General features: G+C 38.2%; 1 protein-coding gene across 1 annotated transcript; it reads left to right on the top strand.

Moving 5' to 3' along the window:
- The first annotated feature begins 26,631 nt into the window (after positions 1-26,631).
- On the top strand, positions 26,632-115,207 carry CDH7 (cadherin 7). Its single transcript, XM_009909900.2, has 12 exons — positions 26,632-27,117; positions 36,121-36,541; positions 69,517-69,811; positions 76,586-76,705; positions 79,297-79,464; positions 81,180-81,367; positions 90,330-90,583; positions 96,440-96,576; positions 98,540-98,661; positions 100,418-100,535; positions 105,484-105,735; positions 112,582-115,207. Exons 2-12 carry the CDS (start codon positions 36,332-36,334, stop codon positions 113,073-113,075), a joined length of 2,358 nt encoding a protein of 785 aa, XP_009908202.2. The 5' UTR covers positions 26,632-27,117; positions 36,121-36,331; the 3' UTR covers positions 113,076-115,207.
- Positions 115,208-144,179: the final 28,972 nt, after the last annotated feature.

A 144,179-nucleotide genomic window follows, 5' to 3' on the forward strand; every position in this document is an offset into this window, starting at 1 on the left:
TTGTTGCTGGATTTTCATTTTTCAAAATATTAGAAACTAATGTGATGAAAAGCGGGCACACACACACACATATTACAATGCTTGGATGGCATGGAGTACTTCAGAGGACTGGCCTCCTCCCTGGGGACATCCAAGGTCAGGCTTGATGGGGCTCCGAGCAACCTGATCTGGTTAAGAATGTCCCTGCTTACTGCTGGGGGAGTTCAACTAGGTGACCTCTAGGGGTCCTTTCCAACTCAGTACATTCCACGATTCTAAGATAACAGTGCAGTAAACAGAACCACCTCTACTAGTGTCTTAGAGGACCTTTTAACTGTTCTGTGGTGGTGATGCAAAACATACACAGGACACTGATCAAAATGTGGAGAGACTATTCCTGGAAGGTCAAAGAAGTGTGTAATAAGGTTGAATATTGTATACCAAGCTCATAACTTCTGTCCTATAACCACAAGACCATCTTTCCACTTTCTCTTGTACTGCAAAGCTAAGATAATAATGCTTTTTAATAATATCATTACTGATAGTACTTATTACTTAGAAGTTTACCTAGTGTTGTGGTACAACTGCCAGTCAAATTGTGTGTGCTCATAACAGAGTTGAATCTGTTTCATAAAACATTACAAAATCTGAAGTGCTTCAAAGATGTAGGTAACCATGACTGTATACAAAGGAAGAGATTGAAACACAAGTTTAGAATTTTCCTCCAGGTAACTCTGTCTACCAATACAGTTAGAAACCTGCTCAGCCATTTGGATCCCCACAAGTCCATAGGACCGGATGGGATCCATCCTAGGGTGCTGAGAGAGTTGGCAGATGAGCTGGCCAAGCTGCTCTCCACCATTTTTCAACAGTCCTGGCTCACTGAAGAGGTCCCAGAAGACTGGAAGCTGGCCAATGTGGTGCCCGTCCACAAGAAGGGTCAGTTGGATGAGCCAGGGAATTACAGGCCTGTCAGCCTGACCTCAGTGCCAGGCAAGATTATGGAACAGGTCATCCTGAGTGCAATCACACAACACTTACAGGATGGCCAAGGGATCAGGCTCAGCCAGCATGGATTTAGGAAGGGCAGGTCCAGCCTGAAGAACCTGATCTCCTTCTATGATCAGGTGACCACCTGGTGGTTGTGGGGAAGGTTGTGGATGTAGTCTACCTGGACTTCAGCAAGGCCTTTGACGCCATCCTCCACAGCAAACTCCTGGCCAAGCTGTCAGCCCATGGCTTGGACAGCAGCACTCTGGCTGGAGGTTCGAGTCCAGAGAGTGATGGTGAATGGTGCCACATCCAGCTGGCAGCCAGTCACTAGTGGTGTTCCCCAGGGATTAGTGCTGGGCCCCATCTTGTTTAATATCTTTACTGATGATCTGGATGAGAGCATTGAGTCCATTATCAGTAACTGTGCAGACGACACCAAGCTAGGGGCAGGAGTTGATCTGCTAGAGGGTGGGAGAGCTCTGCAGAGGGACCTCGACAGGCTGGACAAATGGGCAGAGTCCAACAGCATGAGATTGAATACACCTAAGTGCCAGGTTCTACACTTTGGCCACAACAACCCCACACAGTGCTACAGGATGGAGTCAGAGTGGCTGGAGAGAAGCCAGGCAGAGAGGGACCTGGGGTACTGGTGGATAGTAGGCTGAACATGAGCCAGCAGTGTGCCCAGGTGGCCAAGAAGGCCAATGGCATCCTGGCCTGCATCAGGAATAGTGTGGCCAGCAGGAGCAGGGAGGTCATTCTGCCCCTGTTCTCAGCACTGGTTGGGCCACACCTTGAGTGCTGTGTCCAGTTCTGGGCCCCTCAGTTTAGGAAAGATGTTGAGTTGCTGGAACGTGTCCAGAGAAGGGCAACAGAGCTGGTGAGAGGTTTGGAGCACAAGCCATATGTGGAGAGGGAGCTGGGGTTGCTTAGCCTGGAGAAGAGGAGGCTCAGGGGAGACCTTATTGCTGTCTACAACTACCTGAAGGGAGGTTGTAGCCAGGTGGGGGCTGGTCTCTTCTCCCAGGCAATCATCAACAGAACAAGAGGACACAGTTTCAGGCTGCACCAGGGGAGGTTTAGGCTGGATGTTAGTAAGAAATTCTTCACAGAAAGAGTGATTTGCCACTAAAAGTGGCACTGGATGTGTTTAGGAAGAGACTGGATGGGGCACTTAGTGCTATGGTTTAGTTGATTTGATGGTGTTGGATGATAGTTTGGACTTGATGATCTCAAAGGTCTCTTCCAACCTGGTTAATTCTGTATTCTGTATGCAGAACAAAGCAAAGTCTCTCAAATTAATTCAGTTTTGGGGACTAGTATTGGCCTGAGTGTACTCAACGTAGACTTAGACTTACACTTAGGTCTTGCAATCTATCCTATTAAAAGTGTTGGAAGTTTGTGAGTTGCTCCTCTTTCAAAAACCAGTTGTGATGTCCATGTAAACTAGCTGTAGCCTTCCAGCCTAGACAGTGAGTACACTGAGGGTTTCCATTTAGATATATCCCTCCTGACTTCCCATCCTAGTCTTTGACCTCTGGCTTTTTCATAATTATGTTAGGCATTTAAAGTGGGTTCCATAGTCAATAAACAATTGTCAATAACAACTCGAAATATTCATTTAGGGCCTAAAGTAAATTTAATGAAAAATGCAAAGGAGTTAATTACCATAAAACAGCTAAATGTAAAATGAATTAAATAACCGAAAATAAAGTTCATGTTTTAATCAGCAAAGCCTTGTTGCTTAACAGCTCCTCCAGGCTTAATGTTCAGCTTAGTTTCTGGATCACACTCTTTCAAATTGCTCCACAGAGACATAAATCTGACTATAGCTACTGTATACTCTTGTGAGAGTGAGTACATGTGTACACTTCTGACTGGGGAATGTGAAATGCAGTGTGTTGGTGCATTGCATATGAATTAATCTTTCCTGTAGTAGGAAAAAAAAAGGCAAACAACATTGTAATATTTTTTCATTTAGAGAACACTGTCAAACATTTTCAACTTTCTTATGTCTGGAGTGATACTGTATGGTAGTAGAAGAAAGTTACTGACTTCACTGGAATTTTCCTGAATGGACACCAACATGTTTCTATTTTTTGAGATGAAATTAAAAGAAAACATTTTACAACCTGTTAATACATCAATCTATGACAGAAGTATTTCAAGATAATATTCAAACTTACACTTAAAGCACATAACCAGAAAAAAATTATCTGGGTTATGCTGTATGCATTAACCTGTCCTAACTTACCTGTTACACTGCATCATGGACACTGTGAATGGAATGACTAAAAATGCAGTGTGAGATCACAGAATCACAGGATCACAGAATTGCCCAGGCCAGAAAAGACCTTTAAGAAGAGTGAGTCCAAACATTAACCCAGTGCCACCAAGTCTGTTGCTTAATCATGTCTCTCAGCACCACATGATTTTAAACTGGAACAGGATAGATTTAAGTTAGACATAAGGAAGAAGTTCTTCATAATGAGAGGTGAAATACTGGAACAGTTTGCCCAGAGGTGTGGTGGAATCCCTATCCCTTGAAACCTTCAAGATCAGACTTCTTGTGGCTCTGTGAAGCCTGATCTAGTTGGAAGTGTCCTTGCTCACTACAGGAGAGTTGGACAAGATGACCTTTGAGGGTCCCTTCCATCCCAATGTAATCTGTGAATTGATGATGAAACATCTATACATCTTTTAAATACCTCCAGGGGTGATGATTCAACCACATCTCTGAGCAGCCTGTTCCAGGGCTCAGCAATGTTTTCAGTGAAGAATTTCTTCTGTAAGTTCAAAGCTGTCTTTTCTCCCTTCAGTTTCTTACTGAACTTCAGAAAAACTTGACCACAACATGCTCTAAGCAACAAGGTGGTTGTTATTTGACAAGGTACAACAACTAAGCAATAAATATAGCAGCTATCCACTTCTTAGATCTAAAGTGAGTGAGCTGAACTCCCAGTAAATATCCACTAGCCACACTAGGACTCAGTCCTAGTGTTCTGTCAGCTGTGTTTCTGTCTGGGAAGATGAAAAGAGAAATGTTGGGTAGCATCAGATGTGACACTGGGTCCTGGATGTCTCAGACAGGTATTTTTTTTAGTGCTCAAAGGTATTTCTGAATTTTCCCAACAAATGTAAAAAAAAAACCACAAACAGCCTTTAAATTTTTTTAACACCTGCATGGAAATCTGCTTGTATTTTCACCGACCTTACACACATATTAATAACCTACGTTATTCTTCAGTTTATATTTCTTCTAAGGACTTCTATTATCATATATGTTACTTGAAGGTTTTGTTTGTTTGTTTTCCTTAGATTTTCCTTATCTGTGAGATCATAATGGTGTTATTCTGTATCAGAAAGACAGTGAAACAAAAGTGTCAGAAAGCTCTTTCTGAGCCTCAGATGGAAAGTTCCACACAAGTGGAAAGAGTCTTTTTATTTCCTGAAGTCTATAAATGAATCTGGCACGCAGAGAAAGCTTGTGAAAAAAACACAACACAGAATTTTCTGAGGCAAAAATAGTTTACATGGTTCTACTTGAGCAGGTAATTTCTGTCATGGAAGTTACATGCTTCAAGGTCAGCTAATTGAATTCTAGAAATTTTTATGCAGGAGCAATTACTGAATGAAATCATTGCTAATATTCATAATTAATATTAAGCATGATTTGTTGGTTTTCTTAAGCAATACTAATTTCAAGTATCTCATTAAGTAATGTAGGTCACCTTTAAAGAAGGTCCTTGGACAAACCTGTAGCCATCAGTATTGTACCCGAAAAAGCAAAGTTTGTGGAAAAAAGGCCAGCCATTCTTTTGCTGTTGATATGCGTTAGAGAGTCACTACAAGAGGGTTTATGGGGTTAATCGTATATTCAGTGGAAAAGAATTCTAAGGGAGAAACGTAACAGCATGTTTGACAGTCAGGAGAAGACAACCCCTTAGGTACATGCTTGACTCTGAAAAATGTTGCTAAGATACAGGCTTTTGATGACTGACATTTAATGTTTGAAATGCTTTATCTGGGACCCAGTGCACATCAATATTTTACTGCTAGACCCACCTGGTAAAACTGATTTGATTTTGATGATGTAGAGGAAGGTTCTCAGGCTTCTTTAGACACAATTGGCTACAACTTGTCTTTGGTGAAACTTTCTAAAGGAATGAGAGCTAGTGTTTTCCTAAACTGGTTTGAAGGCATAACAAGAGAGAGAAACATCATACAGTGCATAAACAGATATTGAACAGAATAGAATAGAATTAACCAGGTTGGAAGAGACCTTTGAGATCATCAAGTCCAAACTATCATCCAACACCATCAAATCAACTAAACCATAGCGCTAAGTGCCCCATCCAGTCTCTTCCTAAACATTTCCAGTGATGGTGACTCCACCACCTCCTTGGGCAGCCCATTTTAGTGGCAAACCACTCTTTCTGTGAAAAATTTCTTACTAACATCCAGCCTAAACCTCCTTTGGTGCAGCCTGAGACTGTGTCCTCTTGTTTTGTTGGTGATTGCCTGGGAGAAGAGACCAGCCCCCACCTGGCTACAACCTCCCTTCAGGTAGTTGTAGACAGCAATAAGGTCTCCCCTGAGCCTCCTCTTCTCCAGGCTAAGCAACCCCAGCTCCCTCTCCACATATGGCTTGTGCTCCAAACCTCTCACCAGCTCTGTTGCCCTTCTCTGGACACGTTCCAGCAACTCAACATCTTTCCTAAACTGAGGGGCCCAGAACTGGACACAGCACTCGAGGTGTGGCCCAACCAGTGCTGAGAACAGGGGCAGAGTGACCTCCCTGCTCCTGCTGGCCACACTATTCCTGATGCAGGCCAGGATGCCATTGGCCTTCTTGGCCACCTGGGCACACTGCTGGCTCATGTTCAGCCTACTATCCACCAGTACCCCAGGTCCCTCTCTGCCTGACTGCTCTCCAGCCACTCTGACTCCATCCTGTAGCACTGCATGGGGTTGTTGTGGCCAAAGTGTAGAACCTGGCACTTAGGTGTATTCAATCTCATGCTGTTGGACTCTGCCCATTTGTCCAGGCTGTCGAGGTCCCTCTGCAGAGCTCTCCCACCCTCTAGCAGATCAACTCCTGCTCTCAGCTTGGTGTCGTCTGCACATTTACTGATTTACTCAGTCCCGTCATCCAGGTCATCGATGAAGATATTAAAGACCATGAAGCATAGGTGGGCTTTCCTCACCTTATATGCAATGATTCTGCTTGAAGGTCTCTTCCAACCTGGTCTGGTCTATTCTATTCTATTCTATTCTATTCTATTCTATTCCCATGGAATGTCTTTTGATGGTATGGTCAAAACTAAGGCAAACAGCATTCTGCCCAACATTATATTTCCTGAGAAATTTATATTTCTATTTATATTTCCCATGAGCAAAAGTCATCCTGGTTAAGACATCGAAGACAACTGTGGCAAAAACTTAAAGTCTGCTTCAGAACAGAGTGCATGCACTAACACACAGCCAAGATATCAACCCTGGACCTATGCTTTGTGCTGTCTCTCCACTGCAGAGTTCAGATACAGCACATGCTCTGTGGAAAGCAAATCAGTTATTGAGCAATGTCTAAAGAAAACCAAGGCCAGGTTAAATGCAGTTTATGCAATCCTTTTTAAAGAGGAGATTCAATAAATTTATGGAACTTCAATCCTGATTCTCAGTCTCAAGCAAATGAGAGCTGAGTGGAGAATACATTTTCTTCATATCAATCTTTGCTGTTGTGTCACAGGGAACTGACCCTGTGAATGGTTTGAAACACACTTCTATCAGTCATTGGATCCTTCAGTCGCTGTGTTTCCTTACCTGGGACCTGTGCCCAGCACATTTTATATTTGGAGAGATTGATCATCAATTGTAAGGACAACTATTCAGAGTGAAGTGGAGAGGCAGACAGGAGAGGTTCGTGTACCAAAATATAACAAAATTTAAAGAATCCAGTGTTTACTTTTAGATGTTCTACAATTAAACAGTATAGTATGATTTATTTGCAATGCTGCTTCAATATACAAACTGAAGTTCATTCATTTGAGAAGCTGCATGTGCAGACTGGTGAATGAATTTTCTTATCAACAATGTATTCTAATTTAACCCTTTAAAAATCTTTATGGGACTTGTGTTGATTCAGCAGCTATAGCAACTCTAAATTGTGTGGGTTTATTGATTCAACTTTTAATGGCCCAGCAGACCAGTTTGATGCATTTTTTTTCCTTCAAATTAATAAATCGACTTGAAAAGTGAATTTACATTTTGGTTTCTAATTACATCTCAGAACTACTGGCCAATGTTAGATGAGCCAAGCAACCTCGTTTGTGATATTCTCACACTGCTTAATTTCAGAGCATATTTACATTCTAGCTTTTGATTGCAATGTTCATAATATATCTCCCAGATATATAGAATCTACTTTAGGACTCGGAGGCAGAATCACAGAATCATAGAATGTTAGGGACCAGAAGGGACCTCAAAAGATCATCCAGCCTGCCTGCCAGAACAGGATCACCTATACCAGATCACACAGGATCACAGGACCACAGAAGGATCAAAGTGTTCTATTTTAATAAATGAAGTGTTTTCTGCATCTTCACAACTCTGAAAATCTTATAGTATTGGTACTCTTATTGTCAACTAGCTCACCTGAGTATGAACAGCTTTGCTAGAGACAGAGTATGTTCTTGTTTACAAGACAGCTCAATGTTCCACATAGTTAAAACTAGTTTTAGCAATGATGATCACTGCAGAAGAATTTCAGGTTTGTCCTATAATGCTCTTTAAAAACCCCACAACCAATCAAATCCAAACAAAAAACCAAGAATCCCCATAAAAAAAATCCCCAAATGTTCAGATTTTCTTCTGTTTCTTCTACTTTTTTTTAATCAGCATTTTTAATTCTTGTAAACACAGATTTCTGTTGGCTATTTCTACACTGCCTTAAAATATTCTTGTATCTGTTAAAAATACTACTGTGCATTTTTAATTATGGTTTCTGCATTCCACATGACAGCAAAATAGCTGAGTGTGTTGAATTGTTTTCTAGAGATTCCAGTGCCTGATAGATGACCATGTTTTAAAAAAGCATACAGGGCATTTGATATCCAGTGGAATTCCTTCATGTCTCTAGCAAAGTAGTAACCTCAGCAGACATTGGTTGTGTAGGCTCTTTCTTCTATTCATTTGAGAAGAAATGCTCTTTTAAATGTATTTGCTTTTGAAGGGGCTTGTAGCAAGCAGTAGAGGAATGCCCTTTGCCATAATCTCTCTAATTAGAGAATGTGCTTGAGACAAAGCCATTCTCTATGTTCATGATTACTTCTGAAGAATAAACTTAGCTTGTGTGCTATTTGTGACCATTTCTATGTAAAGATAGATGTATTTAATGAATATCAAACAACTGAAAAAATATTGTTGATGTTCTTTAAGGCTGAATTTTTTATGAGCAGAAAATAAGAAATGAAGTTAAAAAACTCTTGAAACATTTTGTACTGTCCTTTACTTCATGCGAAAAAGATCATCTTAATCTATACAGAAGCTCAGAAACATTTCTTGGATAACCAAAACCAAATGCAGAAATCAAGTTCAGGAAAAGAAACTTAGGAACTTATTTTAAATGCATTTAATTGGATATGCAAGGGTTCATGGCTCCTTTTTTTACATTTTAAGATTTTAAGAGATTGTAGTATACTTTAAATATGACTTATGCCTGTTCCCCTTTTTTTTTTGATAGGTTTCCCCTCTTCACATAATTTTCTTTGTACTCTTTTTTTGGTTTGTTTGTATGGTTTGGGGTTTGTTTGTTTACTTGTTTTTGTGTTTTTAAGATAAAGGCTGCTGTTGGACCATATAATTGGACGACTGAGGACCGGAATATCCCTCAGCTATTCTACAAAGGGAAAAACTGAATCAAATTAACGTTGTTACATCAGAGCAGCTCATACATTAATTAAGATCATATTTTGTATGCCATGTATTCTAGTTTGGCCTTTGAATGCAAAATTTATCTGTACATTTGTGATTTGAAATGACAGTCAAACACCTTTGAATGTACCAAGTAAGAGCACAAAAAATGGGTTGGAGGCTTCTTTTGCAATTGTCTCTGAATGGAAAAGCATCATGATTATGCTTGAAGTCTAGACACACTGAGAACAGTGATTTACTCTGAACTGAAAATAAGGAAAGTAGCCCAAAATTTCAAGTATTTTAAGAAGTGTGTTCTCTGAGGATGGTTTAGTCTCAAGTTATTCTACAGTCTGGATTTTTTTATGTTCCATTATTTATTTTAATCTTGAATAACAATAAAAATATACCAGGTAAGCTATGGAGGGAAGTAAAAATATACTGAATGCAATTTAAAGTATTAATGAAAACTTCTGGAGTGGAAGGGAGCTTATTCTTGGGTGGATTTTTTTTTTTTTTTTAAATTTTTTTTTTTTTTTTAATATTCAACCCAGTGGCATATCTTCAAGCTTAAGTAGCCTAGAGGAGTTGGGACTGTTACTTTATGGAACATTTTATCTCAGAGACACGTCACTTTATGGCTAGTACAATTCTTCTTGTCTTCAGCGAGAGTTTTGTCTGAATAAGTACTGAAGGAAATATCCACATAAATATATATATATGTACACAGAAATACATAAACATACCTATATAAATATGGAATAGGCAAATCTCAAAATATGATAAATGAAAAAGAAAAAGAAGGATAAAGAAACAAAATAAAAATAATACGAGTGTCATATTTTAGAACTAGTGAGAGTACCATTTTAGCTGCCAGGTAGGAACTGCATTTAAATTCTACAACAGGGAAGTCTTTTTTATTTCAAGATGTCAGTGATATTATTCCACAAAAAAAGGAAGCTGAAGACATTAAACAAGGTTTTACAAGGAATTTTTAGCACTCTTTTTTTTTTTCTTGACTGTTCAAGTGAAAGTGTTAAGAGTAATTCACGAATGAAAAATAGTGTTCATGTATACTCTGATGAGTAAGTCTTAATTAGCTCATGCTCATAAACTGCTTGAGGAAGCACATGGTCACATAGGAGGAGACATATTTTGCCATAATACCATGCAACTCCTCTAGCTATTCCCCATTTTCACGGTATATCATTTAAAACAGTTCAGTAAATGATACATCCTTCTTTCATGGCCAAATTTTGTGGAAGAGCTCATTTCTGGATTGTTCTAGAAAGGTAAAGAGGTGACATTATATTCACACTATATGCACTTAGAAATATTGCTGCAAAATTACCACTAGCCCTGTGATAGCCTCATTCTATTATTGCACAGGAACTGCAATAGGGATTCAGATCCAAAGCTTATCCTGAGTAGACTTTATGAGGAAGTGATTGGAGTCAGATGCTTTAATGCTCTGGAGCCTTTTGCATAGGCAGTCTACATCATATGTCTGTCCCCACTTTTGATTTTTTTTGCTTGCAAGCAGAAATTCAACCCCCAAGCATGAAGTACTTCAACGTCTCTGTAAAAATAATAATACAAAATAAAAGATTCTATTAGTTGATATCGTGTGTGCAGAAAGCAAAATTCTCCAGGCAGAGATGGATGAAGTTTTTGGTAGTTGTACACAGCAGCAATTGAGCAAAACAGTGGGCACCCATAACTCTCATAATCAGGTGAAGGATGCTTAGGGAAGAGCAAACTGCAGAAGCAAACTCCACCTCTTAGTTGCTTTTCATTCCCTAAAACCATTATCACCTCCATTATCCATCATCTCACTTTCAGTCAACTAATTTGTATCCTTGTTGTGATTTGACTTCCCTGATGTGTTATTGCACTATCTGGAGATTATAGCAGTGTTACCTTCTGTATGTGTTAATCCTCTCATTCATAAATCATTTCTTTATTCTGGGCTTAAAAGTAAACCAAGATCAATAACCTTCACAATCTTTTGGGTCGTGTCAATTTTGGATTTATTTTTTTTTAATAGAGCTTATAGATACTGTCCAAAGACTAAAAGGATACTGCATAAGTGGGAATGAATGATGTTTCTTATCTGTGAAAATATGACTGAAGTTGATACTAAACACTTACGTTCTTGTGGGTTGTAGGGTTTTGTTGTTGTTGTTATTGTTTTGGCATTTCAGCTTACATTCACTGAATCTCTTATTAAAATTTAAAAAAAAAAAAAAAGAAAAGAAAAGAAAAGACAGAGGACAGTAGGTTCCTATGCAATAGGAGGCTTTTTGCTTTCTAGAGGTTAGTTACCTTCAGCTCCCGACTTCATTAGGAGGCTAGCTGCAGTTGGTGGCCTCAAGGGCCAACAGAGTGAGGCTTGTGAACTCAGCTGAACTCAGCTGAGGTAATGAGTTCTCGTGGGGGTGTTCTCTGCAGCCAGCACAGCGTTATGAGTATGATCCATCCCTTCACCATGGCCATATGCAAATCAGTGCCAGAACTTTTGAATACTAAATAATCATTACTGAAGGGAGCCTCATGAAGTGTTAGGAACAGATGGAATGAGCCAAGTTTGCCCTAAATTGTTTCCCCAGATCCATAGAGAATAGAACTAAAATCTCTGGATTGCTGTCCAGTCCTCTTGAAGGTCCTTGAATTGCCTGGTATTATCAACCTACCAAATGTAAGCATCTCAATGTATACATTAATCAGATAGGTGGTCATCCTGCCCTCCAGCTACAACCAGTGACAACTGTGGCCTCCACAGAAAGAAAGCACATCAGAGCTGAACACTCTCCTTTGGTTTCCACCAACTTGCTTTGAGCAGAAAGAAAAAGGCTACGCTAATATTGCAATTTCCTTATAACTTCCTTCTTCCAGGCGAATAGCCAAAGACTAAACCATATCTTGTGGTATCCTTCAAGCCAGAACATCACTATATAGCCAGTCACAGTGAAAAAGAAAAAAAGATTTGAGGGAATGTTTTGATTTGTTTTTCCTTTAATTTCTAAGGACTGTGGAGAGCAATGAATGCATTTTGGTGCAAACAAGGTTTGTTCTGCTGTGTGAAGACACTTCTGGGTTGTGAGGTGGAATACATTGCTACTCCATTTTCTGTGTCCTAATTAGCTTTTAATCCATAACATGATTGCGCATCATTCCCTCTCATTGCTTAATATCCTCAAAAGAAGACATTTTTCAAAAGGCTCTTTAAATTCTTAATCAGTTGTATTGCTGGCTTCTATTATGTATTTTGTTAACTATTCCAAGTAGTACTAACTCTTTAATAATGTAAAAATCCCTGTAACAATAGGCTTTCTAGGGTTGTGTGTTTTTTTCTCCTTTCATGTTGTCCTCATCAAAGATTCTTACAGACCTTTGGTCAGTGATACCAATTAGGAGCCATAGGCATGTGGAAGAGCAGACTTAGCCCCATGCAGTTTTATTGCCTGTTGCTACAAGTAATGAAAGTGTCTGGAGTGCAATTAATGTGATATGGATAACACCTTTATTAAAACATGGCATAATGATAACCATCCATGAATTCTCTCTAATGGTGAGGGTTTTAGAGTTTCTTTTCTTTAGTAGTCTGTCTGCTTACATTTTAAGGGAACAGTGTATTTGTGTTTAAGGCTACATTCTGTGATTTTCCTAGAGTCTATATGTGTGTGTGTGTATATATATATATATGACTTTTTAACATTGCACCAAAAGATTTGTGCCCACCTGAATATTAAGACTGGGACTGTCAAAATTAGTATATGTGTAATTACTTTAGTGGGGTTTTTTAATAGTGTTTTCTGTGCAGAAAGGATAAGCACAAGCTATTGCACACTCAATATTATTTTAATTTTTTAATGCAGATATTGTTTAGGAGCCTAAATGAGAATTTACTTCCTTCAAAGCATGAATTCAGTCCATTCCTGCTCCCTGGTGCTTAGCTTATTAAAATGCATATCACCTCAGGCTGACAACTGGCAAATGCCCATACCCTTTCTACTGTTCTCCTCAACAGTGTTTGACACTGTCAGTCATACACATTCCTGCTTACATGCTGTACAAATCTGGCAAGTGTAGGCAGAAGCATGCTAAAGTGACTCTGATCTTTCTTGTCAGATTAATTCCAGAAGGCCCCTTTTCCATGTCCAGAATTTGCCATTGAAGAACATTGTAAGGTTCAATTCTTTCCCCATTCTCATTTAATATCTATACTTCAGGAAACTATGACCTGGCAGAAGCTATGGAAAAGACCAACAAGGATTATATATACCCCACTAGCAGCATGACATAAAGAACAGATGATACACCTGCAGATATGTCCAAATAACTTTTATATTGAGCTTCCCAAAGAGTTATGTATATAGTTTTTGAAGACAACTTAAAGCATGAGTTTAATTTGCTTGCTTCTACCCTCTTATTCATGTTTTGTTGTTTTGGTCACTGTTTTTTCTGCATAGTTAGATACAGACTTGTGCTGTAAAGTTGACCAGGGGAACATTCTATATTAAATAAAAGACACTGGAAACCTCTCATTTCTATTACTTGATTTAGGTTGAATCTTTGAAACTATTTCACAGTGTGGGCTCACACACATGATGTCACCCTAGATGATGAGAGGGTGAGCAGCAGCCCCAGGGGTAGGAAGTAAGGAGTGGAGGAATGTCTCAGCTGGCTTTGTTGCCAGTGACACCAAAACACACAATCCCTCCCCCTGCCTGGTTGAAACCCACATCTTACAAATGGCAGCAAGTTTTCACATACAGCCCTTCAACAGTCATGTACTTCATATATCCAGTGAGTTAAAGAAGGCTTTAAGAAGCGCCATGAAGGAGGTTTCATTATACACATGTATATTTACTTATTGTTTTAAGGAAAAGAGAACTACTCTGTTGAAGGCAAAAGCTCTTCCTAGTCTTTTGTTTTAAAACTTTTCTATGGATAAATAGCTGTTGTCCACCCCCCCTTTTTTTATGGGGAAACAGTAGAAACTAACAGGTTGAAATGCCAACAAAGGAAGATCAGTTTTATATCTGTAATTCAAAGAGATAAAAGATTATGGTTTTTGTTTTTTGAAGTCATGTATTAGATCATAGTATCAGTCAGGGTTGGAAGGGACCACAAAGATCATCTAGTTCCAAACCCCCTGCCATGGGTAGGGACACCCCACACTAGATCAGGCTGGCCAGAGCCTCATCCAGCCTGGTCTTAAACACCTCCAGGGACGGGGCCTCAACCACCTCCCTGGACAACCCATTCCAGGGTTTCACCACTCTCATGGTGAAGAACTTCCTCCTCACACCCAGCCTGAATCTCCCCACCGCCAGCTTCATTCCATTCCCCCTAGTCCTATCACTACCTGATATCCGGAGAAGTCCCTCGCCAGCCTTCTTGTAGGCCCCCTTCAGATACTGGAAGGCCACAATAAGGTCACCTCGGAGCCTTCTCTTCTCCAGACTGAACAGCCCCAACTCCTTCAGTCTGTCCTCACAGGAGAGGTGCTCCAGCCCTCTGATCATCCTTGTGGCCCTTCTCTGGACATGCTCCAGCACGTCCATATCCCTCTTGTAATAGGGGTTCCAGAACTGGACGCAGCACTCCACGTGGGGTCTCACCAGAGATGAGTAGAGAGGGAGAATCACCTCCCTTGACCTGCTGGCCACATTTCTCTTGATGCAGCCCAGGATCTGATTTGCTTTCTGGGCTGCAAGTGGACATTGAGAGCTCATATTGAGCTTCTTGTCCACCAGCAGCCCCAAGTCTCTCTCCTCAGGGCTGCTTTCCAGCCAGTCACTGCCCAGCCTGGATTTGTGCCTGGAATTGCCTCAACCCAGATGCAGGACCCTGCACTTGGTCTTGTTGAACCTCATGAGGTGGCTTGTGCCCACCTCTCCAGCCTGTCAAGATATTCTAGATATTCAGGATATTCTAGCATATACTTTGGACACTTCCTTTTCTATATCTCAGTGTTCCTGAGTCAACAGGCAGATTTTTGCATATTTTCTTCTTTATCTTCAGTTTCTATATCTGCTAATTGAGTAAGTGGTAAGGCCTTTTCCCTTTCTTCTTCAGCTTACTAAGCTACCTCATGGATAACTGTACTTCAAAGGCTACATGTTACACTTAGCCATTCCATCAAAATGCAGAGCCAGAGTAAATGCTGTAATTCCTAATTTCCCCTGGTCTTAAATCCGTGGGTTTATGAATTAACATAAACATCCTTTTTTTTTTTTTTATCAGTGTGGTAAAATTACCTATATATCCATAGAGATTTTGCTTTCCTTTGAGAGGCATCAAAGGGTGCTTCCTTTTGAAGTGCAAGTGCTTGGTATCGTGGCTTAGTGCAGTACTGTATTGTTTTCTTTGGCTTCAGCCTCAGAAAGCTGTTGGTCTGATCCTTCATACAGCAGAAAATACTGTGATCTGATGTCTGGGACTGAACCAAGTAGTTGCAGGAGCTTGGCTGCACCAGGAAAAGGGGGATGACTATGTCTTCATCTTTCCCTGGTAATGTCTGCTGTGTGCTCTTATCTCATTTGCTAGATTAGAATTTAAAAAGAGGTAAATACCAAATCTTTGTGGTTTTTTTTTCTTCCCCTTTCTGTCTTTCTTTCTTATTTATTTATTTACTTCCCCCCTTGGATCAGTTATGTAGCAGCTTCCAATAACTGAAACATGTTGATAGCATGTTAGAAAGTGGTGATGGTGATTATTCCTCTTTGTAAATTGATTGAAAAAAATAGTTCAAAGAACTTGCAGACTGTGTTTTAAACAATATTGGAGGGGTAAGGGTACATAACTGATCTTGGATCACACTTACAGCAAGAACAATCTGTGAAGGGTTAAAACAAAGTGTTCTTAAGCCTGAACTGTCAGTGTTATTATTTTAAATGTTCTCAAATAATTAGGTGTAACTTAATAAATGTTTGAACACCATTTTCTCCCCTCTTCTTTCAGTACAACTGTCTTGTAGTTGATGTCACTATGGCCTACTTTTCAGCAAGAGCATGTCTTAATATTGAGTGTATCAAATCTAATCCTACGGTTTATTGTGGGCAGCCCCAGTTGGTCCTGTTCTAAGGCTTTCCCTCCCTTTCTGGTGAATAGTACTTGTACCGTGGCCCTGCTGGTGGCCTGAATCACCTCAATTTGTTCTAGCAATCAGAGGCAGCTGCTCCATGCGAAAGGAGTGGGGACCACTGAACAGAGCATTAGGACTGACCTCAGGCTGAATGCAAAAGGCTCAGCCTTTTCTGCGAGGCCAGTCGAGCATGTGCAAACAGATTTGCTGAAGTACAAAATGGTCCAGTGATTTAAAGCGAGTTTTCTTCTCTCTTTCTCTCTTTTTCCCTTTCAGGAATGAAACAGGCTAGAGGATAGCCTGGGTACAATCTTAGCAACATCTGTTGCCTTTCACTAGGGTCTTGGCCAAGGACAATATCTATTCAAAGAGGTACTGACATTTTATTGAAGGAGAAAAAAGCCTTAAAGAGAGAAGCGTTTGGACATGTTTCCCAACACACACAGTTGGGTCTTTTTATGGTTCAGAATGCTTTTGGAGAAATATTTTTCACCCCTCTCTCTCATTCCCTTTTCTGGTGAAAGTGTCAGAAAACAAACCTTCAGTGAATTACAGAGCTCAGTGGGCTCACAATACTGAAGAACAGTTAATTTTTTCCCTTGTTTGCTTTTATTCTCTGAACCAAAGGCTGTTTGACAACTGAAAACTTAACTGCACATAAGAAGTGTGAAGGAATTTATGCTTAAGATTGTTTCACATTTGCTGCTTTCTAATTTCTACATGAATTTGTCTTAAAACAACTAACAATAGCAGTGGCGCAACTGCAGCATTTTAGCACTATTGCGATGACTGATAGTGTATGAAGATATATTTTGTAAAGTTATTAGTTGTGTTTGTTTTTCCTGTGTGTTCACCCCCCCGCCATAAACATTAATTTCATCCAGCACTTAGGAAGAGGCAGTTACCTGTTTCCCTCTCTCTTTTTCCCTCGCATAGCTTTTCACAGGCAATTTTGCTCTGTCCAACCATGACATGCCTTCATAAAAATGACAGATGAAGCAGCTGAGTAACTGGTGGATATGTTATCCTCTTGCAGGCGTCTGCTGCTTGAAAGGCACCTATTCTTTTGTTGGCCTTGAGACTGAGGATGTATATTGCATCCCATACATGTAGCCATTCTGATGGGCCTTTCACTCTTTTGAAGTTAACCACAGTAAATTAAATAAAAACTACTCAAAAGAGATATAGTAGAGTTATTCAGTTTAAGTAAGTACTTTGTATACAATAAAGCTTTATATAAATATACATTTTTAGACACAGAAGATAGTGTTAGAATCCTCAAGAAGAAATTTTGCACTGTTGTCAATTTTACTGAATTTTAGTTGATCAGGTCATGACCGCTAAGTCCAAAGGAACACAGAATCACAGAATCATAGAACCATAGACTTCTAGAATGGTCTGGATTGGAAAGGACCTCCAAACATCATCTTGCCTAACCCTCTCTGCAGTCAGAAGGGGCATCCTCAACTAGATCAAATTGCCCAGAACCCTGTCAAGACTCACTCCAGGGATGGAGCCCCAACCACCTCTCCAGGCAACCTTTTCAGTGTCCCACTACCAGCATGGTAAAGAACTTGTTCCTATTATCCAATATAAATCTACTCTTCTCTAGTTTGAAGCCATTGCCTCTCGTCCTGTCACTACAGGCCTGTGCAAACAGTCTCTTCTCCAGCCTTCTTGTAGGCCTCCTTCAGGTACTGGAATGTCACTATTAGGTCTCCCTGGAGCAATCTCTTCTCCAGGTTGAACAACCCCAGCTCTCTCAGCCTGTCTTCATAGCAAAGGTATTCCAGCCCCCTGATCATGAACGTGAGTATGTATGGATGAACACAAGCTCCGTGACATGAGATGACTTAAAGTAACAGACTTACATGTGTATCATATGCATGTGTGTAGCAAATTATTGATATTTATCTGTATGGTTGTACTTCACACTGAGATCAGGATGCTTGTGCTCTCTGTGCCCTATGTTTAACCTAAAAAAGTTCACGACAGACATATGACAAACTTCAGTTACTCGAAGGGGAAAATAAAAGGCAGTACTTCTGTCAATAAAACAAGTCATGTAGATCTGGTAAAACAAAGGTGAACATCACCGAATGATTAGACACCATATCCCAGGGACTAGTGTCTGATGTCTCCAAAGCACAAACCGAAAGAAAATTACAAAAAGGGTGAAGGAGATTGAGTGGCTTTAATTTCTGATTCTAGGTCTCTATATGATTGTCCTGCTAAGTGTGAGAGGAAGCAGGTTTCAGAGAATTTCTATTTTCTTTTAACTGCTCTCAAACCCTTTCTTTCCCTTATTTGCACAGACAGAAAGGAAAGAGGAATTGATCAACCTCTGCTTTTATTCTTGCAGCACAGCCATTGGTGTAGCACCTTGGGACATTCATCTTCATAGAAATGTGCAAAGATTTCCACCACCTACTGTAGGAATGGAACAAAGTACTGTGTTCCATAATTCGAGACAGTTTTCTAACCAACAATGTCTTAGGTCTTTCACAAAACTTATTCTTCTCTCATTGAGTCAAAAGATGTTGTTTCCCCACTGATTTTAATGAATGCAGAGTCTAACCAAGAACAGGTAGAAGATGGATAGGATTAAGGGATTTATAAGGTTTTTAACATTTTAACTATAAAAGTAATGTCTGAGTTGTCATTCCTAAGGAATAAAAAAATTGATGGATACATTAGCTGGGTGGAAAATTGACATATCAAATTATGTCTCCTTCAACACTGACACCAAGTAACTATGAGAGTGGGCAGTTCAAAATGATGAAGACAGTCATATTTTTTCTCTAGCTCACTTAGAAGATATTTCCATCTGCTTCCTATACAACTCCTTACACGTCGTTTCAGAGTTCTTTCTCCATAAATATTCAGGCATAAGAGTTTAGCATTTAATTTAATGTTCAGACAAGAAAAGTTTGAGTGCCTGAAGGTGAGAAAAGAAGGGTCACAAGCATGCTCTTTGTTTGTAGTGTTTCTTGTGTTTATAATGCTTAAATTGTACATTTCATAAACGTTTAGGGCTTGGGGGTTTTGAGGCTTTATTTTGACTTGATTTTTGTTTTGGTTGGCAGTTGTATTTTTTGAAAGAGAGAGAGAGTTTGTCTAATTATTGCTGTGGCCAGGGGAAAAAACCATGCAGATAAATAAAATTTGCCTACTTAGCTGATCTGATGTGTTCATACAGGGAAGATTATGAACATCTTGAATACAAGTCATGAAGCAGAAGTATATGTAATTTGGGCCAATTATTCAGAAAAGTAATTAAAAATTGCAGCTGTAATCTTTGATTTTGTTCATGCAAGTATTCAAGCTTGCATTGATAAGCTGCACTGGAACACTGAAATCTGGTTTGGGTTTAGAGGTCAGTGGTGGAGTTATTCATAGCAGTTTCATATAGTTGATGCAAAGTATAGAGTCTGAACTGAAATGATGCATCCTGCCCTGTATAGGCAGTTACTGATTTATTTGTGTCTCTATTGGCATTTTTCACAAGTAACTTAGCTGCAGATTTTCAGATGGCTGCTACACAACAGCAGTTCCCTGAAGCATGCAAAACTCCCTGAAGTCAGTTGGACTTCCTATGTATAACTTTTCATAGGATCAGAAAAATGTTCTCAGTCTGGATTGCAATTCCTCTGAAAAATTGACCCTAGCTGTTCCACAGTGTGAATGCCCTGCAGAACTAAGCTTAATATCCAACAGAAACTTATCTAACCTAATTGTTTTCTACATATATCAGAAAAGAGTGTAGTGCAGACTATAAAAGTAGTGATGCTGCTTCTCAACCAGAAAGATCTTACTGGTATGAAGCATACATCCAAGGCTCAAGTATTTGTGGATTGATATATTTATGATTTGAATCACTGTGCTGATCAAATTGCATAATAATGAAACTACAGAATGCTTTGTGTTGGAAGGTAGACTCAAAGGTCGTTTAATCCAATCCCCCTACAGTGAGCTGGGACATCTTCAGCTAAATCACATGGCTCAGAGCACCATCCAATCTGACCAGTTGTCAGTAATGAGGCTCCTACTGCTTTTCTGGGAAACCTTGGACAGTGTTTCACCACCCTCATCATAAAAAAAAATGTTTTTCTCAAGTCTAAATCTCTGTTTTAGTTCAAAACCATCACCCCTTGAACTGTTGCAACAGGCCCTGGTAAAAAGATTGTCCTCATTGTTTTCCTAGGTCCTTTTTAAGTTTAGAAAAGCTGCACTGAGGTCTCCCTGGAGCCTTCTCTTCTCCAGGCTGAACAATCCAGGCTGTCTCAGTCTTTCTTCATGGGAGAGCATCAGGAGATGCTCAAAAAACCTACGTGAGGTTTGTTACAGAGATACTGTTCGACTTACTCAGTACCATTGCAATATTAGTGCAGGTCTAAGGATGCAGAAGTAGCTGGCACTTTGTTTTCACTTCTCAGAAACAGAATTTTCTTCTGCCCCTGCCCTAGTGAATGGATAAAAGGCTCTGGGCAACCTGATCTAGTTGAGGATGCCCCTGCTAATGGCAGAGGGAGCTGAACTAGATGATCTTTGGAGGACTTTTCCAACCACAACCAATCTATCATTCTATGATTCTATTATTCTATGACTTGGTTAAAAATTCTTCAGCCCTTTTAGTTGTCTTTTAGTATCTCATTCCCTAACTCTTATACCTAATTCTTAAAATAAATAAATATCTCAATCTATGTGGTGGCTTGAAAGGAAAGGCTCTGCTTTCCCTCCCCCACTGAGAAAGAGACCACGGCTAAACCCAGTCGGAGAAATGAGATTATATTTTACAAGGAAACAGATTATATGTAACACAACAAATACAGGTATTTTACAATATATACAGGAATATACAGCAAATGAACTCAACCAGAAACCAGACCCCCCACAGAGGGGGCTTCCCCCTGTGCCCCCTTCACCCCCCTACCTCCCTTCTCCCCCAAAAGAGGTAGAAAAGAGATGTGGATGGTTAACAGGGCAGGAAAGGAAGAAAGGCCTGGCACAGGGAGTTAGTATCTTATCTTAGTTGGCCAGAATCCCAGAAGCAGATCCAGCCGAGAGGGACAGCGAAGGAAGGAAGACTGAGAGAAAGTTCCCAGCTGTGCCGGGCCCAACCTCACCTCCCACAATCCTACCAATGAAATTAGTTTAGAATACCAAAATATTTTACAAACATTTAGCCAGTGTGCCCCTTTCTTAAAGGCACAGCGTCAAATGGCCACAATCTAATAATAAAAAAATTAATTCTCAGCACCATTATTTGGCTGCTGGTGAGTTACTGTTGGGGTTTTTTCCTTCTTTTTTCTACCCCCCTCCAGCCCCCCCACTGGTAATCCATACTTCTTGCAGAGCACTCAATGCACAACACTGTCATTTTTATCCTGCTATATTCCATCTCAGTGCTGGCCAGCTTGGTACATCCACTAACAATATGATGAGCAACATCTGGAGCCTGGCCATGCAGTCCACATTCTGATCTTAGGGGGATTTTAAGCCTTGCTTGTACAAATAACCTGTTCCTGTGTGACTATAATGAAATCCTCCATTTCTCTTTTCAGTCATCTGACAACTTACCTGCTGTTTGCCACCATCTTCTTGTGAGAGTTTCAAAATTCTCTCCATGCAGCTGTTTATCAATTGATTTCTCCTTGTGCTGTTCTTACTGCTGGATAACTAATAAATTACCCTTAACGGCAGAATCTTTTAATTTTGGAGTCTCCGTATGATTAAACAAGCCTGTTTTCTGTCTACAGATCTTAATTTTACAGATTCCTTTCCTACAACTCCCTCTGTTGCCTTTCCTTGTTCTTCCTGACAACATAAACTCCATTTGTACCTGCATTCACATTTATTACCTAAGGCAATAGTAACTTCTTATTACTTTTACAGTTACATTGCCTTAGATTAACTAGATTTACTTCTGAAACTGAATATCATTCTTGCAAACTATCAGTAACTAGGATCTTTCAGTATCTGTGGGCCAAATATGTCAGGAAAAGACTGGAAACTCAAGAGGGGATACAGAAAAAACAGAGAGGAACACTTTGAGACATGATGGTAATGCTGAATTGTTAAGGTAACACTTTCTAAGTAGAGTGGTTGCTTGTGGATACATAAAGAGACCTCACAAATTCACCAACTGAACCACCATCATTATTCACTATAATTTAGTTGATATGATTATGTCTGTTTGCACTCAAATTTTTAGAGAATGTTCTGCAGAACATCTTCTACAGGAACAAGTTGCTCAATTTGTAGGAATTATTAGGAAGGTTCTCCATAATTACTGTAGCTCCACAGTGGGTAGAGAAATCTATTGGAATACAGACAGCAATATGCTTGCTTCCAAAAATCTGTTTAAATACGGAATTAAGCCATAACCGGGAGGACACAGAAAGGCAGAGACATCACTATGTTGACTGTCTTGTTAAAGGCAGTGTCTTCAATTTCAGTAGGCCTTTTGTTTTTTCTTCTGCTATTTGTAGAAATTAGAACAAAGGAAGATTGAAGATAAGTAATGCTTGGGTTTAGATTTGAATCACAAATAGTGTAAGCATAGAAATGGACAATTATATAAAAATTAAGAAATTCACATCAAAATTATGGCCACCCACAAATAATAAAGTCCTTATCTAGGAGTCAGTTCTAAAGGCATTAGTACTCGTACGGGACAATCATGTGCCAATGGTGTAAGCAATGGTTTTCTTTTAAAAAGATTTAAAAATACATACAAGTTCTCTTATTTACCTCATGGAAGTCTAATATTCATACAAATCATTAGCAAAAGTAAGGAAAAGTTATTATTTTGTCTCTGGAGTGAAAGACATTCTCATATTGAAGGACTTTTGATGGTGGTTGTAGAGTGCACAAGAGAAGTTATTTCTTCCTATACAGTGAGTCACCAGCATCCAGGTAGCAGTCACCAGACACTGTTTCTCTTCAGAATGTATATTGTGAGTGTACAGGTAGAATTTTTTTTGTTGTTGTTGTTAGACGAGATCTTTATGATTATTAAGTCCAACTGTAGCCTAACACTGCCAAGCCCACCATTAAACCTCCCAAAGCACCACATCTACCTCACTTAAATACCTCGAGGGACGGTGACTCTACCACTTGTCTTGATAGCCTATTCCAGGGCTTGAAAACCATTTCTATGAGGAAATGTTTCCTAATACCCAACCTAATCCTCCCCTGATGCAACTTGAAGCTCTTTCCCCTTGTCCTATTGCTTGTTACTTGGGAGAAGAGACTGACCTCCACCTCACTGCAACCTCCTCTCACGTAGGTGTAGGGAGTGAGAAGGTCTCCTCTCAGCATCTTTTCCTCCAAGAAGAACAACCCCAATTCCTTCAGACACTCTTCATATGATTTGTGCTCTAGAAATGTTAACATTAAGTTCTGGGAACTGAAGACAACTGTGACACTTCTCTGTTTTCTGCCTTGGGTCAAATTCCTCCCTAAGCCGTGGCTATTAGAGCGCTCATTGTCTCAAATGTACTTGAGAGCATGTTTTAGAACAGGTTTTATGGTCTTTAACCTGCTTATGGAACCACAGCACAGAATAAACAGCAGCACAACTTGTTCTGTGAAGAGGTATCCTTGGCATTTTTAGAAGTTAAAAGATGGAGAAGGTTCTAACACCAATGCACCCTTTGATGTCTGCAGTCAGTCTTTATAGGGCCTACATTTAAAGCCTAGCATGATCCAATCTTCATTTTTACACACTGTAGACTTTCCTCCAGAAATGGAATGCCCATGCTTCTCAAGATAACTAAATACACTACAAAACACATTAGAAAGGAATACAGCAGCACAGCAAGTATGGATTACAGCCAAAATGATCCAGTCAATGTATTGGAATGGACTGACTTATTGGCAAAAATCCACAATCAAGACAGTCAAGAACAAATAGTATTTAAAAAAAATAAATATATATATATACACATTTGCTTATGTTACTAAAAATGGTAGATTGCCAAAACTGACTAAGAATAATTGCTTCTTTATATTTTACTCTGCCTGTGCAATGAAATTAAATTGGTCTGCTTAGTCACACTTTTTGCTTGGAGTCACTGGGCTGTTTTGCTCCTATGAAAGTCAAAGGGTTTAATACATTTTGTCTTGATATGACAGCATAAGCATTTAGAAAAAAAATAATCAGACAAAAATATCTTATCCTATTTTCAATATAATAAAAACAAGTCGAAATGTTTTCACAGACATAGAGCTTAATGGAAGGTTTTGCTTGAGAGAATATAGATTTTTTTGGACATAAAGCACATACTTGAGAGAGGTCTGTGAAATTAGTAGGAACATCTTGAAATAGCCTATGAAGGTCTACACATGAAACCTTCTTAATTGGGTGCTAATTGGCTATTCCAGTTCTTCATTAGTAATGTCTGGATCAGAATCAAAATTAATGAGAATTAATCCTTCCTTTCTACAGTCTATATTTTGAGCCTGAAGAACAAATAAAAAGTTTGAAGATGTTAGATAAACTCTATGAAGTTTGTGACTCCATGTAAGTTGGGTTTGTGGTTTGGTGGTTGTTTTGGTTTGTGGGGTTTTTCTGTGGGCTTTGTTCTGTTTCTTTGTGGTTTTGGGGGTTTAATGGTTGGTTGGGGTTTTTTTGGTATCACCCACAGTGGTGGGTTGTTTCCTTTTTTCTTTTTTTTTTTTTTTTTCCTTTTTCTCTTTTCTTCTTACCCTTTTTAAGCAGTTCTATTTTCACCATTGAAGTCAGAGCTACTGAATTAAATAGGAAAAGATAAGGTTTCCAAGTACTGGTTACATCTCAGAATGAATTTGAAAGGAGATAAAGCAGAGGTGTTTGTGATATTTAGTGATAAAAAAAAAAAAAAGATAATCTGTCCTTGAACCTTGTCCTCTAAGGATCAGTGCAAAGAGTCTTATTTTGATTAACTTGTGAAAGATGAATTAGGGATTGGGGGAAAGAGGACAAAGGGAAGAGGAATCCTTAATTACAATCTGAAGCAACTGTGTGCAATCATGTTTCAGGATTTTCTTGCCTGAATACATCTTATTAAGTTGCAACCATGCACTCAGACACTCCATAACTTGGAGAATTAAGATTGCTTCTAGTTGCTCTCTTTAAACCACTTCTTCGGTTCACAAATGCCACGATGCTGAATTGCCTCTCCCTGATTAGAAGGGTGACATTGGAAATCACATGTCTGAAAAATGAAGCTAAAAGGCAAGCAGCACATAGCAGTTGCATACTGCATTTATTAAAACGCTCGTGAATGTTTGCATTTGTGTATTCAAAGGCTACAAAATTAAGTTCAGAAATGTAAATTATTACAAGAAATCTGTCACGATTTAAACTAATTATTTTACTTTTTTTTTTTTTAACAAGTGACTTGATCCTCACATTACTTTATTATTGGTGACTCCGCACTTCACTGTATAATGTGCAATAGGAATTTAAATTAATTATAAATGCACGTTACTCTCTTGCTCATAGTATTTTGAGAATGCTTTTCTGGTAAAGTTATAAATTGAAAGATGTTGGCAAAGGCTCATTTCTTACAGTTGCCCTTGGTACGAGCCATTGTTCTAAAAACAGCACGTGTTAAAAATATTTTTGTCCGTGGAAAATGTCAGTTCAGCAGCTCCACCAACACTTGGAACCTCTGCTTGCCTTTTTTTTTTTTTCTTTCCAAGGAGGCGTCCTGACTCTTGGCTGATCACGTTTCAGATGTAGATCTGTTTCATTCTCCAGACCCAAAAGGCTTCGGCAGTGCTGAAATGAGGCAGAAAGTTTGTGCTGCTGCCGCTTTCCCAGCCGGACCGAGTCCAAACAAAGCAGGTATTCAGTTCCCAAAGCGGCTTCCCCGGGCAACTCTAGGATAGCGAGCTGTGCGTGGATGCTGCCAGGCACCATCCCCAGCGTGACACTGCGCCTTCTCCTCCCACCGCTGCGCAGAGCTCCAGCACGGGCACCGTCTCCACCGTGTACTCTCTGAAAGCACCTGATGTATTTATCCCATGTATTTACTTTTTTTTTTTTTTTAATCGTGTCCCCCCCCCCCCCATCATACCCTCTCCGCGTGGTTTAAGCAGGGGTCTGGGAAAAGGGACAGCAGCACTAGGGAGATAGAGGGCAGCGAGGGTGCAGGGGTTTTACGTCCCTTGTGCAGGTCGGTGCCTTGCCCGAAGAAAGCCCCGTCATCGCCCCGAGAGCAGGGGACGGGACCCCAGGCCGGCCAGCTCGCTGCCCTCCCCGGCTCCCAGCTACCCCACAGCCTGCCAGGCAGACGGGCCGGGGGAGGTGGGGTGGCTTGCCCGTGGAAGTAGGGCAGGGTGCGGAGACTGGAAAGGGCAAAACAGTTAAACAAGAACCCTTCAAGTTCGGATTAGTTTTGTGACTTTGCCTTCACGCCTCGGGAGCTCAAGTGATCGCGGCTTCTATGGCAAGTTGGGAGGGGGCGGATTAAAAAATAAAATTTCCTAAACTCTATCCTTCATCTCCTCGTTTCAAATGCAAATTGGGAGGTAGATTTGCTCCCGCCCCACCCCCTAGCCCGGCTCCTGATTTTTATCCAAAGGACTCCATCTGTATATCCTGTCAAGGAGGAGGAGAGGCGGGGGGGGAGTGGGGCCGTGCAGGCTGCTTGCTCCCTGTATCCCTTTTCAATAGCTGCCGCTGGGTCTTCAGGAGGTACAAAGAGTCCTGGTGCCTCCGTAGCACGCCCTCGGACAGAGCTGGCAGCCGGAGCGGTGATATCCCCTGCCCAGAGCATCATCCCCACCTCCTTTGCCTTCTTCCCTCCCTCCCTCCTCCTTCCCTCCCTCCTCTTCCTCCTCCTCCCGCAGCCACGATCCGCACCCAGTCGGAGCTGGGCTTGGCACCGGCACCCACTTCTCCCACCGTGTGCCCAGCAGCCGGCCGTGCCGTGCCGTGCAGTGCCGCGGAGGAGGAGCGGAGCGGCGCCGGCGATCCTGCCTCCGCGGCTGCGGGCGGGTGCGCGGGTGGGCGCGCAGTTCTCATGCCAGGCGGGCGCAGCCCGGCCCCCGCCTGGGAGCATCCCGCCAGCACTTCGGCGCGGAGGCACAGTCGGCCTTTAGGATTAAAATACTCAGCGCGCCGGGCAGCCCGGGGAGAGGGGCAGCAGGTAAGTGCCGGCTGCACCTGAGCCTTCCCTTGCTTTTTCTCCCGCCTCCCCTCCCGTGTAGGAAGAGTGAGATCGGAGGAGTTGGAGGAAAGCGCAGTGTGCGGTGCGTTTCCCGCTTCCTTCAACCCCAATTGCCCCTAAACTGGTCCTGCTCGGCTGCGGTGCTGCTGCTTGGGGGCGGCGGGGACGGGAAAGGGCCGGCGGGGCGGCCCGGGCAGAGCGGCTGGGAGAGGCGGCACCAGATGTGGCAGGGAACCTGTGGGGTGTAAGAGAACTGATGCTGTACGCGTGTGTGCACCTTCTGAGGAATAAGAGAACAATAGCATCTCTCTGACTCTTTGGAGAAGTCTCTCGGAGAAGGGGGGAGGTGGAGTGGGGGAAGGGAGAACCACAGACTTCTGCAAAACACTGGCAGCACTAAGTCTTGACTATCACGGTCCTGTCTGCCACACCAAAACGGCTGATTACTTAGTCTGGCACCGATGCTACAGAGCAAAAGATTACGGAGGCCAGGAAATTTCCCCATCTATTTCCCGGAGCTTTTATGTCAAGGATGTTCTAGAGTTTGCAAATGTTGAAATGATGGGAGCTTATTCCTTTGATTAGTATGCAGTTGGTAAGACTAGCTCTGCAGTGCTTGGCTGTTTGATACTGACTCTTCCCCCTCTGCCCCGTCCCCCTCGTCTATCCATACATCCACACAGGAGCATGTCCTGCTTTCCTCAGCAAGGTTATGTGCACCGTTAGCAAGTGGTTTGTGATCTGGATCCTCAGACTTCTCGCGGCTAAAAGGAGGGGGGAAAGATAGTCCTTTTTGCGATAAGATTTAGCCTTTATACTGGTGCTTTCAAAGGGTGAGGTAGTTCAGGTGAGTCAGGATTCTGCAAACGATGTCATCCCCATGAAATCGGGGGATTTAGGCAGGGATGGGAGATGGAGACTTGTGAGGCACTCTGATTCTGGGAACTGAAATGCTGATGCTTTAATCTTTTCCCATTGCAAGGATAAAATCTTGTGTTCTGATAGATAACTTCTCAAGTCAAAGCAGAGACTTGAAAGGGCAGCATATACTTTATAGTCTCTCTAACAAGACACACTGCCTTGCCATTTTTCAGCTAGAACATAGGTGATTGTACAGCTTTGCAGAAAATAAATTGCTTTTCCAGGACAAATAAGTAAATACCTAAAGGAGCCAAACTCTTGAGAATGCTGGTTTCTGAAACAGTCTTTCCCTGGCAGTGATGTGTGACTTGACTTTTCTACCCTTATTATGCTTACTAATTGTTCCTCTGTTGCATTATTTGGAGTTTGCAGGGAATTACTGGTCAAAGCCAGGCACCTACCTTGTTTCTGAAAAACACAGATTTACACAGTCTCATGTGAAGATTGATTTGGATGGGTAATAACATGAAACTTGCTCTAGCATGTTAAGTTTGCTCAGCCTAATTAATATAGCTTCTGAAGTTCCAACAGGTCAACAGATAAAGATCAGATGGGAAATGATGCTGATTTACTTTTAGCAATATAATAAGCTTTAAAGATGCAAAACTGAAGTGAGGATGTTTAGAAATAATATGACTGTGCCTCATTAGAGCTAGTTCAGTGCAATGGGTGTCTTACCATCTTTGGGGGGAAAAGAACAAAAACTACACTAAACAAAAGCCAAAGAACTATCTAGGGACCAAATGTGACATCCTGTTTAAAGTCCTTGCACACGCTTTTCTAGCTCTCCAGCTTGCAACTATCAAGGGATCTAATCTAGGCACTCTTCTTTTTTAGGGTCATGAAGAGAAGCTAAGTAAGATTTAAAAAACAATTGTGATAAAATCCACAGCAAGGGGAGAAGAGCAAAGGAGCTAAAAGCTCATTCTAACAACTTTTAATACTAACTTTGTGAAATATCTTGGGGTTTAGTACTTAATATAGGTTAAAAACTGCCTGGAATATTAGGGAAATATCAAAAGTAATTATCTGAGCTATCACTGCATGTTAAAAGTCCGTGTCAGTTAGTGTGGATTAAAATCTAAAGATCAGTATTTTCTTGCAGAGGAAATACTTGTTTTTTCTTGGATAAAACAACATTAAAGATTGCAGTTTTAATCAGAGGACACTTCACCCTTATAATAGGAGACTTTACTGTAATTAAAGGCTGATGTAGGTCATTAGAATTGTGTTAAGAGTCAGATGACAGCCTCACAAGTCTCTTAAGTCTTCATTCATTGATTTAGCAGCAAAGCACTCCTGATTATTTGCTATTGATTTAATAGCAAAGCATTCTTATTTTTCTGTATAAAAGGGTTGCTGTAAAGCATTTGTGTAGCTGCAGATTATCCATGAATTAACTGATTAGAAAAATGGATACAGCATCCATGAAGATTATCATCTATCCTTCTCATGTATAATTGTGCATGTGTTGTGTCCATATCTTTCTGTGCTTCTTTAGCAGTCAAAGACTTTACTGAAGAAAATAACAATTAATGCAAAACCTTAGGCTGTTGTACTCTAAGTTAAAGTCTTACTTTTCTGTAAACCTGGTTAAGCCTTTTCTCCAAAGTATTCAATTCCCAAATTGACTCCAACATGTAATGAAGACAGAAGATATGTTAAACCTCAAGTGGGTCACAGGTGAATATACTGCTTGGGAACCAATTTCAGTGACAGCCTGGCTAGAAAGTTTCTGTGCATGTTTTTGGGTATTGGCTTCAATATTTGGTGTGTACAGTGGTTTTTCAATGAAGGCCTTTCATGAGCCATTCTGTTTAATTTAGTTTATCATAACCTTTTTCTTTTTTTTTTTTTTTCCCCTCTCCCCCTCCCCCCCCCCCCCCCCCCCCCCCTTACAATGTATGCTTTCATGCCACTACTGGGTATTGTTTTCTTGTGGCAATTAAAATCATTAAATTTTAGCTGAGGAAGGCAGCGTAAAACAGACGATGGTTACTTCGGTTCTTCCTGTCAAACAGGGCTTAGCTGTAAGCAGTAATGCAGGAGTGCCTCCTCTGGGAATTCAGAGGATCTGCAGGAAAGTCATCCCTGGGTATTACATGAAGTTCTTCAGCTTAAATGAGGCTGCAGAAATTGAGCTTGTGGAAATTTAAATATTGGACTTGATCAGTCACAGTCATACAAATACTGCTGGCATTTCTTTTCAATACCTGATCAAATTAGCATAATCCTTTTCAGCAGCTTGGATCTCTAAAATGTACCATAGCAAGGTGAAAAAACCAGCCAAACAACCAAAAACCAAAACACAACTCACAGAACTTTCACATGGAGTAAGTTATATTAAAAAAAAAAAAAAAGTATATATATAAAAATATCTTTCTTTTGTTATTTTTTTCTTGGGGAAAATAAAGAAACATATCAACAACCCAAGCATCTTAGCACTCTAGCCACACACAATCTTACGTTCAACTGCAGAGCAGTATGAAAGACCAAAAGCTATTGCCTGGTTTTCTTTCTGGATTTTTTGAAACCCTATAATTTATTGAAGTATGCCTAGTGTTTTCCTGTTGTCTCATCAGGTTCTTTCACCTGAGTCAGAGGGTATTGAAGCCGGTTTAGTGTAACAGTGCCATATGTTTGGAGAAGTGATAGTTTTTTTGCTTGGTAACCAGATGCAGGCTGCAGGATGTGCACTACATTTACAGCTCTCCCATGTGAATATTTAGGCCAGTTAGCAGCAGGAGGTTGTGGTCTGTAGTTGTAATGTCATCTGGCACTGGGAGTTAATAGGTTTCATTGCACTTCCCTGACTCACAGAGCTTCATTCCATGGAAGGGCCCCCACCTCACTTGCTCCAAGGCACTTTCCTTTTTTTTTTCTTTTTTTTTTTTATCTTCTCCCCCCGCCCCAACTTAATTCTTTTCCTTGAAGAAAGTGATAATCTGACTTTGCAACCTACAGCATAATTAGAAATGTAATCTTCTCTAAACCCTTTTGTCTCAAGGATCAGAGCTCCTGTGCCAGTGAAAGTGTCTCCCAAGATATTTAGAATGTTTGACACAGAGGAGCTGCAGGTTCATAAAAAAAGGGAATATTTTCTGTCACAGAAAGTGACACGCTTTCCCACGGGCACTGTAAACCCAAATGTCAATATATAAATATTTCAGTGAGAGTAGTTCAGATGTCAAGGGGCTCACCTGCTGATTCCATTATGGTTAAGGGATCATGGTTCAAGATCCAGTGGCAACAGTCACCCAACCTCACAATTACCTCAACACACAGGGGTTTATTTTATTGAATGACTTAAAGTAAAGAAAAAAGCCCCAGATATGGGAGAACTGTGCACTACTGGCCAAGTTAAAGCAAAATTTACTGGCAGGTGTTGTCTGGATTGCACTTTTAGGAACATCAAGGTCCAGGTTTACAAAGTGAATTTTTTCAATGGTATAAAAAAATGAGCTGTTGAAAGAATAATAATGAAGGGGGAGAGGAAAGGCAATAGGAGTGCAAAACTCTTCACCCACACCTTCAATGAATGTCCTGCGCTGACAGCTAGTTTTTACAAAAAGAAATGTAACCCAGAGTGGTTGAGTTTTAAAAAGAAGCAGGTTTTGTATTTTCACTTCTTCCTGAAGAATTTAGCACATTGGAAACACTTAAGGATAATACATGATGAAGGACAAAATTCCCTGTTGGGTTGAAGAACTTGACAGGGAAATGATATGGTTCATAAGTGAAGCTGACACAGTGACACTGGGTAGTGACGTGTGAGTGGAAGCCTGAAAGAATCTGCACTTCGGCTACAAAGGTTAGGTGATACCAAGATCATCTTGAAAGCCTTCTGCAGGTGGCCGTAGAAGGTGGAAGAAGTGTCAGGGATGGGAAAAAAGCTTTAGTGATGATACCTAGGAGACAGAAGACATGTTTTGCCCATGTTTACTGAGGCTCATGGCTGCACACAAACTAGTCTTCATGGGCTGTTTTAGAAATTATGAGCGAAGCAAAATATTCAGAGATATTTTCAGTGGGTGTAAATTATCGTTAATTGCTTGCAGTGTGGGGAACTCTTTCTTAAAGCTAAGGATCTTCGTCATGATCTGAATGTTTTCAATAAATCAAGATTGCTTCCCAGAGAGTGTGTGTAATAGTGTCTTTTTGACACGAGCAGATTGTTTGGGCAAAGTACAGTAGTAACATTTTTCAGATTAGCAATATTCACCAGAATATTTCTGCTATTAGATAGTTCCTTAAATATAGTTCAATTTCTCTATAGCAGATGGAAGAAAATACAAGTTTTATGGCATATAAGCATGCAATTTTTTTTTTCAAATGTATATTCTTCACTTTGATTTTTTCTATATCAAGCAGCTATTTAAGAACAGAAATATGAGAGCTTAGACATCTAGTGAATATTTTTCATGTTGATGGTTTTATTTGGTTTGTTCTTCAGTTTTTGTTTGGTGTGGTTTGGGCTGGTGGTTGTTTTTTTTTATATATAGTTACTCACATAGACAGCATGCTACTGCTCTGGTGAGACAAACTACATGCATAGTCTAAATTCCAAAACATACTCTTTGAATTACACATCAGTTCTTTTACTTTAGATTGTTCCTGTTTGTGATTGTCAGGTCTACATACAAAGTAAACAGGGAATACCAGCTTAGTTGTGAAAGGTAGAGCCTAGTGCTTTAAGTGTGCCAGCAGACAAATTGATATTATTTTTAAAGCCTAAGTGACTTTTTATACAAGCAAAGTGTGAGTGAGGAGATATGATTGCATTTTGCCCCTGTATGGGGAGGGGAGTAGAAGCCTGGAGATTCAGAAACAGGATGTAAAAGTTCTCTCACGTCCAAGGGTAACTAATGACATTAATTACAAGTGCAAATATTTCTCAGTTCTGTGTCTTGTGCTCTTCTTCTCTGACTCCTGTTTGTGCAGAAAGTGATACCACTTCATAAAAGACCATCTTTAAACCTGAAATACAAAATGGTTGCAGGTCAGTTTCACCTTCACTTCATATCCATGCCTGTAAATGAATATGACAGAGAAAGCAATGGAATCAGAGCAGTGATTCCCTATATTGCTGTCAGTGCTATTCATAGTCACTGCTGCAAGTGCAACCCTGAATATTGAAATTGTGTCTGATGAAGAAAAAAAATAAAGCCACAACACCTTTTAGTTTTCAGTTTTACGAATGCTGTGATGTTGCTTTGTGTGGACTTGTGAACTTCCACACTTACAAACTTCATACAAATGATATTGAAGTGTTAGTTATGCTTGGACAGAAATATTTTCTGTTTAAATATAGTTCAATATCCATGTAATATAGCATATTATTTAATAAGCAATCATTCCCAAAACAGAAAAGATTTTGAAGTATCAGACACTTTTACTTCTGCTTTGAGAAGTATCACACTCAAAAGGCAATGTGCTGAAAAAACTATAAATAAAACCCTAAACAACAACAACAAAAAGGTCCATAAGAGGAATAGGAAGACTTCTGAGGAAAAAGAGAGGGAGGGAAGATTGTTTTCAAGCAGAAAGTGCTGCCATACAGTTGAATAAAAATAATTGGAATTCTGGAGACTGTGTGGTGAAAGTATTTGAGAACGAGTAAACGACAACAATTTTTTTTTCCCCAGAGGGTGTGAGTATTCTGCTTTTCATCAGATTGTGCTGTCTAGCATATGGACTGTTTTTCAGTTGGTATTTTGGGTGTGTTTTTCAGTTCTGTGCTGTGGTGTGTGGCTGGGGGACCATGTCAGTCCATATGGTGGCTTTCATACTTTTCCTGCAGGTGTAAAAGAAAGGATGTACGAGAACGCTGTTAAAGATAAAAGGTTAGAGCACTTGTAGGTTTGAAATGTCTGTTCAGAGCAAGAACAAGGCATTTCAAACTGCTTGGTGGAAAGACTCTAACATATTGTAAATGTTTTACTGACATTTCTTAAGAAAATCCATTTTGTATTTTTATCTCTGTTAAATAACAATCTGCTGCCTCTTTGAAATAAACTGACAGTTTATCAATATCAGATGTCTTTAACCTGATGTAACTTAGAAACAGAGAGGGAAAGTAACGGGTGCATAAAGCGCCTCTACTACAAACAGCGTTTGGCTTATTTGAACTGAGCAGTAGGAAGTGAAGGTATCACTGAGGAAGCACAGCTGCTTTTCAAAGCACTCGTGGCAGCCCATGAGTAATCACTGTGTCATATGGTCATGATTTTACCAAAGGGCCAGATCAAAACTGAGCTGTGGCTAGTTGAGATGGATCATTTTAATGTCTCTCTGCTGACAGGGATGACATTTGCTTGTTAATCCTGCTGGTCCATGTTGGAGAGATGCCTTTTCTAACTGCCCATCATGTTTTGGAAATTAGGGCCTCTAGGTAAGATGTTGCCTATTCTGTCTGTTTTGCCTGTGGGGACACACTCAGTTTTCACTTGTGGAAGCTTTCAAATTGCTGCTGCTTAGCAAACACGCTCAGTGGGTTTGTGGTTTATCCCACCAGTCTCTAAGCAAAGCCTTTCTGGTGCAGGGCAGTACCACAGAAGGGATTACTATAAAAAAAGACTTTAAATACAGTCTGTAATCAGAGGAGCTTTTTATTTGTTTCATGTTTCTGCCCTCTAGGTACCTTTGGCAGCCCGTTGCATAGAAGTTTTGCAGCTAAAAGAGCCTGACATACTGAAAACAGATAGCAGAGATCACATTTCACTCGGTTTTAATAGTAGTGGGTAGGGATGTAATGATAATCTATCTAGAGCATTTGATGTGTATGTGATTTAATGCCTAGCCTTTTTAGGCTAATTAAATGTAAGAGGATGAAATCTTTCTTCCATGGCTTCCTAAGTAGCAGTGGTTCACTCCAAATTAATGGCTTGCTACCTGGTTTAGTTTCATCCTGCCTTTCACCTTGTGTTTGACACTTCTTAAATTCTTCTCACCTGCCTCATAGACAACTCACATAAGAAGGATTCCTATTTTGGAGGGAGCAGTGCCTACCTGAGTTTAATGCAGGTGATGCTCCTGAAAGTCAAAGCTACATTTGGTTCTGTCTGACAGATCTTATACTTTTTAAACCATTATGCTAAGTACGTATTTTATCTTGGCCAGAGAAGGTTGACAATTGCAAGAAGAATGAAAGACTTGTTTAAGTATTGAAGATATTGGGATTTTGTACATTAATTTATTTTTAAGTGAGTTCTAACAGTTATTAAATGATCAAGCTTTCAAAATAAAACCAGAGAAGTTCTCAATAAATAAATAAATAAATAAATAAAATTATTATGTGTATTAGTGCTGAAAAATCCTTTGTCATTAAATCAAGGTTTCCCTGAAAATATAAAATCTCATTATCCTCTGATATTTCTGAACACATTTATGTATAAATACATAAACTAGTGTTACATGCTTCTTACTGTGCCTGACATTTGCTTTAGGAATGTAGTAAAAATGGGGAGACTCCAAAGGCTTTTTTAGTGGGTCGGATTCAAATCAGAACAAATCATAACATCTGGTGTACCGTGACTAAGAATAAATCAAATTGCTCCAATTCATCTTATACTCCTTTATTTTACTTCTGGAGTTAGCTGGAAGAGAATTGAACTAGCATATGTCCTTGCCATTAATATAGCTTCCTGCCTGTAGCTGGTTTGCAATTATATCATGGTAATGGCAAGTGAAGCAGACTGTAGCAGACAGAGGAAGAAAAAAAATCAACCCAAATCACTGTGAATAACTAGACTTGCTTTGATTATTTTAAAAAGGCATTAAAAAAAAAACAACACTGGAGTGACTGGTGTTTTAAGAGGACAGTCTTGGGAAAAGTTTATAGCAATAAATATAGAGGTGTCAACAGCAGTGAGGTTATCCAGCTCTCAGATAATTATTATGTGAACTCAACTCTGTTGATGATGAGTAAAATAATGAATAAACATTTTGGATGCATTATGTGAAAGCTCAAGAGAATTTTTGGTTTTTTAAAGTAAAAGAAATTATATATATTCTCACAACAGTTCTTGTCTTTTTTTTTCTTTTTTTTTTTTTTTTGGATAGGTACCCATTATACCATAACTTTGGAGGTGATTCAGCAGTGGTGACTTCTTCCAATCAACCACAAATTATTCTCTCTGGACTCCCAGTTGACACCGTGCTGGAGGCTAGAGCTACTGAGACAACTGGAATTGTGCCTGCTCTCGTGAAGGTTTTTTTTTTTTGTTCACACAGGAGAAAAAAGAAAGAAACAAACAAAACACACACAAAAAAGATGAAGTTGGGCAAAGTGGAGTTCTGCCATTTTCTGCAGATATTAGCTCTTTTTCTGTGTCTTTCTGGGATGAATCAAGCAGAGCTCTCAAGGTCCAGGTCAAAGCCCTACTTTCAATCAGGGAGGACGAGAACCAAGCGCAGCTGGGTGTGGAATCAGTTCTTTGTGCTGGAAGAATACATGGGTACAGACCCACTCTATGTAGGAAAGGTAGGGAATTTAAACAAACTTTTGAGGGTGCAGATGTTTGGATTTTGACATATTTATGTGATGCAACCTGAAAACTGCAGTTCTGCCTACATGGCTGATGTAAGACAGGATGGGACAACATTGTGTAGTTTAAAAAAGAAAAATGTTTAGCTCTTCAGAGCAGCAAGAATTTTCTTTAAGAGCTATACATATTAGCTATGCTTTAAAGGAATATTATAATGGGAGTGTTTTTCCAGTGTTGATACAAAGAAAATATTTTATTACTAAATATGTTATTATTAATATTAGATGTTTGTTTGGTTTTTTTTAATATTGGGATGGAGAAAAATAATGATGAATATTCTTTTAGAAGAGTTAACAGGCAGTCCCAGAAAACAGAAGTTCTGTGTTGTGTTGTTTGCTCTCTAAAGATCAGCACTACTGAAGGCAAGAGAGAAAAAATCAGGCATCTGGGGGTGTGACAAGTGAAAAAAGGAGGGCATGTCTGCATTACTGCTTCGCTTTGAGGTTGCTGGGCTGGCAGATTGACACCTCAGGGGCCTCACTGCCCTCCATACATAACAGAGCCTTGTAGATTTATCTTTCCTCTGATGGGCACCAGGCCAGTGCAGAGCAAGCCTTTGCATTGGGGTGTCCCCAGTGGCTGTTTCTGCATGCCCATCGCTGCACGTGGAGTGCACTGAGCACAGCTGGGAATCTGGGCTGTGGCTCATTCGTTGCCTTCTGCTGGTGGGTAATATGCTTCCTTCAGCGGTTCTGAAGGGAAAAAGAGCCCAGACAAAAAGAAAGAGAAAAAAAAAAAAAAAAAAAAAGGAAAAACCAACCCACTAACCAACCAACAACAAACCCTCTTGTGTTTCTGTGTAACATTCATGTAATCATCTTATTGAGAGAAACAGCCATTTTTCTATGCAATATCTGAACCAATAACTAGAATTTCTCATTTAAATAAAGGAAATGCATAGAAAACAAGGGAGTGACGGCTTTGGGCAAAATGGCATGCTTACAGAAAAGGAAATGAAGTAATCTGAAATCCAGCCCTTCAAATATGCAAGTGCAATGAATTTCAGCTTACTTAATTCGTCCTACTGAGACAAAACCCTTGATGTTTGTGTTAACACAGTTAAGCACTTAGAGTTTAATCATGCCAACTGAATAATCAAGTTAAATGGGGAGCTGTTCTCGTGATTACAGCTATGGTAGTGTTTACATGCTTTTCTGAAAGCTGGGACTTTGCACAATTCAGCCCTTAAGAAAGACGTGCTAGAATCGCAAATGCCATCTCTCATGACAGTAGTCCTGAAAGTTTTTGTTAAGTTTTAGGTTATGTAGCAGTTTCCATTCTGATGCCATGCAGCTGCTGCTTGGCTTAGTAAGTTTTGTCGTTTAGGCAAATTTGTCCTCAGGTTAGAGCTTCTCTTTTGCCTCTGGAAAGTGGCATATTTGGCATTCTTGCTGGGTGATAAAAAAGGGAAGTGTGGCTTACAAATTCACATGCCTCTCCTGGAAAAGAAGTGTCTTTAAATACTCAGCTGAAGACTGCTTTAGATCTGTAGCAATTTTCATATTCATTTCATTGCTATAGTATGGCCAAAGATGCTGTGGTAGTGCTGGAGTACATGATATTTGCATGTGTGTGGTTATTTTTAGCTTCACAGTCTGCTCTTTACTGTCCTTTAGAGGAGTCCTAGCATTCATAAGCAGATATCTTCTGAAAAGCAAATCTTTTTTTTTTTTTTTTCCTCTGAAACAGTCTGTGCCCAGTCTGCTTTTGCATCAGCAGTATGAATTGTTGGCTCAAGAGCTCACATTTGTACCAGCAATCCATTTTGTGGGAAAAGCAGATAAAAATTTGCACTTGCGAAAGGAAGCCTCTGTTCCTGGAAACAGAGTCCTTGCTGAGCATCTTATACGTTAAGAAGTGCCAAGTTCCTAACCTTCTCACTGGAGAAGCTTTTTACTGTGTGGTGCCTGAGGTGCAATCATGACCGAAGCTACATTCCCACGCAGGGGAGCAAAGAGGTGAAGAAGTGATTTTCTTTCTGTATGTTAACATAATATGTGTAGCACCACTCTGAAGTTAGCAGCAGTCACCTTCCTCCTCCTCTGCTCCCCTTAAAAATATTGCTCTTCTTGTTTCAAATTCTTTATAGGCAGGTAGGGACTGAGAAGACAGAGATTTGGGTAGGAAAGATGGAAGTTTTTTCCTTCTGTGTTGTGGGGGATTTTTTTCCCCTTTTTTTCTTTCTTTCCACTTTGTTGAGGAAACTACAGCAAGGAAAGAGCTAGCATAACTCACTTATCTCATCAAGTGAAGTGGAAGCAGCAGCCAGACTCTGCCTCATGTTCCGCAGAGTGCTCTGCTCCTGGGGAGGTCACTCCTGCACTGCTTTACCTTCACGATGCTTTGCAGGGTGCCAATCTAACTGCACATCCAGGAACCAGAAACCTTCCTCCAGATTTTAAAGGCTGTGAGACAAAAGTGCTTCAGAAACACTCAGGCAAATGGAGTTGCAAGAGGGAATATTTTTCTCCCTGCCACTATTCAATTTTACAAAGCCCCAGGCGATTCTGTTTGGAAGGCAGCATTTGGAGAATGTGAGGGTTACACAGCAAATCGTTCAGGAGTCATAAAATACACCAATGTTACTTCCATGTTCAACTTTAACTCTGTTCTCCTGGGTGTGTGCATTCTGATACGTTACATGCTCATGCAGGGTAAAATCCCATTCCTTTTAAATAATATCTGAGGGTTACACCTCAGTAAGGAGTGTCTTTCACGTAAAATGATTTTTCAGTGTTTTCATGTGTGCTTAACAAGAAAGCAGATCCATGTTTGTGGTATACTGTAGCCTTTCTGGTATCCTTGACCTCCATTTATTGGTAGAATGTTTTTCTGTTTGCTGGTTGTTTTTTATTTTAAATGTATTTGTTTTATGAAGGCCGTGGGGGCCTGTTTCTCACATCACTCTGGAGAAAGCTCTGGAGGAGTTTCATTAGTTTTACACTAATAGTAGCCAGAGGTGAATGAAGGTTTTTTGCCCTCTCCCCCCCTCTTTTTTTTTTTTTTTTTTTGGTAAAAATATAGGTCTTTCTGCTCTGTGATATGAAATTTAATCATCTTGAATTCAATCCTGAGTAATTCTGAGTGCCTTTCGGGAAGTGCTTAACATGTGATCAGTTTGTGGACTGGACTATATACAATTTCTTTCTGTCCATCAGTGAAGCATATGCTGTGTTCTCTTAAAGAGCTGAAACATTTAACTATTTTTCACGTTCATAGATTCCCTTCCAACCCAAACCATTCTATGACCTTAAAGATCATCTAGTTCCAACTCCACTGCCATGGACAAGGATGACTTCCTGTTCAGACAGGCACTGTTATCTTCCAGATATGCCACATAGGAGATGATGCAGTAACTCTGATGCTAATTAAACTACAAGCATAGGTGGCTTCTGTTTTCCAGAAAATGTTTGCTATTGCTTGGTAATACATTTTGTGAAATGCCTTACTCTGTATTTTCCATATAAATGACTTTAATGGACTCTATTTGGGCATAAAAATAATAGTAAAGAGCATTTTACAGTGATTCAATGCATAAATGCCTAAAATTAGGAAAGAGTGTATGTTATTATACTGAATGTTTGAAACGCTGTATACAATCTTGTAATTAAAGTCTAAACGGCTACATACTAGAAAAAAAAGGTGCAGTTAAAGTGGAATTTTAAATCTTTTTTGATATCTTGTTTTGTTTTGTTTTTCATTTTATTACATAAGTATCAGACCTCCAGAGTTTGCTTTGGGTTGTGTGTTTTGTTTTGGTTTTGTCTTTGTTGCTGTTGGGTTTGATTTTGGTTTTTATTTCATTTTAAGTGTTCTGCTGCAAGAGTCTCAGCCTCCTCAAAAGTATTATAATACCACAAAGTCTCAGTCAGTAATCCTTTCATTTATCTTATTAGAAAAATAAAATAAAAATCAAAAGAAACCACAAATAAACCTGCAGCAGTGAAACAAGACTGTGATCTCCGTGTGAGATGCTGATTGATGATCGGCTTCACTGTTTTCTTTTGGGTCCAAACCAAAGCTCTCTTTTCCAATCCTTTTGTAATGGCTCTAAATGTAGCTGTGGTTAAAAACAGGGGCAGATTTAAGCTCTTTGCTGACTTCAACTCTTTTTTGTTTTTTAAACTCAAAAACCTCACTAAGATATGAAGAAATGAAATTAAAGAGAATATGATATAGTCTTGATTGACTTCAAACCCCAGAGTTTTATGCTTGATTCTAAGAGGCTCACTAATACCTCTCAAAAATAATGCTTTGAACTTGTAAGGTAGAATAGAATAGAATTAACCAGGTTGGAAAAGACCTTTGAGATCATCGACTCTATGTAATCAAATAAAACATGGCACCAAGCACCCCATCCAGTCTCTTCTTAAACACTTCCAGTGATGGTGACTCCATCACTTCCCCTGGGCAGCCCATTCCAGTGGCCAGTCACTCTTTCTGTGAAGAACTTCTTCCTAACATCCAGCCTAAACCTCCCCTGGCACAGCTGGTGCCCTACATGTCATTGTTATTTATAATGTATGGGGGAGAAAAACATAAATCCTGATCTGCATTTTCTAGATGGTAAAATCAAGAAAAAAGGTTAAATGAGTGGACTAAGCATGTGATATGTTAGAGCTCACAGTTATATCCTTCCAGTTCAACTTTACCTGCTTCTTTATTCTTCTTACAACCAGTTTCAGATAAAAAGCCTTGTTGGATTCAATTTTCTAACATTTTCTGGATTACTACAGAATAAGTGAAACATTAAAGAAAATAAAAAAAAGAAAAAGTAGTGAACTTAAACATTTTCTAGAAAATTGGTGCTTTAAAGTGCATTTAGAGTTTCGTGCCAAGGCAGGATGGGGAAAGGGCCTTTTCCAAGCAGCAAAATAACAGCGAGTGCACATTATTGCCATCAAAGAGAGTGAGTTATTTAATTTTGGAGAAAAAGAGGCTGGACAGGGGAGGATACTGGGGTTTTGTGGTTGTTTTTTTTTTTATTTTCAAGGGTGTTGGTATTAGTGTCAGTAGGGTGATGGAATTATTCATGTGATATTTACCTGTGGCCAAACAGATATCATCAGAAGTAGAGCTCTTTTTCTAGATCGTCACCTGACACACTCAGGTGCAGCTGATGTTATTTTACTGATTTGGATAATAAGTGTCTTTACTAAAAGACTTTAAGGTGGTGAGTACTGCAGAAGGGCTGTCTGCTTTGTCAAACTCAAATGGTTATGCAAGAGTATCAGCTGCAGAGAAACTGAGAGAGCTTCATCTTTGATGAAAGAACTGAGGATCTCTGAATATAAATCAGATTCCTGAATAGTCCTCAGCACAAGAAAGACATGAATCTGTAGGAGTAGGTCCAGACAAGGGCCACAAAAACGATCAGAGGTCTGGAGCACCTCTCCTATAAGAACATGCTGAGAGAGTTGAAGTTGCTCAACCTGAAGAAAAGGCGGCTCTGGGGAGGCCTTGTTGCAGCCTTTCAGTACTTCAAGGGGGCCTGCTCAGTACTTAAAGATGGGGACAAACTTTTTACTAGGGCTTGTTGCAACAGAACAAGGAGTAGTAGTCTTAAACTAAAAAAAAGGCTTGGTGTAAAGTATATATAAGGAAGAATTTTTTTTTTAATATGAAGGAGTTGAAACACTGGCCCAGATTGTCCAGGCAGTTGGTGGAAGGACCCTGCCTGGAAACATTCAAGGTCAGGTTTTGCAGAGCTCTGAGCAACCTCATCTAGCGAAGATGTCTGCTTCCTGCAGCAGGGTTGGACTAGATGATCTTTAAAGGTCTCTTCCAGTCTAAACCATTTGGTGGTTCTATGATTCTATGGATCTATGATTCCATGAAATTAGTCCAAATAGCTTTCACTCTCTCTAGAAAATGCAGAACAGCAGTTTTGGCAAGTGGAGAGTTGGAAGGGTGAAAATACAAAGGCGAAATGTAGGTAGAAGATGCTAGGCTGCCTCATTTGCAGATAACAGACCTAGAGGTGGGTCAGGTAGAATTTCATGAAGGATTCTGCTCCTCTTGCAGCCTCAGGAGGCAACCCATGGGTATCTGCAGTCTGCATATCCTTAATCTGGGCTCTTGCTGCTTTGAGCATCCTGCACAAGATAAATATTTGTGCCTGCTTTGCAAGTAAGCTCCCAGCTGAGAGTAGCTACAACTCTGCACAGATTTTTGTTGCGTTCTGTTTTCCTTTTCTTCTCTTGTCCCCCACCTCCTCCCCAAAAGAAAAGAACCCACAACAAATAAATACAGAAAACCCAACCCAACTTTTCATCTGTCTTTGTGGACACTATGTGTAAAACAGAGATGGCACAATGACCTAGAGAGAAACTTCCCCTTTCTACATTTTTTTTGCTCCTTTTCTATTTATGTTATCTTTACTTTTAGCATAATCTTTGAAGCACTGTTGTTTTATGTACTCCCAAAAGGCCATTCATGAAAGTGAAAAAGGAAATCTGCTGTATTTCTGATATTTATCCATCTCAGGAACTCTTTGTTGTTTTGTGCTATGAAAATTGATAACAGCTGACCTTTGAAGGAAACGGGGTTGTGTTATTCCTGTCAATGTTTTTTGACTATAAGTGCTGCAAATGAAAAAAATTAATAGACAAAACAGTCATGTCCTGCTTTACTTGCTTTGTAGATTGAATAGGTTTTGGTGAAGGGATGCTTCAATTGTACAACAGAGAAGTAGAAATCGTCTTTGGAAACATTCAATATCAGGTTGGACAGGCCTCTGAGCAACCTGATGGGGTTACATGGCCCTGCTCACTACAAGGGAGTTGGACTAGATGAATTCTAAAGGTCCCTTTCCAACCCAAATATTCTATGGTTCTCAGCTTGTAGTATGCAGTCACTATCAGTCTCGTCTCTTTACTGGGTAGTCACTATGGGCTTTGTGTTTTTCTATTCTTTACTTTATTTGGATTATCCAGAATAACAGAAAGCTGACTGACAATCTGAATGTTTCCTACTTAACATGCAAGGCTAAAGTGTCTCTGGGGAGAACAGTGAGATTAAGGCACACTGGAAGAATTATCCAAAGGGATAACCTGAAATCTACTGGTTTTTATCTGGTTGATTACATTAGCCTGCATAGCTGTAGTATGATTTCCTCTTTATAGGAAGTCATCTTCTCACATAGCTGAACGAATACCGAAATGGGTTTTATGCTGGGGATTTAAAGTGATGACAATTTCACATGCTCCAGCACTAAAAGACAATTTGTGTGTAATTTCATTATTAGAAGCGATAATAGAGTCGAGAGACTTATGGTTGGATACTGAACCAGAACATGCAGCATTTTGATCTCTTAGTATAATATAGAACATTGATCCTTAACATGTGGCATTACAGAAGAGGAAGGTTAGTGAAGGTGATGACAACATCTGTAAATTAAGTATCTCTCATTGCAGCTTTTTATTCAATGGCACAGCCATTCTATTTATATAATCCTGTAATACCAGTTCTGTATTGCACTAGACTAATAGGTTCTACCTGCGGTGCTTTGCTCTGAATTTCTTCTGGGCATTATTTAAAACTATATTTTGTGGCTCTCTGACAAAATAGAAAAGCAAGAGTAAAAGCTAATTTTGCAGTGATATGTAGACACAAGTTTCTCGTGTGCTTGGCTGGTTATCGGAAAAAGCCTTCATTTCATGACACCATGAGATGTACAGTTTTAATCTCAGTCAAGTTCATACTTCCTCAGCTAACTTTTTTGAACCATGTTCTAATGTTCTTTCTTTCTGCTGAGCTTGTTCTCAGTCCTCAGTTGATGTTGTTGGCTGTCACTCAACATTCAGTTTTACCTCCATCCTCTACTCTTACAGCTGTATATTAATGAGGATGGAAATACAACTTCCTAAAACTAGAGCTACCAAAAAAATGTGGATATTTGCTTTTTGTGTGTTTGTTTGTTTGTTTTCCAAGGGCTAAGAAAGTCCATTTAAAAAAAAAATAATAATAAAATCAAATCATGGACTACTTCAGCTTTTAAGGGACCTTTACAGGTGATTAACACCCTGAAGAGAGCAAGGACACCTTGCAAATTTGCACCCTCAGCAAATTTACAGATGATGCCAAGCTGAGAAGTGTGGTTGATAAGACTGAAGGATGGGCTGCCATCCAGAAAGACCAGGACAGGCTGGAGAGGTGGGCTGAGAAGGATCTCATGAGGTTCAATAAGGTAAAATGCAAGGTCCTACACCTAGATCAGGGCAATCCTCAGTATCAATACAGGCTGGGGGATGATGAGATTGAGAGCAGCCTTGTAGAAAAGGATGTGGGGTACTGGAGTATGAGAAGCTGTACATGTGCCAACAATGAACACTTGCAGCCCAGCAGGCCAATGGCAACTTGGGCTTCACCAAAAGAAACATGGCCAGCAAGTTGATAGATGTGATTCTGAATTGTGGCTGTTCAGCCAGGAGATGCAAAGACTCTGCAGAGACCTTAGAACTACATATCCATATCTGAAAGGGACCTCCAGGAAGGTTGGGGAAGGACTGCTTAGAAGGGCTTGTAGTGATATGACTAGGGACAATGGTTTGAAACTGGATCAGGGTAGATTTAGGTTGGATGTAAGAAAGAATTTCTTTACAGCAAGTGGTAAGATACTGGAACAAGCTGTCCAGGGATGTGGTTGAGGCCCTGTCCCTGGAAACATTAAAGATCAGACTTAATGTGGCCCTGGACAGCCTGATCTGGTTGGAGGTGTCCCTGATGACTGCAGGGAGGTTGGACAAGATGACCTTAGAGGGTCCCTTCCAACATGATACAATCTGTGACTCTTTAATATATCAGGCTGCTCAGAGCCTCATGTAGGGGCCTTGAATATTACTAAGGATGAGACATCTCTTACCTCTCTGGGCAACATGTAACTAGGCATAGTGCAAGCAAATACAATCCCTGCCCTGTGGCAATGTCCTTGTAAAATGAGAAGCAACAGTAGATTAAGAAGCAACAAAAGAATCCAGAGAAATATGTAAACATTAGTCAACATCCCCCCAAACAGCTTGAGAACAATAACTTACTACAAAGCCAGACTATTATTTGTTCTGAAAGTGAGAATTGTGCAACATTTTTAAACATTACAAACAGATAACAGAGAGTTCTTTCCTGCATTTATTTACCATCCTTCATAGAAGACAAGTTGGTTGAAATTCATTAGTGCAGATCTGTTTGATATCTATGCTAGTAAGAAGCTACATTTTTTTTTCAGACCAGTGAAGATAAAGGGTATTTTTTTCCACTGCTTTCAAAAGATCAAACTTCATATGCTTCAAAGTTTTACATCTTGTAGCCTGCTATCATACTACCTTTTCCATGTTGGTTTTTTGGTGTGTTTTTTTTTGTTTGTTTGTTTTTTCCCTGATATCTGTACTGTTAGACATAATTGTCTCTCTTCAGACTCATTGGATATTCATTCCATGTATTTAGTATTTCCCATGTGTCACAATCTAAATGTACTGCCAGGACTATTGCTGCCTTTTCACAATTCTGCTAAATCTCTTCTTTATTCCACACTACTGATTTTATTTACTTATTTATGTTATATGATTTTTATTATGTTTTAAATTTGTTTGTGGTGTGGTTTGGTGTTTGTTTTGTTTTTGTTTTTTTTAATATACATTATCCTTCACTTCTCAAGTTTCTTGTCTTTTTTTTTTTGTCTTTTAAATAATCTCTACAAAAAATAGTACACATGTACAGATACCAGTTTTTCAGTGCTAATCTTTACCAGTTGAGTGCTCTGACAGTTTATTAGAGATCCAGAAAAAAATCCAATAATGGTTCCTTTATATCTAATAATTTGGCTTTTGCACAAATATACTGGGGATATGTCCTGTAAAATCTCTGCAGTACAAACTTTTTTCTCTCAGCATTATGCATTTCCCTGCAAGGGGTGACTGAGTGAAGTACTAATGGTGAATTGCTGTAAGAAGTTGTGGCCTTCCTGTATCTGAAGGGGGCCTACAAGAAAGTTGCTGAGGGACTTTTTAGGGTGTCAGGTAGTGACAGGATGAGGGGGAATGGAACAAAATTAGAAGTGGGTACTTTCAGATTGGATGTTAGGAAGAAGTTCTTCACCATGAGGGTGGTGAGACACTGGAACAGGTTGCCCAGGGAGGTGTGGAAGCCCCATCCCTGGAAGTTTTTAAGCCCAGTCTGGATGTGGCTCTGATCAACCTGATCTAGTGTGAGGTGCCCCTGCCCACGGCAAAGGGTTTGGAACCAGATGATTCTTGAGGTCCCTTCCAACCCTAACAATTCTATAATTAATTCTAAGTTAATACACAAGGTTGCTCACTTCTCTCAGAATAACTATTGGCTACCTTATGCTACCAACATCTTTTCTGTCACTTCCACATTGAAAGAAACACTTACTGTCATATAAATTAGGGATAAGTATCTCTTAGAAAAAGCAGCAGAGTTTCTTCTGTTAGGTGAAGTGCAATTCTGTCTCACTGTCGAAGCCATGATATGAATACTAGGCTACATCATGAGCAGAAATTTGAGGTCATAATACTTCATCTCTCATAGCTTCAAGGCTGCAAGAAGGAGGATCAGTCAGTTAAAAATAGAAGGGTTTATTTACATGATACTAAAACCATGTTGTCAACACCTACCTATAGATCACTTGGCCTCAGTCTATATTTGGGAACCACCTTAACCTTCCCAGGCTAAGTATAAAGATAGCCAAAGGAGAAGCTCTTTTGACAACAAAAGAACATACCATATAAAGATGCTGCTCACCAAAAGAATAATAAAACAATCTCATAAAATTATATTATATATTTAGGGTGAATTCTTGCACGTGTTTCTGACTCAGCTGAAAAATTGCTACTATTAGTTTTTCCTTCCATGTTGAAGTATTTGTTGGTGCTTCAGCCATTTGCTGTTGTAAAAGCAATACTGTTATTTAAGTGGGTGTAAAGCATGTAGTATGGCAGTAGAAGTCTGTAAATAATAAACACTATAGGGAAGAATAAATATTATTTTATCTTTCAGATGAGTAGGAACACCAATATAAATATAGCTCTTTTGTATGTAGTATTTATGTGCAATTATTCATGTACCAGAAAGTACAAAATATGCTTTACAGGCTCAGTCTCTTTTCAGATTGCTCTCCTGGGAGAAGAAGGTTGTTCTAACCAATTTGGAAGGAAGGTTTTTTTTGTTCTTTGTTTCATAAGTGCTATTTATTAAGTTGTGCTGTTCATAAAGTAGCTGAAGATTTAAGCCACAGTCTTGAGATCAGTTTTATCGATCCTAGTAGACTGATTGAGAATATTAATTTTGGAATACGACTCTTTGGTTGTTTTAAAAAACGGATTTTTGAACTGATATTTTTATTCTGTAGGTTGGTGAAAGAAAGACATTGAAGACTGATTGACATTAGGTAGCAATATATTCCACATTTTGACAGTCAAAACATAGTGTTTTCCTTCTGTATAGTGTTCTTAGAGCACTGCATTATGGTGTTCTGTACAGGCAAAATAGGGGATATGCTGAGAGCAGCTAGGGGTGGTCTGACAGAATGTTCTACCTACATCATAGGAAATTCTTTGGTCCTCTTTGAGTAGAAAGAAACAAATGTAGTGTCTTTTTCCATGTGATATAAGGAGATTTTGCTGCATGAATTCCACAAAATGTTACCATAGTAATACTGTCCCTTTTAGTTTTCCTTTCTCTGTAAACCATGAGAAATTACCTTGAGGACTATAGAGACATGTAATTTTGTTGCTGTGAAGTGTGTGAGAAGAATTGAGTCCCCAAAATTATTTTCCATTTGAAATGCTTCCAAAATATAGAAAATCTTATACTTGGATACATGTGTAAGGATGATAAGCTGCTTAAACATTTCATACTGAGGTACCAAATTGTAACTTTGCTGACTAGTCAGTCAAGCAATTCATTTTACTTACAAGGTAGGCAGGTGCTGGTATTAGGCAGAATTTAGCTTGTTATTCTGTAACAATGAAAAGTTTTCAGACACAGCTGGAAAAAGCAGATGGTCATTTCTTAAGTTTCCATAATTGTGTTATAAATGTAATGCCATAAATTAGTGAAACACTTGTCTTTCTTCTATACAATTTACACATTTATAAGGGCAGAATAGGCATTTGGGGAAGTCATTGGCATAGTTTACGTTTCTTTTTTAACTTGCAGGGCTATAACAGCATCTCAAATACTGGGCTTGGTTTGGGGCCCCTCACTACAAGAAAATATACGAAGTTGCTGGAGCGTGTTCAGAGAAGGGTAACAAAGCTGGTGAAGGGTTGAGAGAACAGGTTTTAGGAGTAGCTGAGGGAAATGGGGTTGTTTAGTCTGGAGAAGAGGAGTCTGAGGGGAGACCTCATTGCTCTCTACAACTAGGCTGTAGTGAGGTGGAGGGTCAATCTCCCTAGTATCAGGTAGTAGAATGAGAGGAAATAGCCTGAAATTGTGTCAGGGGAGGTTTATATTGAATATTAGGAAAAATTTCTTTACTGTGTGAAAGATTGGCCAGACATTGGAACAGACTGCCCAGGGAGGCTGTCTGTTTTTTCACTGTGAGGGTGACAGAACACTGGAACAGGCTGCCCAGGGGAGTTGTAGAGTCTCCTTCTCTAGAGATATTCAAAACCTTCCTGGATGTGTTGCTGTGTGATCTGATATACTGCTCTGGAAGGAGGATTGGACTAGATGATTTTTTGAGGTCACTTCCAACCCCTGACATCCTGTAAGTCACCATCCCTGCAGATGATAAAAAAATGTGTGGACATGGTACTTGGCATGGTTTAATGTCCATGGTGGTGGTATTTTGATGGTTGGACTCCATGATCTTAGAGGTCTTTTCCAACAGAAATAATTCTATGATTCTGCAGAGCTTATATTAAAAACTGTTAGATAATTCCTTTTGTTCCTGTATGTGGCAATCTTCATGCATCTGTAGACTGTTGTCCTCTGCACCCGTCTTTTAGCCTTTACCACTGAGCTCTAGTTTAGCTAGGCAATATATATTTCACACATCTAAAAAGTTTTCCTCATTGGTCAGCATTACAGTCCTGTGTTTACTGCTTTTTTGTTCATTCCCTCTATTTTTTCCAATACCTTCCTGACAATAAAAAACCATGAACAAAAACACTTTCTTGTATTTTCAGCTACAAAGGAAGTAAGCCAAGTGAAACTGTGATTTCCTGACTCATTGTATGATCCAAACTGCACACTTCATGTTGGTTTCTTTCTTTGCAAGCTCACACCCACTACTGCTTTGAGGATCTTAAAGCCTTATTGCTTTTCTGTTTCATTCTTTCTGCTGAATCAAGTGTACTCCAGAGTGTATATCAATCCCTCCTGAAAAATTTGGGGAGTAAAGGAAATACTATCTTATCAAATAGTTGATTCTGTTTATCTGTATGTCTGATCAACTGAACAAAGCCATGTCGCAGGAAGTTTTATGGAGGAAACCCACAGAACGTGGAATGATAGCAGTGATGGAGCATAAATGTGTGAATATGTGCATAATGTAAGGAAAATGTTGGAAGTAGTTTACCTCAAGGAATACACCCACTTGCCCTGGCACATTCAGTTAATTCACAGAATCACAGAAAGGTTTAGGTTGGGTAAGACTGTTAACCTAGAACGGCCCACCACTAAAACATGTCCTTAAGCAACACATCCACAGATTTATTATATACTTGTAGGGATACAGCAAGCACCACTTCCTTGGGCAGCCTGTTCTAATGCTTTACAACCTTCTTGCAGAAGAAAGCTTTACTAAGTTCCAATCTAAACTTTCCCTGGTGCAGCTTGAGGGTGTTTCATTTTGTCCCATTTCTTGTTACGTCATAGAAGAGACCAACACCTACTTTTATGTTTAACTTAAGATTGAATGAAAAAGTAAAGATTCTAGTCTTAACAATTCTAGTATAGGAAAAATGAGACTGTAAACGTTCAGGAGAAGTAAAAGCATCCCAAAGAGTAAGTGTGAGAATGCATGGAGTATGACAAATCAATCTGCTATGTCTTTCTTCTCCCAGAGCCTGATGTGCAGCTGAAAAGAACCATACCAAAACAATCAATGAAAAGGTTGATTTAGATTAAGGTGTAACAGTCATATGTACAGGTCCTTATTCTCTTTGCTAAGGATGCTATATGCATCTATAGGTGGCTTATATTGGTTTAAGTTACAATAATCCCACACACAGGGTTTCTAGAAAGAAAGCCTTGTAGGTATCAATGGTAGCTGATTTTGCTATATTAACACAGATGTGAAAGGAGGGCAGCTAGCCAGAGATCCATTAACATCCAGGTTTGAGAAACGTGCAGAAGACTAGGGTCTGTTAACTACTGGATGCAGTGGAAAGGGAAATAAATGTTAACTAAACATCATTTGTAACCAAAAGAGGAAGATGACATATGCAAGAAGGTAATCTGTTACACAAGACAGCAGCAAAACCCAAATATCATCAATATCAAATCGAGCAAAAAGTGATTTCATGTTTCTTTTCTGGAAATAGGAAAGCTAAGGATAGAAAATGAAAGATGCAAGTATTTTGTGTAAAATATTACTGGAGAGGGCTAGAGAATTTGGAATTTGATCAAAAATAGCCTAAAGTATGGACAACATGGCACTAAACAGCACAGGCTAAGAGAAAAGCCTTCCTTCTACAGAAATTCCACAAATTACTGAGTCAAGATAGAGTGTGGATAAGCAGAAAAGCAACACACAGGATCTGGAGGAGTCTAAGCACGTCTGAGCTCTCAGTAGATGGATGGAAGGATGTGAATATATGCAGCTGTCAGGGTAGCAACTGGGCCATGTCCAGACTGTTTCCAAATTAAGAGCTGAAAATCAAAAGGATTAATTCTTTGGTCTACCACTAAGGAAGGCAGCTCTTGTCTTATCAAATAAATTTGTGTTTAGAGCGAAGGGGATGAAATGATAATCATGGATTTTCAAAGTCTTTTAGAACCTCAGTAGACACCTTTCCTTCTAGATTGTGACTATGACATTCATCATTTCATTCAGCTGTATTTCCTTCTATCTATTTGCAGGCCACAAGAATTTTTTTCCCCCCTGCAGATTAACTTCAATGTCCTGTCAAAATTAGATTTTGCATCATACTTTGCAAGCCACAGTATCACATTCAACAGTTTCCCTTCATCTGTTGTTTTAATAAGTACAAATGGGTAGGAGATTCAGGGCCATTCAGTTAGTCTGATGACAAAATCATCTTTCTGGAAAACTCCTTTGGCCAATATTGATTCCAGTAGCAGAAAATTAAATCAATGACTACTTCTTATGTGAGATGATGCAGACTAAGGGCTCAGGTGTTATTCTTGTCTGCCAAGCAGGCAATTAAGTTATGAGGAAGTCAGAAAAATTAAGATGTCCACCTTGATGACAGATCCCTCTGATACCTTTAGGGATATAAGGGTCTGTACATGCAGACTAAAAAAGTCAAGTAATTTACCTTTGTTTCTGAAATAATTTTCTCTACTCTATTAGCTAAAGTGGCCCACCTTCCAGTTTTGACCACTTCATATCTGCTTCAAGCTATGCTTAAACTGCAAATATGAATTTGGAATACAGTTTTGGACCATAGCAGGATCACCTAAAAGGTTGTGGATCAGATTCAATTCTCCAGAAAATTACTTTGTACGGTAATTAGCATGATACAGGGAAAACATGCTACAGCTTGACCATCAAGGTCAGAAGAATTAAGTTTATTACAGTAAGCAGAGTGATGAGAAATATAGCAAATTTTCCTAGAGTTAAAGGTTCTTGCATGTGTAAATAACCCTTACTGATAACAGAGCTTTGAGAGAACTGGTATGAGTAATGGGGTGAAACTAGATCTTTTTTTTCCCATAGTTACTCAGATTTTTTGGACAGAGGACATTGCATTCAATGCTTTCCTAATTTATTCTCAAAATCAAAGTATACTTTTGGTTTGTTGATGGAAACAGAAGTAAAGCAATAAAATACAGTCAATTTTCAAAAACTCAAAAACCTTGAAATAATATTTAATATTGTTTTATAGAGGACATCATTATTTTCTGAATGATGTTTTTGGAATCACAGGATAATAGAATCATAGAATTGTTATGGTTGGAAAGGAGCTCAAGGATCATGCAGTTCCAACCCTCCTGCCCTCCTGTCATTCCATGATTTCAGTCTTCCACCTGTTTTAAAAATAGGTACAGAACAGACTGAAGGATATTCCTCACCTTGTACTGTCATGAGCACTGAACCACCGGTGTTTGATCATGTGCTCTTTGCTGAAGCACAAATTAAAAATTCCCCAGACTATCTTTTTTTTTTTATCTTCTCATAAATTGTATTGAGCAAATGTGAATATGAATTAATGGAGAAAACAAAAGAGGAAAAAGAAACAAACAGGATGAATGCAGGAAAAAAATAAGCCAATATGAGCCATTCACAAACTTCCAGAAGAGCAGAAGATCTTTGGGACCATTAGGAGGAAAAATGATTCACCAGTTAAGCATGAGAGGAACATAGCTAGTGAAGAAACATGAAGTTGTTGAAGTTGTATATGAACTAGAGATAGGTGAATTATAAATGAGATTATTATGCAGAATTTCCTGTTCACTTCAGAAAGTTTGATTTCACTGACATTTGAAATTCATACATCCTTAACCTTCATCAGTTGGACTGATCTGCTTGTGACTTTCCTTTGAAGAAGCTTTTATTTATTTCTGTTATTTTCACGAGCTGGATTTCATCTGTTCATAAGTAATATAACTTTTTTTCTAAACTGTCATTGCATTTAAATGACCATTTACACATTTTTTAAAGGGAAAAATAACAAAGATATGTGATTTGTTTCATGTACAGGAACAGTTACTATGTAACAAATTTAAAACAATATCTTCCTTTTAAAATATATAAAATAAATTACAGTATCTATTATTAATGTATATAGGCTATAACTTTATGAATGGATATATAATTAATTATTTGGTTTCTGTTAAAAATGTATGAGCATATCCTCAATGAATGGAAATTGCTCTTTCTTTCCAGTGCCCAGAGCTGTGCTCATTTACACAAGGCTGTATAAAACATCCCTCAGGGTGGATATTTAGCACAATTCGTTAAATTAAGTAATCGTTTTAATGGACCACACAGAAGGTGCGAGACCAAAGTGAAAATGGCTCGAGTATAAAGTTCTGCACGCTACAATCAGTAACAGAAGGCCTATCAATGAGACAGTAATCCTATAAAAATAGAGAAAGATCAGAATGTTTGTTGAATTAGAATTGCTTTAATATGGATGTGTGTAAGCTGGAAACTTTCCATCTGCTTTGTATACAAAATGATTAGATTGTGATCACTTAGTCCAAGAGGATAGAAATGATGCACAATTCTGCCAGGATGAGACATGCAAATTGGATCAATTAAGCTTTGAGAGTGCTCAGACAATCTGGTGGAGAAGTTTACATGCTGTGTCAAGTGAAACTTAGCAAAGACCAGTCTTGAATGCTGGGGGCAAGGATTACAGAGATTTGAATTCCAATCTCCAAGAGTAATTCATTGTTTTCAGATTAGGTTATAAAACTGATCAGATACTACAATAAAACAATCAGGTACTCTAATAGAAGATCTCTTTAGGAGATTCTTGATGGTATATACAAGAAGTATGACAGATTAGTAAGTCATCTGAGTTGAAAGATTTAAGGTAGATAAGAGTAAGTTCAGATGACTGATCTTGTCTGGAGTCAATGGAATTTGTAGTACTAATACTGTACTGTAGTACTAATCCTGTACCTTCACATTGACCACAATGCTTCAGAAGCAAGAAATGTCCTCAGAAGGAACTCATTGTGTGTTCTATTTCTGTTGAGCTGGAGCTCACTCTGAAAGGGAACAATGTGGAAATAATCATTAGATAAGGGTGCTGCAATTTCATTAAGAATCTGAGTTATGTACCCTAAGCAGTGTCTTTTACAGCAGTGAAAGGACCCATTTTTTGAGACAATCAGAGTCATTCTCACTATTTGTGAAGTACTGGAACCTTCAGAAATTAGTTTCTGAAGGAAGACTTTGAATATTTTCAGTAGAATCCAGATGGCTTTCAGAATTAGAAACAGGTCTGCAGAGTTAGAATTTTAATGTAGATTCAGCAAATATATATGACCAATGTAAGATGACACCTGCTGTATCAGTAATTTCCCATCATTTGTTTATCAGATACGTAAATTGATTGCCTTGCCAGCATTCAATGGCAGTAAGAAACACAGCAGGAATGTGTTCTGGTGTTCTGGTAATTTTTTTTCAGAGAGTCATTGGTTCACAGAGTTACAGAATGTTAGGGGCTGGAAGGGACCTCAAAAGACCATTTAGTCCAAATCCCCTGCCAGAGCAGGATGACCTAGAGCAGATCATGCAGGAACACATCCAGACAGGTTTTGGATATCTCCAAAGAGGTAGACTCCACAACCCCACTGGGCAGCCTGTTCAAGTGTTCTGTCACCCACACAGTGAAATAATTCTCCTCATGTTCACATGGAACTTCCTATGCCTCAGCTTCCACCCATTGCCCCTTGTCCTGTCATTGGGCATTACTGAGGAGAGCCTGGCTCCATCCTCTTGGCACTCACCCTTTACATATTTATAAACATTAATGAGATTACCCCTCAGTCTTCTCCATAAATATCCTTAAATACCTTCTCTCATCATCTGAAATGTCAAAATATGAATTAAGGAAAGAAGGTGTAATATTGCATGGGAATTTGTTGAGAGTGCCTTTATCAAATATCATACCAAAATGGGAAAAGGCACCAGGAGAGCTCTGCCCTTTCCATACAGCTATTAAAATCCTTCTGAGCTGGATGGCTTTACAATTAACCTAGTATTGTTCATGTTAAGACAGTTTGTTATGGTTTTCAAATACTAATGCATTATCCACCCCCTCAAATGTTTTCTGAAAACCAGCACAAAACATGGACGTTAAAAGCATTTATTTCCCAGACCTTAATCCCATGGAAAAACCCAAAAGCCTATCGAAATCTAAATTACTATCTTGAGATCAGTCTGGTTCTATCTGGAAGCCCTAGCAGGCCAGCAGATTGAAAAGGATTTTTTGAAATAATAATATTTTTTTTAAACATTAAGAAGAACTCTAACCTTTAAACTATTTATTCTCAAAGGATCACTTTAAACGATCTGAACAGTTTAAGGCAGACTTTCAAATGTCCACTTTTACTGCACACACCCTACTTCAGCTCATGTTGCATACTGAACAGCTACAGTGTGAATTTATGTAACAGAATCACTTAAGCCTTCAATTCTGCTTCTTACAATTAGTCTATGTGATGCATATTGCCGTTCATTAAAGCACCCTTCCTTTGCACAGGGATTAAAGCTCTGTTTCAGAAAGGCGCTTAGGCACATGCTTAGTACCAACTTTCAGGAGTATTAAGCAAGCCCTGACGTGCTGTGTACGGATAAGGATGATTTCCTAACTTAGGGAATTCTAAACCAGAGATTTAACTTCATGTTTTACAGGGTTAAATTTCCCTGCACTTCAGAGTAGATTTTGAGCAATGGGCTCTCAGTTAACTAGCCAGTATATACAGATGGATGGACAAGTATTATAGAAACATTTCTGGGTAAAAATCAATATGATAAATCATCTTCAGAGAAATACATAGGAGTAGAGGGAAAAAAAAGAAAATAAACAACAACAACAAAATGTCCTATAGCTACTGGGAAAAAATAACAACTGATTTGTCATTCAGTGTTTTATCTTTACTGAACTGCAGTGTTAGTAATTGGTCACAGTAATTAATAGAAAGAACTACAGAAATGTTAGGGTACTTAATCAAGCCAGACTGAAATAGATTCTAAATGAAATGTAAACACACTGACAGCAGTAACTTGCATTTTAAGGTAATAAATTAAGCATTCTTCTGCTCTTTGGAAGTGAACTCATTTCAAGATGCAAGTGTCCACAGGAAGATGTCTAATGCTGTTTTTATCAGGCCATGCATTTTTTTTTTCCTGTCCTAGCAATGCAATGCTTTACCATATAGTTTCATTGCTTCATTTTTCATAAGAAATACTATTAAAATGCTATAGTAAAATTTCACATTCAAAATTCTCTGTTCTTCCTTTATTTCCTTGACCCACAGTCAACTAAGCAGTTTTAACTCTCTCCCCAACATACTTTCCTAAGGGGTAACTGTGTGATACGAGCATTTTGGAGCCTGGCACTTCAAATGGAGGGCAGTGGAGATAACACCTGCACTAGGTGTGAGCAGCTCAATTATCTGCTTAATCTAGTGGTTGAACTGAAGGAAGAAGTTGCCAGATTTAGGACTGTAAGGGAATATGAAAGGGAGTTGGATTTGAGGAACCAGGCTATGCAGACTCCCCTAGCAGGGGGAGGCGACCCAAGATGCAGCAGGAAATGGATACAGGTCCCTGTTAGGAGAGGCAAAGTAAAACCCTCATGTCTCCCCCCACCTTCCCAGCTGCCCTTGCAAAACAAGTATGGGGCACTGGAAGTTGAGAGTAAGGTGATTGAGAAGACAGAAGACACACCATCTGAGGTGTTGCCTAAAGCAAAACAGCCTGCCCCCCTCATCAGGACTTGTTCCCTCAAAAGGGGGTAATTGTTACTGGTGATTCTTTCCTGAGTGGAACAGAGGGCCCCATATGTCAGCCAGATCCTTCCCACAGGGAAGTCTGCTGCCTCCCTGGGGCCCAAGTCAGAGAGATTACCAGAAGGCTGCCTAATCTGGTACAGTCCTCTGATTAGTATCCCTTGATAGTTATGCAGCTGGGAACAATGAGGTTGAAACCAGAGGTCCTAAGGCAATCAAAAAGGACTTCAAGGCTCTGGGAAAACTGGGCACAGGTAATTTTTTCATCAATACCCTTAGTTGCAGGAAGGAATACTGAAAGGAACAGGAAAGCAGGTGTAATTAACAAGTGGCTCAGAGGCTGGAGCTACCAACAGGATTTTGGATTTTTGATCTTGAGGAACTTTATACAGCACCAGACCTGCTAACAACAGATGGAGTACATCCATCCCAGAGGGGAAAAATAATCCTAGTACATGAGAATAGCCTATCCCACAGAGGGAAAAGGGTTCTAGGAAGGGAGTTCGCAGGACTCATTGACAGGGCTTTAAACTAGATTTGAAGGGGGAAGGGGCTGAAACCAGTCCCCCAAGACAGGAGTCTGAGGGTGGTAAGCTGGAGTCAGGGGTGAAACCAGCAGCCCAGCTGAAGTGCATGTACACTAATGCATCCAGTATGGGTAACAAACAAGAGGAGCTGGAAGCCTTGTTACAGCAGGAAAGTTATGATGTAATTGCCATCACAGAAACGTGGTGGGATGACTCACATGACTGGAGCACTGTAATTGATGGTTACAGGCTCTTCAGGAGAAACCTGAAGTGAGGGAGGTGGGGTGGAGGAGTAGCCCTGTACATCAGAGAGGCTCTAGACACCATGGAACTAGAGATTAAGGATAATCTGGTTGAGTGCCTGTAGGTGAGAGTTACAGGGAAGGCCAACAAGGCTGACATCCTAGTTGGAGTCTGTTATAGACCACCCAGCCAGGATGAAGAGGTTGATGAATTATTTTATAGGCAGCTAGAGGCTGTCTCAAGATCACCAGACCTTGTTCTTATGGGCGACTTTAACCTGCCAGATATCTGCTGGGAACTTAACACAGCAGAGAGGAGGCAGTCTAGAAGGTTCTTAGAGTGTATGGAGGATAGCTGAAAGATGTTGAGTTGCTGGAACATGTCCAGAGAAGGGCAGCAAAGATGGGGAGGGGTTTGGAGCACAAGCCCTATGAGGAGAGGCTGAGGGAGCTGGGGTTGCTTAGCCTGGAGAGGAGGAGGTTCAGGGGAGACCTTATTGCTGTCTACAACTACCTGAAAGGAAGTTGTAGGCAAGTGGGGGTTGGCCTCTTCTCCCAGGCGACCAGCACCAGAACAAGATGACACAGTCTCAAGCTGCACCAGGGGAGGTTTAGGCTGGATGTTAGGAAGAAGTCCTTCACAGAAAGAGTGATTGGCCATTGGAATGGGCTGCCCAGGGCAGTGATGGAGTCACCATCACTGGAAGTGTTTAAGAAGAGACTGTATGGGGCACTTGTTGCCATGGTTTAGTTGAGTTGATGGTGGTGGTTGATAGGTTGGACTCAGTGATCTCAAACGTCTTCTCCAACCTAGTTAATTCTGTATTGTATTCTGTATTCTGTAAATTCTTAATTTTGCCCTTCAAGTCCAGGAGTAATTCCATTGATCTTAGAGGGAATATTTATGAGATTAGTTTCATGGAAATGCTTTGAGAAGTATCTAGGTGATGCAAAACATTTTCTGTCATATAACCAATACAATTATATGAAGAATTGCCAATTTCAAACTGGGGACAAAACTTCCAGGGAAGTTGACATTAAGTCTTGCACTTATCCAAACATGTAAAACTTTATAAAAAAGGTAACAGGAAATTTAATTTTTAAGAAGCAAAAAGGAGTAGCAAACCTGATGTCCTGACCTGTATTCTATCATTTATACATGTTAAAAATAGAGATGGAGACCAAAATGTTCATTCTGCTTTAACATATATTTTATTTAACAAGTGCTGAACTGGTTTTAGGGCATTACAGGTTAGTGTAGCTGGGACTCAGTTAATGGCTTTTTTCTATATTGTAAATATTGCATCATTAAAATGATCAGATCATGCTATCTTCCACAGTCCAGCGCTTTATAAGCTTCTAGAGACGCAGTTATTCACAGTAATTACTTTAACTGCCTTCCAATTGCATATTTTACTGTTAACTTCTAGTCTGTCAGGGTTTCATCACTTCCCAGTAACATGCAAGGTAAGATTATAAGTGGATTTTGAGTAGCATTAAACCTTCAAGAGCAAATGAAATTTGAGGAATTGCAACAACATAAAACCATAACAAAAACAACATTAAAAAAAAAAAAGAAAAAGAAAAAAGCTCTACACCCTCTGGGTATCTATTTCTTTGCACTAATGTTCTTGGGAAGCAGGTTCCTATGAGAAAAATAATTATCAAGCAAGCACTGCTGCAAGCTGTTTTGGATAGTTGAAGCAGAAACAGGATAATCACTCTAAACTATAGATCAGTAGTTTGACAAAGAAGAGACAATATGGGAGGTCTAATATCCACTCAGATACATTCAGTATAAGTACATATCTTATCTCAGAAAATACTTTAATACCAAATGCCTTTTTGTTTGTAAATTTGATAGTATTGATGTAATAGTCAAACCAGAAATGGGTGTGAATGTTTTTCCTGCTCAGTGCTATTACAGTTCTTCAGTTTACAGCAGTAGCTGTGAAAAAAAAAAAAAAATAGATCCGCTAATATACTCTCATTTTTTGTGGTTGAAATCCCAGGACTGAATTGTCATGGCTAAATAGAAAAATCAACATGGGAGAAACAACTTTCTATTCTACATATTTGTATTCTTTTTTGCCATTTGTTTTTTTTGAGAACAGGGCAAAACTAAAACCATTAATCTTGCATTACTGCAGGTATAAAAATTCTGCCACTGCCTTTCTTATTTCTTCCTTCCCTCTCTCCTCTGCCATAAGACAATATGCACTCATGCACTCTCTGATCATCAAAATAAATAAATTAATAAATATATAGATAAATTAATAAGACTTTAAAGTCATAACTAATTAATAAAAGTATGTACATCTAATGTATGTTGATGTAAGAACAGACACATCACTGTAAATGTATATGTATTTATGTACATATAATTACATCTATTTCACTCAAGAGAAGTCTGGTCAAGAAACAGTTCTTCATGCTATGTATGTTGATACTGTGCAAGAAGAGATTGTTTCATCTGTAGTGGGGAAGTGATTTGAGAAGAATAATGAGTGAAGTTTTTTGAAGGCTGTTTCTGCAAGCTGCTACATGTGCTAAAACTTTTCAAGCACATGGACATCTGCTGGCCCAGAGATATGCTTCTGTGACTTGTATTTGGTATTTATTTGCCATGATACATTTTTTTTTAAGCCTGATCACTTTCATAGAAGACATTTTTAGGGAATACAGGAAGAAGCATCTTCACACACTATTGTTACACTGCTGAAATAGAGCATCACAGTATATGTATCACAGTATCACCAAGGTTGGAAGAGACCTCAAAGGTCAAGTCCAACCTGTCACCACAGACCTCATGACTAGACCATGGCACCAAGTGCCACATCCAATCCCCTCTTGAACACCTCCAGGGATGGTGACTCCACCATGCCCCTGGGCAGCCCATTCTAATGGCAAACAAGTAGTGTATCTATGACCATTTTATTTTAAATCTTCTGAGATTTTTGTTGACAAAGTGAATCAATTCACTGAGCCAGTAAGTACACTGGTTCAGTACTTAACAGGAAGTAGTATGGATCATTATGGGTCACGTGAATATACTATTGGTATGTATAGAAGAGCATTTAGTCCCTTTCTTGGAGAATAAATAAATGACGAGGCACAAATGCAGTGGGTAAGAGTAAACATTCAGGAATTTGCAAATAGAATTTCACTCCAGTGGCATTTGCACATGATTTAATTGCATAAATAAGGTTTGAGTCATTAGTTTCTTTAATCAAAAATTAAATCTATTTGGATTAAAAACAGAAGCAGTTTTCATATGGTAACTCAGCTAGCAAATCCACTAATATATGTCTTGGTTTGTCAGTGATGCAGTTTTGTTACTGAAATACTCAGAATGAGTACTCCAAGGAATAAATACTGATGAGCTGAGAGTGGTTTGGAGAAAAATACCCCCAAAAAACAATCCAACAACCCAAAACAGGTCTGGAAGGATTCTGATGTGCATATTGTTTACAAACACTCTGCTCTGTTTCTCCACTCTAAATTCTAGGAGGATAATATCTGAAAAGCTTGAAGTGTGTGTGTGTATGGTGGAAAGCAGGTCTTTTTTTTTCCCCCCATCCCTGTTTTTGCAGGTGTTACATTGCCTGAAGGCTCTTGGTGGTGCTGCAATACAGTAGTGCTCTCCCCGCCCCCCCAACCAATATTATGCAATTAGTACGTGATGATGCACAGTATACAGATGGTTTTTACCTCCCAAAGCTGCCAAACTGTCTTCTTAAGAGTGTGAATGACAAACAGTCATTTTGGAGAGTGACATGTCATGATGATGGCCCATTAAAACTCCTCAAGAACACTCAGCCAGATACATATGCCCACTCAGCTCCATCTACAGCAGCAGCTGCTTCTGAGTTCCTCCTGTAGCTGCACTAAACTTAATGGGCTGGCTTCACTATTCCCTGTACCCACAGGGTGTTTTGTGTTTTTGTTAATTCTTGGGGTGGGAGAAGGCACAGGTTTGTGAGTGCTGCATCTGCAGAGGTTGGAAAAGAAGAGGGCAGATTAAGGAGATGTATGTATGTGTGTGCATTTACTTGCACACACATGTATGGATACATTGATAACATACATGCCATCTACTGTCTATACAGAGCTAAATTATGTAAGAATACAGGGAGAGAGAACACAATTGACACAACTGAATGTTATTAAGAGGAAAAATGTCATAAAAATATGACATGGTTGCTCTTATCACATCCAGTTTTCAGTATATTCCTATTAATTATTCACCTCACTAGCCTTTAGATGACAGTATCTCTTATTCCTAGAGGAACATTTCGTCTGAACTTTGTCTTCTACTTAGAAGCCTTGAGGGTTTACTTAGATACTAAGCAGAATGTTGTGAAGTATAAGTTTTAGCATTTTGGTACTTCTATTTTGAATTTTGTTTGAACAATAACCATCAAGGAACTAAAGAACTTTCACTGTTTTCTTTCTTGTTTCACCTTCCTTTTGCAAAAGGTTGGTGAAATTAAATATTCACTTCACTTTTTGTGGCTGAGGTGAGAAGGTTATTATCCTCCTGGAGCACTGATCATTCACTTGAGAGTATAAGGGCTATACATCTTTCACTTAATTCTTCCATCAACATTTCTGAACCTTTTACTAGGGAAGCAAAACAGGGAAGGAGGGGATAGTAAAGCCTAACCGCTTATTCCAAGTTTGGTCATGAGAGAGAATAAGTCTGAGTCAGCTAACAAAAACTCAAACTATTTTAATTTTACTTTTTTTCTGCAAAGAAACCTAACATTCTGTAGCAGTAAAAAAACACTTGAGAAACTTTCAATCAGGAACTAGGCTAAAGTTCCCCCTTCAAATTGTAACACTATATTAGTAGGGGAAATAAGGATTTATTTTTAAAAGACTGTTTAGTTACTTTGCAACTAGCTGACACTTTAGCTACTCTCCCTGCCCATCAATCATGTTTCTTATGTTTGTTTCTCTGGTTCCAGCATTTTAAAATCATTGACAATTTAAGCTGCAGAGCCTTTTTCTTTTTCTTTTTTTTTTCTTTTTCTTTTTTTTTTTTCCCCAAAGTAGTTTCTTTTTGCAAACTTGGAGAAGTAGTAATAGATACCCTCAGTGAAATGACATCTGCCCAGATTCAGGTTATTCAACTTTATAACTCTTGTTGCATTAAACAGGGCACAAAAGAAAAATACTGGTAAATTATATGGCTTTATTCTCAATTACTGTTCTTGGCTAACACTAATCAGTCACTGAATACCACAGAATCACAGAATGTTAGAGGTTGGAAGAGACCTCCAGAGATCATCAAGTCCAACCCCACCACCAAAGCAGGATCATCTAGGGCAGTCCGCACAGGTATGCATCCAGGAAGGTTTTGAAAGTCTTCAGGGAGGGAGACTCCACAACCTCTCTGGGCAGCCTGTTCCAGTTCTCAGTAACCTTCACTGTGAAGAAGTTTCTCCTCATGTTGAGGTGGAACTTTCTGTGTTCAAGTTTGTATCCCTTGTTCCTTGTCATATCACTGTGCACCACCAAAAAGAGATTGGCCCCCTCCACTTGACACCCACCGTAGCTCCAGTTACTGCTTCTGCTTTTTCTTTCATTTATATTTAACTTTTCCTTGCTGTTTCCTTTCATTTTAACTAGTCATTCTTCCTTTTGCCTTTCTGCTTTTGTATTTTTCTTGCCCTATCTCCTCTGCCTAATCACAATCTTTGAAGGTCTTTCATCAGTCTTTCCCATTCCAGTTCTGTCCTTGTTCTTCAGACCTGTCCATGTTCTCATTCACTTTGGGGGCTTTGGTTTGTGAATCTATCTATCTATCTATCTACCTACCGATCCACCTGTCCATCCATCTATCTATCCATCTATTTTTGAAGCTCTTATTTCCTCTCTTCCCTCTTTAACCTTCTTATTTAAATTCTCTCTTAGCTTTCTTAATCATGCACCTGCATGAATACCTTGATTGTGGATGGAGATTTGCTCTCAGTGGCTTTACATAGACCGTTGGTATTAAGATCTCAGAGGTGAATATACACCAAATGACGTGTAATTTGCCTGCAGGAGAGCTATTAAGGACAAGCTGTGGGATGACACAGTTGGTAACCACAGAGGGATGTGCCCTGGTTTTACCCTGAGTGTGAAACGTGCTCATGTGAAAAGTAACCTCTCATAATCTAATTGTCATTTTGGTGGTCCAGGATAGATGTACTGACTTGTGATCATTCACAAGACTCTAGCATTATATATAGCAAGACAAAAGAACATCCAGCAGCAGTCTGAGTTCAAGTAGCCTATAAGGACTGTGCTGGCTGTGAAGAGGCATCAGGAATATCCTTGACCTCAGGTATCTCAGCAGTTTGTAGGTCTTTGGTCAGCCCTGAGTACTCTAGACACAATTTTGAGAGCTTTAAATCAACACAGAACGGAAGTCTGGTCGAGGCTGACTGGGTTTTGAGCAAGCCTGTCACCAGCTGCTTGTTTTAGATAAATATAATGTGGTTCTGTGGTCTGTAGCATGGGACCTTGTATCCCCACATGACTATCTCTACACTTGCCTGACAAGGAGAAAGACTGGAGGCAACAAAACAGTGCATGAAATTGCTAGTAAGTCAAAGTGGCAAACTGTGCCACTGTGGCACAATTGTCTGTGCTGGTTCCCTACCATACTGAGAGCATTGCTGAGACAAGGAAACTCTGGCAGCATTACAAGTGTATCCCTTCTTTTCAAACTCTAATTAAAAATGTTAGGATTTCTGGGTAGAGCCATTTATATTGTCTTGATCTCTTGTCCTCAGTATTATCTGTTATGCTGGAAGCACAGAACACAGACCAGCATATATCTTTCAGAGCCCAGGCTTGTACTACAGTTTTACATAAATTAATAAAGCCAAAAGCAAACAAAACCCCTTCAGGAGCTCCTTTATCACTTTCTCAATGTTTCTTGAAAAAAAGAAGGCTTTTATAAGAAAATCATTACCTGCTGAATAATACTTTCAGTAGTGCTTGGGTGTGAAGTCAATTATTTGAATCACAAGCCTAGGCTGACATCAATAAAATGTTGAGAAATCTGTTTCTGTCTCACATGACTTCTGTAATGAGACTGAAAAGGAAATTTAAAAAGTTATCTTAAGCTATTGATATTGAAATATGGTTAGAGTTTATAAGAGTGAAGAGTTTCATAACTCCCTCCAAAGACAATTGTGTCAGTAACTGATGTGCTTGTGAGGCCCTTAAACATTACATGAACGTGGTATGTGTGCACTTTGGGTTTTACTTAAATGTAAACTCCATTGTCTAGGTTGAATTTTAAATGTTAGCTATTGTTTTCATTTAAATTGTTCCAAATAAGCAACACTGAGCCCTTAGTTCTCCTGATAACACTTTTTTTCAGCAATGACAGTCTGAGGAGAAAAGTGATTTCTAAACTTTCTGGGGTCGTCCACAGAAAATACTGAATCTGAGAACAGATGTAGAACATGGCTGCTGTGATGAGCAAGAGTTAATAGGAACAGTCACATTAATTCTTTGTTTCAAATCACATACTCTGTTTCATCTTTGGGCAATTACATGTTTAATGCACATATACCTGACAAGTTTCATTTTTAAATGCTCCCAGAAAGCAGAGGGGGCATGTTGTGTACGAAGACAAGACTATCTTCCTTCTACAGTCAGTTCTCGGTTGTTTTGTGATAGTAAGTTATGATTATTAGGTGGACAAGAAGACTGCTCCTGGCTTGATGTTCTCTTTTCCTTTTGTCCTTTTTTTTTTGCTTTCTATTCCCTCCTAACTTCTAGTGAGATGGCAGTTGTGTCAGTTCTATATCACCAAGAACTATGGATGCCTGCACAGTTGTGAGGAAGAACTTTTGATTCCTTGCCTCCCTTTCTAGTTACTTTCACAGCAAGATAGGAAAAGGCTGAGGCAAGGTAACTCCTTCTGGAGAAAACTTTTCAGTTGTTCTGCAAATGGTCCCAGGGACCTATGGAGCTAGCTTCTTTTGAAGCATTTCATGCTTGCTCTTTCTGTCTCTTTCTCACCATTAATTCTGATCCTGATGGTGCTGGCAGCTCCTCCTGTTCTCCCTGTACTTTTCTTCTTCACCCAGAATCTCTAAACTCTGCAATGAAGTGTTAGTGATGCTCCTGCAGGGAGGAACAACTGCAAAGGTGGACATTTGGGGAAGAAAAAAACAGAGAAGCCTGAACTGAAAATCAGAAAAATAGCAAACTTCTCATTGAGACCTCAGATGGATCAGTGGTGGCATTTGGTGCTCTCAGTGTAATGCGTTATCTCTGCTTACTGATAAAAGTAACTGATAAAAGTAAATTTCCTTCTCTTTTGAAAATACAGTATCATGGAAAATATTTTAATGGCAATTTGTTCTCTTGTATTATTCTTCTAAGTTGTCTCAGACTGACACCAAAAGATACATAAAAATGCTGAAAATTTTCTTTAGAGTGCTTAACACAGAATTGATTTGGCTATAGTGCCAAAGATAAATTCTATATTGAGCTACATCACATCCTAGAGTTAAGTAAGTAGAGAACAGTGCTTTACTAAGTTAGGCATAGGCAAACATTGTTTTTAAAGGCTTAATAGAACAAAGTTTTAATGAAAAAGGCAAAGAATTTTAGTATCTCATAGCCTCAACCTTGGAGTAACAAAGGTCGTTCCTATTAATTCATGCAGTAGCAGTTTTCTTCCAAGGCATGATTCCAAAAAGTGGCTTCTGTTCATTATTTCACTTCAGGGCACCAGTCAGTGTAGCATAACCCATGAGAAGATTTATGAACCTCAGAGTGGGACTCCTTACAAACAATGTGCTAATTAGCGAGCCACTGAGTGAGCAAATGGGAAATGCTGAAGCTACGGAATTTCTTCTTTCTTTGGGATGTGAAAGCCTTACTCAGTGCATCTGTGAGGATTTACACTTCTGGCCTCTTCCATGAAGTTCTCTTCTTTCAGAACACTGTTGAAAAGTTATTCAGGACAGTGCTGGATCTAAATGCAAGGTGAAAGGGAAGCTGTGCAGTCCTGCAGCATGAAACCCAGGTGTGAGCACTACACTCTGGTGTGCTAATGGGCTCTGTTTCACCTTCATAAGTGAGCTGCTGTGTTGCTCTCAGCGAGCTGAGACACTGAATTCCTCCCCTTCTCCATCTAAAGAGACCTATTTGCACATCTCTTAACCCTCAGAAAACCATTCTGCCTGATAAACTGCTATCTATGCTGCTGTCATCTGCTTTTCTTGCATCCAGCACATCCTTAAGTATGCCACAAAACGTAGAATGACATTTACAGGAAGAAAGGTGAGTCTCAGCTACCATTATAGGGTGAATGGGAGGGTCCCAGCCACCACAGAAAGACCAGTGATCTGCTTAAGTGTAGGATATGGAGAAAACCGAATCACTTCAAGAAGACAAAGCATCAAGTCTTTCTGTCACATAACTTCAGTTCTTGGGTAATGTGATGCTCAGCATTTCAGTCTAGAACCCCTGTCATTAGGGCTGAGGAATATGCAGTGCTGAGGACCTTGAAAGAGCCTGCACATGCAATACATTTTACCTTGATCTGCTCACAGTGTCAGCATTGACTGTTCCTGAGTGTGCTGAAAAGTAGGACTTTAAAGGTTCAAGGAACTCCACCAGAGAGATATCCAGGTTGTTTCAGTGTCTGAGGAGTTAGAATGAAGGAGGATAAGCCATATTTTGAAGTTAAGTAGGTATCCTGATTTAGACACACTAGTTCTGTGGTTTTGACCCAGTCCAAAGCTCAGACTTCATTTGTGTCTTAAAAAAGAGGAGTGTGTTGTAATTGCATAAGTATGAGATACACAAACAGGGAAATAGTAATAATAATAAAAACAGGCAGCATTTTATCCAGCTGCAAAATTTAAAACTGATCATGATTGTTTCCCTGCTGAAATAGGAAAAGGTTTTGCAGCTGTGCTGTTATGCCTGTGATAACAATTTTCTGCATGTATTCTCAGTGTGATGACTATCTCAGTGATACTCTCAGCTGAGAGAAAAAAACCCACACATGCTAGTAGAGGAAATTATGATGATGACAGTACAGTTAACTCCAAACTCAACACAACATGAAGTTAGGACAGGTACAAAGAGACATAAAGAATCAAAACATATTTAAAATTGTCCTCAGTTATTGACAAGTAATCATCCACTGTTTAACAAACAAGCACTTTGAATTTTACTGATGTTCATAGATTCATAGAATGGTTTAATGAGTCATAGAATGTTCTCTTCACTCATACCATATTGAATATACTCTGTGTGTTGTACTTTAATTTGATATCCAGATCAATCACATTGCTGATACAAATTTGAAAAGTGCATGAGGATTGTTTGAGTCAGTGTTCTATAACAGGAAGATGAGACTCAGCAGAGCTAGGGAACCTATGGAACTGGTGATAGTTACTTTAAATAGCTCTGCAACTTAAAATAGCGTGCGTGATGAGGAGGAAAGTTTCCTTTTATAAATCTGTCTTGGAGTTCTAGTGGAAGATGTATTTTGACCAACTGATGTACATTTGTTCTGTCCTTACTACAAGTAGTCCTGAGGAAACTACACCTGACTTTTGATGCTGTGTAGTTCAGACAGTAGCAGGACATTTTTCAGTTTTTCAGAATCTGCATTTTTCTGAACTTGGGTAATGAAAAACAAGAAATGGAAGTGAAGTTCCCAGCCTTTCTGAGCAATCTAGCAACCAATCCATTTTAATTCAATGTGTTACTGCTCTATACAGTAAATGCTGAGGAAATCAGTATGTCATTCCCCATACATGCACAGGAGCAAACATATGTGGACATTAAGGTACTAGTGACATCTGTTTAAAGTTCATCCTTCACTAGGATAATACACTGAAATTGACAATGTGGTTATAATCAGGTAGGAGTAAAGCCATGGTGAGGCACTTTTTAGGATGTTAGGCAGTGATATGACTAGGGGGAATAGATCAAAACTAGAAGTGGGTATATTTAGATTGGATGTTAGGAAGAAGTTCTTCACCATGAGAGTGGTGAGACATCAGAACAGGTTGCCCAGGGAAGTGGTAGAAGCCCCATCCCTGGAGATTTTTAAGGCCAGGCTGGATGAGGCTCTGATCAACCTGATCTAGTGTGAGGTGTCCCTACCCATGGCAAGGGGATTGGAACTAAATGATCCTTGAGGTCCCTTCCAACACTAACAATTCTATGATTCTATGGTTCTGTAATCATGTGCATGTATATATGTAGCTGTGTAAAAATCTGGTATTAGAAGACTGTAGAACAATATCAAATGCATTTGAAAACAGGATTGTGTGCAGGAATGAATGAAATTATCTTGCCCAAAAGAGCAAGCTGACAGAATCTAATGGCATCTCACATGCCATGTGTGATAAACATTCAGCTTATCTTAGCAGGAACAATAAAATTTCAAGTACTACTCCTTGACACAAGAATGATTTTTTTACATATCTCCATGCCACTGACTCTCTTGTAAGTTAATCTCATTTCTCATCAATTTTTCACCAGCTTCACTCTGATGTTGATAAAGGAGATGGTTCCATCAAATACATCTTGTCAGGCGAAGGGGCAAGTTCCATTTTCATTATTGATGAGAACACAGGGGATATTCATGCTACAAAGAGGCTGGATCGAGAAGAGCAGGCCTACTACACACTCCGAGCACAAGCACTAGATAGGCTGACTAATAAACCCGTGGAACCAGAGTCTGAGTTCGTCATTAAGATTCAGGACATCAATGACAATGAGCCAAAATTTCTGGATGGGCCTTACACTGCTGGAGTTCCTGAGATGTCTCCTGTGGGTAAGTGCAAAATATACCATTGCTGTTGTGGGAAATTTGTTCCTATTGCCTTTTTAAAAGTTTCATTATTCTTTACTGTACCACACTAAGCTACTCAATTATCTATGAGGCACCTGCAACAGTTAGATATTTTGAGACAACTGGAAATAACATGCTAGATTAAGTATCTGCCCTTTCAAAAATGTTGTGAAACTCAAATAGCTATGTAGGGATTCAGATAAGCATTTTATTGGTGTGTTTCTCATTCCAGTGCCCAGAGGCTTTGTTTTATAATTCTCATTAACAAGAATAAGTTTCACACCTATGCTGTGGTCCTCAGAGGTGATAATATATCATTTTGTTCAGATAAAGTCAGTTCTTAACGAATTCTTCCAATTCCTGCTAGTGCATATCATAATGTTTTTGGTAAGTTTTGCACATATCAGTAACAGTTTACTGTGTCTTTTCTAATACTGAAGCCCATCTCTCTGAGAAATATATGCAAGCAGCAGGGACTAAGGTAGAACTTCAGATAGTCTTAAAATTCCAGTTGAGTCAGAGAAGGTTTTCAGAGGCTTTAGACTATATGCTGGAAAAGAGGAAATGTTTTTGTTTTTTTCCAGAATTTGACTTAAAGAATTTCAACATCAAATTCCTTATCTCTTCATTCCAAAGAGTCCAAATTCTTCTCTCTTGTCATGTACTACTGTTCCTTTGAAGGCTGACTGATTCAGACCAGATAGGACTTTGCCCTGGAGATATTTTGGTAAATTTTATTTTAACCTGAAATTATAAATGCAAGCATGAAGCTAAAAAAAGGCAGAACAACTTACTGTACTTCAGTGGAAATATGTTTATGGGCTGTCTCACTTCAGGTTAAGAGAGGCATATGGTGATTCCCATTAGGATTTTCTTTTCTTGACTGATTTTAAGCTATCAAAATTTCATATTCATACAGTAAGACTGCCCATTTAGAATTTGATCTAGTTTCCTCAATCCCATCTCCTACTATTTTGGAAACAATGCCTTTAAATTATAGCTACAGAGAGAAAAAGATTCTCCCTGCCTAAGTGCCCTGCAGCAATCATTACTCAACATTGCTTTTGTAGTTGAAACTCATCCTAGGAGCCAATAGGAGATGAGTAAAACATTGTTAATGAGTTGTCTATTCGTTTATTTTACCAAGCAGTGAGCATAAACACTATTTCTCATTCTATACTTGGCACTTTTTCATTTTCATTCTAACACTATGTGGATGGCTGAAGAGGCAATTGTAGTCTTGGAAAGAAAGATTAACAACTTTTGAGGAGTATCAAGGAGGAGAGGAAGCAATGATACATTGCCGAGAACTTTTTACTACTGAACTACAAAGAAAAAAGAATCCAAACAGAGATAACAAAAAAAAACAAAAAAAAAAAAAAAAAAAAAACCAACAAAAAAAAAACCAAACCACAAAATCTAAATATTCAGCACTTCAAAAACATGTTCTGCAAAAAAAACCCAAACAATTTTAATTACTGCTTTGCTTTTTAATTAAGTGAGCTGAAGCATGCAGCAGTTATTAGATTTTTGCACCTCTGTCTTCTGGCCTGAAGAAGAGTATCTCCACATTTCCCTCTTGTATGGGTTTACTTTGCCTGGTTCTATATATGGACATATTGACATTATGGGCAACTACTACAGATATATGAGGTTTACCTACACACACAGATCCATGGCTCTAGCCCTCACCCATGCTGCATTTGTTCCAAAAGTATATTGGGGATGAATCTGTGGGCAGTGCACTGTGTGCAGTGGTGAACATAAGGACTATTTTTCAAAATGAGCTGCTTTTTGATTATATTGTTGAGTCTTCAACACATAAATGAATGCAAGAATTTCTCTCCTGCACAAACTGTAGTACAAATATATATTCAATTTAGGTGGAATAATGTGCAAAATTATTTACTGAGTTTTGTGTACTCTCTGGGAATTCTGTGGACTAAGAATGATCCCATCTTCATGAGCTTCTTGAAGCTATACATTTTAAACGTCTTCATGGCTTGTATCACACGACTGTTAAATACTGCATTGGTACTGAATTAAGAATTATACTGAAATGCCTGTGTGGCACTTGTTTTACATAGTCACATCTACTCATAGTTTATTCATATAACACAACTTTTAAATAATCACCTAGAGCATTCTTGAAATATTCAGGAGAAACAAAGTATCTCTCTCCTATTTTGTTAAAAATTATATCTATCCATGACAAAGATTTTTAATTGGATATTAAACAAAATGAAAGAGATTCCAGGATTATAAACCCAAATTAACTATAAAGCTAGGTGAACTATAAATCTTAACCCAAACGGTGGTTATGCAAGCAGTGAGTCTGAATTTTATTTGACAAATATTTTAGGACATAATCTAAGGCTAATTGAAGTCAATCTTTTCTGTTATTTGAAATGGCTTTGGGTCAGATTCAAATTATATTTGGGTCAGGCCCATTATATTGATTATCGTAGATAGGGAAATATCTTGATGACTTGTAAATCTATTCTTAGCAAACCCTTAAAGACACGACTTATTTGAAAGTTGGTTTTATTTTTTAAAATCCCTTACTTAAAACATATAGCTTTTCTATATTTAAAGCAAAGAACTTTAGAATTATAGATAAAGCAGCATTAAGAATGTTTCTGTGATGTTAACAGAAAAATAGTTGATTTGAGACACTGACCTGTTTAGCTTCTAGCCAAGGGAACTGGGGCTAAAAATACCAATACCAACATTGTTTAAGCTTCTCTACTCTCCAGACATATCAACAGCTTTGCTTTTTTACCCAGCATAACCAATATCTTTCTAGCCATCTTGACTGATTTTAAGCTATCAAAATTTCAAAATTCTTCATATTCTTTCTAGCTATCTCAAGATGGCTAGAAACATTTGGGGTTCACACAAAAGGAGAAAAAAAAATAGAATAAAATAAAAGCTTCATATAATGCTTAAATGATAGGTAGTGAGTTTTGAAAGCCTGAATGAAGAGAGTCTCTCTCCATTTCACTTTTTCTGATCTGGCTGTTGGTCCATTCTTGGACTTTACTGACAATTGAAGGCAACCTAAAGAAGCTGTGGGAAGACAGGGAGGAGGTGAAGAAGGTAGAACCTCCCTCCAGATGCTGTATCTCCCACTTCATATTCCTGAAAGTGAAAGTCTGTGAAGGGATTTCTAAATCAGCTCTGTGTGAAGGCCAGTTGCAGGAGAACAGAAATACCACAATTATAGAGCAAAACCAGGCTGGGCTGTTGCATGCAAGAATTTAAGCAAGTATTATTGTTAATTTGATAGTAAAGGTATATAATATCTCTAGTAGTGGCTGATATCATGTAGAAATGTGAAGCCATCATGGAATTGTTTTGTGTATTACACATATTACACATCATTAATTGATATCAGTCAATACTTTTGATAACTATCTGCCTTTAAAGGTCTATTTTGAATTTGTTAAAGTGTCTACAATTCAGCTGATAAGGGTTTGTACAGTTTCAATTTCATCTAGTTTTAAAGAGAAGTTTTGCCTTAAATAATTTCATCAATGTTAAAAAACAAGGTCACACAAGAATTCCTCATGCAAAGTCATTTAAAATACCAGGCAAGTTAATAGACTAATTTAAACAAACAAACAAAAACCAGCAAACAATAACCAAACAAAAAAAATCCAAACCAACAAAACCTTGTGAAGAAGTTTCTAAACCAATAAACTCAGAGATTTAAAAAGAAGCCCTTTGAGGAGTCTCCAGCTCAAAATAAAAATCATCAAGTTCACCTTTATCTGACCCTACCAAAGAAAACACTGATCTCTGCAACATGTTAGAAACATTGTTGAATCTAGACTTGGGCAAATTAAAACACATATAATAATGTTCTAATTTCAAGGACCTTTCTGCAAAGTCTCCTGATTTTGAATGTACATACGACAGCTAATCACCTGTTCTGTGAGGTAAAGCAAAGTGTTGAGGAGAAAAGACTTAATTTCAGTGCTGGAACACAAAGGCCCCTTTTGTAAGACAATGTAGTTGGAGCTTGATGCAGCTACTCATTTTTCCTCAATGTACAGACTTCTTGAGTATCCACAGAGTTTTATTGGTTTGTATGGGATTTTTCTCAAAGTAAAATAAGCATATGAATTTGACATCAATCCATTTCAAGACAGCTCAGTGTTGTAACAGTTATCCTTTGAAGGAATTCCTTTTCCTCAAGAGAAATCTGTTTCCTCTGGGAAATCTCAGGAAAACTTCACATACTGTTCTTTCTGTACATTATGCTTCCTTGGACTGGTTTTCTACATGTAGGAATTTGCACAGAGTTAATGTACCTTATGTTACCTTGCATGTTCTTTATAAAAAATATATATATTATGAAGTTTTCTCCCCTCTCAGCATGAGACTTCTGGCAGCAAGTGGGAAAGAAACAATGCCAATAGCAGTTATTTAAGGAGATCGTTCTCCTGTGACATCTGAGAGAAGTTGATTAGCACAAAGGGCCTAGAAAAGTAACATTATTTTTTAGTTTCTGTTTGCACTCAAATTACATGAGTGGAGAAATATTTGGTGCTAGAATTTCTACATATAAACACCTCACGTTTTCTAAAGGATCTGTGTGTTTTAGGAGAGAGCCTATTCGATTCAGACACTCTCATGGAATGTAAAGGGTTTGTTTGCTACATCAATAGATTTTTACAGCAAAAAAAAAAGCACTTCTAATCTTATAGGATTTCTAAAATGTCTGTGTTAAGGTGGTAGAGCTTGTAATTTCTTTGATCTCATATTGGCCTGGAGTCCTTGAAAGTGGCAAGAGCAAGGAGCAAAGACGTAACAGTGTGTGAGGTTTATAAGCACTTCTGCCAATATTTGCAGACATTGTAGGGTTCATTGGCAGAGCTTATGGACTTTGTATATATGGTAAGCCTGGGTTTCACAAAGAACACAGGATGTCAAACAGTTATTATGTTACCCTTGTACTCCTAAGCTGGAGAGACTTTGGCAAGTTTAAAATAGGGCCCTGTATGAAATTACATTATAGAGTAATCTGTAAAATCAATTGGACATACTGAATCAAAGCTCCTAGCTACACGTGAACAGAAAATGGATGTGTTTTAAGTTTCATAAATGATGGACTAACTACCAATGTCTTTTTTAAACTTCCCATCTACTTACTAGTTTCATGTGAGATTTTAGGTTGAGAATACCCTTTTTACTGTCCAAAAATATCAGACAGTCCATGTGAGAGAAAAATTGAATTTAAAACAGAGTCGTAATCATACTTCGTCATGGATACTACAGGAATAGAGATCAGTATAGTGGGCTAGCTAGGCCATGACTTAAGTGAATAAAGTTATCTTATGAATTATAATTTCTGGTCAGAATCCATTCAAGTAGGTCCCATTCTTTGTAATCTTAACCATTTTATGGAGCACTGCACTTAATCTCTCTGTCCAAACCTTTGGTTTGGTCATATGGCCCATTTATGATCCTCTACTTAACTGCGAATTGGAAAGCTGAGGAACATGGACGTGAAATGTACTATATTTGATGAAGAATTTCAGAGGTGTCTCCCACCCATTTCCTGAAAAAAAATCCTAATAAAAATGACCAGAATAGAATTTATGTTAATTTCAACCTGGATACTTGCTGCTGCAGTTTTTTTATCAAGTTTTTGGAGCGGTTTCTAAAATTGCTGCTTTCCTTTTCACACATCAAAAATGTGTTCATTCAAAAAATGAGCACTCTTTTTAACAAATGCTTTTATCTAATCGTGTGTCTAAATCCAGCTTATGAAAGAGCCTGATCCTTGTTGAAGACCTTTACTGGATATCTGCCAAATTGCTGCAATATGTATTTGGAACCTAACCTTCAAATGGGGTCCTAGGCTGTTGAATGGAAAGTCTCCATGTTCCAGACAATCTGTCAGTGAGAACAAAATAGTCCATTCTAGCTATCAAAGGGTGGCGACCAGGACAAGGCCTTGGCTTCCAAGTGTTGTTTATTCTGCTTTCAGCATACATCATGGATGCTGTTGTACAGAACATGAACAAATGGGAACCGATATGGAGAGTATAAAAAATAGGAAATTAATGCAGAATGAGATCCTCACAAAATACACCCTCCTTGCTAGCCAGTTAGACATTTCACTTTCTTCTTTCTGTCAACACATTTTCTGCTCAAGAAATGTTTGTGCAGCAGATTATTACAACAACTGATACTAAAGTATTGAAGACTGTTGAGGGAAATTAATACTTTTAAAAGGCATTAAGAGGTAGCTCTTACCAGTTTTTCTCCACATTGAAACAGAACCTCTTGAGCCATCTCTTTATGAAAGGGTAAATAATATTATAGGCTAAAAATATGTGTTCAATTATCAAGACATATAATGCTTATATATGACCTGCATTGTGATTTTAGCATGCAGACTTCTCTTCAAGGAGGAATTATTGCAATATCTCATACTTAAGTATACTTCAGATATCTCCATCATTTAAGAACTATTGCTCACAGACTCCAGCCAAAGGCAGAGACAGAGAGGGGGGGAATGGTTTTTATTTTTGTGAGTCAAAGGCTGAGGCTATCTGAGAAGCCAAAACTCTGTAACAGCCAATACTACTGATTTACAAAGGGGACATTTTTCTCTAAGCTGAATCTATGTGGAAATGATTAACAGTTGTGGAAAAGCCAACTCAGACTTTTCCAGTATATTGAATAAGCATACTTCAGATGTTTTGTTCTTTTATGTACAAAAGTTCCTTAAACATTTTGCAGGTACCTCTGTAGTTCAAGTGACAGCCACTGATGCAGATGATCCTACATATGGCAACAGTGCTCGAGTGGTTTACAGCATACTACAAGGGCAGCCTTACTTTTCTGTGGAGCCAAAAACAGGTAACTTTCCACAAATTCTCTGCAGTAAAGCTGAGAAAAAAAGAAAATGTGCATTAAAACTTGCTAGAAAGTTACTAATGAGATCCCTTGGTTAATTTAATTCATTTGGATTTTGTTGATCTTTTAATCTCTTATTCTTAAGAATAGATTATGAAAACCACACATCTGAGCTATGTGATAAGCAGACATTGCTGGAACGGAAATTTTTATCTTCTTTTCAATCTACTAACTCCCTGGTCTCCTGCTTTTTGTCATCTCTTCTGATCAATGGAAAATTCAAGATGCTGTGGACAAGTTGCTTTCTTTTTTTCTTTTTCTTCTTTTTTATTATTTTTCCAGATATTTGCTTTAGAACTATCTGAAGTCCAGATAGGCAGACATCCTTAAGTAAAGATTTATGTCAAGATTATCTCTCCATTCTGCTTTTCAAACTGATGTTTTGTTGTAAGAAACAAATCTTTTCCTTATTAGCTTGAAGAAGAAAGCACTTTCTGTCCTTATTGGATATAACATTTTGCTGCCACCTTCAAAACAAACTACTGGTGGAACATTTTTTTTATTTTTTTTTTGCTATTTAAATGAAATTTTGTGAATATTTTAAACCACAACAAAGAGCAACTTTAATCCTATGTCATTCTACTATGTAATTTCATAGAGTGGGAAAAACTGTTTCTACTCTTCTCAATTCAGTTTTGTGCCTGAGCCTTCACTTGTACCAACATGCAGAAGAGAGACAGTCTTCATTTCAGAGATGGACAAGTTGAGACAAAAAAGAAACACATTTTTTTAACCCTATTTATAATTAAAAAATGCATGATGTAAATCAGAACTGAATCCCAATGCTATGAATTTTGGTCAACAACTCTATTTTGCAGAAATAAGAACTATAATTCTATTCACATTGCAACAAGTCCATCCTCATCAGGAATATATAGCACTTACATTTTTTTTTTTCTCCAAATAAGTGTGATTTATAATGGTTTTCTCTCTAACTGTCTCTCCATATATATGTATGTACAATGTATATTGTCATAATGACTTAATGACTACAGAGAGCCCTTGAACAAGAATATGATAGCTTGTGCTAAATCAAAATCTTTAAGGACTCAGCCTGAAAGGTTTGCATACATTTTCATTTTGATGTGATACTCAGATTTCCTGTGTGGGTGATAATTTACTTCTAAATGATTGATTAACCTTGCCTGGCAATTTAACTATGAGAGAAAAACAAGCAGACCAAGAAAAAAAAAAAAACACAAAAATGAAACAATGTAGAAAGAATAGCACATGAAATTGTATATTAATTATGTTTTAACATGTCTTGTAAAATGAGTGAAATAGTGCCAGACAGCCTGTTTGTGAAATAAAAGTTTCAACCCAGAGATGATTAATGGCAAGTCCTGCATTCATAAGGGAAGAGAGAAATAAAACTCTAACTAAACATTCAACAAATATCAGATGAAGAGATATGTGTCCCAATGTGCCTCTCCTTTATTTAGTTTGTTTATGTTTCCTTTGCTGCTGACACTAAGTGCTGCTGGAGTAAACGACTGCCTCTCTGGAAATCAGAGTTAGAGGCTTTACTGTGCACTGAGCATGAAATATTCATAAAGTCATCACATTTCAAGAAGGCATATTTATTTCTGATCTATATCAACAGAAGTGAAAGGATGAAACATGGAGCTTCCTTCTCGTTTTCGTGTCAAATGAGTTAGCTACAAATTGTTGGTAATTTTGTGTATACATGGAGTGTAGCATAATATCAATATTAGTAAGAATCAGTATGATAAATGACAATTCAAAACATTGTGAAAGGAATCTTGACCTTTGAATCTCAAAGATGAATGCAGAATATTCTGTTCTTCCCAACTAAAAGAGAAAGGGAAATCAAACACAGATGATGATATCTTCTAGGGAAGAGAGCATTATCCAAGACATTATGAAGTCTGCAATTCAGAGAGAAGGTATTTGGAAAAAACCAGTCATGGATGGCATTACTCAAAAGATCTCCTACTAAATAAAAAGTGGTGGGTTTTGGTGAGACACTGGAACAGGTTGCCTAGGGAGGTAGTAGAAGCCCCATCCCTGGAGGTTTTTGAGGCCATGCTGGATATGGCTCTGAGCAACCTGATCTAGCATGAGGTGTCCCTGCCCATGGCAGGGGTTTGGAACTAGATGATCCTTGAAGTCCCTTCCAACCCTAACAATTCTATGATTCTATGACTGTCTCTATCCTGGTTTTGATCTGGAACAGCTCTGGTTGGAAGACAGAATGTATTTTACCCCAAAGAAGTAAATAAAACCACACAGAACAAGAAGTCAATAGAAATAATATTTTTAAAAGTAAATCTAGTACAAAATGCACCAAGGTAATCAGAATTGGTCCTCCTGGTCAGGTCCTAAGCTAGGCCTCTGCTAGGCACTGAACTAGTACGTCAATTCAACTCCAAATCAAACCCAGTCATATTAATGTTGAAATTAATTCTTTGTTGTGGCAATTGTTGATCTGCTGCTAGCTTTGAAAGGCAAGTTCAGCTCTCATGATAATGTATTTTCTTGTGCAACCACTGACATATCTCATGTTATTACAGGTGTTATTAAGACTGCTCTTCCAAATATGGATAGAGAAGCCAAGGACCAATACCTACTAGTTATTCAAGCAAAGGACATGGTTGGGCAGAATGGCGGATTATCAGGGACTACATCTGTAACTGTCACGCTGACGGATGTCAATGACAACCCACCCCGCTTTCCTCGGAGTAAGTTCTTCTGTAAAAATATGGATTGCAGTATTATTTCTAAACATTTTCTTTGCAAGTCATGCCATTTATAAACAGAAAGGCAAACTGCTCAGCTTTGAAGTTAAGTACTTTGAGAATCATTGACAGAAAGATATCATCCTCATGGATACTAGCAATAGGTTCTTGGATTTTAGGAATTGGTTCTTTGGATGTTACGAACAGATTCTTTACCATGAGGGGAGTGAGAGTCTGCAACAGGTTGCTTAGGGAGGTGATTGGGGTCCCATCATTGGAGATATTAAAAGTGAGGCTTGACAGGGCTCTGGGCCTCACAGTCTACTTGAAGATGCTCCTGCTGACTGCTGAGGGGGTTGGACTGGATGACCTTCAGAGGTCCCTTCCAAACCAGACCAATCTACAATTCATAGCAGTAGTAATACTTTGGAAGCATCTTTTTTCTTTATGCAATGTGTTTCAGACCATCTGAAATGAAATTAAGTACAGCAGGTGTATTTGTAATGTATTTTACTTCCTTTCTATGAATAAAAGAAACCAACCAACCAAAATAAAGAGATATACCTTAATAGATGTCCAATTTACCAACTGAACTTCATTTCTTTAACTTCACTCTTAATCCTTTATATTCCTTTGAAATTGGCAGGATTTCTCTTGTGCATACAGTTTCCTAAGGAGTTAATCTTAGAAGAGTAGAAGAGCTTGAAAGTCATCTTACCTCTATTTATTTTCTTCAGCCAAGGTGGTTCCTACCTTAAGTGAAGAAAGGAGTACACAGCTGTATGCTGAAACCTGAAGAGCTCAGTTCATTAATAGCATTCTGTCTGGGGTGTGGTTTTTGGTTGGTTGGTTGTTTTTTTCTTAAAAAAAAAATTAAAAATCTTTTTGAAGTAGAATAAGAATAATACGAAGAAATATTCACAACCACTCCAGCCTCACCTCCAATAAGATAAAAAATACATTTGTACATAACAGATTTCCTGTTATTTCAAGCCACCAACTGCTTGAAATAATAATAGATTAACTGAAGTTATTTTTGAAGGTGAGGGTGTTATTGGCTACAGACTGCACTCAGATACCCTTTTGACAGCAGATATATCATTCTCTACTTGAATGAATAAGCTGGAATTTTCAAGAATGCAGATGGTGCGCTTACTGTTAAAGAAATGAGTATATATATATCAGTTTCTAGTCATAGTCAGATTGAAAGCTGCCTAATCAAGGGACACAGCTATAAAAGAATTAGAAATTACATGCACCATATTTCACTTGCTTATTGTTTTTTTCATCTTTATTGGAAAACAAAATGAAGTATTTTCTGCATTGGAACTCTGTAGCATGCATCCACCTCATGATTTGTACTTATATTTTAAATTGCTTTTGCATCATTGCCTTGTATTTCTCTTGTCCTAGGAAGAGATTATGCCCATAGTACTTAAAGAAGAGTCCATCACATCCACCTCATGATTTGCACTTAAGTTTTGAATTGGTTTTATATTTTTGCCTTGTATTTCTCTTATCCTAGGAAGAAATTATGCCCACAATATTTAAAGAAGAGTCCATCACATAGAAAATCTAGAAAATAAAGGGCTATTGCACTTTAAATTGATTATATTCTAGTAACCTTAGTAAATAGTCAAGGGCATTATTTATAGGTATATGTTAGGAAGACCTTCAGTCCCAGAAGGTTTAACTCATCAGATTTTTAAATTTCCCAGGGTCATATCAGTATAATGTCCCAGAGTCTTTGCCCGTGGCTTCTGTGGTGGCCAGAATAAAAGCTGCAGATGCAGATATGGGGCCTAACGCTGAAATGGAATATAAGATTGTGGATGGCGACGGTCTGGGAGTATTCAAAATTTCTGTTGACAAAGACACACAAGAGGGAATCATAACAATTCAGAAGGTAAGCCAGATTTTTCTCATTAATTCAGTTTGGATCTGTGCAAGATAAGGACAGGTAATGAGAGTAAAAGCTTCTGTTTCTAAGACCCTTATCAGCTGTAAAAGTGCCCACTGGTATATTTCATCTTGACTTCAGTATGTGGTTGTGTGATTTCCAGCTTTTAAGTGACTGAGACTAAAATTTCTGATGGTTTGGGTTTTTATGGTAATAGCTGTAATATTTTGATGAGGGTCTTTTTAAAGCTCCTGCATTCAGATGTTTGGACAGAAAGACAAAATTTAGTCTCATCTGTCCTTAAAATATGAAAATATACCTTACTGTAAAAATGTAAACCTGGAATACAAAATCTACTAATTGTCTTTGGTTCATGTTAAAATTATGTATGAGTAAGAATATTTGCTTTATAATGTAGTATATTATAAAAAATATTATTTGAAAAAAATGAACATATTTAAAGACTTGTTTTCTTCTTGGTTTTAAATATGTGCACTTAGAAAATTGATATATTACAACTGAAAAAAATCACATTGATAGAAAAATATTAAAAGTGGGCTTTCTTACTTTGCTGCAACACATTTCAAAGAGTATTCTTTTACAAACTAAAAGTGTTCTGAAATATTTTGCAAGAAAATTTAAATTTTGAGGACAGGGAAAAAAACCTCTAACACCTTAGACAGAAGCATCTCATAAAAATTCGCACTCTTAATGTGTGAATGCTTGGCAATGACAATACTGGATCTATGGCCCTAACTCTGCTAAGCACTTCCATATACCGATTTAGCAGTTTAGATTATGTGTAAGTATGTCCCCGAACAAAATGCTGTGTTTGTGGTTAATGTGATTCCCTAGAAGATTTACACACACACACACACACACACACACACACACACACACACACACACACACCCCTGCATTCTTTAATCTCTGTGAACTTTACCTACCAGTTGTGAAGTTTTGGAGTTGGGGTTTGGTTTGGTTTGGTTCTTTTTTGTTTGGATTTTTTTTGTTGTTGTTTTTGTTTGGGGTTTTTTGTTTATTTTGGTTTGGGGTTTTTTCTCCCTTTTCTGATGCATCAATTCCTTTCTAAAGCAACATAAAGCTTCAGTAACATTTATCCTTTGAAAGAATTTAATGTGTGATTTTGCAAAGCTAATTCTGTGATGCTGTGAACACCTGCTGAGAGCTGGTAAGCATACATAGATGTTGCAACAAATAGAGGATGTTCAGCTCCCTTGAAAGATCAGGCTTTAATATGTGTAATGTGAATCATCTTTTTTCAAGGCAAGAAGCATCCCTCTATGGCTTCTTGAAAACTGTACTAATTCCTGCTTAGCAGGTTTGAAACACAGGCAATGAAAAGTTAGTTGTCTCTTTATTCAGCAGCCAAATTCAATGTGGCTCATTAAGTTTTCTGTGCAAAGATCTGGTGGAAATATGCCTGTCCTGGAAGGTGAGCATTTATCAGTGTCATGGTGAGCAATAATGGGTCAGTCAGGGGCTTCAGTGATCTAATTTGAGGAATGATAAGTTAATTTTAATTTTTAATATGCTCTTGTAGTCATTGTGTTTGTTATTGGGATATCCTGATTCCAGTGTTGCACAGTAGACCACACAATTTTCATTTACTATTTCTGTAATCACTTTATCTAGGGAGTTGTACTGATCTCAGACTAGATATAAGGAAGAAATTCTTTCCAGTGACAGTGGTGAAACATTGGGACACGTCCAGAGGAGTGGTAGAAGTTTCAGCAGTGGAAATATCCTCTCGATGTCCTTAGCTCTCCATTCAGACTCCAGGGAACTTGACTTGCCCAGAGCTGAGAGACCCTCCTTACCAATCTGCAGAGAACTTTGTCTAGGAGGGAAGAAAGTAAGCAAAGAGCTCAAGTACAGTGGCTAACAGGCATGTACACCTTGTGGTTCTCTAGAGAAAAAGTGCATAGAAGACTAGCAATGACCTGTGTATGCAGGTTAAATGTTTCAACCACTGAACCTTACCTGCCAGATCAATGTGGAGCTGGGCAGTGGTTGTACCTGCATATGTGCTTGTTGGTAAGGAATAAGAGAAGAAATTGAGTCTGTAGCCCGTAATCATAGAATATTTTATGTTGGAAAAGATCTTTAAGATCATTGAGTCCACCTGTTAACACAGTACTGCCAAATCCATCACTAAACCATGTCCCTCATCACCATGTGTACACATCTTTTACATACCTCCAGGGACAATGAGTCCACCACTTCTCTAAGCCTGTTCCAATTCTTAATGACCCTTCTGCCTACATATTTTACTATCTGTTCACATGACCTTCTGTACACCTCTGAGTGCAATTAGCTTTCTTGTTTTCAAGCCCCTGAAATCATCTGAGGCACTGAGAAACGGTTCAGCCTTCAAATGCATGCCCATCTTTTTAAACTCATTTGTATTTATATGCTCAGATGACATGTCTGTATACACATCAAACAGTAAAATGCCAAGGCAAAGACTTTTGAAAAGGCATGCTTTGGTTCTAAATGCAAATGCATGCTTTAGCTTTGCATACTTCAGCTGCAATCATACATACAAATCAGCAGGCTAGGCATGAAAATCAACACCAGGATCTCTGAGCAGCTGAGAGCACTGCTCCATTCATTCCTGTGCTGGGTGTTAATACAGAAGGTTTGCAACCTGATTATTTGTGCTCCACACACAGACTGAGAATTTTACATTCTGTTTTGAGACCATTTGATAAATTGATTTCCTTGCAAAGACCCAAGGCATTTTTGGTAACATGCAAAGAGCATCAAGTGGAGGGGAAAAAAAAAAAAAAAAGAAAAAGAAAAAGAAGAAAGAAAAAAAGGTTTTGTAAAAATAAAATGAAAGAAGAGAGGTTTAAGAATTCAGTGAGTAAAGAAGGATATTTTTTGTATGCTCCAAGTGGATGGAATTTGAAAGATGTCTAAGGATGATTAAAAAAAAAAAAAGGGGGTAAATAAATAATTTACTTTTTAAAAAGAAGTTAAGAATCATATTAGAAAATGAAAAGTGTTGCACGCCTCTGTTTGTTTTTTTTTTTAAGATTACCTGTGTATAATGGACTTGACTAAAACATAGATTGGTTTGAGAGCTGGCAAAATTGGTGAATGGGATTTGCTGTGTTGAATTTTTAATTTCTTTTGGGGTATTTCTCTGCACAAATGAACATTTTTCTTCATTGCACCTTATGACCCTAAACTTCAAAACATCAAGAGTCAGCAGGAAAAAATCCCACATAATTTTACTCAGTGGTATTCATCAAAATACAGGGTGTATTCTTCCCTTATGTATATCTCTTCTGCATTGCTAAACCCTGATATCTCTTTGGTTTGCATGGTTTATTCAGGATGTATTTTCTCTAAGCAGTTTAAGAACAGTGCTATTTCTCAAAGAGTAACAGTACTTCTGCTCATAGTTTTTATAACTATGACAGGACTGGGGATTGCAAGATCCTGAAATTGCTTGTGCTGTTGGTGTCTAGTGCCTAAAGTCAGTATATAGCAGCTACTAAACCAAACCTCATTTCAAGGTTACATTCTGCAATAGCCTGATACTCTTATAGTAACTCCTTTGACCATACAGAATCAGAGCAGGGAGGAACTCTTTCTCTGGGCTACCATCCACGTGGCCTTTATCCTTCCAAAGAGTAAGGGCTGGGATTGTACTACCTCATGCGCCACAGCTAAGGAGCATGCATGCTCTACCACTGTAAAGTCTTTGTTGCTATAAGGTTTTTCATGTACTTGTGATATTTTAGACACAGAGAATTATTTCGGTTGGAAAAGTCCCTTAAGATCTTCAAGTCCAAATATTAACCTGACACTGCAAGTCCACAACTAAACCATGTCCATAAGCACCTACTTATGAGGCTGTTGTCTCTTGTCCTATCACATAACTTGGGAAAAGAGACTAACATCCACCATACCATCCCTTGGGTCCAGCCACTAGCCCCTTGTGCTTCCCCAGCCCAGTGACTAGGCCTATGATCTCCTTTTTCTCATTTATATTTCTTACAAGTACTTGACAAGTTTATCCTGGTTCACTCTGTGACTCAGTTCTTCCTCTGCCAAGTAAGATCAATTCCTTTCTATGGTGTCATTTGTAATTTACATTCTGCTATCAATGCTCTCCTAGTAAGGACTTACATCATTTGCATAGCTACATTTCACAGTGCTGAGGGTGGTTGGAAGAAAAGTGTAATTTTAGTGAATAGACTGAAGTTTTTAAAAATGTGTTGGGCTTATCTCTGCAGTGGCAACCTTAGAATTGAAGAAATGTTTATGGAAGGGAATGATGACTCAATTATTTAATACAACAAATTCTGAAGTGTCCATGCAAACCTGCATGTATAGAACTTCAAATTGAATTCATGTCAACTCTTCACAGAATACATGAATGGAAACTTGGCGTCATTTTCTATGCAAATACCTACACAAGACCACACTGTTCATGGCTAAAAACTGTATACTGAAAAAGGCATCCTAGAAGTACAGATTTCACATTATTCACAAAGTTCCAGGCTATAGCTAGACTTCAGTGATAATAATGGCTTAGTAGTAAAACATCTTAAGATAAAAACCTGATAAATGATCTGTATCCACCTACACCTTTGTCAAATATTTGATGCTTCAAGTAGTAATGGTAATTTAGTAATAAAAAGGGCTGTAAGATATAATTTTATGATATGCATAAATATGTGACTTTTTGGTAGGTTATAAGATCTGATTCAAGCCACTTGAAAGTCTATGGAAGGATTTCAGTGGATCTAAGTGTGAAAATAAAGCCCTAAGACTCTACAGAGAGTTGGCTGTTGTGTCTTGCAGTAGCAAGTGACAAGTATTAAGGTTTCCCATGGTAGAGTTCTTCATAATTTTACCTTCTTTTTACCCCTCCAATACACAGCTCTATCACAAACATCACCAACTAATGTGAATATTAGATGGGAAGACTGTGAAAATAGTGCTGCAAAATACTTTCTCAGAGAAATTAACTGCTAAGAGATTATTCTGAGTCCTGAGTTTGTTCTAAGAGTAGTACTGGCAATTATAAAAATGGGGGGTGGGGGGTGGGTGCATAAGCTTTTGAGTGAAAAGCTATCTTTCTATTACCGTTAACATTTTGCTGCTTTTAAATTTCTTTTCACATAGAAAATTTTCTTTCAATTCTATACTGGAGTTTACAATGTAAGGCTTGAGACTTCCACAGTTCCTTAGAGAGATAATGTGCATTTGTTTGATGTACTGCAGTTTTCAATATAAAGTCTCAACTGGGCTTAAAAAAATGAGATTTTCACCTGTGAAAAGCACATTATTACTAAGTTACCATATAATAGAAAATGAACTTTGCAAAAATGGTCTACCTGTGAAGGATAATTACATATCAACCTTCTGTAATATAGATGGCTTGTTCTGTAATTTCCTTCAGACAGGTTAAAATTCTTACCCCTTAAAAGAAAAAAGAAGAAAGACCCCACAAACTGCCAGATGAGAAAAAGATGAATGAATCCTGCACAGGATCTAATCAGATAATACTAATGCACAGATATTAATGGAGCTGTCAAGCTCTATTCACTGTACTGAAGGTTTGATATTGACTGGACATTGTCCATTTAACCTTCAGCGCTGATATAGTGATTTGTAGTCTGTTGTCTTGGTATGCCATTATTGGAATCAAGTACATTTGTTATAGCAGGAAATAATGAAGGTATGATCTGAAGGCCTGTTGAATAATGTTCTCTGTATAAAAGACATCAGTGATAATTAGATGAGAAGAAACAAATAATGGAAATCTTATTTTCAGTCTTTCATTAGCTTCCGTAGTACGCAATGTCTTCATTATATTACCTACAAATTGTTGAAACATTTCCACCAGGTCAAGAAATCTTGCATACTAATCATATTTTAAAGATTTAGTTAATTTTCTCAGATTATATTTTGCCTCAAAACCTGGTACTTGTGTATTCACCATAGGGTCTGAAGATGTTTAGCTCATAAGAATGGACCAAGGATGATGACTGAACCTTTTGTAGACATTGTAACACCCCACAGGATACAGACTCTTCTACAAATAACTCAATACCACATGATGTTCTCAAATTCCTTTGCTAATCCATACCTACCCTCTTCTAAACACCAACTGCTCCCCACTGCATGTGTAAATACATTAGATTTCTATTAATTTAATTTCCAATGACCTTTATAGCTTTAGGAAACTATAAGCAGCATTGGGTACCAGAAAATACCTGAGAGAAGTCTAGGGCAGGATTCTTCTTTCTGAAAGCAAATGTTATTGAGAATCCCTTAGTATTGACTCATGAAAATCAGGCATTCACAAGAAGACCAGCTGATTTCTTCCCTAGAAGAATTTTGTTACACTCACAGCAAGCACCATATGGTGATTTTCTCAGATGTTCATGGCTGTTACAGGAGGCAAAACCCATTCTTAGTAATGAGAACTGTTCAGAATACACATCTACATCATCTTTAGCTCTACAATCCTTCTCTACGAGGAAATGTCTTTCTAATGAAAGTGGGGTTTGTGTATTCCCTACTAGTCTAACACTCCTGTAATCCAGTCAAATAAAGAACAATCTCTTTCTATATTACAAGGATGAAATATGATGATTTCAAAGCATGTGCCAGCCTTTGTCGCAAACATTCACATGGAAAATATGATTTCATTTATTAAAGTTCTAATTTAGCCATCTTTAGGCAGTGCAGAAATGGGGGGATATCTTAAAAACATATTAAGCAAGATTTTTTAATTATTGTGCTTCTATTCAAATCTATTCAAATTAAAATGGATGTAATGTGCCTACATATATTGTGCACCTTCTCAAATCCAAGTTTTCATAACTTTTTTTCTTAGGATGACTGTAGTGTTCATATTAGTACATCATAAGAAGCTGTTTTACCTACAGTCTCACAATATATTTCCATGTGTTTGACTAAGTATTGCTATAATCTCAAATAGTCCAGTTTCAACAGCTATCATGAATTATTCTGACTGAATTAGCCTTCCTTTTGCTGCTACTTATTTTTGTATATTCTGACTGAAAATACTCTATTTGCTAATCCCTTGTTTTGGCCTGGGTTTTGTTTGTTTGCTGTGGTTTGGTTTTTTGTTGTTTGATTTTGTCTTTTTAGTTTAACAAATCTCAGTCTTTTTTCTTTGACAATATTGAGGTTACTATTTCCATAATTAATATGATGCTTTTGCGGGAAAATGGAAAGTGTTAAGATATTTATGTGTGTGTTTGCCTTCTTACCTTGCTGCTCATCTAGTCACATTTGTTGCTTAACTGTTGTCAGCATACAATATAATTTCTGAGACATTTTTCATCATCCTAACACTGCATTTGTTTCATAGCACACATATTGTACTTTAAATACAAAAACAAAAAGAAAATTATAAATTATTAAAGATGCTTCAGTAAAAAGTATTAAAAGATGCATTAGTACAAATACTGACAAACTGTATGCAGTATAATAATCAGTATCCAGACTGTTTTTCTTTTATGGCCTGTTTTGGGAGAGCTATGGATAGGGCAGCTCTGATTCAGTGCAAAAAGTAAGCCCTTGTATAACATAAGGATCACATCTTCCTATCTGGAGAAGTCTTGTGCTGCCACATAGAGTTTATAGAAGTTCAGTGCCTTTCTGAGCACGATGTGTTGCAATTCATTTTTCATTTTTATATCCAGAGTGTTTACAGCTGTATTGTAATGTCAGCATAATCACTGACTTTAAGATGCTCATTTGGGACTTATCCTACTGTAACTAGATGGAGAACTTAGACCCTTGCATTTGTAGGTCAACAGATGTGTGTTTCACCTCTGTTGCTCCTCTGAGCCAGTACAGGAATATTTTGCAGATGCTGTCATCAGCTGCAAGCACATCTCACATCTCTATGATGTACTCAGAACTTTGGAAAACCTTTTTAAATCTGTTTTATACACTTGGAATTATAGTTTGCAAAAACAGTTGAGTAACCAGAATGCACTATCAGAAATGTTTGGATCTTAATGGTGTTCTTAATGCTTAACCTTGGAATTGCTGGGCATTTGGTGTGAGCTGAAAGACTACAGATAGAAGGTAAATGTAGCTAACATTAGCATGGTGATTTTGTTCAATAATTGCCTGTGAGATCAGATTTTTCTTTTTGCATCCAAAATATTTTTCTTTAGTAGACAGTCCTCCAGATCACTGATGACTTATTATGTGTGGGGGGTAGCTTTCAATGCTAATTGAAAGGAAGCTGCACTTCTGTCAAAGAAAATTAGAGAAAAAAATTAAAGTGAAAAACAATAATGTGCATTTTGTTTACTAAGTGAAATGAATTAGAGCAATCTCTACACTGCACTTCAATATGAAATATTTCCATATAAGCAATGTATTTAAACTGCCACATTTTCTACAGAAACTTGGAGTAATAATTGAATTGTCAATCTCAATTATATGGAAAAAAAAAAAACCACCCAAACCATAAAACTTCTCACAGTTTTCTGAATGAGGTATATTCAATAACCAATACTGTATCAAGCTCTTATATCTGGGTAGTCTGGCATATTGTATCTGACATTACCTCAAATAAAATATGAATAAAGCATAAAAAAAAATTTGTTCACAATGATGAACTAAAAAGAGACAGTTTGATCCTCATAGAAGTTAGAGAAAGTTTTGCTATTAATTCAAAGTGTTCTTGTTCCATTGAGAGGGTACAACTGTTTTCACTCTTAGATTCATTGGGGAGTATTCACTAATGAGAGACTGCAAACAGTGTTTTAAGCTAAAAAAAAAAAAAGACCCATCAACTCTGTTCTGCCAATCAAAAGTGCTAGTTGGATACAAATGGCAAAGTTTATTTTGTACTTACTGACAGTTGCAAGTGAAACATTTTTACAACAGCATTACTGCATAATAAAATTTCTAAATAACATTACCTCTATAGGAGCTGGATTTTGAAGCTAAGACAAGCTATACCCTGAGGATAGAAGCAGCTAACATGCACGTTGACCCTCGCTTCCTGAGCCTGGGGCCCTTCAGTGATATGACAACAGTGAAGATAATTGTAGAAGATGTTGATGAACCACCTGTGTTTACTTCACGATTGTATTCCATGGTGGTGTCTGAAGCAGCAAAGGTTGGCACAATCATTGGAACTGTAGCAGCTCATGATCCAGATGCCTCAAATAGTCCTGTTAGGTAATTGTGTCTTAGTTGTTTGTTTATTTAACTTCCATATTGAAGTTGTTTATTTTATTGTGGGAGGGTATTTGGTTACACTGGATGCAATTAGAATCATAGAATCATCTAAGTTGGAAAAGATCATCAAGTCCAACTATTAGCTCTACCAAATCCACCACTAAGCCATAGTCTCAAGCACCACATGTACATGGCTTTTAAACACATTCAGGGATGCAGACTCAACCACCTCCCTCAGCAGCTTGTTCCAATGCCTGACAACACTTTCAGGCCTAATCCTCTGCTTGGTTCAGCCTGAGGCCATTCCTTCTTGTTCTATCACTAGTTCCTTGCGAAAAGATTTAGTTTGCCTTTTTTTCCCTTGTAGAGGGAGACTCAGACTTTAATATTCCTGAACTACAGAACCTTTAGAAAATAAATACATAAATAAATAAAAATCAGTAAAACAAATAAGAGAAAATACAAGTTCAGGATTCCATAAGTAAAAATAATCTTCAATATATTATACATATTTATTTATCTCTAAGTTTAGGAAGAGTCTACTATCATCTGTAACAAATTACGGTCTCTTAAACCAATCAGGACCAAAGAACAAATATATATATATAAAGTGTCTGTATGCATAATGATCCATATTCTTTGTTCACTCTCTACAGGGATGTAATAGCACATAGACTCTTGCATGATAAACCAGACCAGAGGTCTCAATATACAAAAAATATTTGAAAAAATCCTTTATGTGAGAGAAATGGATAGGATAAGGCAGGTCCTGTCCTAGACATTATGGTTAAAGGCAATAATTTTCTGGCTTTTGTAAAGTCTGCCGAAACTAAATATCTTCCATTCAGATATGAAGAGAGATGAATGCTAGAAATGTGAAAACTGTGAAAGCCCTCTTTCTATGTTTTCCATGTGTGATGAAACTCCATATCTCTCACAATCTGACATCTAGGATCATAAAGAAACCATAAAAAATCATCAAGAATCTATTTTACCTTTGCTTGTATCTAAGGTCAAAGCTCAAGGGCAAACACTTACCACCTAAGTTAAAACAGTAATGAGATACTTGTTACTTTTCTTATGCAGCATAGTAATATTGATTGTCAAAGGAACAGGAAAACATCTAGAGGGTAGTATTTATGGCTCAGGAGTTTTGTGAACTGATCTGCAGGAGGAGTAACACACACAATTAAAAATTATTGCTAAGTTTCATTTGTTATTATTGTTCATTTAGGGCATATATAGAAAAGAACCTCACAGAACTTGTTTCAATGTCAACTTTTGTGGTGATGTTCTATCTTTACTTTCATGCTATGAGAATGAATTTTCATCATCATAGACTGTCACATTGGAAGGGACCCCAACGATCATCTGATGCAACCTGTCTTGGTGATTGTGTGGTTGAAATGAGATGGCCCAGCACCCTGTCAAGCTGAGGCTTACCAATGTGGGGGAATCCACTGCTTCCCTTGGGAGACCATTTCAATGACCAATAGTTCTCATGGAGAAAAATTTTCTTTTGGATTCCAATGGGAATATCTCCAGCAATAACTTGTCCCCATCACCCCTTGTCTTTTCTGTGTGATTCCTCCTAAAAAGGGAGTCTCCATCATCCTGGTAGCCACCCTATATGTACTGGTCCATGGTAATAGGGTCTCCCCTGAGCCTTCTCAAGACCGAAAAAAACTTTATTTTATGAATATTTAATATCTTCATTCAATATTTAATAACTTCATTGATGATCTGGATGAGGGGATTGAGACAGTCATCAGCAAATTTGCAGACGACACCAAGTTGGGAGCAGATGTTGGTCAATATGAGGATGGAAGGGCTCTGTAGAGGGACCTTGACTGACTGGTCAGATGGGCGGTGTCCAACGGGATGGCATTCAACAAGTCCAAGTGCCAGGTGCTGCACTTTGGCCACGGCAACCCCATGCAGAGCTACAGGCTGGGGTCGGAGTGGCTGGAGAGCTCCTAAACAGAGAGGGACCTGGGGGTGCTGATTGACAGCCGCCTAAACATGGGCCAGCAGTGTGTCCAGGTGTCCAAGAAGGCCAATGGCATCCTGGCCTGCATTCGGATTAGTGTGGCCAGCAGGAGCAGGGAAGTCATTCTGCCCCTGTACTCTGCATTGGTTAGGCCACACCTTGAGTACTGTGTCCAGTTTTGGGCCCTTCAGTTTAGGAAGGACATTGAGACACTTGAACGTGTCCAGAGAAGGGTAACAAGGCTGGGGAGAGGCCTTGAGCACAAGCCCTATGAGGAGAGGCTGAGGGAGCTGGGATTGTTTAGCCTGGAGAAGAGGAGGCTTAGAGGTGACCTCATTGCCCTCTACAACTACCTGAAGGGGGGTTGTAGACAGGAAGGGGTTGGTCTCTTCTCCCAGGCAACCAGCACCAGAAGAAGGGGACACAGTCTCAAGCTGTGGCAGGGGAAGTTTAGGCTGGAGGTGAGGAGAAAGTTCTTCACGGAGTGAGTCATTCGTCATTGGAATGGGCTGCCCAGAGAGGTGGTGGAGTCACCGTCCCTGGAGGTGTTCAAGAGGGGATTGGACATGGCACTTGGTGCCATGGTCTAGTCATGAAGTCTGTGGTGACAGGTTGGACTCGGTGATCTTTGAGGTCTCTTCCAACCTTGGTGATAATGTGATGCAATTATTGTAACAAAGAATTGAATAAAATTTGCTGAAAACATTCACTTTTATGGTGAGCCCTGTGGCTGGCATGTGACACCTGCAGACATCCACTGTCTGAGATTTGCACAATCTAATCTAATCTAGCTCTGCCATTTCCAAAGCAGCAATCTTAAGATGTAGAAATAAAACATATGTTTCACTCCTAGAGGTGACATAAATGTTCTCTCTCTTTCTTTCTTTTTATATTTGCAACTTATTTAAAATATACCTGATTCGTATCAGGTATAATCAAGTCCTGGATGGATAGTTGGCATGGATTTACTTGTGAAATTTATCATTGCTGAGCTCTTTCTTTCCTGTAGCAGTATTTCTGGCACTGCTGTTAGCATCTGGTGTATGATATCTGGTTTAGCAGAATCATGTAAAGTAGAAATAAATCCAGTTCCATAAATGCAGTTTATGCTCAGAATGCTTTTGACTCCTGTATAAACATAAGGATGACTTTATTTGCCTTGATCTGTTTAAGTTTTACAATTCCAACATGAAAAATAGTTTTATCACCTGCTGAACTAACATCCTAGAGATTTCTTCTTTTTCAAAGCCGGGGAATTGAGAGAGTAAAAAAGAAAAATAGTGAGAGTTTAGCTGAATGCTTGTGAGCCTACTATGTACATTGTCGGTGGGACTGACACATCATATAATTTGAAGCTGTCCTGCATCTGCTATGATAGACATCAGAGCCAGATTCACCTAAAATTGGAATGTGTTAAGGAGGATTAATATATAATACTTTTCATGATCTATTTAAGAAGTTTAAATTATTAACCTATACATAAGCATTCCAAATTCCAAACATAAGACTGTAGTGATATTGATTAAAAATTAGTTTTGTTACAATTAATAAAATGTTGAAATTACAAGACTAGACATAATTAAAACCTTGACAATACTTGGTGTGGAAGGGAAGAAGTAATAAATATTTTAAAAATAAGGGGTTATCTTTTATGGGCCAGAGAACTATTGATGTTTGAAGTAGCTTAAATAAAGGATTTAAAACTCCTGCAGCTCAAAGATTTTCTAGTATTAAAGACTGCAAGGAATTAAGGGATTTAAAGTATTTAAAATAATATTTATTTTTTTTTAGAATTTGAATATGGATGTAACATTTGCAAAGAAGTTAAGAGAAAGTCCTTGTTTCCTACTCATAAATATGATTTTTATTCTTGTTTCATAAGAGTCTGTTGTCCAATTTATGTAAGTTGTTTGCTTTACCTCTCCCCTTCCTCCCTTCCTTTCAAATTCCTTCCTTCCTATTCCTTCCTTCATAATTCCTTCCTTCCTTCCTGTCTTCCTGCCTGCCTCCCTCCATCTCTCCCTCTTTCTTTCTTGAATTTATTTACTCTTTTTCTGTCTTTCAGACCTCTCCCTTTGTCTTCCTTCTCTTTTTTCCTTTCTTATATTTTTCTTTAAAGAAAGATCTCTGGCTCTTCAAATTGTATAGTGATGGTGTTAATAATTGGGAAGTATATGTGCTAGCAGGAGGTTGAATCCTAGCTACAGGGCCTGCCAAGGCTGACTACATAACAGAGGTGACAGTCGTTGTCTCATGGGGGGACTTGCCAGCCATAGAACAGCTGAGGAGCACTGCTGACCAAATATATGTTGGTATCAAATAAAGTAAGAAATTAACTACAGTTAACATATAATGGGGGAGGGGGCTGGGGGAAGAGGGAAGAGAAAACCTTAATCCATGAAAACTGCTGTTACTGTTGTTGTTGCTACCCTTTTTCTTCTCCCAGTGTGCCATAATACAGTAAAAAAAAAACAATCAAAACTAATTATGTAACAAGAATCTGCTCTAAGATTTTGCAGCCAAGAGGAATAGATCAAAATACTGCGATATAACAAAGTAGAAGCTGATATATTACAGCACAGAACAAATAGGGTCAGAAGATCATTGTATCTAGAAGTTCCATTTTTTAACTCTCTTCCATAGTTCTTCCTTTCCATGTTGTCCAAAAGGATTTATTTACTGCTATATCAACAATCTAACAAATTATCGGTGTGATAGTAATTTCAATGATTACATTTGGTATTATTTGGGCATTTTAATTCATCGTGAGAAGTACTGTGGAGTACATATATTTGATCTAAAGGAGAGTGCAAGAATATGGCCCAATATTAGATCAAATGTCAAGAAATTTCCACTTATAAATCTAAATCTGCCTAATCAACTGTCCCCTTCTTCTAAAAGGGTTGCAAGCAAGACACCCACAGGCATTCTGACCTTTTCCCTTATGCTATTTTCTGTTTGGTTAAGAGCTTATTTCCTCTTCCTGAAACAATTTAGAGATAAAGTATACATTAAGCCAAAGAGTCAAGGGCACGAATCTGTGTTTGTCTAATGACAGTAAAACATCAGGAGCTGACAGTGGTGACATGCAATCTCTTGACCTACTCTGCATCATACTTCTTTTTTTTTCCCCTGCCCCTGCAGCCCTGGATGAGTCAGGGGCTCTTCTGCCCCTGATAGAAAGCTCTGTGCTTTGACTGCCAGTCCCCATGGGAGCATCATCTGACTGGTGCAGTCATGGAATGAACTTCCACCCTGTGTTGCTATTCCATGAATAAATGAAAATTCCCCTTACACTAGAGGAAGAAAGAAAAGAGAGAGGATGAACTCACTTAAGAGGATACTGAGAGAATGGAGCCCATCCATCAGCACCTGTTGCTCTGTAACTCTTTCACCTTTGCATATGGCTTTGCTTCAATAAACACCCCAGAGAAACAGGACAAAACAAAGCTCAAAATGGGGAAACAGTGGAAACACTCCAAAGGACCTTATAGCTGCCTTCCAGTACCTGAAGGGATCCTACAGAAAAGCTGAAGAGGGAGTTTTCATAAAGGTGTCCAGCAATAGGACAAGGAGGAATGGTTTTAAGCTGAGTAGGTTTAGACTGTTGAGATTGTGGAACAGGCTACCCAAGGAGGTTGCAGATGACTTCTCCCTAGGGGTGTTCAATGTGAGATTGGATGAGGCCTTGAACAGCTGAATCTATTTGAGAAATGTTTCTGCCCATGGTGGAGAGGTTGGAGTAGATGATCTCTAAGGTCCCTTCCAACCTAAGCTATTCTATGATTCTAATAAGAAATCAATGGAGTATTTTTGCAAGCTCTAATTAAACATAAATCAAACGTTTTCTTCCATCCTTCACCTAGGTACTCAATAGATCGAAACACAGACTTGGAGAGGTATTTCAATATTGATGCCAACAGTGGAGTCATTACAACTGCCAAATCTTTGGACAGGGAAACTAATGCCGTTCATAACATCACAGTTTTGGCTATGGAGAGTCGTAAGTAACAATTTAAAGATCTTATTGTCTGTCTATGTGTAAAACTTCAGGCATGGTTGTGATCATCTGTGTTAAAAGAAACAATGACAATTTCAAATCATGGCAGATAAAAATAACTTCTTACCTATGTGATAAAAAACAAAGATATACTACAGATTAAGTATTTGTCCTTTCCTTTGCCTCATACTTTATGCAGTCTTTTGACTTCTGAAAAACAAATACAAAGGAAGACGAAATATGTTAAGTCAGCAGTCTCCGACCAAGTATCATTAGCGGAAAACTGATATGGAGTATAGAGGAAAGCAGTTAGGCTGATGGCACTCACTTAGAGCTGATTGCTGTTGGTCAGCCACACAAATCTTAAAAGGTATGAAGGAAAGGGGATGAGAATGCTTGTGTGGTTTCAGTTTCCTGACTGTAGAGGATATTTTGTACTTGTTATCTTTTCTGGTGTAAGATGGAAAGTGTTGCTGAATTGAACCCATTAAGCACATACAAAAAGAATTCTGTTAATGCAAGTTTAAACCTAAACTTGTTCAGCTTTGAATCTACTCTGTGGAAAAAAATAGATATTTTTGCCTTTATATTTGAAGAATTTATTTCATCCAACTCCATCCTTACTATTACTCTGTTGGGATGTGATAATAAGAGTTATCTGTTCTCTGGCTTGCTATTTTAAAAATCCTTACTTCTCACTTTCAGTGAGGTTAATTTAATGTTTAACCTGAAAGCTCACATTCATCATTTAATGTCTGAATGAATTTATCTCATATTCTCAGGAGTAGAGTTTCAACCTAGGAGGCCAGCATGGAAACCAAAACATTTCCTGGGTTGTAACAAATCTGACAAGATAGCCAAGGGACATAGCTGACACAAGTGAGAGTCTAGGCACACAAGTAGCACTTCACAATACTTTAATTTATGTTCGTAGCCTCCCTGGTTTTCAATAATCTTAGGTCAGTAGATGAAAAAGTTGGTGTCAAGATTTGTTATTCCTCTGGCATTTCACATGTATATTAATAAAAAACAACAACAATAAAAAAGCCACCAAAACCCCACACTTTTTTGTCATTTACATTTGGATACAATAGCTAGTTGTAAGATTTACTAAAATATGGTTGCAATATCCTATAAAAGGAAACATATTTGAAGGTTTTTCATTCTGCCTTGCTCTTTCACTAATATCACCTCTTGCTGTAAAAAAAAAAAAAAAAAAGCCACAAATACAATCTCTCTTTCCCGTGGTCCAAAACAGAACTGTTACTAGCAAAGCAAGTTTTGCACACACTGATGTCCTTTGTGCTGACTATGAACATATCTACTGCTTGAGATGAATTGATGACATTGAACCCTGAATAGATTCAATTTTTAGCTAGAGATGTGCATCAGTTTAAGCATATGAATCAATATTAAGGTGTTCCACATGTAATGAGAGGGTTGCAATACTTGTGTGTGCACTTTAAAAGCTTTGGGATTTGTCTGGGCATAGAGCTTCCTCCTTATTTTTTTTTTTCTGCTATACATAGCTGATGGAATTATTTTTTTTTTTAACTTCTTTGTGACCTGACCAATTTGAATTAAAAAAAAAAAAAAATTAAAAATGAACCTACAATAACCATATTGTTCTCAATATGAATATTGTTGTCAGCTGTACCCCCTGGAGATGGATTTACATCTGCTTGCTCTTATCCTTCCATACAATGTGATGCAGTGCTGTGATTAGTGAGTTAGATTTTCAGGTTATCCCTGAGAGTAAAATCTTAGTTTAGTTGAAGTGGCTGAAACATATAAACATTGTTTCCGCTAGGTTCAGAAGATCAAGCCAAGGGCTTTCCTTGCCTTTCTAGGAGGGTACTGCAAGTGATTTGACACATGTATGCAAAAAGAAGAATGCAAATGAAAAATGCACTGACCCAAAGAAAGAAGCTCTTCTTGATTGTTATGTTGGCTTCTTTTTGTACAGAGAATCCAGCACAGGTTGGGAGAGGCTATGTAGCCATTACCATCCTTGACATCAATGACAATGCCCCTGAGTTTGCCATGGAGTATGAGACAACTGTCTGTGAAAATGCTCAACCCGGTCAGGTATGGCTTGAGAGATTTTTGAATGTTTGCCTTTATCAGATAGGCTTTCACTCCTTATGAAAGCCTATCAGCTTTAAGATAAAATATAATCATCTTACAGTAGTAAAACTGATGCTTTGATGTGCAGCATGAACAAATATTAATCAAACCACATCTTCATTATACCTTTGAACAACTTGGGTGTAAAAATTACTTGTGAAGATATTGTTAAAATCTCTTTCTTATTGATAGAATCATAGAATCACAGAATGTTTTTGGTTGGAAGGGACATTTAAAGGTCATCTAGTCCAACCCTACTTCAGGGAGCAGGGACATCTTCAACTAGATGTTGTTCAGAGCCCTGTCCAACCTGACCTGGAATATTTCTTGGGATGGGGCACCTACCACATCTCTGGGCAAACCTGGGCCAGGGTTTCACTACCCTCAGTGTAAAAAATATTTTCCTTCTATTTAGTCTAAATCTCCCCTCCTTTAGTTTAAAGCCATTATCCTCATTCTATCACAACATACCCTACTATAAAGTTGCTCGACATCTCTTTTTTTTACAGCCCCCCTGTGAATATTGAAGCATCTCTTCTGCAGGATGAACAATTGCAAACTGGCATATTTTGCTAAACTCATCTAATTTTGAATACTATTAAGAATGGACACTTCTTCCTAATTTTACAGGGATTTGGGAAATCATATCACAGTGGTTATTCTGAAACTAAAGGATTATCATTCCTAAAATGAGTACACACTTCTATTTCACTTAGGAAGGATAGGCTGTATGGCTACAGTTTCACAAGGGAGAAGTATTACTACCATATTCCCCAGAGTTTGTAACTCCCCAGATGTCTTCCAGTTACTCCTAGGCTCAACTAAAAGCCTGTGGAATTGTTTATCCTTATTGTCTGTCTTTTGCACTTTACCCGTTTACTTCATCAAGTTTCAAAAATTATATATATATTTATTTTTTTCTCCTTGTGTCTGCTCTGTCCCAGAATTCTAGCATGTGTTTCACCCACATAGATCCTACGTATTCCCTGGAAGACTGTGCACTTTTGTGCCTTCTCCCAGAATATTGTCCTTCCTGTGACAGATGTTGCTTATTGCAAATGTCAAAATCACAGCATAATTTAAATCCTTAACAGAAAACACTGTGATTCTAAGTTTGTGTTCATGAGAAACACAGAACATACAGGCTATGTATGTTTGTTTTCCCTGTTTTCCCTGTACATATGTGTTTTCCCTGTGATCTAATCAGAACTGCTAGCTTTGATTAGTCATTCTTTATGGATTTTAAGAAATGGTGACCCTTTCTTTAGAAGGATTCACATAATCTTAGAAAACTTGAGAAAATAATGATAACAATGAAAAAGAAATCATAGAAAATACTTATGTGTTTGGGATTTTTTTCATTATATCAGAAATGGATACCTGAGTTAAAGTGTTCAAAAGCATAATCATCTCCTTGAGAAGGTTTAAAACTTTGCAGCCACTGGTAATATATGTCCAGAAGATACGCTTCTTCCACTGCTATGCAATTTATACTCCACCTCTGGTGAATGACAGGGCATAGCTTTCTCAGAGGCCCAGCAAATCCTTGCTTTTGGCCAATACAGTTGGTGTAGGGAAATAACCAGTTGAGTCATGTTTTAGTTCTCATAGTGTCTGTACACACTTAGGAGATTAGAAAAATAGAGAGATTGTATAATGTGCATGTATTTGTGCTTCTTACCATTCCAATTAATAAAGCCCCAATATATCAAAACAGGTTATCCAGAAAATCAGTGCAGTTGATAAAGATGACCCACCAAATGGCCACCAGTTCTACTTCAGTTTAACAGCAGAGGCAGCAAATAACCACAATTTTACACTGCAGGACAACAAAGGTAAGGATATGCTGTTTAGGTAAATATTCACCACGAACACCTTTCATTTTGAATATATTTTGCTGACCTGCATAAAATTCTGTTCTGGTACAGTCATAAATTAAACTGGAATCAGCCTAGCAAATAATTTTATCTGTAGATTATTTGTCAAGGGAATTAAGCTGTTTGAATCATTGAAAGCCTTGAGCCAAACAGCAGCTTTAAATATGTTTTTCTCCTTTATTTTTTTTCCCCTCCAGAAGTCATTCTTCTTATATTTTTCCCTTGTATTTATAGGTTGTTATCTAAATTAGATGTTCCCTTGGGGCAGTGACTGAAAAATGCCCAGGAATTCATGTTTTATTAACATAACTCAGGGCTTAAAAAATTAGTGCATGGTAAACCTAGAGGTTTTGGTGGGGTTTTTTTGTTTGTTTGTTTGGGGTTTTTTCGTTTGGTTGGTTGGTTTTGGTTTTTATTTAGAAAACCATCGCTTTTCAGGAAGTATACCATCAATTGAAGAATGCATTCATGTAGTGGGTTCAGGAAAATCAAGAATTGATATAACCAAAAAGAATAGTCCTCCAAATGTTAGAGAGCCCCAGGGGGACAAGCAGTTCATCCCAGGATATTGTCATCTGTTATTCTATTCCATTTTCCTGTATTTCTCTATTTAAGGGAGTGTACAGCCAAGGTGCTCTCTCTTCTCTCCATCTTGGGATGTGTGCATGCCTTACCTTTATGGCTTGTGGGGGAGAAGTCTTTTCCTGGCCTTTGCTAGCACCTATGCCACTGGGCCTGTTGAAGCCTGCATCTGGCCTGAGTCTAGTGTGGCCCGGAGTGGTGGGGGGCAGGGGGAGCAGGGTGCAGTTTGGCTGCTCTTGGGCCTGAGGATGAGTAGGGTTGAGGCTCTGGAAGGTTTTGGCCTGATAGGCCCAGGTGAAGAACTGAGCCTAATTTGTGAATGTGTTCCTTTTACCCGAAAGCCTTTTGTATATATTTGTAAATAGGATTTCCAATTAAACTTCCAATGCAGTGTGGAGCATTTTTAATTTATTTTTTTACTCCTTGAGAAGGGGTAAAATATCTTTTCTGTCCTTTTGCCCTGGGCAGCTCATGGCTCAAAAGTAGGACACTTCAACAACGGAAGCTGCCTACAATCTTGACACAGACTTCTTATGATTATTTCCCCAGAGACTGATACAGAGACTCCCAACTGGCATCACGTTTCGATTAGTGCAAGTATCTGAGTAACACACTTCTAATTAATGCTCTTGTTAGTTGAACTGTATAGTACAGCAGCTGGGCATGTATCAGTCAGTTTAGCTATTAGGTGAAACAAACAGATCTAAATAGGCACCATGGTACACTTGCATTGCTCTTTTATGTATCACTACCAAACCAGAGTTACAAAGCCATCCTTATTAATAAAATAAGTAAAACAGACATATGGTGGGCTAATGGATACTGCTCAACAGTATCAGACAGACTTTGAACAACATTCACTAAGTATGACATGACATAATAAAGTTCTCTCACATAGCTATTTATTGCCTTACCCTGCATCTAGTTACTGACATAGTTTTCTTCACAGGAGCAGCTTGCAATTTGAAACTGAAGGCAGTAATAGTAATAATGATCAAACTAATAAAAATGCAGTAGAATAAGACTCTGTTCAGAAATCTGAACTTGGTTACAAGCACTGTAAAATATTTAATGAAAAGACAGGCCCTCTTGCAGAGAGCTTATCATTTGAAAGAAATAATTCATAGATTCATAGAATGATTTGGGTTAGAAACACAAAAAATCATCTACTTTCAGCCTTGCTGTCATTGCCAGGGACACCCTCCAATAGGCCAGATTGCTCAAGGCCTCATCCAAACTGTCCTTGAACACCTCCAGGGAGGAGACACCAATGATCTCCCTTGGGCAACCTGTTTCAATGTCTCACCACCCTCACTGTAAAGAATAATAATAGATTTTTGCAATGCTGGTAGAACCAATGAAGTTACAAGACACAGCAGCAACTGCTTCTTTGATATTAATAAATTGTATGCATACCCCATATGGTGCTCTATGATGAATCACAGAATCACAGAATGTTAGGAGCTGGAAGGGACCTTGAAAGATCATCTAGTCTAACCCCTCTGCCAGAGCAGGATCATCTATACCAGATCACACAGGAACACATCCTCCCAGAGAGGGAGACTCTACAACCCCTCTGGGCAGCCTGTTCCAGTGTTCTGTCACTCTCATGGTGTATTTTTCCTCATGTTTACATAGCACTTACTATGCCCTAACATCCACCCATTGCCCCTTGTCCTGTCACTGGGCATCACTGAGAAGAGCATGACTCCATCCTCTTGGCACTCACCCTTTACATATTTATAAACATTAATGAGGTCACCCCTTAGTCTCTTCTCCAAACTAAAGAGACCCAGCTCCCTCAGTCTCTCCTCATAAGGAGAAGTGCTTGCATGTTTTGCCAGAGAGGTTGTAATATATGACACAATAGGATAATTTCACAGAACAATTGATATGTCTGTCTCTAAAAACAGACAGATAAATAGGTAGATAACAAACTGATTGATCAGCCTTTTCTATACATTCTAAGGGATGTAATTCCCTACCTCTCAGGAGCTGTCAACCTGTATTGAACACAGTGAGTTTTGCACATATATTTTAGAACACATGGACTTTTTAATCACCCAGCTCAGGGCAACATAAAATCACATATTTTAGATGTTATATTAATCATCTTGACTCTCACATGAGACTGGAAAAAAAGAACTTGGTTTTTTCACATGTACAATTATTTGTGTTTGGGCACCAACTTCTTGTTTGTTTGTTTTATTTTTCACTCAAAAACTATTTGGTTGGTCTTCAGAAATTATTCTTCTCATAACATGTTTATTTCTTCCACCAATATGGCATCTATATTTGTATATGATTGAAATGAACCCTTGGTATAGAAATAATCTGATCACTGAGGAGTAATTTTCCTTTTTTTTTTTCTTTTTTTTTCTTTTTCAAAATAATCTCAACTTCAAGTATGCATCGAGAGTGTGGAACTGTGGGCTGAACTAAAACCAAAGATGCTTCTGGAATTTTGAGACAGTCTTTTGTAGAAAACAGAAATCTTCTTATTCAATTTGCTATCAATTCTCAGCTGATGTTGTCTATGTTGCTTCAGAAATATATGTCCAGCCAAGATAAAATCATTGAAATAATGCAAATGTGCTTATAAATTATTTTAAGTGGAAGATGGTATAGGCTTGCAGAACTGGCAGAGGGAGCCAGGGAGCTGCATGATTTCCCTGTGTTCCATGAGCAAGTGATAGGAGCTCTCCTCAGCAGCTTGGACCCCCACAAGTCCATGGGACCAGATGGGATCCATCCTAGGGTGCTGAGAGAGCTGGCAGATGAGCTGGCCAAGCCACTCTCCATTATTTTTCATCAGTCCTGGCTCACTGGAGAGATCCCAGCTGACTGGAAGCTGGCCAATGTGGTACCCATCCACAAGAAGGGCCGGTTGGATGAGCCAGGGAATTACAGGCCTGTCAGCCTGACCTCAGTGCCAGGAAAGATTATGGAGCAGGTCATCCTGAGTGCAATCACACAACACTTAGAGGATGGCCAAGGGATCAGGCCCAGCCAGCATGGGTTTAGGAAGGGCAGGTCCTGCCTGACCAACCTGATCTCCTTCTATGATCAGGTGACCCGCCTGGTGGATGTGGGGAGGCCTGTGGATGTAGTCTACCTGGACCTCAGCAAGGCCTTTGACACCGTTCCCCATAGCAAACTCCTGGCCAAGCTGTCAGCCCATGGCTTGGATGGGAGCACACTGCGATGGGTTAGGAACTGGCTGGAGGGCCGAGCCCAGAGAGTGGTGGTGAATGGTGCCACATCCAGCTGGCAGCCAGTCACCAGTGGTGTGCCCCAGGGATCAGTGCTGGGCCCCTTGCTCTTTAACATCTTTATTGATGATCTGGACGAGGGCATCGAGTCCATCATCAGTAAATTTGCTGACGACACCAAGCTGGGCGCAGGAGTTGATCTGCTGGAGGGTAGAGAGGCTCTGCAGAGGGACCTCGACAGGCTGGGCAGATGGGCAGAGTCCAACGGCATGAGATTTAACACATCCAAGTGCCGGGTTCTGCACATTGGCCACAGCAACCCCATGCAGAGCTACAGGCTGGGGTCAGAGTGGCTGGAGAGCAGTCAGGCTGAGAGGGACCTGGGGGTGCTGGTCGACGGTAGACTGAACATGAGCCTGCAGTGTGCCCAGGCAGCTAAGAGGGCCAATGGCATCCTGGCCTGCATCAGGAACAGTGTGGCCAGCAGGAGCAGGGAGGTCATTCTGCCCCTGTACACTGCACTGGTTAGGCCACACCTCGAGTACTGTGTCCAGTTCTGGGCCCCTCAGTTTAGGAAGGATGTTGACTTGCTGGAACGAGTCCAGAGAAGAGCAACAAAGTTGGTGAGGGGGTTGGAACATAAGCCCTACGAGGAGAGGCTGAGGGAGCTGGGGTTGCTTAGCCTGGAGAAGAGGAGACTCAGGGGTGACCTTATTACTCTCTACAACTACCTGAAGGGAGGTTGTAGACAGACGGATGTTGGTCTCTTCTCCCAGGCAAGCAGTACCAGAACAAGAGGACACAGTCTCAGGCTGCGCCAGGGGAGATTCAGGCTGGATGTTAGAAAAAAGTTCTATACAGAAAGAGTGATTGCACATTGGAATGGGCTGCCTGGAGAGGTGGTGGAGTCGCCATCACTGGAGGTTTTTAGGAGAAGACTTGACGGGGTACTTGGTGCTGTGGGTTAGTTGCTTGGGCGGTGTTGGATTGGTTGATGGGTTGGACGCGATGATCTTGAAGGTCTCTTCCAACCTGGTTTATTCTATGTATTCTATGTATTCTATAGACAGATCACATGTTATATATTTATTCTTTTCTACCCCTTTATCTAGACAACACTGCAACAGTATTAACCAGAAGAAATGGGTTCCGAAGACAGGAACAATCTGTTTTCTACTTGCCAATATTCATTGTGGACAGTGGATCACCTTCACTTAGTAGCACTAATACCCTCACCATCAGAGTCTGTGATTGTGATGCAGATGGTATTGCTCAGACATGCAATGCAGAAGCATATATCTTGCCTGCAGGACTTAGCACTGGAGCTCTGATAGCAATATTGGCTTGTGTTCTGACACTGCTAGGTAAGTCTTCTTCCTGTTACCCTCACATAGCAACATATATGGTTCTATGATTCTGTCATTCTATGACTTGCTGGAGAGGGTACAGCAAAGGGCTACAAAGATGATGAGATGACCAGAATATCTCACTGAGAGAACTGGGGGCTTTTAGTCTGGAGAAGAGAAGACTGAGGGGGAATCTCATCAATGCTGATCAATACTTCAAGGAGGGGGCCAGGAATTTTTCAGTGGTACCCAGTGACAGGACGAGGGGTAATGGGCACAAATTGGAACATGAGAAGTTCAACATGAGGAGGAACTTTTTCAATTTAAGGGTGCTGGAGCGCTGGAACAGGCTGCCCAGAGAGGAGATGGAGTCTCCATCTCTGGAGAGATTCCAAACTCACCTGGATGTGTTCCTGTATGACCTTCTCTAGATGACCCTGACTTGGCAGGGGGATTGGACTCAATGATCAACAGAGGCCCCTTCCAATCCCTACCATTCTGTAATTCTGTCATATAATCTTCAACACCACCTCACCCCAATTTCTGTAAGCAGGAACACTAATATTCCAGACAGAATAGCACTTTTTATCATGAGACACACAAAATCTTTAGGTAGAGATTTTCAAATTCTGATACTTTGTTTCTATGTTAAGCTGCCTCCAGACATATATATGAAATAATAGTACAATAAACCAAAGATCATTGCATCATATGTAACAGTTAAGAGTTAAGAGATAGGCAACCTCTTCCTTTCAGTTTTTTAAAGTATTTGGTTTAGCATACTCACCATACAACCAATATCAATGTGTGCTCCACTTCCAGAGATATAATTATTTTTAAACATTTACTGAATTTTCCAGAACAAAAGACATTCAGAAAACACAAGAGGTGTAATTTACTGATGGGAATTATATTTAATTGAACATCCTCTACAGAATGATCTTTTGTTACCTGTGCAAGTGGTTGCACAGTTGGATTTTATGTTGTGCAGTGAATCTGCAAGTAGATAAAAGATAGTGGAAGACAGTGGAACTGTGTGAACATCCTTGTTAGGATAGCATTTCTCATTTCATACCTAGTCCTTAAACATAATGTCTACATGGTATTATTAAAGGCACAAATAGAGAAATAAAGATGAACAATCATCCTGCGTCTGCAGGTGAGCCAATGCAATCTTCCTGATCCTCAGAAGGTTCACATGCTAGCAAGGATACCAACCCATGAAACAACAATTTTCTTGGGTATTGTTAAAAAATGAGACTATTTTTTTGTTCCCTGGCTGTCCATATCAGCCTCAGGGAAAAGAGAAAACTATGGTCTTCTCAGGCTGGTATAATCCCAGTGGTGATTTACCTGTCACTGTTTCCCAAGTGATTTGAATAAATCAAGAAATTTGTCCAAACTTCTGTTCATGGCAGTATTTCAACAGCTGGATTTTTCTTTTTATTGGCTTTGAATCACCTGACTGTAAACAATTAGAAGGAACTGCCCCTTCTCCTACAACATTTCTAAAGTGCTCAAAAAAAGAGATCCTCTTACAGAATAAGAAAAATCACTACCTCCTCAATGAACCAAACCAACTTACTTGTTAGCTATGTACAGGAGGTGGCATTTCCAGAATATTCCATATTTGTACCAATATCAGATTTTTTAAAACTCACTCAACATGTGATTAGGCCTTAGGATTTAAGGAAAAATAGAAGAGATTGTCAAAAGTGTTAATGAATATTTTTCAAACCTTTTTTTTTTTTGCATAATAACATTTCTAGGTCATTTATAAACCCTGATTGAACTTTATTGGGACATGAAGCTAAATGATAAAGTTTAAAAATACAAACAAAAACTCTCTCATGCCAACTGGCATTGGCATCAATGGGAAAAAAAAAAAAAAAACAAAACAACAAATCAAAACAAACACATTTCAGACTTTTGTCCAATGTACTTAAGAAGAAATGTTCCATAATATTAATAATAGACTTCATCCCAAATTGAAATCTCAGTATTTCTGTTATATATAAAAAGGAAGTTTCTGAAGATGGCATAAGAAACTGCTGTAAATTATAATCCAACCTGGCCTAGGCATAAGCCCTTTTTAAATAGGAGCCATATGTCTTAGGGAAGAGCACTGAATGGAGACAAAGCATGATACCAGGCAATAACTTGTTTATTCTATTCAAGTACACCAGTGTTCAAATAGAAGCAACAGATCAAGAAGCCTGATATTTCATTTTAGTCTTTAGACAGTGCCAAACAAGCATTTTGTAAAGAATTGAGGATAAGCTCTATGGATACAGTGTTTGAATAATGGGCTGTGTACCGAAGAGGAATCTTGCCTATGACCAATTGTTTTACTTCTCTAAGAACTGGATTTCCAAATTTAGCTGTCTGAATGCCTCACCAGTGTTTATCCAAATAGACACTTGTAGATGCTGTCATCACTTCCAATCTAAACTCTTTCTTTTGGGTGTAATTCAGATCTGCAGGCACAGTTAAGACTGTTTCTATGCTAGCCCTGGATTTGAGGCCTCTATTTTTGTACTGTATCCTGGTGCTGTTTTGTTTCAAGCCAGGTGCCAGTATGCACAAGGAAGAGTTGTATAAACATTCCTGTTCCTCAGTGAAACCCCAGTCAAGTACTGTTGATTGTCTGGTTCCTGAACTTTTCTTCTATCATTTGTTCCTAGAAGATATTTTTTTTCTCAGATCAGCTGAATGGCATTACTGCTAGGAATTTACTTTCTGCTTTCTCTTTATTTTTCTTCTTCTGAGAAAAATTCCTAAAGATCCACTATCACAACTTTAAAAACAGACCTCAACTGCTGGCAAGTGGTTCCAGGTCTGGAAACAAGGGCTGCACCTTTTTGTCTAAGAGTTTAGCAGAGAAAAGAGGAGGCAGGTTACAGGATCAAAATTTTTCCTGACCCAAGATTAACAGGCACTTCAAATCCAGTCACATTCATTAATGTCACCTCAATGTGAATGCCAGTTGTAAAGCAGAGGAGGCATAGGAGTTGAATAAATGTCAGCAATACAGGCATTCCAGCACTACAATCTTGAATTCCAAATAAGCTATTATCTCTTAAAGTTAGTTTGATGTACTTTGATATTTGTTCTTTTCCCATACATCCCTTTCACTAATAAATAACCATTTAGCTTGACTGAGATTGTCTCAGTGGGATTTCTCCATGCTGTTATTTGTAGTTGGGAATGCAATCAGTTTTAGACAGGAACAGTGTACTCACCAAGAAGAATGTTACTAAATCATACTAATTCATTCTAATTGCCTATAACATGATGCAAACTATTTTTTCCAAATGAAAATATATTTTATAAGTTAAAAATATTTTGCCAAAATATTTTTCCTCCTTGTGTTCACTGCTGGTGAGCAAATTCTACATTTTATTCCACGAGAAGTTTCCAGTGCTGTTAACTACTCAAACCAGCTTTATAATTATTCACTCTTCACTGAAGCTAAGCTTTAAAGAAAAAAAAAAGAAAAGTAAAAAAAAAAAAGAAAAAAACCACAAACGTTTTAAAAAATGCTTGCAGTTTATTTAATAAAAAGCATTTTAAAAGCCAGCTTGTATTTATTTTAGAGTGTACATAATTTTTAGAGAAGTAAGTACAAACTTTTTAGCTCTTCTGAAAATCATGTGGTAATTTAATTCAAGATTATTGTTTTTTTTTCAGTTAGCATCTCTCAGGCACAATAATTGCTTCTGTAACAAGTGTTAAGCATAAAATGTATACATAGCATTGTAGAAGAAATAGTATTTACCTGTAAATAATCCAGTCATGTTTGAGAGGTTAAAGATTTTCTTTGTATTAAAACAATGGAATGTTAGATTGACATAACACCTTTTCATGACTGTTTTCTTCAATACTTCTGTGTATAATCTATTAGTAACTTCTATTTTCATAGAAACACTAAAGAAAGCCTTGTATTAATGTTAACCTGATGGAGCGGGTCCAGAGGAGGGCCAGGAAAATGATCAGGGGGTTGGAGCACCTCTGCTACAAGGACAGGTTGAAAGAGATGGGTTTGCTCAGCCTGGAGAAGAGAAGGCTCTGGAAAGACCTAATAGGGACCTTGGAGTACCTGAAGGGGGCCTACGAGAGGGATGGAGAGGGACTGTTTAAAAAGGCCTGCAGACAGGACAAGAGACAATGGCTCCAAACTAGAGAAGAGTAGGATTATATTTGGTGTTAGGAATAAGTTCTTTACCATGAGGGTAGCTGGACACATTGTAACAGATAGTTGGTGGAGGTGGTTGGGGTCCCATCCCTGGAGATGTTCAAGGTGAGGCTTGACAGGGCTCTGGGCAATTTGATCTAGTTGAGGATGCCCCTCTGCTGACTGCAGAGGGAGTTGGACTAAATGACCTTTTGAGTTACCTTCCAACCCTGACCATTCTATAATTCTTTGTTTCTATGATACACAGATTAAAAATACATTGTCTTTGTAGTACATGCAACGCAGCTGAAGCTTTGTTCTCTTAGAGATTAAACTTTGTTTTTCTTAGCTGTTCAAATGGATAGAAATTAGTTACCCAACAAAGTCATCCAAATGCTGCAATATTTAATTTTTAAAGACTCCATATTTTTTGTGGCTTGAGGTAGGTGTGAGAAGTGTACAAGGAATACTGTTTAAAACATTTGTAAAATCTGCATTTTGATTGCACCTTTAGGCAGAGCTGCCTGATAAGTTCCATATTTTTTTCACATATTGGCAGGTATTTAACTTCCAAAAGTAAGTATGTTAAGAAGCAGAGTGGTGTGAAAATGCATTTACACTTGAGTGAAGGAAATGATTAGCTGTTTTCTTATATGGTAATAAAGATTGTGGCAATACATGTTAAAAAACATAATTAAAAAGTTATGTCAATAGCAACCTTGGCTTAAATGTGTGTTTGTATTGTTAGCAAGCTAATTTGTCTTCCTTTTTAAAATATCATTTATATTAAGGCAAAACATTAAGAGTTGAGTGCAACTGTTGTCTCAATTTTGTGTTCTCTTCTGTATAATTTACAGCTCAATTTGTATTACACAAATATCAAAATGTTTTGAAGTTTCACAAGAGCCACTTTAAAGGTCAGAATCTTATATTGTCAAGCCACTTATGTAAATATTGTTAACAGCAAAATGCCCCAAACTAGTGGCTTCTGAAGTCTATACATAAAGCATGAATCAGGCAGATGCCAGGGGCAAAAAAGTGACAAAATGGTGCTGATGCTGCAGTAATAGAGTGTCACAAGGCATCTGTTAGCAGATGGATCATTAGATGTGTGCCCAGTAGCTACTGAAAAAAAGGGGGGAAACTATTGCCTAATGTATTTGTCAAAAACTTCAGAAAAAAATATTGGACCTGTTCCAGATTTATCTTCAGACATTCATGGCTCCAAAGGAAAATAAGATTTGCAGAGTTCACCTTTAGAATCATCTTATGCTTTACCCAATTCTGACTAGTACCATAACCAACTGTAGACATACGATACAAGTTTTCTGCATGTACAGTCTCTGAATGACTGGTTTATTCTAACCAAGTGATCAGGATATTAAATCATGCCTCACAATGACTGGATTGATATTGATTTTTTAAACTCCTCCATGAGGAGAAAGGCTTTTAAGAATGGCAGTCTTACCTCATACAATTTATGGAGGCCACTTTTTAGATTACCCAGAGAAGCTCATGGTTCATTTTATCTATACCAGCTGTTACTTTTCCACGTTTCTAAAGCATTTGGTGTCCATATCAAAGTATTGTAAGAAAAGGTTGCAAATCTTAGACATGTGAATGCATGGAATCACATATTCTTAAGATTAAAAATAAACACAAAATCAGAAGAGATTACTTGAATGTGGGATGGCACTTTTCAATGTACTGTTATTTTTACAGTCATAGAGATGCCTGTTATTTCCTAGGAGTATCATTAACTCAGCAAATGTTATCCAGATGCTACAATACAGTATTAATCATTTTTCTAAGAGGATGAATCATGCTTCATCATGTTCCACAGATGTGTGCAGTGTTCATATTATTGCTTCCGTATTTTGTGTGTCAGCAACGATGTTTCTCTACCAAAACAGTATTTGAACAAGAAGAGCCTTAAGTTAGTTTCTCCCAGTTATTTTGGCTTGCACTGCAGTTTAGTATTAGCTTTCAAGCTGAAAGAAACTTTAAAGATTAAAACTTTTAAAATAATCACATTTCTAGTAGTGATTAATCCAATAAACTCCAGCCCTAGCAGTTCTCGTTAGAAGTGATTCATAAATCTCAAGTACAGTACTTTACAGTTTATAAGTGAGGTCTTATATAGAGATCCTTTTTATCCATGAACTAAGATGGGTTTGTTTTACACATTGCTTAACAATTCAGAGTTCCTCAACTTATGGTTTATTTATTTATTTACTTATTTTATTTTCAGGAGAGATTGGCCATAATTTGATCGATTCCCAAACCATGATTGTTAAATTCTATTTTGTTTTATAAATGTTCTTTTATCACTTGGGCAATTAAGAGTTCAGGAAAAGCTCCTCTTTTTTATGACAATTTTATTTCATGGCTGAGAGATTGTAATAGTCAAACTGAATCAGTCCTAAAATTTATGCTTAGTGGACAGCATAGGATATAAAATTAGAGATGAAAATGGTAGTCTAGAATGGGTTTGGAAATAGGTTCTTTAACATCTAAAAGCTTATGGTTTAAAAGCTGTTTTAGAATCCTTCTAGGTTTTAAATCTAACTGTACAAATTGCCTGCTATTTCCTTGGATCTTTACCATGAAAATTAATGAGTACTTCCACCACTAGGAAAAAGATGAAGAAACTTTAGCATTGTTAAAACTGCACTCTTTCTATGTTCCAGTTCTTGTCTTGCTGATTGTCACCATGAGGCGACGGAAAAAAGAGCCCCTGATTTTTGATGAAGAGCGAGATATAAGAGAGAACATTGTCAGGTATGATGATGAGGGTGGTGGAGAAGAAGACACTGAGGCTTTTGACATGGCTGCCTTGAGAAACCTCAACATCATCCGAGATACCAAGACCAGAAGGGATGTGACACCTGAGATTCAGTTCTTGAGCAGACCAACCTTTAAAAGCATCCCGGATAATGTCATTTTTAGGGAATTTATCTGGGAAAGACTAAAAGAAGCTGATGTGGACCCCTGTGCACCACCCTATGACTCCCTGCAGACGTACGCGTTCGAGGGGAACGGCTCTGTGGCAGAGTCGCTCAGCTCCTTAGATTCCATCAGCTCAAACTCTGACCAGAACTATGATTACCTCAGTGACTGGGGCCCTCGCTTCAAAAGGCTTGCAGATATGTATGGGACTGGACCAGAGTGCTTATACTCATAGCCTTGGAACCTTTCTCTGACAATGCACTGAAGAATATTGAAATAGAAAACTCAACCTTACAAACTGAAGGAAGTTGTAAATATTTCTCCATTTTTAACCTTGCAGGTTTCTTTTTTTTTGCCTTGGTGGAACATATCTTCATTAGACTCGTCCTAAGGACTGCACTGACCACACAGAATACGAGCATTTGGTGGCATTTTTTGATAAAATAAAATGCTCAGCCACGTTCAAATAGATAGCAACCCTCAGATACCTGCAGTGGCAACTCAAAGAGTATGTTAAGCACTGTGACCTCGATGAGCCAATGACACTCTGTGGATGCCTTCACAGTATTGCTATATCTAGAACACAGAGTCTCTGGTATCAGAAAAGTGAAAGAAGAAACAAATTCACAAATATTCAATACAACATTAGAATATAGAGTATTTAGAGATGAAAGGTGGTTGTTTTATTTTAATAGATTTTCTTTACAATGATGCATGTAACTTGCTAGGCCAAGAGAGGAAGGACAGACATAACAACAAACAAAAGCCTGGGAGATCATTTTGTTTGCTTCTCCCTGTTTGTTCTCAGAGCTTTTTAACTAGAAACCTCTGTAATTTTCTGGGTAGTTTTATGAAACATTACTGCTTGTACTTAGAAATTCCACAATGTTTGTCACCTGTCTGTTTGTAAACTGAAGTAGTTTGCAAACTACATAAAATGAGAAATATGGAGGGGTATTCCTATGGTTGGAAAGTTTTGTGATGCCCGTGTAGGTATAGAAAAGATGTTGCTATCTATTTGCTATTTTTTATTATCTCTTCTGATTTGTACAGGAGAATTTATCCTTTTTTATTATTATTTGACATAAAGTGTTATATTTATTTTGGAGCTCCAATCTCCATTGAATTCAGGTCCATTTTACTGCCTCGCGGTATTAGACTTGTCAGAACATGATGATTTTTCTCCAGTCTCAGATAAATGTAGGAAATGAAGCATGGATATGGAGAAATTACAGTAAAGAAATCTCACCCACCATTCATTTCTCAGAAAGGAGAGCAACTCCAAGATCATGCAGTTGTTCTTCTGAACCATTACAAAGTCTGAGACATTGAAATAAAAGGTTTGTACACTGAATTTTTTTGAAAGAAGACTACAGAGGTAACTGAGAGTGTCTTTAATGCAAGATTTCATTTTAAATGTTAAACATGCTATATGCTTCAAAGACTGTAAACACCTTCCTTTCCTCCCTGCCCTTCTCTTTCGCTGCTGATCAATCACAGTAAAAGACTCTTTTCAATGTCTTTCTTACCTTCAGCAATGTAATGCTATTAACTCCAGAAACCATCTTTAGGTCCTGCTGCACATAAGTAAATTTTTTTTTCTTACCACAAAGGTGTTAACTCACTACACATAATTTCTACATTGGTTCAGGAGTGCCAAAACAGAACGACAACTGCTGTTAGTTGAAATACTGTATGATTTTGAAGTAGGATTTCTTAGAATAAGACAATTTTTTAATGATTCTGACAATATTTATACTTCATCTTTCATGGTTTATTACTAGATAATAAGGCATATATTCAAGTAAAATAGTGTTTTAAAGTATTATTTCAGATTGTTTTGTTTTAGATAAACTGTAGATGAGTTCTGGGTTAGACTCTGCTCCTGCAAAACTTCTTTGCTTGTACCTATCTTGAAATAATTTGACATGCCTGCAGTTACTGAGGCACACCGAATTGTTTGCAGGACTGTGTGAACAGGAGGTACTCCACAGAGGATGATGCTCACTCTAAAACCATTCTTTTGGGAAGAAGGATCCATGTACCAAAATCCTAATGCATGGGTGATGCCAGGTTGGGAGATGGGAAATTATCACTAAGGCTTTGTAATTTTTGCAGCCCAGCACTATCGATTAACTATGTGAAAGTGGCCTTCAGCTCCATCAGAGAAAACAAACTAATTTTAGTCATCTGCAACAAATTTAATTTGAGTTACATTTTGGTAGACAATCATTGTTTCATAATTCAGTAGATTTGCTTCTAGCTGTATTAAATATATATATATAGGTATATATATATATGACAGATTTTGTAATGGAACTGAAAGATATCTCCCATGACTTTTAGTCATACATGTAAGATTTTCAATAAAATTTTAAAAAAAGGAAAATAGAAAAAAGAAAATTAACAATGTCTACGTAGTTTAATGAGAGTGAGATATGCTTCAGGAGTTAAGCAGGTGTTAAATCAGCTAGGTGCTGAGACACCAGTATTTTATTAATCTCCTTGTTTGTGGGAAGATGATTCATGCCTCTGGATTAAGATGTCAAAAATGCTGATTTTACCACATAACACTCAAAGAACATTTAAATGTGGTTCAGAGTAAACAGCACAATTCTCTTGCTTTTCCACCTTCTGTATCTGTAAGGGAAAAAAAAAGTCTCCCTTGCTATGAAACTATTTAGGGTTGAGGTTTTGGGTGCGTTTTCTATGGAAAGAAACATGCTTCACTGCCATGAGTACTCTTGCATACTTACATCACTTTCATCAGTGGCCCAGCTGAAGTTACTCTGTTCAAACACACATAGCATGGACAATAAGCAAGAGAAGTTAGACATACATATACCTGTAGGGCTCTGATTTATTTGGCATCACAGAGACATGGTGGGATGGCTTCTATAAGTGGTGTGTTGGAATGGAACAAATGTTTTAGAAAGGACACACGGGAGACAAAGAGTGGGTGCCAGCCCCTATCTCAATGACCAGATGGAGTGCATAGAGCTCTGCCTGTGTATGGACAAGGAGCTGACTGGATCAGGATGAAAGGAAGGTGGGGGAGGAGGTGACATTACAGCAAGGGTCTGCTACAAGCCACACACAGTAGGAAAGGATGAATTTCAGGGCAATCTAAGAAACCTGAAAGTGCTCAAGTCCATGGCACCTGATGAGACACATCCTCAGCTCCCAAGTGAATTACCATCCATGGTATTTAAGAAGTTGTAGCAGTCCAGTGAAGTTCTTACTGATGGGAAAAGAATAAACTTAACCTGCATTTTTTAAAAGGGAAAAAGGAAGATCTGGGGAACTACAGGTCCATCATTATCACCTCTGTACCTCATAAGATCATGGAACAGATCCTCCATGAAATTATGCTAAGGCACATGGGAAATAAGAAGGTAATTGGTGACAGTCAACAGATGCCTGCAGTCAAATTGGTGATAGTCAAATTAAATTGTGCCTGACAAATTTGGTGGCCTTCTACAATGGAATTACAGCACTGATGGATAAGGGAAAAAGAAGTGATGTCATCTACCTGGACTTGTAGAAAGCGTTTGACACTCTCGCGTGACATCCTTGTCTCTAAATTGGAGAGATGTGGGTTTGATGGATGGAATGCTTGTTTGGTAGCAAGGAAGGAAATGGCTGGACAGTCTCACTCAAAGAGTTGAGGTCAACAGCTTGATGTCCAAGTGGAGAACAGTGATGAATAGTGTTCCTCAGGGGTCACTATTGAGACCAGTACTGTTTAAAATCTTCATCGAGGTGGACAATGAGATCAAGCACACCCTCGACAAGTTTGGCAACACCAAGCTGTGTGGTGCAGTCAACACTCTGGAAGGAAGGGATATCATCCAGAGGGAACATGACAGGCTAGACAGGTGGAACTGTGTGAACTGTATCATGATCTGCATCAAAACAATCAGGTTCAACCTGGAGAAGAAAAAGCTCCAGGGAGACATTATAGCAGCCTTTCAGTACTTAAATACTGAAGAGGGACTTTTTACAACTGAAAGATAGTATATTTATATTTGATGTAAGGAAGGATGTATTGTGTGAGTGATGAGGCACTGGAAGAGATGTTTTGGCTGTCCCCTTCCTGGAAGTGTTACATGACCAGGATGGATGGGGCTTTGAGCAGCCTGGTCTAGTAGAAGGTGTCTTTGCCCATGTAATAGAGTGGTTGAATCTATTTGATCTTTAAGGTCTTTTTCAACCCAAATTATTCTATGATATGCTGTCTGTGGCACAGTTCTAAAATCATCAAGTACATTTGTTGTTATATCCTATATGTCTGCCTACTGATTATATTGTTGCAGAAAGGAGAAAGGTGGAAATCCCTTATTTCTGATGAAAGATGTTACTGTTCTGTACACATGTTGAGCAGAATACACACACTAAATAATTCTCTCCATAAGATACCATGATTATAGGTTTTCACAGCTTTGAATCGGAGGGGTTTGGAACACAAGCCCTACGAGGAGAGGCTGAGGGAGCTGGGGTTGCTTAGCCTGGAGAAGAAGAGACTCAGGGGTGACCTTATTACTCTCTACAACTACCTGAAGGGAGGTTGTAGACAGACGGATGTTGGTCTCTTCTCCCAGGCAGCCAGTACCAGGACAAGAGGACAGTCTCAGGCTGCGCCAGGGGAGGTTCAGGCCAGATGTTAGGAAAAAGTTCTATACAGAAAGAGTGATTGCCCATTGGAATGGGCTGCCTGGGGAGGTGGTGGAGTCGCCATCATTGGAGGTTTTCAGGAGAAGACTTGATGGGGTGCTTGGTGCCATGGGTTAGTTGTTTAGGTGGTGTTGGATTAGTTGATGGGTTGGACGCGATGATCTTGAAGGTCTCTTCCAACCTGGTTTATTCTATGTATTCTATGTATTCTAAAATACTTTATTTGAGTGTTTTTTACTTTGCTTAGCCCAATGTCACAAAGTATATTCTACTGATTAAATAATGTAAAATGTAAGAAATGTTTCTCTGTCCTGGAAAGGTTATGAAATTACTTAAGCAGTCTAATTAGAAAGGCCTTTTAAAAAAAGCTTCCCATTTAGTTTATTTATTTCACTTTCTGAAGAGCACCAGCATCTAACAAGAGGACATAATCCCTCCTTAAAATGTGTGTCAAACATTGCAACCACTCCCATGTTATGGTGAAATCACAGAATCACAGAATGTTAGGGGCTGGAAGGCACCTTGAAAGATCATCTAGTCCAACCTCTTTCTTTCCACAACATTGCAAATATTATGTTAAATTGGGATTTCCAAGTGCCTTGAAAATCATATGGGCTTTGCTATTAAAAATATCCTTGTAAAGTTAACCTATTTGAAGAAGGCTTATAACAAGATTTCCCATTTGAAGAGGCTTAAGGCAAGTCCAGTGTAAAATCTACTGAATTCTACAGAGTTAAACTGATGAATATTTTTCTCACTCACAAATTCCATTCAAAAACAAAAACAATGTACATACTGTACTGTGTTATATCCCTACTGAGACTTAGTGGGATCCTGTTTTGGTGCTCCCAGTCTAAGAAGGACATTGAAGTGCTGGGGTGGGTCCAGAGGAGGGCCACAGAGATGATCAGAGGGCCGGGGCACTTCCCCTATACAGGCTGAGAATGCAGGGACTGTTCAGCCTTGAGAAAAGAAGGCTCTGGAAAGACCTTATAGAACCCTTCCAGTACCTGAAAGGGGCCTGCAAGAAAGCTGGGAAAGGACTTCTTACAGGGACTTGTAGTGATAGGATAAGAGGGAATAGATTGAAGCTTGGGGAGGGCAGGTGTAGACCAGATACTAGAAATAAAATTTTTTACAGTAAGGGTCGTGAGACACTGGAACAGGTTGCCCAGGGAGGTCATGGATTCTTCCCTCCCTGGAGGTGTTCAAGGCCAGGTTAGACGAGGCCTTGAGCAACCTGGGCTAGTGAAGGGTGTCCCTGGAGGGTGTGCCTGCCAGTGTTAGGGGGCTGTAACTAGATGATCCTCAGGGTTCCTTCCAACTCAAGCCATTCTGTGAATCTATGAATAGCACAGGCTTTTCTAAGACAACTAATTGTGGTGTCTGGGTTAATACAATCATTGCAGAATTCATGGAACTTGATGACAGCTGAAACCTCTTGTTCTCCCTAAGAATTAACCAACAACAATAATAACAATAAAAAAACAAACAACAACCAAAACCTTCACTTTTACTTGTTTTCTTTGTTGTTTTGAGGGGGAGTGGTTATAGGAATCTTCATTTAACGATAAGATCTTTCCTCATTTAATTAATCCTATTTGCTGGTCAGGTAGTGGCATGCATCAATACAAAGATGTTTACCATCCTTTTTGATTTTTAGAGATTTTGGATGAAAACATATTATGCAATGTAAAATGGCAACATATTTTTTCTGGATAAATACTCTTATATGGTTTAAAGAAAAGTAGCAATTTGCCATTCTGAAAAAGAAACAAGTATACTATAAAATATACAATTATACTGAGTTTTGAGATCATGAAAGACTTGAGAGGCAAACAAAATTACTTATATGAAATCTAGTACTGAATTCTTGGTTGCAGCCTGTAATGTAGCTGAATTTATTTTTCTATATGTAGATTTTTTTTCTCTATATTAGAATGTGAGTAGGGTAATACTGGTCTCAGATAGTCACCTCATTAGTGATAGTTAGATGGGGTCAAGCATAGGGCCTGGAACTGCAAAAGGAAATTGGAAGATTGACACAACCAGGAAAGTCTACAATACAACCAGGGGTCTGCAGCTTGCAGTCATAACTGTGACATCATCAACTTTCCCAGACATATATCCTACATTTCCCAGATATTTCCTGACATATTTACAACCCAGGACCATTTCTTACACACCAATAATCCTTCCTGTGCTCATCTTCAGTTCAGTTAAAAACATATTGAATTGTATACTGAAAAGTTATTTACGGTTGTCTTCTTTGAGTTTTGTTCTTTGAACTTGGAGAATCAGAGCACAGGGTAGGAATGATCTATTTCCTAGATGAATGGAATGATAAAAATTTCCACAGAGGAATGCTATACTTTGTTTTCTGACTATAGACTATCATTTTTCATAAAAGAGAAAGGAAAAACAAAAAGATCTTGCAGTGTGGTATGCAAAATCTGTAAAAACTCCAACCACACAATTGCAGAAAGAAATATATTGGTTGGAAAAAAAATTAAATCTTGATTTACCTAAGCATTATATGACACAAGTTTGTAATGGAATCTTTATTGTATCTAATCAAACACAATGAAAGCAGGAAATTCAAGAATGTCTTGTAAATCAGAAGAAAAATCTGATTTGAAGCTGCAGTAGTGTATCATGCACTTCTTTCTTTTCTCATACGTGAATATATGGTTCCTAAAATTATGTGTGTTTAAATATTACACTCACACACACACTATTGATTTTAAAATATTTGATGTAACCAGAGAGTATCTGGGAAAAAAAGGAAATAAGAGAAAAAAAAAGCCAACCCTACTCTCAAAAACTTTGCCTATCCATATTAATGTCTGATGTAGAACAATGTAATTTAGACTTCAGCAAAATAACAGCAAATCAAGTATTTCATTCATACGTTGACCCAAAACTGTTCGAAAGCTGTTAGGATTGTTTTAAGGACTGATGTGACTGATTTTTCCACACTGTTTTAAAGCAAAATAACAGCAAATTATTATTTTTTTTTTCATACTTTGACCCAAAACAGTTCAAAAGCTGTTAGAAGTGTTTTAAGGACTGGTGTTTCCACACTGTTTTAAAGCCATGGATACTTTATAATAAAATGGTATCAGACTGGAATTCCTATTCCTAGAAATGGTGCAAATTTAAAATGGAGTTTAATATTTGGTTGCTTACCTAAGTTGACAAACCTATTGTGCTGAACTAGGACTAGAAAAATTCAGGGATCTTATTTTCTTCTTTCACTCTCCACCATTCCTGACAAAATCCAAATTTCTTTTCATTGTAGTTCAAAGGAAAAATCACATTGAATATTAAGTTAGACACTGGAGGGAATTAGATCTTGGTCTCCTCACAAAAGCTAAACAACTATTTGCTAATTCATTCTATTCAATTATTTCTGTCTTGATTCTTAGGTCCTGCTACCCATGACCAGTGAAGTTGTTGATTGTTTGCTTTGGCTTTTTTTGTGTGTGCATTTTGGTTGCTGATTTTTTTTGTTTGGGTTATTCTTTTGTTGGGTCATTGTTTTGTTTTCCTGAATGTTTTAGTTTAGAGTTAAAATTGGTATTATTGCTGAAAAGCTTACATTTGGATGAATTGAATTTTTAATTGAACTGTGTGGGTTTTTTTATTTTGTTAGGTTGGTTTGTTTGTTTTGGTATTGTTTTTTTATTTGTGTGTTCATTTGGTTTGGGGGTCAAAACCATACCAGCCATGTATATCTTGACTTTTCTTCACTCCTCATTTCAAACTGACCTTTTTATCTTCTGTTAATACCACAAAAGAATATCTGGAGATATTCTTTGTCTTTGATGTCAAGAAACTACAGAGGAAAAGCTAAATATAGCATCAACAGACTGCAGTGAAACAAATCTGTCACTTTATCTAAACACCAGCTCACAAGCACTACAGTTAAGCTACCATTAACACCATTCAAATTGTGATAATTTTAAAATATACAGTCATATCCTGGCCCTACCAGCAGTAACTTTTACATGTTTAGCAAAATCAGCTTCTAGAATCATCAAAGCTTAACTAAATTTCATCATTATTATGTAGCACATATCATGGTTTTATTGCACAAAAAAGAAGAGGGAAAAGTTATGGAAGTTAAACATCACAGGTACCAGATTCCTCTTGCATGCACTTTAATGTGGTGTTTTAATTATTGCTCTGCCTTAGTTCTCCCTAATACATTGATAGTTTTTCCTCTCATTGAGACTAACTGCTCATCAATTAGGATAAGTGCAATACCCAGCTAGACATAAAAGCCACATTAGACCATTCAAGTCTGACAGGAATGGTCAGTCTGAATTTCAATGTGCTCATATTTTCTTATTGGTTAAAGCATCCTTTATTATTATCAGAGTGTTGAAATTTTATGCAGAAAGAAGTGTTTGCTGATGCACCTGAAATATGCTAGAGGAAATCCTGATCATGTTGAAGCACTTGGCATATCTCCCTATGGCTTTCAAGAGGTGTTAAGATTTACACCTAATTAGGGAAGATTGATAAATGACCACGTACAGTGAGACACTGTTACATTGGGCTGAATATCTTTTCATTATAGACAATCTCTTCTGACTTTCCCTTTCTAGAAGCTGTAATCTACATCCCTTAATAGTAATGCAAGTAGCTAAACAGGATGTTTTTAGTGGCATAAACTACATGCTGATCCTTGCTGTAACAGAGTCCCTTTGTCACTAGGATTATTTGTGTGCACATGTTAAAGACAGACAATGTTGCAAAAGGTTTACACTTGATAAAGTACCAGTTTGAGAATCCTGACTGAAAAACAAAACAAAACAAAACAAAACAAAACTCCTTCTGTCTAAAATTAAACCCACATAGAATTTCCAGGCTGTGAAAATCAATTCATTATACCTTTCCTCAGACTATGTGACTTCCTGTAGCTTTATTGAATTCCATGATAGTAGATACAATCCAAATGTGTCATAATCTCCCTGTTTTGGGATCTCTTTGCTTACTGTTTGAGATTTTAACAACATAGATAGGGGCTGGAGCAACAAAATAATGTATAGATTAAGAGTACCAAGATTTTCCTGGTATTTTCATTGTTTCATACATGACCTAATGATGTGAAAAATAGCATTTCACCAGGTGCTACAAGAATACAATTTCCTCTGAGCTAATAATGTTTCCATCCTGAAGAACAACATCTTCCAGCAGACTGTAATGCTTAACCTGGTCTCATCATCAAATATGAAAAAAACCCAACAAAAACCCAACTATTAATGAGAGAGATTAAACATCTATGTGATAAGCTTAATAAGGAGTTTGCTATTCCTCAAAACATTAAGTTTTCCTAGTTTATGTGTGACAACCACCTGAATGGAGCTCTCATAGGACATACAACCTGTTGATACAGTTACTGTTTCTTTAAAATAGGTTAGTGAAAAGATGACCATTTTTTGCTCCCCCCACTTGCTATCCTTAGCTGTCACAATGATCATGTATGACACTAAAGCTTTTGCTAACATAACACCCTGCTGGTTTGGGTACACTTTCAGTATCTTTTCTACTACTCACATCTAGAAATTGAAAGTCAGAGTCAAAGCTTGGGAAGTAGTAAAAGGATGTAATAATTTCTTCACTCTACATGTCCTTGACAAACTAGCTTTGAGGTAGAACTAAGAGTTACCTTGTAAATTATTATGTGACGACAAAACAAAATAATGTGGAAAACTGATACTTGGAGCTGATCATGAGGTATAGACAAACATATTATGTGTGGCATATATTTTTTACTGTGGTTTATCATAGGTCAATATAATTTGTGGGAGCTCCAAGATTAATGTAGACCATCTTGGCTCGTACACAAGGCACTTTGATGAAGGGATTTTTACTCAAATGGCCACTGTGAAATATGAGGTTATTTCAGCATTCAAAAGCCACAGTTTTTTGGAAACTAATAATCTAGACTTCTTGTCTGGGAACAGGTAGTTATATACAAAGATAGGAAGAGGAAGCTTATAGAAGTTAACACCTGTAGTGAATATATGTGTAAATCCAACTGACTAACTGAAAGTAAGTCATAAGCAGAGGCTGCAACAGTATGCATTCTAATCAGTCCCACTTATCTAATTATTGCCATCTGCATCAAGTTTGAGTAACTTTTGTTTGTTTTTTGTGTGCTGAAAAAGCCTCAAGTTTAGAAATTGAAAAGATTTCTGCTGGCTACTGGTGAATGTGCATTCTTGAAGAGGTAAAGCAAATACATGCCAGAGCTGTGCCTAACTGGCAGTCTGTTGTCAACTACAATATTGTTAGGGCTGATTGTATGAAGACACCATTCTGAATGGCAATGTCTTGCTATTTCATTCTTCGTTCTTTCCTGTATACATCTCCTGCTCATCTGTTTCTCTACTTGTTTCTTTTCCTAAAGGAACACTTTAGGTTTTGTTTTGTTCTGTTGGTTTTTGCTGGTTTGTTTGTTGTTTTGTGTTTTTTTTTTTTAATAAACCTAACCAGAACAGTTATACACTGCTCCTCTTGCTATTAATAATAATGATGCTGCCAAGATAAGACATCATTGGTTTTGGAATCAGAATATCAAGTTATCTGCCCAGATTTGTCACTGCTGTGCTTTGTTGTACTTATTGATTCATCTTTGTCATCCATTGATATAAAGGCCTGAAGAGGAACAGTGTGTTTTCATTATTTTAGAGAATTAAAATAGTATGGTGACACACACATAATTAGAGTTTGCTTGTTTGTTTTCTCTGTGAAATTGAAAATATGAAGTATCCTTGTCAATAGAATTCAGTCCTGGCATAAGTCTGGAGTAAATCATGCCTGAGCCAATGTCAGCAACAATGTGATTTTAGTGTTGTATACAGGATGGCAGGGGAGCATCAAATGACAGTGAGCATTCCTTTGGCATGAAGAAAGTTATACAGATACAATGTGTTGGTTATACCAGTGGATTGGAACATTGCAGAAAAATGTACAAATAAAGAGTGCCAATACTTTACTTTCATAGATCTTGCATTCCACAAACTTTCAGACGGAGAGCATTAATTTGCTTCTTCATTCTGTCTTTGAAGTAATTGTTCTTTCAAATCCATAATAAAACAGTGGCATATAAATATATTAGAGGGCCAGTATACTTTGTTCTGAGGTAAAAAAATAGCTTCACATCCTTCTACAAGTACATAAAGACAAACTCTTAATTGATGGTCTAATATATAAGAAGCCATATAAGCAAGTAATGAGGAAAGGTTTAGGGAAGGTACATTCTCCTCAGTTAATTTACTTCAGCAGCTGAAGCTTGTTAAAATCCATTCCAATGGATATAAACTATAGCACAGGAGGTTCCACCTTAACATAAGGAGGAACTTCTTTACTGTGAGGGTCATGGAGTGCTGGAACACGCTCCCCAGAGTGCTTGTGGAGTGTTCTTCTCTGGAGACTTTCAAGACCCATCTAGATGCGTTCGTGTGCAATCTGCACTAGATTCTATGGTCCTGCTCTGGCAGGGGGCTTGAACTTGATCTCCAGAGGCCTCTGCCAACCCCTAACATCCTATCATTCTGTGATCCTGTGATTCCTAAAGCAAAACATGTATCTTTGCAAACATATAGTTTAGCTAATATGAGATTAATAAACATAAATTTAATTGACCTTGCAGCTGTATCTGAGTAGGGTAAATTCATTCATTCATCCCTTCTTGCCATTTAATCATAAAAGGCCCCAATATTTTTATAAATTAAAACATCTGTCCTGCCTTTGGAAATGAGAAATTAAAGACTCCCTCACCAGCAAATTGTATTGGAAAAGCAATGTATGGGAAAAGCTAATGGTCCTGAACAGACTACCTTATTGAATAATATCTCTTAAGTTTACCTGCACTATGAATTAGGAATCTCTGCTCTGTTAGAAAACAAAAGTGGACAAAGCTCAGGTAAGTTATCATCAGCTTTAGTAACAAAACATATTTTGCTTCATCACTTTACCTCTTTAATTTGATAGTGAATGGAAACAACATAAACCCACTTATGCAGAAAAAAAATATACATAATTCATTTAAAAGGTGATTATAACATCTAGAAATATTCTCTGTGAAACAGTTTATCAAGATTCAGGCCAATAAAGTTGGGCTGCTCAATGAATTAAAAAGAATGCCAGTACTGATACTAAAATTATTTTCTAAAGTAAATGGGATCTCACAGGACACCTGTTCCACCATTTGCTCTCAACATGTTTAAATGAGGAAAAGTCAAGGAAACAGAAGCTATAAGAGCTCCAAAACCTCAAAGAGGATTTTCTGTAACTACAGCAGCTCAGAATTTGTGTGATATACTAACTATAATTTTGTACTAGAGCAGCAATGAATTAGCCCAGAGAATCATGTCTTCCAGTAAATGAGTCCAGGTTCACATCTTCAAAGGTACTTAGGCACATGATCAATGACAGCTAAACAACTCTAAAAGGCAGGATCAGAACAATTCCCTCATTTTCTAAATTCCCTGGAGATTAGACATCTGGACACAACACCTCTTAGACAGTGAAACTGTGACAGGACTATTTACCTTAGGAAAATTAGTTATAAGGTAAAGGTCATGTAAAACTTTCTCCTTTTTGTGTTTTGTTCTTATAGTGAAAAAGATCATACCAGTCTTTTATCTTCTTCAGATACATTAACAACAAGCAGGAATAGAAAGAGACTATAGGCCCATGATTAAACAGAGGAAGTGAATTAGTCTGCAACAGCTCTGAAAAGGCAGAGGTCCTCATTACCTTCTTCACCTGTCTTTACCAATGCTGTTGGATCCCAGGCTGTACCAGTACATAAAGGCTGGCTACAAGGAGGAAAGAGACTCCCTTTTTACAAGGAGTCACATGGAAAAGGCAAGGGGCAATGGGTATGAATTACGGCTGATTAGCCTACGGAAGAAATTTTTTCACCATGAGAACCATTAGACATTGGAATAAAGTCCCAAGGGAAATAGTGGATCCCCACTACATTTGACAGCTTTAATACTCAGCTTGAGAGGGTGCTGGGCTATCTCGTTTAACGATTAACCTGGAAAGGTTGAAACAGAGGATCCTTGGGGTCCTGGAATTCTGTGATTCTCTGATTTTGTGATCAAAGCATTGCATGAAATTTTATCCATATAGTTCACACTAAAACTACAGAAACTCAATTCTTTAGAAAGCCTTCTTGATTTTAAGTAGGAATCTTGGATAATTCACAATGAATTCTTTTACTGTTTCAAATTACTTTTCAGTCACTGTGCCTTCCTTCTCCACCTACTGCAAGAAGAACCATGGAGTGGGTCAATAATAAAGCTTCTCTTGTTACTGTTTTTTGGGGGTTGTGTGCCTTTTTTTTTTTTTCTTCTTGTTATTGAACAAAGGAGACTAAAAAGGTAAATTGCAGACTTAAGCAAATAAGTGTAACCTCCTCCTAGCACTAATATAGGTATTAGCATACAATTTGAAGGCAAACTACTAATGGTAGTCCATCAGTATTACGTAGTTTAGCCATGTTGGCAGCTTGGAAAACAAATTATTAGTCACATAATTTACAGGCTACTGTTACTCCTTCATTCTTTCTATTTATTTTCTCCTCATTCCCATTCACTTCTTTCTTCCTCTTATAATCTGTTTCATTATAAAATCTCTCAGTCTATAAAAGGTTAGGATGCACCAGTTACTCTCTCTATTTGGGTTGCAAAATTAGGTTGCAACAATAGATTTTATAACCAGTGCTCCTGCTGGTACTGTCTTCTAGATCCACCTAGAACAACATTCTCTACCAGTGTTTAAATGTCGTTGGGATTTTACTTATTTCTTATGAAAGGCATGCAAAAGACATAAAACTAATACACTGCCTGATGTCTTCTCCTACTTTTTCATTCTATGAATTATAAAAGGAAAAAAAAAGGGGGACAAAATCAAGAAACTATGCTACTGCATAAGAGTAAGAAAAGATTTCATGTCTCAAGAAGTTAATATGAATTAGGAAGAACCTTTAGTTATATAAGTTGTGAGTGGGAAGGAGATACCATTCATTAACATTTGAACAGTGTTACTTCCCTCTCTGCTGGTTATTGGGGTCCCTGTGTCAAATAAATTGTGTTTTGAAACTAGGTAATAGAGAATAAGTCTTCACATAACTGCTGACCATTAATTCAACATCTGTGTTAGCAGTAAAGACAAAGAAAGTACTGAATTAACACAATAAAATACCCTCCCTCCATCTGATTTCAGAATATTCCCTTCTGGCTATTTTTTTTAGTTACACTGATGAAGAACACTTGTACTAGCCATCACAGAGCAAGATCAAGAAAGCTTCAGATGTTAATGGACTGTTGAGTCAGCATTTTAATGAGCCTTAGAATAAGCACTTTATGACATTAGAAACAAAAGAAAACAGTTGACTAAGCAAAGATAGTTCAAGTCAGTCATAAAACCTTTCTGATATTTAATCCACTGCCATGCTCAACTTACAAAACTCCTAGCAGTTATGTTAAAACCAAGTCAAAAGTAATCATAAGCCCTATGAAGGAGCTGAGGGAGCTGGGGTTGTTTAGCCTGGAGAAGAGGAGGCTCAGGGGAGACCTTATTGCTTTCTACAACTACCTGAAGGGAGGTTGTTGACAGTTGGGAGCTGGTCTCTTCTCCCAGGTAGCCAGCACCAGAAGAAGAGAACACAGTCTCAAGCTGTGCCAGGGGAGGTTCAGACAGGATGTTAGGAAGAAATTCTACACAGAGTGAGTGATTGCCCATTGGAATGTGCTGCCCGGGGAGGTGATGGAGTCACCATCATTGGAGGTGTTTAGGAGGTGACTTGATAGAGTGCTTGGTTGCATGGTTTAGTTGATTAGGTGGTGTTGGATGATGGGTTGGATGCCATGATCTTGAAGGTCTCTTCCAACCTGGTCTGGTCTATTCTATTCTATTCTATTCTATTCTATTCTATTCTATTCTATTCTATTCTAGTGACAGGTTGGACTTCATAATCTTTGAGGTCTCTTCCAACCTTGGTGATTCTGTGATTAAACCAGTATACATTTAGATAGAATTTATGTTTGTTTTTTGACAAAGTATCTTTAGCTTATATGAAATTGCAGATGTTCACTGTGTAATAATCTCAGTAACATTCTGGAAGTATGTAAGTAACATAATTTGAAAACACTAAAATTTTCTAGGCAAATATTGTGAAATAGTTATAACTGTCAGGACAAGATATTCTTGTAAATGGAACTGGCAGATATCTTTACCAAGGAGAGAAAGGAAGCAGTGAAGTAAATTCTTTTAGATCAGAAAAGACAAGAGAATTAGCCAATGTCTGCAAGACAAAAATAAGCCTCTGATTTTTCAGCTTCTTAATTCTAGTTGGTGGTGTCCATTGGCTTGAATGAAGAACACAAAGATCTGAATGTGGGACAGGCAAAGTGTTGTTTGCTATAGAAAGGGAAAGTATGAACAAAATTGGGATAAAATTAAAACAAAACAAAACAGAAAAGCCTGAAACAACCTCAAACATTTTCAAATAATATTAAGAAGACAAATACAAAGTGTGCAAGAAAAATCTTCAAGAAGGATGCCTATAATACCATTGTAAGAAAGTACAGAAGCAAAGTGAAAATAGTCAAAATACAGTTAGGCTGAACTGTTTAAAGAAAATTACAATTGTCAGTGACAAAGACAAAAACAGAAAATGGTCAGCAGGTATGGGAAACAGAGGAAAATTAATAATAATATGCACTCAGGAGGGAGTAAAGTTCAACATTAATCTACACCAGTTGCTAAAAGAATATTTTTGTTTCTGATATAGTTTATTATAAAGTAGAAATGATAAATAAAAAAATATATGGACTTCAACCAAAAAGTTGAAGGGATTCTAGAAGAAAGGATGACATAAACCAAAAAAGCTATCAATCCTAATTCTCATGATGGAAGACTGTGTGTATTCAATTAATTTAAACTTTCAAAGGCTGTTGAAATAAATGTTTCATTGCTCATTGACCCTATTTATTTGGTACTACAGAGAAGTTATGTGTTACTCAGATTGATTTGTAGATTAATAAACCAGATTTTTTTGTTGTTGTTTTTTATTCTCCATTCCCAAAACCACTTGGACACCAATCATGGGCTACTACACATGTTCACAAGTGGCTCTAGGAACTGTGAATTTTTTTCAAGTGCCTAAAAAGTATTTCTTGCCTAGACACTCAAGTGATCAGCACCTATCAAGCTAGTAGGAAAGAGAACATTGCAGACTGAGTGGCAGACAAGACTGGAAAGTTGATTTAGTTTGTTATTCAATGTCTTTCCCAAGATGGTTTCATGTAAAAAATCCTGACATTCTTCCAGGAATCTAGGACAGGGTCAATGCCCTTGATGTTCTCAGATATATTTCTCTACATTTTTGTAGCTTTTGATCTGATGTTGAAATACTGGAATCTTCGATTTGTTGAAAGAAAAGTGTGTTGTGACTTGTGAGACATTCAGACAAAGTTTTTTGGTGCCTATCCATGTAGATGTTCTTTAACCTGTAAATGGTGAGCATTGGGCTCTATTGCTATAGTCATTTATTTATTTATCTATCTATCTAACTGTCTGTTTTTCTGCAAGCTCTATTTTGTTTTGTTTGTCCATTTTTATTTACAAGTTTAAGCAACTCTATTTCTTTCTTTATGTGTGTTTATTTATGAGCTTAAGCAAGCTCTATATCCTTGTTTGTTTGTATTTATTTATGACTTTAAGCTGTATTATTGACCATATTTCCAACCTGATAACAGAAGTAATGCTACATTTGGTGCAATTTTTGTTCTTTGGGGCTTTAAAGCAGCCTTCTGTGTCTGTGTCACTGAGTTCATATCAATCTGATTTGAGAGGTGATGAAAGTCAGGTAATATTTTGAAGTTTAGGATTGATATTGCAAATAAAATTGTAGCTGTTTGAGTATCCTAAGCACCACAGGAGTATATACATACAAAATCACTGGGTTTAGTTAAGCAACTTTGACTCATCTTTTTTTCCTCTTTGCTTATGCTTACCTCACCTTTCCCAATTTCTGTCATTTCTGGCTGAATCTCTGAAAAGACCTGTTATCATTCCCCTACTCGATGTCACTCAAGACCACTTTCCCAGTAGTTAATTGGGAAAAGACAGCTCACCCTGACAGGCTCTAGCCTCATGATATCTGCACAGAGGAGTCTTTATCACTGAGTTATCATGATGGATGCTGCTCTATGTATCATTGTATAGAAAAAATAGCAAGAAATTCAAAACACATCTCCAGTATTTTTCTGTGTGATTTTCCAGAAGAGATATAGAGGAAAAAATAAAGAGATTTTTTTTAGAGAGAGTGGAAAAAACCCAAATAACTATACATTGATTGATTCAGGTTAAGGAAGAGGAAAATAATATTTTTAATACTGAGAAAGAAATATAAGTTTTTCATAATTTCACTTTTATTATTTTTAAATGAACAACAAAACAAAATGTAGATCAGTATGTAAACAGACTTATATTTTTGCTTCATAATCTTTGTCTTTTTTACTGCTTTGTTTGCTCTATCTTGACAAGAAAGTAGCAGAAAATTGTGGGTTATATTTTCTCAATTCTTTTGTTGTCTGTTTTAAAATAGTGCTTAGTAATTTGTACATAATACCTCCACAAAGTACATATTTTAGGAATAAATCTAATCCATGTATGGAAAGCAGAAAGCCTTATAATACTAGATCCAGTGACATCTGAAGTATGCTACCCTTAAATGAGTAACACAATCATGTCCACTAATTAGTGAAAGGTCAGTGAGGAATGAGAATAATAATCAGTGATAAAACTTCATATTTGTATTTTATGTTGTGTGTGAAGAATTCAAAGAGTATTTTAAGCCATACCCAGGCAACCACAGACCAGTCAGCCTCACCTCTATCCCTGGAAAGAATCTCATCCTGGAGGTCATCTCTAACCACATGGTAGACAAGAAGGTTATCAGGAGTAGCCAACATGGACTTATCAAGGGGAGATCCTGCCTGACTAATCTGATAGCCTTCTGTGAAATTATGACCAAATGGGTAGATGAGGGAAGAGCAGTGGATGTCATATGCCTTGACTTCAGTAAAGCTTTTGATACTGTCTTCCGTAATATCCTCATAGCAAAGCTCAAGAAATGTGGTATAGATGGCTGGATTGCAAACTGGCTCCACAACAGTGTTCAGAGGGTTGTCATCAGTGGCACAGAGCCAACTGAGAGGCCTGTGGCCAGTGGTGTTCCCCAGTGATTGGTATTGGGTCCAGTTTTGTTCAATGTCTTTATCAACGACCTGGATGAGGGGATTGAGAGTACCCTCGGCAAGTTTGCTGATGATACAAAACTGGGGGGATTGGTTGACACCCCTTTAGGCTGTGCAGCCATCTGATGTGACCTGGACAGCCTGGAGAGCTGGGTGCAGGCAAGCCTCATGAAATGTAATGAGGACAAGTGCAGGATCCTACATCTGGCAAGGAATAACAACGGGCACTAGTACAGGTTAGGGACTGCCCTACTGGAAAGCAGCTCCATGGAGAAAGACCTTGGAGTGCTGGTGGACAGCAAGTTCTCCATGGAACAATAATGTGCCCTTGTGGCCAAGAGAGCCAATGGTATCCTGGGGTGTATCAAGAAGGGTATGTCCAGCAGGTCTAGGGAAGTTCTTCTACCTCTCTATTCTGCCCTGGAGAGACCATGCCTGGAATACTGTGTCCAGTTTTGGGCTCCCCAGTTCAAGACAGAGAACTGTTGGAGATAATCCAATGGAGAACCACGAGGATGATTAGGGGACTTGAGAATCTCCCCTGTGAAGAGAGGTTGATATCCCTGGGGCTATTTAGTCTTGAGAAGCCCGAGAGGGGATCTCATCAATTAGTATAAATATCTGAGGGGCAGGTGTCAAGTGGATGGGGCCAAGATCTTTTTGGTGGTGCACAGTAATAAGACAAAGGAAAACAGGTTCAAACTTGAACATAGAAGATTTCACCTCAATGTGAGGAGAAACTTTACAGTGTGACAGAGCACTGGAACAGGCTGCACAGGAAGGTTATGGAGTCTCCTTCTCTGGAGACTTTCAAAACCCACCTGGATACATTCCTGTGCAGCCTACCCTAAGTGATCCTGCTTTGGCAGGGTGGGTTGGACTGGATGACCTCTTGAAGTCCCTTCCAACTTCTAATATACTGTGATACTGTGATTTATCCAAGTGTTACAGGTCTGTTTACACAGAAGCAGCTAAGAATCAAGGCACAGACAATTTAAGTGACTTACCCAAGGCCACACAAAAATTCAATTCCAGTAATAAAAATATGGTTCCATAATTTAAGCAGACTCTTTTTCTAGCTAGACCTCATTCCTGCCAAGCACCTGTCTTTTAGACAAATACCCTTGCTCTCAATGGTGAATTGAAATGAGAGGAAATGAAGTCACCTTGTGTGATTTTATTAGCTGGTGAAATAATCTAAAGATGGCTCATAGAATTTATCTTCCTAGTTCTAAATATGTTAATATTTTTTCCTTCTGTTTCTCTTGTAGAAATTCTGTCTGTAACAGAAATGTGGCAGTGTCACCAGAGGTGCATCCCTGCACCTCCGTCTTTTTGCAGATGGGTGGACTTAAGTGTGAAAAGGCAGACGTGGTAGCAAAGGACTGACAGCTTAAATGAAAAGTAAATGGCATATCAGAGAGAAATGTGAAGGAAGTGAAACACCTTCTATCTAAATATACATGTGCAGTCACAGCTGTTTCCGAGGTAACACAATGTGCCTTTCTGAACAGTAATTCCCAAAAGCAGGTGTAACTTTCAAGGGATGAGTCAGTGCAGAAAGGCATTCAGACCCATAACATTTCCAACACCAGCAGTTAGTTATTTTAGGTGATCTTTTTTTTTCCTTTCCTTGTCACAGGCTTTTATATAATCGCTAGCAAAAGTTGGCCAGGAAAGTAAGTGCCAGTCTTCTGGCAATCTCTATCTCTGCTTCTTGTAGAGATCTCTGTTTCTGTATGTCAGTAAAAACAAGAACAAAAATAAGTTGATAATAAAGTCATGAGGGGAAAGAAAGAGTATTTGATTAAGGTTTCACTGCCTGGAAGAACAGCTGTCTATGAATCTTTTGTGCACCTTTTACCTTTGTGAAACTGGGCACTAGCCAGTGTACGATGCTCCATAGGCAGGGAATGAAATTCTCTCTGGCATGAAGCCTGGATAATTTCTTACAGTTTTTCAGAATGCATGTAAAATAATGCTATTTTGATTATACTTATAATTCTTTTCCACTACAAGACAGTGATTACCTTAGGCAGGCTGGAATCAGACCAAGAAAGCCAGGGAATAGGTTTCTTTCCTTATGATCGATATTTAAGCAAGAAAATATAGAATAATATTGAATGCATACATTTTCATGAGCATTCACCTTATTTTTCCCCAGTGTTTGCAATAGCATTAATCAATTTTTAATTATGAATTCAGGCAGATGTTAAAATATTCAAACTGTATAAGATTTTCCAATAGATTACCAATGCATACAAATCCACTTAAAATTACTTACTTTTTTTTTTTTTTTCTGCACACCTGCAAAAACAGTTATTTAATCATCTCTGCAGAAGATCTATTTAAATCTATGCACAGATTTTTGAAAGCTAGATTCCTGCTACACTACTTTTGGGTGCTATAATGTACTTTGCTCAGAGTGGACTAAAGCGTCTAACAGTGCACAAAATGAACATGAAACATCTACCTGTTAAATCCTTTATAGCCTATGAGTGTATCTTGATGCATCTTAGTCAATTTGTCATGTGCTCTAAGGGTATCTTACAGCAAAGGGCTGCAGATTTGCTATTTCAAAAGCTTTTGAGGGCTTGGTATTACATGAGATCCCACAAAAGCTTTTACAAGATGTGATTAACCATTTTATTTCTCATTTATAATTACATTTTTCATTCACAGTTCGAAAGCATAAGTCTACAGTCAAGAGAGATGTCACTGGCTTCCTTTCAGCACTATAATGGAGCATAATTGTCTGTCATTCCTGTTCTTCTCCCCCCCACACACACACTCTTGTTCCTGTGTAGCAGTAACTGTAGTCCAGATGTAACTGCAGAGTTACAGAGTCTGCTGTTGTTTTGGTTTTTTTTTTTTTTTTTTTTTGAGAAATGGCAATATATTTATGTGATTTTTTTTTACTATTACATCAGCATTATAGGTAAGAACAAGATGATGCCATTCAAAGAAGCCTTGAAAATTTGGAACAAGTATGGCAAGACACATATGAGATGAATAAGTTAATATCTATAATACTAAGAGAATGGCTGAGGTTAATACTGAAGGCCTGGGGATCAAAAGTGAAAAGTTACTATCAAATGCACCTATCAAGGAGAGGATGTGCTGAAATGATTTCAAAAGACTTTCCCAACCTTGACATGGGCATTGCACTTCCAAAATTCAAGGCAGTTGGTATGTCCTTGTCTGTACTACTCAGATAAAAGTTGGAAATGAAAAGTGCTTTCACATCTCTAGGCAGATATGTTCTTCTTGCCTTTTATCCCAGTCAGACTTTTTTTCCCCTCAAAACAATCTGTCTGTCGTTGTACAAAGATACTACACTTCAAAGATTTCATATTCTTTGGTAATGATCAGTTTTACTAGTCAAGGAACCATGGACCATTATGAGTTCACTCATATTGCTCAGCTGTCACATCTAACCAGACTGTAATGCTTTCTGATTTGCATGGTTTGCTTATGGACTATGTAAAAAACACACTATTGCATTTTGAGGAATGACTTTAATCTATTAGTTGACATGAGTGAAGCAAACAGAAACAAAGGAAATTGGTTCTGCAACTTTCATTTGTAAGGAACTGCAGTAAAACAGTTTAGATTGGTGTGAAAGGAGAATGAACAGGGGTTTTAGGCTATAGGAACAATGAAAAGAAAAGCAGAAGAAAGCAGGTCTGTAAGAACAGCTTGTGATGATAGCATGTAGATTATCAGGTGGTGATCAAGACCCACCCACATCTACATAATGATTCTCAGAACATCCATATCAATAGACAAGTAATAGAATAAATTCTGAAGACTGAGAGGTTGGACAGGATGGAGATATTAATCTCTAAAAAGCCCAACAGACACATGCAAAATGAACACATAATCACCAATCTAATAAAAAATGAGGAGATGAAGAGTACCTGACGTGTCTTGGAATATGTGTCAGCCTGGGACCAATTGCTATTGTACATAAAGCTTGGTCACTGCATGTTGGAGAGGCTGCTAAGACACAAAAGTTTTGGTGTATGTAAGATTGTGAGTATGAGCATGAGTGTAAACCATTTAAATTAGTTGTATTTGTTTAAGATTGTTTGGGCTTTTTTTACTAAAATAATCTTTTCCTGCTCTAAGTTATGCTACATTTTTGCTACTGTTATGACATTATTTATTACCTTTTCTATTTGTCCTTTATTCTTCTAACTTGCTATTTTACATCCTACTTACTTCTGCTTGAGCTAAGACCAAAATAAAGCAAACAAAAACCCACAAACACAACAAATAACCAAAGAAGATGCAGTTCTCAAACATTTGTCTCAGATGACAATTTCCAGCAATAGTGGTTTAGAAGAAAGAACGATAAAAACTGAAGTAGTATCAGAACAAGATCAGAAAAAGTCTCCCTTAATAGTGATCAAATAAGACACTGTCTGTCAAGAGGATCCACTCCATTCTGGCTTTTGGTATTTCACAGATCTTGTAGGACTGTTTTGAAAACCATTCTGTGGAATCCAGTAGAGGTTCAGTGGCTCATCTGACTCAGTGGTTACCTGACTTCTCCATCTATGTAGTTCACAAATAATTAGAAATATACCAAGGACATAGATTAGAAAAGGAAAACATATTTCTTGGTAATAAAAGCAGAAAAGGAAGTAGAATTAAATTTGACTGCAATGGTTTTCACAGTCTGAAGTGGACAACAAAAGCTATTCTTCCCATAAGCTTTTGGGGATGTGTTTCTAAAGGGAAGTGCATGGAAAAGAAGCTAATTCTGATATTAAGAATAATTGTACGAGGTCATGAAGGATATTCTCCAACAAAGTGATAGCTGACCTCGTTAAGTATCACAGCATGCTGTAGAGAACAGAAAAAAAAAGGCACCAGCCCTGTGTTAGTTCTGGAAGTCCAAAGCGAGAGGAAATAAAAAGAAATAACTCAATTAAACACTTTTTTTTCTTCTTTTATAAACTCTACTGCAATTTCGATCAGGTCAGGTAGTTCCAAGCTCTACCAGCTACAAATGAAACGTGGTCATTAATGTCTTACATTTAATTAGTAGGTGACAATTTTGAATGTCAGCCACCAGCTGCCTACGTGTCCAGATAATTTCAAAGTAATTAGGGTCTTCTGAATTTTAGTTTAGTTTAGCTATTTGTCACTGTATAGTTAGAGTTCTTCTGTACTATCCTGTCCATTAATTTGATTGCTCACTGCCCACTGGTATTTTATTGTTCAATTAACAAGAGAGAATAAGGAAAGGAAAGAAATAGGGAGATGGAAGGGTTGGAAACAAGCACGCAACTTACAACTGTTAGGAAGCTTCCATCCTGGGGGAGGAAACTCTTTTGTTTTCAGTTTCAGCTTTTTGCTCAGACGTTTCAGTGATCATGTTCTGAAGAATGGTTTGATCCAAAGGCATAGAAGAAGTCACAATGACTCCAGTTGCCTTGGAACATGCCACTGACAACCAACTATATGCACCAGGCACAGATTTAAATACTGTGTCCTGAAGGGTTTTTTTCCTTCATGTAGAATAGAAAAAGCAGATGAACAAAAGAAGACCTACAAGTCTGAAATATAGCTTTGTAGCCAATGAAAGAAGAGCAGCTGTGCTTATTACTGCTGCATAACAGTGATAATTACCAAATTTCTATATTTATAGAAAACTGGCACCTCATAAATATCCAGCTGCGCTTTTATCAAAGGACAGTATGTGACTGTTTTCTATAAATATGGACATTCGGTAGGAGCACTTTGTAACTGTCAGAATGCAGGATAAAGTTATAGGAATGCTGAGTAATCGATCTATCTACTTATTTATTTACTCATTTATTGGACAGGAAATTATCCATGGGACAGCAATGTGCCCATGTGGGCAAGAGGGCCAATGACATCCTAGGGTGCCTCAAGACAAGTATGTCCAGGAGGTTCTGCTCCCTCTCTACTCTGCCCTACTGAGACCACACCTGAAATACTGTGTCCAGTTTGGGGCTACCCAGTTCAAGAGAGGCAAGAATCTACTGGAGAGAGTTTAAAGGAGAAATACAAGCATGGTGAAGGGACTTCAACATCTCTCCTATGAAGAAAGACAGAGAACTGAGGCTGTTTATCTTGACAAGAAAGAGGATCTTATGTCTATCTGAGGGGTGGGTGTCAAAATGATGGTGCCAGTCTCTTTTTGGTGATGTCCAGTGATAGGACAAGGAACAGTGGGTACAAGCTAGAACGCAGGAGGTTCCACCTCAACATGAGGTGAAACTTCTTTATGGTGATGGTGCTGGAGCACTGGAACAGAGAGGCCGTGGAGTGTCCTACTCTGGAGAATTTCAAAACCCACCTGGATGCACTCATGTGCAGCCTACCCTAGGTCCCTGCTTTGGCAGGGGGGGTTGGACTAAATGATATCTAGAAGTTCCTTCCAACCCCTAACATTCTGTGATTCTGAGATTCTGTGTGATATACTTAAAATACGGAAAATTACTGCCTTTTGGGAAAATTAATAGGACTCACTGCCATTTTCAGTGAACCCAGCACTGATCAGTTAGCAATTTTTGACCATGAGGGCTATACGAGGTTGGGGGATAATTTGGGGAGGGAGGTGGGGGCATGGAGAGTTAAGCAGTACATCTTGGCAGGAACCAAGCAGGTTAACAAAGTTTTTGATCATGGTGGCTGATGTGCATAGTCAACAACTGTGCTGGCTCTAATGCTGGAAACACTGGCACCAAGAAATCTATTAGAAGTGTGGAGCTATACAGGTAGAATAAAACAGACACATTGATTCAGATGAGATAGGTGGAACATTTCAATTATTTATCTGCAAACAACCACAACAGCAGCAAAATCCTGACATGACATAAGATAGTTAACTTTGAAGGTGGAATAGATCTTATAGTCACCAAGGTACCTCAGAAGCAGAAGACAAGTTGTCAGTAATTAACAGCTTGTGGATACAAGGAAAAAGCAGGGTGTCAGCATTTACACAGCGAAGGGTAGGAGAGTACGTGGGACTAATCTCTCTGACAACTGCAGGGAGTTTTGCAAATGTTTGCAAGTGGCTTCTTAAGAAACATTCATCTGAAAATGACTATACCTGTAAATGGATTATGGTATCTAAAACTCCACATGCCTTTTATTGTCACTTCTGGCTGCTGGTCTTCTTCCATCTTGTCTAATAAGATTTACTTCAAAAAAATATTTGTGCTGTTTTAATAACAGCAGCTGCAACCAAGGAGAAGAAAAACAACCAATCCCCTTTTTATACCAGACAAAACTCTTTCGTTTTACTAGTCTGAATGGCTCCAAAGGCTATTTTTGTATAGTGCATGATGTGTGGCTGCAGCAACTATATATAACATAAGCACACAAAACTGGCAAGGTGGATTTCAGTCTACTGCTGATGAGCTGGCTCCTTTTATCCCTCTTCCCTCCCTGAAATAAACTGCTAAGCTTTCAAATGCTCTCCTGCCTCCATGTAGTCACTTGACTAAAACAGATTTTAAACTTTTTGCCTGTTAAAGCTCTTTTTTTCTTTTTTTTAATTTTTTTTTCTCCAAACAGCACGGAGGGGAATCCAGAGTAATAAAAACCTAGCCAAAGTCCCAGTGACATCCAGAGAGGGGGAAGGGGAGAGCTCAGAAAACTAAATTGCTACTCAAAATGTCAGCAATTAAAATTAATTGGAAATAATTAAGTAACTCTCATCTTCTTGTTCCTCTTCAGTGTTTATTTAATTTTGATATCACTACTATAGTAAACTCATGCACAGACTGAAAATAAGCTGGAAGTGATCTGCAGTTTCCTTCCTGACTCTGCAGGAACTTTGTGGGGGCCAGAGGCCTTTTTTGTGGCAGGACCTGGCAGCCAAGACCCATCCCATCACCCCAGCCATGAGCACGGCAGAGAGAAAGACAGCCCCAGACCTGGCCTAGCTGGGACATGGGCCCATGGATGAATCTGTCTATGTGGAGCCCAAGGCAGGGCTGTGGGGGCCAGTCCAAGGTGTTCCCAGAGGGCTTTTTTGTTTCTCTCTAAAGGGACAATACATCCTTGGTCATGCCAGATCTGAGACCCAGTTCCCAGTAGGGCTCAGCACTCTAGTCTGTGCTGAATGGTGCTGCTGTTACCATTCAAGAACTACATCTGTACAGAATTGTGGACTACATGATCTCCAGAGGTCCATTCAATCCTTCTGTACCATTCTGTGATTCTGTGATTCAGCAGAAGGCAGGGCTAGCTGTGCTTCAGTTTCCTTTGAACCTGAAGTTATCTATGCTTCTGTGAATTATAGTTTGACAAGGACAGGCCGCTGTTCAGTACTGAATTTAACACTCATTCTCAAAATCTTGTGACCTTTGTTATTTTTAATTTATTTTTATCTCAAGTTTTAAATTGCTCCTTGAAATTTTACTGCACTCTCCCATAATTTTATTACTTATGCATTTTGCCATATTTCTTCCATTGACCCCAACACTGCCATAGCTTTCCTGTGGGCAGTTGCCTTTATTTCAGCAGTTACAGCTGGCAGGAACATCTGTCATTCACAAAATCTTTCATAAAGAATTATCCTTTGGGAAACAAACTGACATCCCAACGAGTTCCTTAACAAGCTATTGATTTGCTTGCACTTTTCTGTCCACATCAGACAGAGAAGCTTCATACTTTTGAAGATACTGTAACTAGGAAGGCGATGCAGCAGGTATTTTTTTAACCATGTTTCCCCTTTCATCCCTTCATTTTTATGTTTCTGTGAGTTTTCCAGCTACTGTTTAACACTATCTTTCCCAAGAAATCAATTCTCCCTTGAATGCATAAACCTTTAAAACCCCTAGAGATCCTGAAAGAACATTACTGACCTTTCCCTTTGGCACACACCAACAAATCACAGTTTAGAATTACTATCTAAACCTTTTTAAAATTATAGAAAATTTGCTGCAGAATTAGATTAGGAGGAAATAAAGATATTTAACCATCCAAGATTATTTTTTTTAACTGGAATTCCACCTTATTTACTGTTGCTTCTGTCCTCCAGATAGGCAGCACCATTAGAAAATTAGTATTCATTCAATATATCTACAATGTACTAAGTACTTGTTAATTAAAGTGTTTGTATTTGACTACAGACCTGCTATATTTTCTTTGGTTACTAATATTACAAAACACTTTCTTTCCAAAGGAGCAGAAGATGCCAATGATATGTATTTGCTTAGCAGCACCTCACAATATTCATGCTCATAGTCACTGAACCAGAATTGAAGGGTTTCTGGATAAGGCTCCTATGACTATGCAATGAAATGAGTGCTATGCAAATAGTTAAATACTGATTTCTTGTAAAAGTGATGTGAGGTAGATAAATGTTCTGATTAGGAAGCATCACCTTTAATACAGTAATGAAGTTTCCTGGGTCTGGGTGTTACAGTAAATTCCAGCAAGGGATATTTATGTGTCTATTGATTAAAAACAGCTACAGGAAGTACTAAGAGTGGTAGATTTGGAGCAGAGAATTTTACAGATTTTCTGTCAAATCTCCCCTACTTAGCAGCTGTTCAGATTAACTTTTCAAAATAATTTTCAAGAGATATTTTGAACAGAGTGGATAATAATTATAAGCCAAGAGAAAGCCATATTTGTGATTAGATCCCTCCTCTATTCAATCTCTGGACTCATAACCTCATTTACTATCTTCCCCTTCTCTATCACTTGCACCTATTGCTGATCAGAAATGGCAAATTATCTGTTTCAGTGTTCCCACAAAGAGAAGGAAAGGAAAAAAAAAATCAATCAAAGTCCTTTCATTGTTAAATATTTAACTGACTTTATATGGGTATTTTAAAGTAATCCATACATATACTAACAGAAAAAAAAGGTAACTTCTTATCTCCAGGTGCACAATAGGATCTATAACTATTAAAAAAGGAATCACAGATAAGAGGAGACCTTAGTCTCTGATCACTTCATTCTACTTCCAAATGGGTATCTTCGTCGTTTGTCTTTTAATCACCACACACAGCTCCAGCAGATACTCTCGTCCTAGTTCTACTAGATCTGCTCATTCATATTAAATAATAAGTTATAACCATGTAAAAACTGAGATTGTTCTCAATCGTGTCTGCAGGTCCCTTTGATTAAGTAGGTTTTTAAAACCCAGCAACAAGACTATGGAGTGTATAAACAGTATAGGTCAAGAGTTTATGATCTCTGAAGGCAAAACCAAACCAAACAAACAAAACCAAACAAGCAAACAAAAAAGCTGGAATTATTGAATGAAACAGAAAACAAATGAAAATTAAAACTCAACATAAATTCTTGGCAGTTTACTGAGAGATTCTCCAAAATTATTTAATTCTGTATCACTAAAATATTTATTGTAAAAGGAATCAAGAGGGAAAATGGAGAATAAAGAAAAATGACTGTAACATTTGTCAGAACATTGTTAGAAATAAAGAAATTATGTAAGCTCTTCCTCAAGGCCTCAGATTTGGAAGTTGATGACTAGAATACAAAACAAATGAACACAAAATGTTCATTTATGAAGGACAGTGAACAAGAGGTGATAATAAACTGCCATGTGGCAGAAACTTCTTTACAGTGAAGTTGACAGAGCACTGGAACAGGCTGCCCAGAGAGGTTGTGGAGTCTCCTTCTCTGGAGACTTTCTAAACTCACCTGTATGCATTCCTATGCAGACTACTCTAGGTGATCCTACTTTGGCAGGGGGGGTTGACTCAGTGATCTCTGGATGTTCCTTCCAACTTCTAATGTTTTATGATTCTATGATATCTCAAGTTTCTGCACAGTTCCTCCTTCCTTTGACTGTCTTTGGTGTTATCCTCTAAACCTGCAACATCCCTTCTTATTTAGCCCCTGTTGATTTTAACTCCCCTTTCCTGTTCCAGTTTAACATGTTCACTTAATTGGAACAGCCACCTGTCTTTGTCATTAAGAGGCACCCTATGTAAAAGATACTGAAGTCCAAAGATCAGCGTATCAAAAAAGTTAATGGCAAATGAAATTATGCATTTCAATGTTACTTTGGAACTTCATTAAAATTTAGTAGCTATTATTGATCTTTTAAAGACCCTGACTTCCATTGAATCATCTGATTTTGTCCTTGTAGTTTCATTAATAATTCAAAAACTTTTGTTTCAAACACCTCATGTCAGCATCTCTGTCAGCATCATGCTAATAATTTTAACTTCACCTGAATATGAAAGGAGGGAGATCAGCACAGACAGGAAGAATGAAACCTGAATTCCAGCTCTGCAGTAGTGATCAATCAAAGGAAATTTATTTTCCACTGAGTGATATCAGCAGGATAAATAGTTTGGTGTTTTTTCACCGATATATAATTTTTTATTGTATGCAAAATAATAACTTACTCTTGTACCTGAGAGAACATTCATACAAAGTTTATCTATAAAATGTGAACAACAGATCATGCAATGGAGGTATCTCCTAGTGGTGTATTACCTACAAGTTAGCATTATATTGTCAAAGACTGTCACGCAAATAATGCGAAACAGAGTGGGGGAGGGGAAGAGAGACAGAGATGAAAGGAGAAAGCAAAAGGCTGCGTGTCAGTCTTCATGCTCTGATTCTGGTATTAGTCTAACTCAAGTTAGGAAAGGAATGCTTGTATTGAAAAGAGGAATATAACTTTATATATCTCTGTATTCTTTCTGTAAAAAATGTTTTTCAAGAGACACATAAAAATATTTTAATAATCAAATTGGCTGCCATAGAATTAGCAGACCCCACTAACTTGTTGTCTTTGTTTATACACTCCAAAGAGAAACCACTTCATATTTAAGTAACATCTAATATATTCTTTTCAATACACAAGCTGCATCTTCCAAGATAAAAAAGGGGGAAAAAAGAAAAAAAATATTTTTGCTTCATATTGTAAGTGGCTCTTATTCAACAAATTTGAATCTTGATCCAATCTATGTTGTTCTTCAAAACCATCATTTTAACAATTATTGTTGCTCTTCAGAAACACCTGGCTTTACCCTTCTTTGTCAGTTACGGAAAAACAATATTCATCTACATATTTATTTTTTTTTCTGTTTATAGAATGTGAAAACAGAAATAGATTTCCTGAAAAAGAACTATCATAGTGAATACTCATGTAATATTGGTTAGATTTGAAAGTTTAACACACACATGCACACACACTAAATTTCCACCTTTGGAAAATCTCAGGTAAAGAATAAATCTTTGCAAGATCTTGGGTTAATCTGCTAGACCAAACTTTGGCTTTCTGCAGATTTTTCTATGTTCTAAGAACCTTTCTTTTTTTTTTTTTTTTTCTTTTTTTTTTTTAATTGTTGTCACTATTACATTCATCAAAACTTTTGAAAATTGTAGCTTATATAAGA

The sequence above is a fragment of the Dryobates pubescens genome, chromosome 9 (genome assembly GCF_014839835.1).
Source record: "Dryobates pubescens isolate bDryPub1 chromosome 9, bDryPub1.pri, whole genome shotgun sequence".
NCBI lineage: Eukaryota > Metazoa > Chordata > Aves > Piciformes > Picidae > Dryobates > Dryobates pubescens.

Coding starts and splice junctions, on each gene's coding strand:
- CDH7 (XM_009909900.2), top strand. CDS start 36,332: ATGAAGTTGGGCAAAGTGGAGTTCTGCCATTTTCTGCAGATATTAGCT. Junction 69,812..76,585: donor TCCTGAGATGTCTCCTGTGG/GTAAGTGCAAAA, acceptor AACATTTTGCAG/GTACCTCTGTAGTTCAAGTG. Junction 81,368..90,329: donor GAATCATAACAATTCAGAAG/GTAAGCCAGATT, acceptor TTACCTCTATAG/GAGCTGGATTTTGAAGCTAA.